Source organism: Podarcis raffonei, chromosome 2 (genome assembly GCF_027172205.1).
Source record: "Podarcis raffonei isolate rPodRaf1 chromosome 2, rPodRaf1.pri, whole genome shotgun sequence".
Taxonomy (NCBI): domain Eukaryota; kingdom Metazoa; phylum Chordata; class Lepidosauria; order Squamata; family Lacertidae; genus Podarcis; species Podarcis raffonei.
Window position 1 is genome coordinate 14,280,351 of NC_070603.1, and position 141,793 is coordinate 14,422,143.

Sequence of the window (141,793 nt, forward strand, 5' to 3'; positions counted from 1 at the left end):
CCTGCACAGTTGAGATGGAGGAAAGCTGTGCAAGTGATCTTGTCATTCGAGAGGAATCCTGCACAATTGAGATGGAGGAAAGCTGTGCAAGTGATCTTGTCATTCCAGAGGAATCCTGCGCAGTGGAGATGGAGGAAAGCCATACACCCAAAGCTTACCTGAAGGACATCAAAGGCCACCTGATGTCCCCAAACATACGATTTATACATGTGATTCCCTACAACAGGGAGTCGTAAACTATCAGATGCAGATCCACGCAGATCGCTCCATACATGCATAGATCTGCGTGGATCAGGACTTCAGGGATTTTGGGACTTCAGGTGGGCTTTGATGTCCTTCAGATGAGGAGGCCTCTTTTTATGATTTTTTTAAAATAATATTTATTTATTTATTTATTAAAGATTTTGTTGATTTACAAAAGTGTGCAATGTCTCTCTCTCATGTTTTTCCCCCCATGTAACATTTTTACAAATCATTTTCATTTGTTGAGACATTAGGAAGGAAAGGGGAAAGAGGTGGAGGGGGGGAAAGATGGGTGGGGGTGGGGTCGGGTGGCCTAGGGTGTGGTTATTCATTTGTAGTTGGCTGTGGTGGTCTTTGTTTTCATGTGTGAGTGGGGTGGGTGGGTGTTTTGGATCAGCAACAAATCTACTTGTTCCAAGACCTCCCTTAAAGCAGTAGTGGATCACCATGAAGAAGGCGCCACCACTGAGAAGGCCTCTGCCTGGTTCCCTGTAACTTGGCTGCTCCCAGAGATGGGGGGGGATCATATTTTTTCCCTTGATTTCCCCCTCTGAAAACTAGGTGCGCCCTATGGTCAGGTGCGCCCTATAGAGCGAAAAATACCGTAATAATAATTTAGTTAGACCCCGCCTATCCGGCTGGGTTTTCCCCTCTTTTAATTCTAATAGCGCATTAAAGTTCTGATATAAAAAAGGTTTGTCCTGGAATATCAGTTCTGGGAGGGGGGAAGAGCTAAGTGCCTTCATGCCCTGCCTAGAAGCTTCCTTGAATCATCCGTCCGGTTTTTGTGGACATCAGTGCATTGGACTAGAATGGGCTATCGATCTGTTTGCATGACCCTAAGTAATTGTGAGGTTGGGTAACTTGCGATCTGAACAGCAGTGCCATTTCCTAGAAAGTCAAACATCTTTTCTGTTTCTGTGGAATTAAGCTTTACTTAGAATAAGATACATTCTCCCCAATTCGCAGTCTCTCTCTGTCCTCATCTGCCACAGTCCACAAAAGTCTGGGTGTCTTTTTCTGTTGTCCTTGTGCTTTCCAAACAACTGGCCTCCTCCCAAACCGTAGGGCTTATATACTGGGATGGATCTCGTACACGGAAAACCACAAGAAGAATTCATTTCCGCAGCATCTGTTAACAGCCCCCCCCCCAATCTCTGAAAATTCCAAAGAGCTCAATATGGTTTCCAGAACCCTGAGAAAGCTGCAGTTCCCAGCACCTTTAACAAACTACAGTTCCCAGGATTCTTGGTGGGGGAGCCTTAAATGTACGGTGCGGCTACCAGTGTTGCAAAGCAAAGTTCACAGTCCTAAAAAGAAAGCTGGTTTAAGCAGGAATATAGGTCCCCAATTAAGGGCTGCTTCAAGCAGGAAGGTGGAGAGGCAGTGCGGCCTAGTGGTTAGACAGCCAAAGCCTCATAAGGCTACAGTATCAGATGGGGACCTACCTAGATGGTTAGGTCCTTCAAGTGTCGTTGGCCCATTTGGGAAAAGGCAAAGGCTGCTGTATTTTGGTAAGCTTTCTGAAATAACTGGCTTAAATGCAACTGCCCCGAAGTCATGGAAGTCTGCAGCAATTCTTTTAATGGTGTGTGTGTGTGTGTGTAAAAATACATTGAAAGTGTTATAGGAATTCTAAGGTCTTAAATATTGAATAAATGTTGACAACTGCACAAGGTAAACACACACACATACACACGTATATAAACCACGTGTCTAAAATTGTACAGGAGAGCAATCCAAAAGCCATCTTGGCTGTCCTAAAGGCTCTCAATATTGCCTCTGCCTCCTTAATTCCCTTTGCCTGAGAACATGTAGGCCAGCGGTTCTCAACCTGTGGGTTTCCAGATGTTGGACTACAACTCCCATCATCCCTGACCTCTGGCCTTGGTAGCTAGGGGTGATGGGAGTTGTAGTTCAGCAACATCTGGGGACCCACAGGTTGAGAAAGGCAGAGAGCAATCAGGGAAAGTTCCTGAAGGGATTCCTCCCCTGTATCTACGAACCTCCTTTATATTAAATGTCATTGTCTGCCCAGATGCTCTACATCAGGCTTCCTCAAACTTGGCCCTCCAGATCAGTGTTTCCCAACCTTGGGCCTCCAGCTGTTTTTGGACTACAACTCCCATCATCCCTAGCTAGCAAGACCAGTGGTCAGGGATGATGGGAATTGTAGTTCAAAAACAGCTGGAGGCCCAAGGTTGGGAAACACTGCTCCAGATGTTTTTTGGCCTACAACTCCCATGATCCCTAGCTAGCGGGACCAGTGGTCAGGGATGATGGGAATTGTAGTCTCAAAACATCGGGCGGGCCAAGTCTGAGGAAGCCTGAGGGATGTCTGACTGGCATCCTGATTGTCTTATCAAATGCTAATGTTTTGTGTAAACTGTGTCTGGAACTATGTAAAACCTGCTAAATCCTCAGCAATATCACACCTTGCCTTGCCTGAGCCACAGTAACCCCACCTTGTGTGTGTAATTTCTGACTTTGCAGAGGGGATGTGCTTCTTCTCCACACCAAAATGCAAACCCTGAAATGAGATGTTTCTTCTTGATTCTGGGTCTCTCCTGCCTCCTTGCTAGGAGGGGAGGGAACTCTGTCGCAACAGAATAATAAAGATCTGCCTTGCTTTCATTGCCTCCTGCCTCCATCCATTCATCTCTGACCGATCATGGACTTAGGAGACTCATGGACTTGGGCAGAAAAGCCAATCACTCCTATTTTTTCTATAACAAAACATAAAGGTAAAGGGACCCCTGACCGTTAGGTCCAGTCGTGGCCAACTCTGGGGTTGCGGCGCTCATCTCGCTTTACTGGCCGAGGGAGCCGACGTTTGTCCGCAGACAGTTTTCCCGGGTCATGTGACCAGCATGACTAAGCCGCTTCTGGCGAACCATAGAAGCGCACGGAAACGCCGTTTACCTTCCCGCCGGAGCGGTACCTATTTATCTACTTGCACTTTGAGGTGCTTTCGAACTGCTAGGTTGGCAGGAGCAGGGACTGAGCAACTGGAGCTCACCCCATTGCGGGGATTCGAACCGCTGACCTTCTGATCGGTAAGTCCTAGGCTCTGTAGTTTAACCCACAGCGCCAACTCACACATAACTCACGCCTCCTAACTCAGCTTCTACAAGTGCCCCCTTGCACATGTACCCCGATGCCCTTGGCCAGAGGCGTGTTTAGGGGAGTGTGGCTGGTTCGCCTGCGCTGGGCACCAAGCTGAGTGCCTAAGGGGGAAATGCAACAATGACTTAGAATGAGAGGTGGGAGGGGGGTACTGAATTTTGGCATCACACAGGATGTCGCTAAAATTTTAAAGCCCAAAGTCTGCCCCTGCTTTGTTCTACATCTGAAGCATTTAAAAAAACTTTTTCGGTTGGTTCCATTAAATACACAGCCTGCCTATGGATGCGCTGTAATTTTGTTGCTTTTACTGCTTCTCTTGTTGAAATTTGTAAATGTTTTAGTGGGTCTTGTGGATTTTTTTGATACCTTATTTTCCCGTGTAGAAGACGATGCTTTTTGCTATAAAAAAAGGACAAAAATTGGGTGCCGTCTTATACAAAGATGGTGAATGCAGAAGGGGGACATGCGATTAATGGCAGCAGCAAGAAGGAGATTGGCAGTGGCGATTGGGCGGGTGATTGGTGGCTGCGGCAAGGCCTGCTGGCAATTGGCTGTGGCGACTAGGCAGGCAATTAGTGGCTCTGGCGAGGTGGGCAGGCGATTGGCGGCTGCGGTGAGGTGTGCGATCGGCAGTGGCGGGCAGGCGGGTGAGCGATTGGCGAAAGTGACCTCCCCCACCCCACCCAAAAAACTAAACAATTTAATTTCTTAATTTTGGGTTTTTATTAAAAAGGGGGTCGTCTTATACATGGGGGGGGTCTTATACACTGAAAAATACGGTATTTTGTTAGTTGCTCCTTGGGACTTAGTGCCTTTGAGATGCTTTAAATAAAAATTGAGGTGTACTTAACACTATTCCCAGTAGAGGGCAGCAGTACATAACAGCTGAAGTTGACACATCCGTGGCCTCATGAGTCCTTCTTATTCATGTAAGTTTTTTATGATGAAAAATATACAAACAAGTACAGTGGTACCTCGGGTTAAGTACTTAATTTGTTCCGGAGGTCTGTTCTGAACCTGAAACTGTTCATAACCTGAGGTACCACTTTAGCTAATGGGGCCTCCTGTTGCTGCCACGCAATTTCTGTTCTCATCCTGAAGCAAAGTTCTTAACCCGAGGTACTATTTCTGGGTTAGCAGAGTCTGTAACCTGAAGTGTACGTAACCCGAGGTACCACTGTAGAGCCATTTTCAGAAGGATGGATATGCTACTAAAGATTTACTCATAGACAACAAGAGTTAAGAGTAAATCTCAGGTATTATCAAGGGTGCACCTGTAACATTTTGGAACCTTTTAGAAAGCATTACACAAGCGCTGATTATTAAAGCTTTTTTTTTTTGTCTTCAAAAGCGTGCATTGCACCACTGAACCTTCCTCATGCTAAGCTTACTGGAGGGTTGAAGGACTGTGAATTAGGCCTAATCCAATGTGTTAAGTTGCATGATACATCACACATGTCCTCCAATCAGCCCCCCCCCCCAAATTGAAATACATGATTTTTCCCCAGTTCTGGGATAGCTGCTTCCAATGAACAGGCAGGGCTCAAGGACAGGACTGGGTGGTCCAGGCAATGTTTCGTGAACTCCACAGCACTGAGAGCATATCAGAGAATCCAAACACAGCCGCATCTTCAGCCTTGTTGCTACGACACTTCTCATGTGTTGGCCAAGAGGAAAAAAACCGATTTATGTATTTATAGTAAAGGTAAAGGGACCCCTGACCATTAGGTCCAGTCGCGGCCGACTCTGGGGTTGCGGCGCTCATCTCGCTTTATTGGCTGAGGGAGCTGGCGTACAGCTTCCGGGTCATGTGGCCAGCATGACTAAGCCGCTTCTGGCGAACCAGAGCAGCGCACGGAAACGCCATTTACCTTCCCACCGGAGCGGTACCTATTTATCTACTTGCACTTTGACGTGCTTTAACTGCTAGGTTGGCAGGAGCAGGGACCAAGCAACAGGAGCTCACCCCGTCACGGGGATTCAAACCGCTGACCTTCTGATCGGCAAGTCCTAGGCTCTGTGGTTTAACCCACAACGCCACCCGCGTCCCTTTTTATTTATTTATAGGGGTGCCCTATAAATTGTTGTGAGCACCTAACAGTGCAGATGTTGCTGTGTTCCCAACCCCACCCAGCCCACATGGCCAATGGTCAGTGTGATGGCAATTGTAGGAAGGCAACTGGCGCCGCAATCGTTTTAAAGGCACATGGCAGTCTCTTTGCAGTGCTTGATCGCAACACTAAACTCAGGCACATCAGCTTGTAGCTTTCAACTGAATGATATTTGTAGGAGTCATAAGGCAGGACCTTTTTATTTGGCGGGCCTTCCCCCATTCCCATGCCGCCACTTGGAAGGTACTGGATGCAAAAGAAAAGAGGCATCATTTGTACGTACTTCTGGAGTCGAGATACCAATTCCTGATCATCTGAAAACCCAAAAGCATGAAGTTAAAAGGCAGAACTGCCAAGACATCGTTCAGAAGCCTCAAGTTCCACTTTACAAAGCACACACCAACTTCCTAGTGAGAAACTAAAAGGCACCGGGTGGCTACATCCATTGCTCCTGTGGCCTCACCTCTCTGCCTTATTTTCTACCCTGTCCTCAGTCTCCATGCTTTTATGCCTGTACTAAGCTCCCAGGTGGCTGCATATGGCCTCAATTTGAGAAATCATGATAAGGTATCCATTTGCTAAGAGATGGGAAAGTAGAGCCATCAGAATCCCATCTTAGGAGCTACAGCAAGGATCTTCTAAGAACGTATTCATCTTAACCCACTATTATTTCACACATCCAGGGAGAGACAGACTTGGTTTCTAAGCAGAGAAAGAATGAAAATTACCTTTTCCATTGAAATGGCAGAAAACAAATTCAGGCTGTACCAAATATAAAGGGAAATATATATACATAAGGGAAGAGAGAAAACCTGTTTCACACACATTGTTTCAAATGATCAAGGTACCCACTGACGCTTTCTTCTTCTTAAGCTTGACCCTAGCTAGTGTTTGTCAGCAGTTTAATTGACAGTACCCAAAGGCAGCTGTGGCAGAAAAACAGATCAAACCCTCATAGCAGAAAGCAATGGTTTCGTTTAGCTAGAATTCATTTGGCATTAACGTGCTAAAGTAACGCAAACCAGGCAACATGTCAACAGGCATGGCAGCTAATAACTAAAACTGTGTTGAAGAATTTGGCTTGAATTTGGCAGGAGCTGTTGTTCCCTTTCCGTAGAGGTCAGTTCTGGCAAACCTACTGGGGAAGGAAGTCTCTTCCAGGGCCTAAGGGCCTCCCAGTTTTTTAAGCCTCTGCAGATGGCTTCGTTTCACCATTCTCCATCTACCTACCTAACACATTCCGAGCACCTGCTACAAACCCCATAGTTGCTCATATCAAAACAAGATCATTTGTCCAATTCTCTCCACTTCTTCCCAGAGTTTGCAGGCACACCTGTGTGAACACGATATATCCCAATGGTCAAAACTCAGTAAGGGTTAAAAATCCTTCCCAACCCCTTATACCCGATTTGGGGGATCCAACTTTCCCAGCAACCCCCTCCTTCTGCTTCCACAGGGTTCAAAATGGAAGCTGTTGTCTTGTCAACATCAGGGGTGACCACTGCTCCTTGCCCGATTTTTCTTCTTACAATTGCTTAGCTTACAGAATAAATTTATACTAGCTATTTTTGCTCTCCCCCCATATAATTCCTCTGGGCTGTGGCTCAATGGCCGAACATGGTTCGTGCAAAAGGACCCAGGTTCTCCAGCAATTACCTGGGGTTGATTGTCGATTAAAATCCAAGTAACATTTCTCCCCACAAACCCAAGTTGTCAGCTTATGCTACAAGCTGTCAGTTTATGCTACATTGGGCAAAACAGTATGCATGGGTTAAAACTGGATTTGCTGTGATAAAGGGGCTGCCCATCTCTCACCCCTGTTTAAAACAGCTCTGAATCCCTTACAGTGCCTTGTGGGTTAAGGAAGGAAGTGGTGATAAACAAGAGCTGGCTGTGACATAGCAGCAGTCATGCATTTTTCCACGCCCATGTCGTACCTGAGTATGTTACTAAGGAACCAAGCAGCTTTCCGAGAGGTTAATGCAAAAAAGGAACCAAGCAGCTTTGCAAAGTTTTCATGCAGGATGCAACACACCTGAGTCTGAAGGAAGCTTGTAAAGGAGTCAGGAAAAAGGCAATTTATTAGTGCAGTCAACACAATTGAACAGCAAAACACAAAATGCGATCAGCAACTTGCGTACTGCCAGGAGACATAACAAACTCTATGGTACATTTCAGAGCACAAGAGTGACAGCAGGACATTGAGGGGAGGTAAACAAGATGTGTTAGGAGAAAACAGTGAAGTCAGTTTAGCTCAAGATACAGTTATTAGGTTGGATTTAGCAGCTTTTTCAATTCCTGAGCAACAGGGACAGAGTTAGAAATTACTTCCAACCAGCACATTCCCCTTTCTAAACATGTCATTATCACTGACATGTATACGAGCACAACCCATTCCATCCCTAAAACCGATCTGACTTTTGAAGCACATTCCAGGTGTTTTTAAATCCTCACTTACAAAATTGAAGTACGAATAAATGAACTGTAAAGTTACTTTTAAGGAGCAGCTCATACAGTTAACAGTTGTAAAAGCTGAAACACCATAGGAAATGGTAACAGGCTCGGTTTCTGAAGCAAAGTTCTACTTGGGAGCAGAGCGTAAGCAGTGTACCAACAAAGGAGTAAAACTGGAAGGAGGAGGAAAACAGAGGACATGGCAGAGCTGGAGAGCAACTAATGAACAGGTCTGTGAAAAAGCAAAGGCCACAAACAGAATGATTGCTGCAGACTTAAGTATCTCCAAAGCACAAGCATTTCCCACAGAATGAAACTGGAAACAGCATCTGCTTGGTGAATATTCAAGGTCATAGACAAAAGCTAAGCTGCATTATTCATGCACTTTATTCGTAGGAATGATTGAAGTTCCACAAGAGGGATGGAGATCATTTTTGAAGGGGTTTAAGAATCGTGTCTTCCTATACTCTTCTATCCTCTCCCCCCCACACACACACCCCAACACACTTTCCACAAAAAGAGCAATGGTTGCCGGCTATCAATTGCTGTGAAAACCACATTCCCAATATACGCTGATTCTCCACCATAGGATCACCATGAAGAACCAGGCCACTTACTATAATACAGGACTGGGAAAACACTTCTTAGATGATATATTCCATTGCATCCATTTACAGTGCGGCAGGAGAGGAAACATTCCTCAAGCAGCCATCGTTCCTGTTGATAGTATCCAGGAGTTCTTTCTGTCCCAAACATTTGCAGATGGTAACAGCTTGCAAAGTGGTCCAAACTCTATGCTGAAGGCAGCAGCTATGGTCATCTACTGTTGCAAATATCCCTTATGTGAAATATTAACAGCAACCATTTCAGGCAGCAATAGCACAAGAAAGGGAATTAAACCTTGGTTCAAAGTTTCTGCTCAGCTGAGGATATTCAGGGAGTCTTAATAAAATGAAAGCTGTTCAGAAGGGATGGTACTGTCAGTGTTTTGATACATAGCAAGGTCCAACTGCTCTTTTATTGATGCTTTTATTCCTTGCCCCACCAACTCCAGCACAAATGCTTAAAAGCAAGGAAGAAATATTCAAAGCAACACACACAAAAAGAAAGTGGCTGTAAAAAACGGTTGCAAATAAATTAAATTTAACAGGTAAACTAAACTTAGACCTGAAGACATTCCTGACCACTGTATTTAAAAAATAAAATAAGGGAAACATATAAAGGCAAAAGTAGTACAAAAAAATACTGGACACAATCATCAAGATGTCAAAAACAAAACAAAATACAGATTTATCAAAACAGCCAACATACAATGACAAGACAGTTTCATCCAGGTTAATTTCATTTTTTTCCCATTTTCTTTGCAAGGTCACGAAGTTGAGACAACCTTAAATGGCACACACACAATTCAGAGGAGTCTGGTTCTGTTCAAACTGAGCAGAGCATCTGCTTGAAGGCTTGCATCCTATGAGAAAGGATTGAAGTCAGCAAAGAACCTGACCTCACCAGCGGCACTTTGAGAGTACGAGGAGGAAGATGACATCTGGGTTCTGCGAGGAGATGTGCATTTAATTCTGCACCAGCAGCAGCAGCAACAGCAGATTGCTAAAAATGCTAATTCTGTTGAAAACCAGGCCCTATCTGAAAAGGAAGGGTCGTCTCCTGTGCAACGTAAGGCCACGCATCTCAAGGAAGTTGCAGAAATTGTCCTGTCGGGTTTTTGGCTCCATAACATTTTGTACGCCAAATACATCACTACTGGTATGTATATTTTATTTGGCATTACTCCCAGTTTGGTATCTGCCTTCCCATGTACCCCATCCTTGTCCATCCACCCCATCCCACCCCAAAAATAGGCTGCAAAGTTGTGCCTTAAAGGTACTGTGTGAAAGTCAGGTGCTATGGGGCCAAGATGGAAAAAGCGTGTGCCCTGCACAGAGATGCTTTGAAGAGAAACCAAGTCATCTGGGCCAATGCGCTCATGTCAGGAGACTGAAGACTTCTCTAAAGACGTTTACGGCAGAAGCCTACTTACCGGAGCACAGAGGAGTTTCTTGTGCTTTTATGAAGACATTTGGAAACCTGCGCCAACATCAAACCGGAGGGGGTGGGGTGGGGTGGGGGAAATGCAGCACGGCATCTTGCATAAGTTGCTGGGCACCTGCCCAGTATAATTAGGAAGTGGTGTGTTAATCAACAGAGAGAAATAATGCCCTGACACGGCACAGCGGGGCAAGATCAGTCAGCTTGGACACGGTATATTTCTCTCTCAAGCACATTCGTACATCATCTCTGCTAAGTCTTTAGATCTCCTCCACTCCGTGTGCAAATATCATAACCAGGCCTGGCTCCAGCACCATCTCCTCACCCATGTGCTGATTCTCACAGGCCATCACCACCACAGCCTGCTTGCCCGGAATGCGTTTGGCCACATAGTTTTCATAATAGCGCCGGTTCATCTGGCGGGTTTCTAGCGTGGCCAGGCCCTGGGGCCAGTTCCGTTCGTGGGCGTTTTCAATCAGCTCGTTGATGATGGATGTGGGGCAGCCACTCTCCACCAACGAGCGCTTGATGACAGCCTGAAGTACGGCGTCTGGTGTAGAAATCATACCGCCCCATCGTGTCACTCGGGCTGGCTGCAAGGAGTTCACCCACCTAGAAGCAATTGGAAAAAAACACAAGTCAATGTAAGAGAAATATCGGGGGAAACACAGAGCGTTACCTACAAGCCTGAAGGTGAGGAATCCTAAATTGTATTGCTGATCTAACCTCTGGCCTTGGGCCAAACTACAATAGTAGTCTTGACTCAGAAGCTGCCAGCTTATTCTGAGCACTTCTGCAGATATTAACTGGGGTTGTAACTCACTTTAAAGTGTGTGTGTGTGTGTGTGTGTGTGTGTGTGTGTGTGTAAAAGGTGAAAAATAAATGCAATGAATGCATGGCATTTTGCTTCAAACTTCGAGGAAAAGACAATGGAATGGGAAGAGACTTGCTCAGCGGTTTTCCAACTTTCCATCTTTAGAGAACACTTTCCTCATTGATCTGTCCTCCAAGAAACCCCTTGCACATTATACATAATTCTGGGGCAAGTTCTAGGAGGCTTATTCAGTTTACTAGGAACCTTGGGCAGACCAGATGGGTCTCCAGTTGCCTCAGGTAAACCATGTGATCCTCAAAACACACCCAGCTACCCCTGACCCCCCACTTCTCTATGGTTGTGTATCACATAGGAAGATCAGTAATGAGCAAATGGTATTATAGGCAGCACTTATTCTGTTCTTGAACTTTTCGGAAGCTTCCAAGGGGCGCTAGGGTTTTCCAAAGGCCACGAGAACCACAGGTTATTAGTTTAGTCTCAAGGCTTAAGGCAGGGGAATTCAATTTTCAGCTCTGCCACCAAATCCATTATTTCATTTCCAATCTACCCTGAAGTGAGAAATGTGAGGCTTCAAGATTTGATCCCTATAATGGACTCTGCTACTGGAGATTGCAGCTACTTTAAACTGTTAGCAGCTTATCATCTCCCATGGTTAAGACTGAAAGAGGCACATAATATCTTGGTCCAGGGCCTGCACTGTCAGCTGGTATGGATTTCAGGGAATCAACACTTTGGAAGACAAGAGAGTTATATTGAATAAGGCTCCGTATTTAGGAAAGGTGTTTAAATCCTTTTCTCCCTTCTACATTACATCATATATAATGAGATATTTTATTTTACTATAGCCCATTGTTTGTTCTCCTTTTTAATTGCAAACAACCCTGCTCTACACACTCCTTTTGCTTCATCATGTAAGTTGGAATTGACTGATGGTGTACATACAACACAGTGTTAAAAAGCAGACACGCAACAGTGGATTTTTCTTTCCCTAAAAAATTGCCACAGAGAAGCTATTGTAACATTTTCTAGAGACAGTGTAAGGGTTTAAGACTAGAATGGAACTGATTTCATTTTTAATTTTGATTGTTTCCATCCAGGTTATGAACACGGTATCTGACCTAAGCCTTCAAAATAAAAATGCAAAATAGTAAACATTTCTTTTCTACCTATTGCTCCTGTATGCACATCAGCCAGGCAGCATGGATTCGAGCTCCTGTAACACTCCAAGAATCCAATGTTTAGAAACACCTTGGGTGATATCTGAGTGGAACTCCACCCCTTCCTCTCTTGCCCCTGCAGCCACCCCCACAAACACCTGCGTTGGCATAATAGGAAGCACCCCCTTGCCTACTCTGTATTATTGTATCCCTAAAGGTAAAGGTAAAGGGACCCCTGACCATTAGGTCCAGTCGTGGCCGACTCTGGGGTTGCGGCGCTCATCTCGCTTTATTGGCCGAGGGAGCTGGCGTACAGCTTCCAGGTCATGTGGCTAGCATGACTAAGCTGCTTCTGGCGAACCAGAGCAGCGCACGGAAACGCTGTTTACCTTCCCGCCGGAGCGGTACCTATTTATCTACTTGTACTTTGACATGCTTTTGAACTGCTAGGTTGACAGGAGCAGGGACCGAGCAACGGGAGCTCACCCCGTCATGGGGATTCGAACCGCCGACCTTCTGATCGGCAAGTCCTAGGCTCTGTGGTTTAACCCACAGCGCCACCCGCGTCCCTTATTGTATCCCTAGAAATGTGCAAATTTGCAACGCAAACACACACACACACAGAGAGAGAGAGAGAGGGAGAGGGAGAGGGAGAGGGAGAGGGAGAGGGAGAGGGAGAGGGAGAGGGAGAGGGAGAGGGAGAGGGAGAGAGAGATTACAAGACAGTGAGGTATTCTCCATTCCCTTTTTCAATCACTATCGAACATTATCTTAGCTATGCTGGACTTGCCCATGTCAAAAAAATACCCTCGCCATTCCACCCTCTTTTAAAACTCAGTTCCAGCACTTACTCTAGGATTTCATTATATTCAATAGTCTCCTCCAAATTCTGCAGGTTGGGATTGACACTACGTATCGCTCGCATATATGCTTTCAACAACTGAATGTCACGTTTCTGAAAGAAACAGAGTAAACGAGAAGATGAAAGCTGCAGTTTTTCAAATAAGATTTTGAGAAAGACCTGGTTTAAAAAAATGTCCCCGAAGTTTAAGCAGCCACTAGATCTCTCCATTACGAGACGGTAATGGGATGCTAGGTATGGACCTAGTGAAGTGTCAGGGAACATAAAACGCATAGCATGGTTGAAGCTAAGTGAATGTGGACCTATCTCCCATTTCTCCAGGATAGGGAGAACATGGGAACCCTACATTAGGATGACCTGAACTTTCTAAAGGAAAAGTGGGATATAATAAACATGTCCTGTAGGCATTCCGTGATTCCTGAAAATAAGACCTTTTTTTCCAGCAGGGCTCTCATGCCTTCAAAAAGTTTCATGACAGGCATAAAACCACAACCAATGGCCATCAAGGATCAGACCAAAGGTGCATCTAGCTTCTCACAAGTCAGACAGATGTTTTTGGGAGGCCCACACAGCAGGACTTGGAGGCAAAAGTACTCCCCTGTAGCTTGCTACATGCAACTTGCATGCAAAGGCAAACTTTAGCCATTTGTATGAGCCAACAGTTTTTGAAGGCGTCATAAGCCTGCCACAACTAGGTGGCAAACCCAGCACTGCATGGAGTTTGTTCTTACCTTCTCCTTGACCCCTCCTTTCTTCAGCTCTGTGTCACTTCAAGCTCCCCATTTTCTTCCTGCCAACTCATCAGTCCTGCTTCCTTTAGACTCTCTGGCTCTGAGGCAGCACCATTCCCCCTTTCTCCTCCAATTTCCCACCTTGCCAATATACAGCTAGTTGGCAACCCAGGCTCAGGGCTCCCTGGCCCAAATAGGTTTATCTTCTGGGACCACTTCTCATCTTGCCACAGTGGCCCTGCCCCTCGAGTCACTGAGATTTGACTTTCCAGCTAAACTGATGCTTCAGAGGAGGCTGCATGTTAGCATTCCATATGGCTGCATTTTATTAGCACACAAATAGTGTTACTGAAGGAACACTTTACGAGGGAGGAGGCATGCCTCCCTCTCAAGTGTCAAATTTATTGCTCATTCACATCCCTTTTTTACCTCTGGGGTTGGCAACTAAGGAGGCCAGAAAGCACCATTCAAGGAGTCAAATTTGACTCAGGAGTTGCCACTTGGATCACTGATATTCTAAAAGGGGTCTCATTAGCTCAGTCAATAGGATCCAGAGGTTCCAGTACTAGAACAAAAAAATGCATTCACATAGAGCAGTGGTACCCTGGTTCTCAAACGCCTTGGTACTCAAACAACTTGGAACCCAAACACAGCAAACCCAGAAGTAAGTGTTCCGGTTTGCGAACTTTTTTCGGAAGCTGAACATGCTCCGTTTTGAGTGCCACGCTTCTGAGTGTTATGCTGAGGTCTGTCTGTTTTTGCTATTTATTTTGCGTTTTTGTGACTTTTTTGTTTTGTTTTTGTGACTGTGTGGAACCCAGTTCAGCTACTGATTGACTGTGTGACTGCAGTACATTGTTTATTGCTTTCATTTTATGGATCAGTGGTCTCATTTGATAGTAAAATTCATGTTAAATTGCTGTTTTAGGGGTTGTTTTTAAAAGTATGGAACGGATTAATCCATTTTGCATTACTTTCTATGGGAAAGCATGCCTTGGTTTTGGAACGCTTTGGTTTTGGAACCAACTTCTGGAACGGATTATGTTTGAGAACCAAGGTACCACTGTACACTATATAAATACTATTCTATGATAATGTCCTGTAGTACTAGACTGCATTACTGCTCAAAGCTACACAAGGAACTTTTAGTACCTGCAAGGTTATAACCTCTGTATTTTAAGAAGAACCAACTGTCACATAGTGAATGCCCCTTTTGGATATTTTACAGCCACTCAGAACTTGAGAAGAATCCAGAGTCTAAAAAAATATTTGAAATCCATCTGGGCAAGAGTCTTTTGAAATCTTCTCTTCCTCCTTAACATCAGGACTCAGCTATAACACACAATACTTCAACTCAATATTCCCTATCTTCTAACAACAACACCCCCCATTGATTTTTCATCCTCTGACAAATTCTGAACTAACAAGAGAGGTAATTTAGTCCTTTAGCCATTTCTCATGGCAACACAAACTCTTATCAGTTATTTGAGCTTGCCTGGGGAAAGAGGAATTGTTTATCTCCTTAAAGGAGCCACAAAGACTGCTGCAAAAGAAGCTGTTACCTGCTCCGCTAGCTGGTGCTTATGTTCTGCTGAAGTCTTTTCCAACTCAGCTATCCTTGTCTGTTGCTGCTGCACCACTGACCGCAAGTGTTTGATGCAGTTATGATTCGGTAACTCATCTTTGGGCATTTCCAAGCTGCATGGAGAAGGAACAGCAGGAATTGAGAAAGGTGATTAAGCAATGGGTGTCTTCTAATAGAAACTCATGGTTAGCTGACCTGCAAACAATGCGGAAGCAAAAATCTATACTTTAAAGCAAACTGGGACTGAAGTCAGTAGTCTCAAGTTACCAGCTGCCAGTACTGTGCAACTCAACTGTGCCTCACGCATCATAAAAGCTGTCTCATATTAAGCTTGACCAGGTGGACCACACAACCAATGTCTCTCTCCTGCTGATTTTTCCAGTTCACGCTGGCATGGGAATGAAGCTCTACTGGCTATAGTAAAAGGTAAAGGGGCTCCTGACCATTAGGTCCAGTCATGACCAACTCTGGGGTTGCGACGCTCATCTTGCTTTACTGGCCGAGGGAGCCGGCGTACAGCTTCCGGGTCATATGGCCAGCATAACTAAGCCGCTTCTGGCGAACCAGAGCAGTGCACAGAAAAGCTGTTTACCTTCCCGCCAGAGCGGTACCTATTTATCTACTTGTACTTTGACATGCTTTCGAACTGCTAGGTTGGCAGGAGCAGGGACCAAGCAATGGGAGCTCACCCCGTTGCGGGGATTCGAAACGCCGACCTTCTGATCGGCAAGTCCTAGGCTCTGTGGTTTAACCCACAGCGCCACCCACGTCCCGTCCCTATTGGCTATATAAAACCCTTAGACCAGGGGTGCCCAAACTTTTTCCGAAGAGGGCCAGATTTGATGAAGTGAACATGCGTGAGGGCCGACCACAGCTGTTGCTTTTTTATGATTTTACCCCAAAGTTCTTGAGCTTTTTTTAAGGATTGAAGTTGTTGGGTTTTTACCCCATGAGAGAAACTGCCACAGGGGCCAGATTAAACCAACTGGCGGGCCGGATTAGGCCCCCGAAACAGACTTTGGACATGCCTGCCTTAGACAACGCACTGAACTATGACATTAAAATGCATCGGGTCAGACCTAGTTGAATACTTACCCGCATCCCTGCTCACAAGTCACAGGCCGCTTTGGATTGTGTTCACAGTCGTTGAGGTGAGACATCAGGTTGTCAAGTCGCACTACAGCGGTACAACCAAAAACAGCGTTGTCACATGTGATCTGCAGCTTAGATAGCATATTACGCATGATCCGAGGAACAGGCCGCAAGTGAGCCACGGTCACCACACTTCGGTCCACGGGGCAAGTCTGCTGTTGGGAGAACCACTGGGTGATGCAGGCATTGCAGAAGGCGTGCTCGCAATGAGGAGCCTGTGCAAAGAACAGAGCAAGGTATGCCAATGCAGGTTACATCAGGTTCATGCTACTGGTTTGTGGCCTATGCTCTAAATAAGAGAGAAAGAGTTGGAAGAAGAACAGAACTTCGACCAATAATTTAAGCCAATCTAAGCTACTAACAGCAGATGAAGATAGCTCACTTTGGCTATAACTTACGAGACACTGAAGCAGAAACACAGGACAACTGCCATCAACCAAAGGATATGAAAATCATCTACTGCCTTTGAGGTAGTGATCTCTCTCTCTCTCTCTATCTCATATCAAGCCTATTGCAAATCATACTTTGCCATTTCAGTGCTGGTGTGGTACAAGTAGAGATCAATGGAAGGAGATGTACATTCACCACTGTGCAAAGTGTTCAACTCAAGAATGAATTGTTAAAATAAATCTTGATGATGTGAAAAATTCACTCCACAGGGTAAAGTAGCACAGTACCTCTCCCTTTAACCAGCTGTTTTCATTGCACTGCCTGTGGGCGTAACATAGACAATCGTCCAAATAAGGCACAGTTGTAGTTATAACTCTTCTTCCAGAGACGATTTATTCATGCACAAATGTACTTCACCAGCTCAGCTACTCGTCTCACAGCTATGCCTCCCAGGCATTGCCAACTGACAGAAGGCAGAAGTTTAATTTCCTATAAACTAATTCGCAATTGCTTGATTCTCATCGTGCTTTCTGTCTTATGATAATGGGGAGGAATTCAGCGGAGTGCTAAGGAGAATGTTCCATCTGGCAAGTCGAAATGCTTGTGCTGATGGAGCAATTTCCCCTCTTCTCACCTCCTCCAGCCTATCTGCTGTTCTTGGGTTTCCCCCAACCCCCCACCCCGAGCCAACTTGGGGGGTCAGGGGGTAGAGAAAGGGGGGAAGCCCTGTTGTGCTGGCAGAAGTCCTTGAGTTGGCTTCTGCTAGCAAGATTCATTAGCTGAATCCAGCCAATTTTCTTACTTTCTTCCTGTGTGCTCTCAGGTTTTTCCTGGACATCTGCTACACTAAGCTCTCCTACACTCAGCATGTGCCATATGCTTCCATATACGCCAGTGATGTAGCTGAGAATGGTCAACCTGTTGAGCACCATAAGCCAACAGAAGGTTTAAAATACACTGTTGCTGAAATCACAAAATGGTCATTCATCAAGTGTTTGCATTGCTGCATTTGGACCACAAGACCAACACTTGTGGAAGTGATACAACTGGCTTGGGAGACCCATAAACATCACTCATGAATTAGTCTGCTAAGAAGTAAAGTTATTGCCGTATGACAGCTTTAATACAGTGTACTCAAATCTTGGCAAACAAAACAGATTTCTGTACTTTTACTAATAGTCTACAATTATTTTTTAACAGGGACTTTTTGTACATTTTTATTAATTTTCAAGAAAGAGATCTAGGTACAGAATAATAAGTGTGTCCTCAGCAGTACAGATGTTTTGTCGTTTTTTAGGCAGTAATAGTTATTGCAAAGGTTAATGAATGCAATACATCAAGTAAGAATAGAACAAATAATTACACCCCCCCCCCACCCAACAAAATAAAATTCTTTGTGAGCAATTCACACAAAGCGCATCCTCCAGAAAACCCTTCAGCAAATCTCTATTGCAGATGGGAGACACAGAAGATTAACAGGGACATTTTAACCTTGGCAAGCAATTAGAGGCTAACAATGCTGCATTTGCTCACTGACTCATCCCCATATAAACAGAAATACAGGCAAAGGCCTCCAGTCTACACCCTGACCCCATATGAAGAGAGGTGGCGGAGGCGGCTGGGTAATGCACAACACATATTCAATCTAAAAGGGAGTTAGGAAAGTTCAGAAGCTCTCGGTCTATTTCCTCTCCCATTCTCCCAAGCTTAATGACTTCCTGTTCAGAGAAAATCAAGATGTGCAGCTGAATAGCACATGTTGCTCTCCATTGTATGAACCGTATCACAATGGATTAGATGCAATGTGCATTCTGAGGCGGTTTTTAGAGTGTCGCTTCAAATTTAAACGCAAAACAGTCTGTCTCTTGCACAAGAGGGAAACAATTTGAGTTTGCTTAACTAGCTTGCTAAGAATGATGTTTCTAGTGCGATCAGAAATACCGTTTAACACTAAAATATTTTGCACACATACCATAACAAAACACTTGAATATTTTAGGTAGACTGATCTCTCATGGCTACTGCGAATCAACTAGTTCTGGTAGGTTGTATCCAACAAAATCATTGTATTCGCAACAGAACTTCCCTTCCTTCTCCACCTTCCTCCCACCAGACTACTCTGAAATCTGTTCTGGAACCCCCAGAACAGATTCGGGGGGCTTTGCTGTGCTTGTGTAAGTCATTCCATGACAGCAATTATTTCGTTGAATACAAGCTTCTGTCTCCTCTGACAGGTTGGAACAGCATTTAAACTTGACTGATGCATTTTACAGGGTCACTAATTAGCAAGAGAAAATGCCTTCTCTGTGCAGTGCACAAGATGTGACTGGCGAGATCCATCTCGCCCCCTGATTGCTCGTTTTCCATTGCTTTCTGAAGACTTTGTTTTAGCAGGCTCTGGGCAGACTGTGTGATTTCTTTTTGCTTCATCCGGAAAATTGTTTCTCGCTTTTTGATTTTCTACCACCCCCACGTTTTGCTTTTAAAAAAAAAAAGTTTAAGCAATGTTTTGGTTTTTTTAATAAAAAATGATATTTGCTTTTAATGTTTGTTTATATTAGGCTCCTTGGGGACTTCATTTTGAAGTGAAAGGGGGGGATAAAGATCTGAATAAAGCAAAAGCAAAGGGCCCTTCAGGATTAGGGTCCCATACCTGCATATGGAGCAAGCACCAAAGCCAGCCATGTAACATGCAGTAAGGTCATATTTTTGGTTAATGCTTCTTTGTGCAAATGTTACATAAGGAGACCTACTAAGATAAGAATAGTTTCTGCCAGTTCCCTGTGCAAAAATAAACTCATGCTCCAGCAGTTTCAGCCTCTCAAGAAACAGAAGCTTTTGTTCTGAATGTGGAATGACAACTCCCAGTATGCCTAGTTATACAAGTATCTGAAGGTTCACCGTCATCTAGTTACCAGCTACCTGCAAGCCAGAGAGCTCAATTCAAACTAAGTGTTTTTTCCTTTTAATGATATTCCAAAGCACTTTTGCGGCCACCCAGTGCTTCTTTCATATGCAAGCCGAACGTCAATCTAAAATTCAGCAGCTAGCTGTTTAGCTTAATTCATCTTTTCAAGAATACCTTGCCAGCAAAGAAATCAATCCTTTACCTATCCAGTTCACTTTAGCTACAGATAGAAGTGATTTGTTTACTACTGATAAGAGAACAAGACAGGCTTACAGCTGATTGACATATTACCACAGGAAAAGCAAAATAGATGCATGTGGTCACATGTGACAATCATATGTGGGGTTGGCTTGAACATATGCTAGGTCCTGCTTGTATGTTTCTTAAAGTCACCTGGTTGGTCACCGAGAGAAATAGAGGAGCCTTTGGCAAAAATTCAGCAGGACTCTCCTTATGTGTATAAATTGTTAACTAGTTAACATTCACAGTCCAAGGACTATCATTTTGGAAAATCCAGAAAAAATTGCAACAGATAGTAGAGAAATCACGTGCTCCGATAGCCTATATTTTAATACCATGAAGTGCATAGCCTATCATGAAGTCTACTGCCTTTTATACAGATAAACTACCTACCCAATTAGTATTCAGTGATTAACATGGGCTGTTAAATTTGAGCCTGAACTCCAAACAAAGCTCACAATGTTTAACAGATTCCAGTGGAATTTGCATAGATATAGTGTGCATTTTTAAACTTTTTTCTTTGGCTTAATAAATCAGACTAGATTATAGCTTTAAAAATTAAAACAAAGAGTACTATCACATGTATTCTCCCTCAGTCATGCAGCTGAACAAAGATCTAATACAGCTTTGACATAGAAAACCTTCAGCTTTTCAATAAAGTACAAAATTTTTACGCTGACCTACCTGCACTGGCTCCTCCAAGACCCCGCTGCAGATGGGACATATAAGATCTTCATCAACATCCCCTTGAAAACGAGCTACATCATACCCCATTTCTCATCACCGATGCCAAAACCCTAGAAAAAGCAGGAGAGGGGAAACGAAGAACAGTTGAGCACAGAAGATTTGGAGTCTTGCCACAAGAGACGCCAGCATATTCAGATTGCTGCTTCTGTGGAGTCAGTTAAAAGTCATTCTTTTGGCTAGGCTGCCTTCCTGCCAGCTAACCTGATAAGGCTGCATTCTAAGTCAGGGATTGACAGAAAAGCTTCAAATCCCTGAAGAGCAGGGTGTGGTGCAGCAAAGAGACAACTCCGCTCAGCCCAATCTGTGTGCACAGATTTGGGTGGTTTGACCCACCCACTAACACCAAATTAGACACTTCCCTCTACAATGCAGAATTACTCATCTCTTCACTTGCATATTTTAATTCCACACCTTGCTTTTTTTGTGTTTTTTTTCTGTGGAACATCTTGCCTATATGAGCGATGGCAAGGTGTGTCTAAGTTCACACCAAATTATAGAGCAGGTATGGCAGGAGGGGAAAAAGAAGAAAAGTTCCATAGCTAAGACAGCTGATGGGGGGGGGCTCAGTGTAATTAATTCACAGCCTTCTCTAGGAGCTGTAAACGAGCTTGCAAACCTTGCGGGGGGGGGGGGGGAGAAGCAAAACTGCACAGGCTACTTCCAATAGAGAGTTGAGTGTGACGTCCTCTGAGGGCAGGTAATTTGGGTGCATCCCTATATCAAGCAAGATTGGATCAATCACTCTTGATGTAGTTAGACACACAGCATAATTACCTGCCCCGAGGAGGCTAACTGAATGATGGCACACCCGAGTCTCCCAAGAGTCTGAATTATTTATTTCTTGAAACACATGGTTTGGGAGTGACTGACAGCTCCTCCAAGAACCGGATCAGAGCATGAACTCTCATGGCTAATTATATAGCGTTCTCCAGCCATGTTCACCTTCCATCTTGTAACCTCCCAATTCTGCGCTCAACACCATCCCACCCTGTCCACCTGCAAACAGAGGGAGATTGTCCGCCAAGTTTCGTACTCCGTCAAATTAGGAACACAGAAAGCTGCCAAGTCAGACAATCGGTCTATCCAGTTCAGTATCGGCTACACTGACCTCCAGTAGTTCTTCAGCGTTTCAGAAAGTTTATTTTACCCAATTTTGGTGGGATAGAACCTCTCATCTCAGTGCCACCTCTGAGCTACAGTCCTCCATCAGTAATCTATAATGCTGAAACAGAGGATTATCAGAAGAATAAGATGGAAATTGGGGGGATGGGACAGAACAGATCCTGTCACACCATCTCCTCTAAGTCTAGTTACATACCTTCCAGTTTTTAACACAAAAACTCTCCCTACTCCTTTGTTCCCCCACAAGCACTGAGCTGAACTGTGAGCTATTATTGCAGTCCTACAAACTGCCCTGTCCGATTCATTTAAAAACTCTTGCACCTTGATAGAGACAAGTGACAAATTTCTAGAGTAAGGGCCAGCCTCTGTCAAGATCTTTATCTTCCCCAAGGGAAGCATATAGCCATTGGCCGAGAAAGGATTAATGGTACACCTTTCCGCAATGCTACTTTCAAGTGACTTGCACAGCTCCTGGAATACTTCAAGAGCAGACTGCTCATTTCTGCTCACTCAGAGACCCGCTTCTAGGGGAAAAGTTGCTGCAGAGATGACATTGCACTCTTCATTATAAGTTGGCAGCTTGTTGGCTATATCTTTAGCTGCTTGAATTATGACATCAAAGGAGTAACAGAGACTTTCTTCATTTGCAAAATGTAGTCCTATTGGCCAATATGACCTTAGTTTTAAGATTCTAAACAAATATTGTCAGGAAGCATTCAAACATGGGAACATAAGTAGCACAAAAAACAATATTCAATAACTGATAAAACCCAATATGATTAATGCAACATTGCAAGCCTGAAGCAAATGAAGAAAATGTTATCTCCTCAAATATCCCAACTAGTCTTTTATGTACCACAGTATGTTCCGTTTGACAGGAAATATAAATTTATGAATACAGCGTAATATTACAAAAGCAAGAGATATTGCGAAGAATGAAAGAATCATTACATTAGAGCCAACTGACAAAATAAATGAACTCCAAAAGGCCCAAAGGTACCAATATGTTAATGAGTCTTATAAATAGAAACTTATATTGCTAGCTGCCCTATGGCATAAGTGCTCAAGCACTGATAGTAAAATAATTATGAAAGTATGGTATAGTTCAGGGATGAATTTAACTAAACTGCTCAGAATGAGAGAAGGGAGTCCAAAGCAAGAACAATTTGGAAAAAAAATTGTCTCCTTTTTATGACATATATAGAGAAGAATTACAGGATACAATCTTTTAATGCTTTTTCATAGCTGTGATAAAATGTAACAAATGTTGAAATAATATATACATGGTTTGCAGTGCCGACAAATATATTCTTAATAACTAATGAAATGTTCCATAAGATTAACAGGTGTGGGTGGGTGGGTGGGTGGGTGACTGGGAGTGGCCACCGGGACCATATAACACCAGTCCTGAGAGATCTGCATTGGCTCCCAGTATGTTTCCAAGCATAATTCAAAGTGTTGGTGCTAACCTTTAAAGCCCTAAATGGCCTCTGTCCTGTATACCCGAAGGAGCATCTCCACCCACATTGTTCAGCCCGGACACTGAGGTCCAGCGCCGAGGGCCTTCTGGCGGTTCCCTCATTGCAAGAAGTGAGGTTACAGGAAACCAGACAGAGGGCCTTCTCAGTAGTGGCGCCCGCCCTGTGGAATTCCCTCCCATCAGATGTCAAGGAAATAAGCAGCTATCCAATTTTTAAAAGGCAGCCCTGTTTAGGGAAGTTTTTAATATTTAATGCTGTATTGTTTTTAACACTCGATTGGGAGCTGCCCAAAGTGGTTGGGGAAACTCAGCCAGATGGGCGGGGTATAAATATATTATTATTATTATTCTTAAAAATGTCTGTATGTATTGTATGCTTATGTATAGATTGTTTTAGAAAATTATTACAAAAAACAATATTCAAGCATGGACACAGAACGGCATCAAAATAATGCATTTTACAAATAAGAACACAATTAAACCCATTTTGCAGTTGGGGAAACCCAAGACAGGGAGAAGTGACTCACCCAAAACCAGAAAGCAGATGACATGAGGAGTCCACATTATCAATTTAGCAGCATGATCACCAGTTTAATTTGCCTCTTGTAGTAAGTTATGCACTGCTGATAATCAGAAATAAAGGGTTCAGTCTGTACATTCAGTGAGATTGCTTATACTAGATGCTCAGATTAAAAAGGAACATTTCTAATGAGATGGCTATGGCAACATGGCTTGCTGCTGAGTGATCATGTTCAATATTTAGGCCACTTCTCACTACTTATCTCTGAATAGCATAGATACACAAAGATGAGCTTTGAAAGGTCACCCTGAGTGGACAAGAGGGGAAGAGGCACACACAAAACAGCAGGAATATACAGCTCATGGCCAAACAGTCTATCCTGGCTGGAACAATTTGTCTGGAAAGCCGATGGCAGCTGCCCAAATTATAGGGTGTTCGTAAGTTTTTAAAGGAGCATCCAAATGAATCATGTCTGAAAGTCACAGCGCACCTAGGGATTTTTCAGTATACTCAAGTTCAAATCACAAATGAGACCTGTTCAATAGTTTGGCTGAATTTTATAACCCATAAATACCTTTAAAGATTTCCACACAACCTAAATCATCTTGATGATTCAAATGGCAACAGAAGATGCAACGAAAAATATTATTGCTTGGGAACTAAACATGATAACCACAAACCCACATTCTAGTTCATATTCTGTTTACCAAGACTGTTAATCCAATCATTAAAAAGTATCTTAACACAAATAGTATTTTATCTAGACTTCAAACAGACTTGAATCTCAGAAGTCGTGATTTGTTATCACTGCAATAGCCACTACTACATTTCTTAGAGATCTCGGTCTAAGAAAATAACCTAGTAAATAAATTCCCACCACCATTTGAACCTATTTTCAGTGTTATGACATTCCGAAAGTGTATCAAGGAATAAATCTGTCTACTTCTCTGAGAGGAGAAACACAATTTAGTCCTACAGAGGGAATCTAACCTTTGCCTAAGTTCTGATACACTTTGAAACTGAGAACCAAGTATTATTACCGCATAACAGGTACAAGCATCCTTCCCTGCTCTTGTAAGCTATGTTTTTTTTGCTTTTAGTGAGGTTTCCTAGTCACGTAATAAAAAGACTGCTGCCCAGGGAAAGGCATATGAATACACACATCCTACAGTGGTCCACAAGGCTCGGACACAGTCAATTTGGACAACCAGATTCAGAATACAAACTGCACATACCTCTGATAGCTGGGCAGGAAAATAAATTGTAGTGGCTACAGCTTGTTCTGTCACAGTGCCACAAGTAGGAAGTTGCAGTTGCCAGCATTACCCCCTTCTACCACTGGAGTTAACAGAGCCACTGCCCTTCAGTGCATGTAAAGGTAAAGGTAAAGCGACCCCTGACCATTAGGTCCAGCCGTGACAGACTCTGGGGTTGCGGCGCTCATCTTGCTTTATTGGCTGAGGGAGCCGGCATACAGCTTCCGGGCCATGTGGCCAGCATGACTAAGCCGCTTCTGGCAAACCACAGCAGCGCACGGAAACGCCCTTTACCTTCCCGCCGGAGCGGTACCTATTTATCTACTTGCACTTTGACGTGCTTTTGAACTGCTAGGTTGGCAGAAGCAGGGACCGACCAACAGGAGCTCACCCCGTCGCGGGGATTCGAAATGCCGACCTTCTGATCGGCAAGCCCTAGGCTCTGTGGTTTAACCCACAGCGCCACCCGCATCCCACTCAGTGAATGTAGGCTTCACTAACTTTACACAGGAACAGACCCCTTGATTAAAAATACGCTAACAAAGAATTCTCTTAAAAAGGTAAAGGTAAAGGTACCCCTGCCCGTGCGGGCCAGTCTTCACAGACTCTAGGGTTGTGCGCTCAGCTAACTCTAGAGGCCGGGAGCCAGCGCTGTCTGCAGACACTTCCGGGTCACGTGGCCAGCGTGACGATGCTGCTCCGGCGAACCGGCACCAGAGCAGCACACGGAAACGCCGTTTACCTTCCCGCTATAAAGCGGTACCTATTTATCTACTTGCACTTAAGGGTGCTTTCGAACTGCTAGGTGGGCAGGAGCTGGGACCGAACGACGGGAGCTCACCCCGCCGCGGGGATTCGAACCGCCGACTATGCGATCGGCAAGTCCTAGGCACTGAGGTTTAACCCACAGCGCCACCCGCGTCCCGCCTAAGAATTCTCTTATTAGTTCCAAATAAGTTTCCATGTCTTCTTTTCCAGCTTTGCAAATGATTCATTCGTGTGATCCCAAGATGTCACTTTGATTTGCTCTATCTTTATTTTTTTTTTTAAATAAATATTTATTAAAGTTTTACAAAACAAAAAATTCATCATTTCAAAATGTATCGTTTCCATACATAAAGCTCATATAAAAAGGAAATACATCGAAAAAAACAAAAATATATACCAGGAAAAAAAAGAAGATAAGAAAAAAGAAAAAAGAAAAACACACTTTCTTGAATTTATAAAGTTCCATGCCCCTCTGTCTTGACCTCCTCGCATCCCCCTTTTTTGTGTTCCACTTTATTCCAATCAAATTCAGCAAGTTCAAAACCTTGTTTAAACCATACTTAATTTTATATTCTAATTATTATGTCCCAATTTTCCATTATTTTAGTCCATACCTCATCTTATATAGTATGACATAATAATGTTCTGTTCATAACCCCCTATCCTTTTTAACGTTCTTCTTTTCATTCACATTTAACCAAAATCACACAAACCCTGTTGCCTTCACTTCCCACATCATATTAACACTCAAAGATTTTACAGTATTTTTGTAGATAGTCCTTAAACTTTTTCCAGTCCTGTTCCATCAGTTCTTCTCCCTGGTCACGGATTCTGCCAGTCATTTCAGCCATCTCCATGTAGTCGATCACTTGCGTCTGCCATTCCTCCACGGTGGGTAAATCTTGTGTCTTCCAGTACTTAGCTAGAAGTATTCTTGCTGCTGTTGTTGCATACATAAAAAATGTTCTATCTTTCTTTGGCACCCATTGGCCAACTATGCCCAAAAGAAAGGCCTCTGGTTTCTTAGGAAAGGTACTTTTAAATACCTTCTTGAGTTCATTATATATCATTTCCCAGTAAGCCTTGACCCTTGGGCATGTCCACCAAAGGTGAAAGAATGTTCCCTCAGCTTCTTTACATTTCCAACACTTATTGTCAGGCAGGTGATAAATTTTTGCAAGCTTGACTGGGGTCATGTACCACCTGTAAATCATTTTCATAATATTCTCCTTTAAGGCAATACATGCCGTAAACTTCATATCGGTGGTCCACAACTGCTCCCAGTCAGCAAACATTATGTTATGACCTAGGTCCTGCGCCCATTTGATCATTGCTGATTTGACCATTTCATCCTGCGTGTTCCATTTCAACAGCAAGTTATACATCTTTGACAAAATCTTAGTTTTTGGTTCTAACAGTTCTGTTTCCAATTTTGATTTATCCACCTGGAAGCCAATTTTCCTGTCCAAATTATAGGCCTCTCTTATTTGATAATAATGAAGCCAATCTCGCACTTTGTCTTTTAATTTTTCAAAACTCTGCAGTTTCAATCTGTCACCTTCTTGTTCCAAAATTTCCCAATATTTTGGCCATTTGGCCTCCATATTGAGCTTTTTCTGAGCCTTAGCTTCCATAGGTGACAACCACCTTGGGGTTTTACTTTCTAGCAAATCTTTGTATCTTATCCAGACGTTAAACAGAGATTTCCTGACAATATGGTTTTTAAATGCCTTATGAGCTTTAACCTTGTCGTACCACAGATATGCATGCCACCCAAAGACATTGTTGAAACCTTCCAAATCCAAAATGTCCGTGTTCTCAAGAAGCAGCCAGTCTTTCAACCAGCAGAATGCTGCTGATTCATAATACAATTTAAGGTCTGGCAGGGCAAATCCACCTCTTTCTTTTACATCAGTTAAAATTTTAAACTTTATTCTAGGTTTCTTGCCCTGCCAGACAAATCTAGAGATATCTCTCTGCCACTTCTTGAAACAGTCCATCTTGTCCAGAATTTGCAAGGATTGAAACAAAAATAACATTTTTGGCAATACATTCATTTTTATAGCTGCAATTCGACCCAACAAGGAAAGCTTCAAATTAGACCAAATTTCTAAGTCTTTTTTAACTTCTGACCAACATTTCTCATAGTTCTCTTTAAATAAGTTCAAATTTTTCGCAGTCATATTTATCCCTAGGTATTTCACTTTCTTAACCACCGTTAGACCTGTTTCATTCTGAAACCTATCCTTTTCCATTGGAGTTAAATTCTTCTCTAATACTTTAGTTTTTACCCTGTTTAATCTAAATCCCGCCACATGACCAAATTCTTTAATCAATTCCAAAGCTCTTTTCATACTAGATTCCGGCTCCTGTAAAGTTAGGACCAAATCATCTGCAAAAGCTTTCAATTTGTATTGTTTGGCTCCGACCTGAATTCCTTTTACAAACCGGTCCCCTCTGATCATATTTAACAGCACCTCCAGGACCGAGATAAATAATAATGGAGAGATAGGGCAACCCTGACGTGTTCCTTTTTCTATCATAAAATCTTCAGTCACCACATTGTTTACAATCAATTTCGCTTTTTGTTCTGAATATATTGCTCCTATACCATTTTCGAACCCCTGACCCACTCCCATCCCTTTCAAATTTTTCTTCATAAAACTCCAAGAAATGTTATCAAAGGCTTTCTCCGCGTCAATAAAAACTAAAACAGCTTTCGTATTAATATTCCTTTGCAACAACTCCAAAATGTCAATTATATTCCTTGTATTATCAAATAAATGTCGATTTGCTCTATCTTTAGAAGCAGGTATAATATTTAGCCAAACCATGGTGAGAGGTTCCTTGACCTTTAATACTTCCAAATGAAAAAAAAACAAGAAAAACTCACAGTAAGGAGAAATTCACTCCGGCTTGCAGAGTCAACTTCACATAAATGAGAACTGGCATAGTTTGTTCTGCATGTAGGATAGTAGCAAAACTGAACAGAACAAAGCAACAACCATTTGGTACCTGGATAACAGTTTCCTAAGATTGTATAGCCTTCAAAATATTTAGGTAGCAAGGCTTCCTTCAGATCTACCAAATGCTAGGAAGCTCTGAAGGGTTTTCAGAGCAATTAAAAATGTAATTAGTTCAAAGTCCAGTGGAAGTCTATCAATGTACAATGCTTGTGCAGGATCTCTGGTACTACAATGAATGTTTTATGTAGTTTTTATGTAGTTTTATGTAGTTTTTATGTAGTTTTACGTAGTTTTTCAATTTCATTGTTCTGCATGGGACAATGACAATAAAGATATTGTATATCGTATCGTATATCGTATACAAGCTCAGACATCAGTGGTCAGTAACTGTGAAACCTAGACTGGTACACACTATTCAGTAGAAAATACAGACATCTTTTAACTGTGGAGAGATTACATCACTGGTGGGGAACCTGTAGCTCTCTGGCATACATGTTTTGATGCTGATGCGACGTTCACAAATTATTAATCAAAATATCCAATTGAATGGTTCAGCTGTTAGACAGTCTAGTTTTAGCTGTGCAATGAAGGGAAATAAAATGCATAATACATGCTGCATGCATGCTAAAAAGAAATGGGAGTTTATCAGCTTGATATGTGGCACAAGAAAATAAAAGATGAGCAGGAAGAAAATAAAATAAAAGATGAGTAGGAGAAACATGTGACACATGTTGTAGTATCCAAAGCAAAGTTTTCTCTAGAAAAACAAATGCAAAATTACCCAGGACAATAGCCCCTGGATTTGAAAGCATACTTAAAAACACTGACTGGGTTTGGCATTAGAAATAAACAGACATTTTATTAAGATAAAATCTGCAAAGAAGCAGTGAATATCTGCTTAATGCCCAAATGGATTTTCCAGTGTTATTTGGGACCAACCCTCTTCCATTCCGTACAGAAAGCTAAGAGCATTTCTATGACAGTTAATTTAAGGAGAAATTAAATCCTGCCTTATATGCTATTATAATGCATTGACGGGCTAGGAAGGTGGAAAGTTGATAACCACCCTTTTAACCTATTATGGGAAAGAGGCTTATTTAGCTTTCCTTTTAGTGGTACCACAACACCTATACTTGAAATGCTGCCAAGTTTTAACTATCACATAGGCATAGGTAGCTTTCCCCATCTCTGGTCTCATATGGACTCAGAAACTGTTCACGTTTCTGCCTTTTCTTGAAGCATGGGTTTAATTGTAACTTATTTTGGTATTACATGGAGGCATATTGCCTGTTACACAAATTTTCACGAATAGAACAGTATTATCCTGTTTTCTGTAGTCAAATTGTATCATGTGGCTGCAATCAGCTAATGCACCTTATGCTATGTAAGGCTTTTAAAATTCCATTTCCTTGCCAACAACAGGAGGGAGAGGGATTAGACAGCACAATTAAAAACCACAGTCTACTCATGTGAGTGGAGTGCAGGGATTTGGGTATCTTTCTGAAGCAATTGTTATCTGAAATATTGCTGTTGCTTGATCTTCAAATAACAGCATTGTCAGTAACTTCAATTGCTAAAGGAATAGCAACAGACAGCTGACTTACTCATTTCTGTTATTCATTGCAACCTAGTGCTAGAAGTCTACAATTCCCATGCAGCCTATCAGTTTACTGCTTTAGGAGATAGCTTGTAAGCTAAAATGATGAGCTGTCTAATCACCAAAAAAGAAGAAAGAGTTTAGGCTACCAATAGTAGAGTTCACAGTTTGAGAGACTTCTGAGATACAAATTTTGAGATACACACAAAAGGCCCCTTAAAAACCTGAATACAGTAAGTGTGAGGCTGATACACACAATAATAAAAACAACCAAAAAGAATGATGACACATGCCTACACTTGTGGTTTGCTGATGGGAATCTAGTACAGTGGTACCTCGGGTTAAGTACTTAATTCGTTCAGGAGGTCCGTTCTTAACCTGAAACTGTTCTTAACCTGAAGCACCACTTTAGCTAATGGGGCCTCCTGCTGCCGCCGCGCTGCCGGAGGACAATTTCTGTTCTCATCCTGAAGCAAAGTTCTTAACCCGAGGTACTATTTCTAGGTTAGCGGAGTCTGTAACCTGAAGCGTCTGTAACCTGAAGCATATGTAACCCAAGGTACCGCTGTATATGAAAGCCAACAATCTAGCAGTTGGTTAAAAATCTGAGGTATTTCTAGAAATATGGTTGCCAGAGCCAGACCAACTGCCTGTCACATTAAGAGCTCTGAATAAAATATATATATATAGCAGTGGTTTCTCCTATCCTAGTCTGGAATCCTTCCCCTTCAGTTCTCTCCTGCTGTTTTAGGGTACAAGAGCCCTGGTTTGCTACATCAAGGAGAATAGCAGGTAATTGTATTTTATTTATTTAACAGAAATAATTTAAAAGGCACTGGGTTGAATAGTGCCACTGCTGCATACTATTTCTCAGCCCCGGAACTCTGAAAATGTAGGGTGAATCTCCAGGTAATCTCAGAAAGATTGCATGAAGCCCTTGTTCAGCGCAAAAAGGCCAGCATGGGGGATCAAATCAATGGCTCTGGCATTACTAACACCATGCTCTAAGCTAGCTACTTATCTGCACTGGGTGTGACTAAATCAGGACAACCTGTGGCCTTCTGTCTGATTTCAAAACCCCTCTACATGCAATCAGTTCAAGTGAGATCTGTCCCTACCTCTATAGGGCAGAGAGAAGGGGTGACCCCACTCACTGCCAACCTATGGTCACTAACAGATTATTTCTAAAGGAACATGGCCCTTAACACACAAACAGTTTTATTCTATCATTTCCCCCCTTACATTTATATCCCTTTTTGTATCGTGGGACCCAAGTTGGTGTATAAGTGGTTTATTATTATTTTTTTAATAAATATTTATTGGAATTTTCAAAAAATAAAGAAAAAAAACACTTAAAAACACATAAAAACACACTCTGGTTTCTCTTCAGATCGTATAAATCTTTCGCCTTTTATAAGTGGTTTAAAGAGGTCTCCATTTCTTTCTTTTTTTATAAGATATTTATTAAAGTTTTAAAGATTTATATAAAATAGAAAAAACAAAAGAGCAAACAGAAACAACAAAAATACATACAAAACACATGCAACAACAAGTATAATTTCAATCCCCTATATTCATAAAACTTACTTTCCCGACCTCCTCATACCTCCCCTTTCTGTATTCCAATCTCTAATTAGTTCAATTCAGCAAATCCTTCCCCTAATTTCTATATAATTTTTGACCTTTCTTTTCTTAATTACATAATCATTACAGCTAAAAAACCACTTAATTTCAAAATCAACATCGTTCTAACATTCAATAATTTTACAATGTTTCTTAAGATAGTCCTTAAATTTCTTCCAATCTTCTTCCGCCGTCTCTTGTCCCTGGTCTCGGATTCTGCCGGTCATTTCTGCCAGTCCCATATAATCTATTACCTTCATCTGCCATAAAGAGGTCTCCATTTCAGGCATAATCAGATTCAGGTCTGCCTTGCTTCAGTATGGTGGTGGGCTCATATGCCTTTGGGCACAGCATGCCCACTCCTTACTAAATGACCCAGTCATTAGCAACACAGGAGGAAAGGGGGGGCCTATTACCAAATGAGACTTTTCACTGTCTCTCTGCATGCTTTGGTTTTGCATTCTTTCAATTAGGAGGCACGCTCAAGCAAAGTGTGACTCAAGCAAAAGCATAGGACATGAGTGAATCTTACTCTTACAGACATTTTCCATGTGCAGTTATGCACGCCTCCAATTTTAATTCAGAAAAGAGCATGCTACTTAATGTAGGACTTTCTGGGCATTGTAATGTAAATTAAACAGAAAAAGCTTTTGTCATTTTTAAGAGACTGCGGTTTCTATTGGAGCACCCAGAGACATACTAAGAATGTCAACCAGAAGAATTAATGACCAAGTTTGCACATAAAATATCCCCTTTTTTCTATCATCCCCTTTTAATTGTCTCTCAGCCTAGCCTGCCTCATACAGTTGTTGTAGCAATACAATGGAGACGGAGAGACCTGTGCTTCTTGGAAGAAAGGTGGGATATAAATGCAATAAATAAATAGAATAATGCCAAATTATGGCATAGTGAAAATGTGTGAGCATGTGAGTTTCCAGAGAGGAGACCGCAACTGTTGGATGTTCCTCCTGTCCTGTGAGCCAAGCCATGGTCTGGTTTAGTGTGTCCTCCAAATCCAGAGTTGTCTTGCTCAACATAAAGCATGAGCTGCAAACAAACTATGTTCTTGATTTGCAGCTTGTCGTTTATAATAATAATAATAATAATAATAATAATAATAATAATAATAATTTATTATTTGTACCCCAGCCACTCTGGGCGGCTTCCAACAAAGATGAAAAATACACTAAAATGTCACATATTAAAAACTTCTCTGAACAGGGCTGCCTTCAGATGTCTTCTGAATGTCAGGTAGTTGTTTATCGCTTTGACATCTGTTGGGAGGGCGTTCCACAGGGCGGGCGCCACTACCGAGAAGGCCCTCTGCCTGGTTCCCTGTAACTTGGCCTCTCGCAGTGAGGGAACCGCCAGAAGGCCCTCGGAGCTGGACCTCAGTGTCCGGGCAGAACGATGGGGGAGGAGACGCTCCTTCAGATATACTGGACCGAGGCCGTTTAGGGCTTTAAAGGTCAGCACCAACACTTTGAATTGTGCTCGGAAACGTACTGGGAGCCAATGTAGGTCTTTCAAGACCGGTGTTATATGGTCTCGGCGGCCGCTCCCAGTCACCAGTCTAGCTGCCGCATTCTGGATTAGTTGTAGTTTCCGGGTCACCTTCAAAGGTAGCCCCACGTAGAGCGCATTGCAGTAGTCCAAGCGGGAGATAACCAGAGCATGCACCACTCTGGCGAGACAGTCCGCAGGCAGATAGGGTCTCAGCCTACGTACCAGATGGAGCTGGTAAACAGCTGCCCTGGACACAGATTTGACCTGTGCCTCCATGGACAGCTGTGAGTCCAAAATGATTCCCAGGCTGCGCACCTGGTCCTTCAGGGGCAGTTACCCCATTCAGGACCAGGGAATCCTCCACACCTGCCAGCCTCCTGTCCCCCCAAAACAGTACTTCTGTCTTGTCAGGATTCAACCTCAATCTGTTAGCCACCATCCATCCTCCAACCGCCTCCAGACACTCACACAGGACCTTCACCGCCTTCACTGGTTCTGATTTAAAAGAGAGGTAGAGCTGGGTATCATCCGCATACTGATGAACACCCAGTTTGTCTAGAAAGAGACAAATCACAAGTTCAGGATTGGACAACATGCTAAGTCAACCCATGGCTTAGCTTGCAGCGTCAAGTACAGAGGGGGAGCAAGGTGGTCACGATCTTCTCCCTTGAGAGCCCTTGCGCTTGTACATTTGCACTAAGTCCAGTCCTGACATAAGCATCGTTTGGCTTCACATTACATGCAAATCTTACCAATGTGTGAAACAAAAAATGCACACAAAACCTCCAAATACATTATTAGAAGCAATGTGGCCCATTGTTTAGGAATGTATGTAACAGTCAAGTGCACATCAATGGGCTGTGATACCCTAGAGAAAAATCTAGTTCAAGGTTAGGGCAAAGTTCTTGCAACCCCAAGCCTCCTTTAAAAGAAATGAAAGGTGGGATACTATTCTATGTTAATCTTTTTCCATTTTTATAAAAAACTGAAAGAACTGAAAGAACTTCTATATAATTATTGCCCTAATGAGACTTCCACATGCTAATTTCCTTTTTATGCACAGCACACCTTGCAGTCTGGATGTCGCTTGGCACAGATAGTCATTATGTAACAGACACTACTACTGGCGCCTCCTTCCAGTGTCTTAAAGTGCTCTGCCTCCCAGATTTCAAAGTGAGGATAGTCTCTCTTGCTTATTACACAGGCATGTTATCAATTACAGAAATATAAGACAGAGCACTCTGAAATGTTCAAGTACAGGACTAAAGTCATTCTGGCTCCAATAATTCATCGTTTGACGATAATATTGACTGCACCAGCTCACAGCAAAAATTCCGAAATGTAGGTCTCTTGCACTGAGTAAACTAAACAATTTATTCTTCCTGGTAAATATACTCACACTGCCCTTCACACATTACACAATACAACCTCCACCTACAAATAGATTAATGCTATGAAGCAGTCCTCAGAGTTTACAAGTGTCAATGACTTTACCTCTTGCTTATGGGAATGTGGGGCTCTATAGGGTTATCAACTCGAAGAACAAGGATGACTTGACTCTGTTGTCAGACAGAAGAAGTAGACATACAGATAATATCTGTAGCTTCTCTACACAATCTCCCAACAGTACACCTTAAATCGTTTGTGTTCTTGTGTTTTTAGAGTCTGTTTTTTCTAAAGAAATTAATGGTAATTGGTCATGGCAAGCAGACATGAATTTACCAGCAAAATGATATAGTGGTCTACCAGTAAGTAAATTCAAGTACCGTATTTTTCGCTCTATAACACGCACCCGACCATAACACGCACGTAGTTTTTAGAGGAAGAAAACAAGAAAAAAAATATTCTAAATGAAACAGTGGATGTATGATTTTTGTGGTTCATGCTGTGGCCACAGACATGTGATCTGACAGTGAGTTTGGAGTAGCCCAATGCAAAAATCCTGAGGATCCATGTGGATCCATGCTTTGTAACCACGTTTTTGCACCACTGCGGCCCCAGGCAACAGTGGGTGCGTGATTTTTTTGGTGCAAGATGTAGCCATGGACATGCTATGTGATCTGATGGTGAATTTGGGGTGACCCAGTGCAAAAATCCTGAGGATCCATGTGGATCCGTGCTTTGTAACCACGTTTTAAGTGGGGAGGGAAGGAAAAGCACTCAAGGGACAAGGAGCATGCGTGGGGTGTGTGGAGAAGGATGCTGCTAATAATGTAGGAGAGGGGTTTAAGGGGAGAAGGAGCACGCGTGGGTTGGGTGGAGAAGAATGCTGCTAATAATGAAGAAGAGGGGTATAAGGGGAGAAGGCTTCTCTCCTCTCCCGCTTTGCTCCTTTAAAGCAAGCAGGCTCTGCTTTTCTCCCTCCTTTCCCGCTTTGCTCCTTTAAAGAAGCAGGCTCTCTGTCCCTCTCTCCTTCCCACTCAGTGGCTCTTCTCCCACTTTGCTGTTTCAAAGTGAGCCACGGAGGAGGGAACGAAGGGGAACCATGGATCCTCTGCTCACGACTGCAGCAGATCCCCCCCCCCGCCACCCGTAGGCATTCCCTCCATAACACGCACAGACATTTCCCCTTACTTTCTAGGAGAAAAAAAGTGAGTGTTATGGTGCAAAAAATACGGTACTTAAAAAAAGATGGAAGTAAAAAAAGTATGAATAGCCCTTCCAACAGCTTAGGACAAGTAAATTTGCATATCTTCTATTGTCCTGTGAATGTTGTATTTAATTTATCTTCTTTAGTTGGGGAGACAGGAGGAAAACGCCCATCTACATTTGTATTGGACTCAAAACTGTTTCACATTTATATATTGTTTTATTCTCAAATTGCTTTCCAATGTCTTACAGAAAACAGTCCAGAAATTAAATAAATAAATAAATATAATAAAACCTTGTGTAAAGTTCATTACTCAGATCTAGCTCACAGGACCATATTTATAACAACTGGAATTGGCACCTCAAAAGCTCATCTGTAGTAGCGGTCATCATTTCACAACAAGCAGATCAAGACAATATAAAAATCATCTTAACTAATCAGAAGCTACATTCAAGACAAGCAGAAGTCAGTTCAAGAAAGCCATCTTGTCACTAACTGCTTCAGGAAGGCAACACAAGGAGGCATTTACATAAATATAGCTCCAGAAACAATACTTTCTACACAAATAAGTAGTAACTAGGCAGAACAACTTTTCCATACACACATGAACTACTGACAAGTCCATTCTTGAAAGCAACCACCTTTCATTATTTAAGCACTACTTCCTCCAGTTTAACATCCAAGCCAAAGTCACTGCTTGTGTACAGCTTTTAGAGTGTGTTGGTCTTTGTAACTCTAAAAATAACCTATGAAACAAACTGGTGATTTTATGTGATATTTCATGAAAGCTTTAAGTCATCTTTTTGCACTTTGTTCATACAGAGTGTTTTTCTCAGGAAAAATGCTGGCACGAAACACAGAGACCAGGAGCTTGTTTTCGCAACGAATGACAGATCATTTTAGTGTTTCTGCAGCCCAAGCATATTATTTTCACAGTGCCAGGCAGATTACTCCCCCCAAAGCGTAACCTTTAATTACCTTCCAGAACATTATGCTTCTGAAAGCAATCATGACACCCAAGTCGAAGATTTCTAAAGAAGGGAGGCAGATCAGCAACTAGTCAAACATAAGCCTCCTAAGTCAACAAAACAGCTACTTGAAGCTGCTTATGTATAGTTTGAACATAAGCTCTGCCAGGCCCGCTGTCTTTGCTTACTTTCACCCAAGAGCAATGAGATCAAAAAAGGGAAAAAAATGGTAATATGGGATCACAGCACCAGGGAGTGTTGTAAAGGAAAAAAAGATTGCTGATTCTCTTTTCATCACCAAGTTGTAATTCAAGTATTAAAATTATGTGAGCTAAAGCAGTATTTTGTTCAATTGGTCTTCCATATTCTGCTTTATTTCACTATTCAAAATGCTGCTGCACACCTGAGTTTCCTTGCCTAGCAATGACTATGTGCCCTCCAATGTGCGTCTAACTCCCTATTATGGTGTTCAATAGCTCTTAAAGCTCTGCACTGCCTTGTTCCTTCCTACCTTTTGTCTCTTATCTCATGTTATGCTCCTGACAGATTTCTTTGCCTCCTCGTTCTCCATTGCTTGCATATATTCAGTGGCTTCTATCTTTGTTTCCTTTAAGAACTTCTTTTAAAAATAACAGCAAGAGAGTGTTCCACAGAAAAGGAGCAGCAAAGTCTCAAAGTCAGCCTTTTCTCCCTAAAATTCTATTCTTTCCTAAACGTAAAAATATCTACCCATCAACTCTGCTATACCGTCAATTTAACGGAATTTTAGGCATGTGCTCAATTTCTTTCTCTCTCATTTTGCCACGACTTAGTGTATTGTGCCCTTTCCTTACAGCAACATCCACAGCGATTAACCTCCTAGCAGTTCTCTTGTACTCCCTGGCAGGCTCTCAGCCATCACTTAGGAATTAGTACTACAGGAAATACTGTTTTTCTGGCATAGAAGCAACAACCTTCAGCAGATGCTGTTTGCTTTAAAGCAATAAGGCTTTCAGCTAGGAATCTTTGTTATTGCCAATTATGGTACAGAAAACACCCATAGGACTCAAACATGTCCTGTTCCAGAAACAGAGCATCTATAGAGTAAGTTTTCAGGTGCTTCTGAAAGAGCTGAATTTGAAATCTACATTTTATGTAGCTTCCCAAAAGTGACCAAAATAGTCCTACATGTACGAACTTTTGTCATCCACCATTGTTTGTCAAACAATGTAATGCAGAGAAGCCATTGGTGTTTGGGCTGCATAGCATAGATTATAAATGAATGCACCATAGTTGTAGAATTGAAGATCCTTTCAATATCTTATTTCGATTGGCAAATCTCTCCAAAGCTTTCAGTTCTAAAAGCTTCTAATGACAAAATAAAAATAGAATGTGCATACAAATATAGGACAACAGCACCCGGCTTGGGGTTTTGTTTTGTTTTTTGTCTTCCCCATAAGAACAGGATATGTCACAAACTGAATCCATCAATCCATTTGGTTGAATGCACAGCCACTGTTAGATTTCAATACAAAGAGAAATGCAAATGCATTAGCCCCAAACACCCTTTGAGCTCTGACCAAGTTGCTTTACCTTCTGTAGAAGAATTCCTTCCTGAACAGCAATAAGACAAAGATGACTTTCGATTGCTCTTTTCAAAGAGTATATCACAGTGGCCCATCTTCTTCCTGCTCTTCCTCATTCAGACTAAGTTGTCATTCTTCTCTGCAGCCATGATCTGTAGCCACAGGAACATATAAAAGAAGAGACAACACCAGACGTGAAATTATATTACAGATTACAAGCATTGCGGCAAGACATGTAGTTGCTCTATACTACTATTAACAACGACAAGAACATACATTAAGCTATTTATACCCAACAAACAATATTTCATCAACTGTATCATAAGCCATGTGGACATAATTTTGCACTAGTAATTTACTTCATGCACAAAATTATAAGACAGCAAAACATGTTATTAAAATGTAGTTCATTTCCATGCCCTTGGGCAGGGCAAACGATTCATTATGTACTAGTACTGTATTATGTTTTCGGCATTTTAACACCAATTTCCCAAGAGCAAAAAGCTTGATATGAAGCAATATTGCCCAATAAGGTTGATCAGCTGGTACGATTTTCATGCAATAAAGTTCCTTTCTATAATAGATTTGAAATCCTAAATCAGGGGGCATTTAAAAACACATTTTAAGTAGCCATTAACCACTGTCCACCCCAAAATAAAGTGTAACCTTATATGAAACACTACTACGCTAACCTTTGAGACAGGTTTTCCTGGGCCATAACCAAACATAAGGTTGGCAGCTGGATTAGACTATAAAACTGGATGCAGGTCCATAGGCACTGGTGCAAGTGGATCACTTACTCCTTTGCCTTTGCAACCTGCCATGCGCTCTGCCCCTGGGAAGCAGCAATTTATTTATTGCATTTATATTCCATCTTTCCTCCAAGCAGTTCAAGTTGACATACATACCGTATTTTTCACTCTATAGGACGCACTTTTTCCCCTCCAAAAATGAAGGGGAAATGTGTTTGCGTCCTATGGAGCGAATGGAGGGAGAGGGGTCGGTGAGCACCGACCCCTATCGCTCTCCACGCTTCAGGGATAGCTGCCTGAAGCCTTTGGAGCGCAGCGGGACCTCGCGCTGCGCTCCAAAGGCTTCACAACCTTGCTGCCACTCCTGGACCCGTTTTGGGGGCTGGGGTCAGGGGAAGCTCCAGCTTCCCCCGCCCCCAGCCCGGCAAGCTCCGGGAGCAAAGGCGAGGTTGCGCGCAACCTTGCCGCCACTCCCGGACCTGTTCTGGGTGCTGGGGTCGGGGGAAGCTAGGGCTTCCCCAGCCCTGCGGCTAAAAACGAAGCCAAGACAGCGAGCGGGATCCATGCCGCTCGCTGTCTTGGCTTCTGCCAAAGCTGCGTGCAGCCTCTCCCGGCTGGAGAGGTTGCGCGCGGCTAAAGAGGAAGCCAAGACAGCCAGCAGATGGATCCCACTCGCTGTCTTGGCTTCTTTGCTCTTTGGGGCTGGAGGGAGGGATGAAATGTTTTTTCTTTATTTCCCCCCCTAAAAACTAGGTGCGCCCTATGGTCCGGTGCGCCCTATGGAGCAAAAAATACGGTACTTCTCATCCTTCCCAATTTATTCTCACAACAACCCTGTGAGGTAGGTTAGGCTGAGAAAAAGTGATTGGTCCAAGGTCACCAAGTGATCTTCATGGCTGCATGGGGATTTTGAACCCTGAACTGCAGCTATTCAAAAGTGGCTATGCTGCATTACTGCACCATACAAATAACTTATTTTGAGCATGGAAGGGTACAAGATAAGACTCTAGACTGAGGGCGGTTAACCCCAGATTCAAACATTCTGAAGATTCGTCCATCCCGATGACAAGTGGACCAAAACAAATAAATAATTCTAAAAAAACCAAGACTGTAAATCACCACTGCTATGATCCTAATGGCTGCTTAAGGATTCCGAGTCACCTTGTACTAGCAAAAACCTCTACCAAAACAAAGTGTAACAAGGCAACAGAAGAGGTTTTAAAAGACAGAGGAATCTGTGCTAGACAGCTGTTCCTCACTTGCCTTACACATAAGATGATGAACTAGCAGTGAAAACAGAGGTTTGTGCCACAAAAGCCACAGCCAGGAATTACGTCAGTCAGTCAATCAGTCAGTCAGTCATCTTGAAGGCCATTTTCAAATAAAACTTTATTCTCTCAGCAAACAGTTTTGGAAACAAGGATCAAACATTACACATCAGGCCATACAGCAAACAGATCTAGGAAAAATGCTCTAATATTACACATTAGGTCATCTCTTAACTGCACATCAATTTTCTTATTTGCACATCAATTCTCACTAAAGTTACTAAATGAGTGGTGTGAAAAAGTATCTCTAGGAATTTAGTAAAGATTAGCTGTTGACAGAAAATAAGAACATAATCACAGCTTTAATATTACATAGGCTTTGCTAAATAACTTTTACCTAAAGTTGATAGCTAATGGTTCATGAAAATAACTTTTTAGATTAGCACATGAGTTCTATGTCTGTTCTGAAGTTTAATTCAAAGCAAGGATATTCTAACACAAGCTGAAGTATTTACATTCCAACCTTAAATACGGCACATTAATTCAAGAGTAAAACAGAAATCATACTCTGTACTTTTAAGTCATGATGTAGCCACCTACTGCTGTCATACGTACCATGACAGCGAAAAAGTGTTGCAGTAAACGGGATAGGTTAACTTTTTACACATCAACAGCAGAATTCTGTTCAGTAGATTTAAGAATACAATCCTAAGTGAGGATGAGTGTGTAGATCACCTGCCCCGTCCAAACATCTACCAGCTAGGGCAAAACAACAACATTTTCAACCCCCACAGAATTAGTTACTTCAACTCCATGCTGGTGCAGATGGAATGTTCCTGGGGTCTATCCAAGGAAAAATGGGGCCTTGGATCTAGCAGATCCAAAGAGCCTCCATCCTGCTCCTGGAATTCCCTGCTTCAGAGTTCAAAACTGACTACTGGCACCAAGAATACACCAAAGGTGGGTGTATGCCCACAAAGCTTTCTGCGGGAGTAGAGCAGGTCTCTGAATTGACTTGGCCCCTCACTGGTGAACCAGATTATGGGGCGGGGGGGGGGGGAGGTGGTTGCTCTGTAAGACCATAGTAAATGTGTCAAGGACAGCAACCCAGCTGCCAATTTTGCTTAACCACTTTCCATTCACACTCAAGTTAAACCCGGGCATTAACCCTGCTCCAAAAATGCTTACGATGTGGTTTTTTGTGGGTGGGGCGAAGAGATATAGTAATGTGTTATGCATTCATTCAGAAGAGTTAAAGATCCCCCATGCACGTGTCACTGTTTTACTTATGGGTTACTGTTATGTTGTGCTTTCCAGTGAACATTTGTGCAACAAATAAGGGAGATCTCACCAGTTTTAGATAATATGCTACAAATCAGACCATTTTCTTACATGCTTAATGATGACATTATCTGTATCCTCCAAGCCTCATTATTCCAATTGTTAAAGCGCAACAATTTCACACATCAAGGGCACATCTACAGGGCAGAGGACTTGTGAAGATGTTGCAGTTGCACTTCCACATACAATAGCTCAAGCGAGAGAATAGACCTTGAAATGTCCTGGTTATTCCCCTGTTTGCTTACAGCACAACAGAATTTAGGCAGCAAAAATTTGCTTTACAGCCTATAAAACGATTAGCTCTCTGTTGTAATCTATGCTCAAACTAGAGAGAGAACACTTCCTTGAAGCATTAGGTATTCTGCCCTTGACTCCTCTCCCAGCCTCAAGCAATGGCTTGCCATAAGATCCTTCAGCACAATATCTTGCTCAATTATGCACGGCTCTAATATGCACTCCCCACGCCACTAGTTCCTTCTAACATAGGACTAGGAAATCTAGGGCCCTTCAGATATTGCTGGACTACAACTTCCTTCAACCCTGTTGTCATGCTTTCTGGAGCTGAAAGCATTTGAAAGCAAATGAGGGACTCCTATTTCTTTTTTGTGTGCAGTATATGCTGGGCATTTTTGATCCCCTGCATTGAACAGGTAAAACTAGGTCACCTAACAGCTGAACCACACAGGTGGGTATTCTAATTTGAGGACACTGCTCTAGAGTCAAGGTCTGTAATCCAGAGGTGGGGAACTGGCTCTTCAGAAGCTGTAACCGAAGCTGGGTCTGATGAAAGTTGGGAGTGCAGCAACATCTTTCCTTATCCTTTAATAACTAAGGGCTCATCCACACTTCCACTTGTCCTGTGCCTAGAAAGCACAAGTCTTACTGTTTCCCACTTATACTGTGTTTTTAGGGACGAGTCCAAGTCGTTTTGCATTTGCTCCATAGGTTTTGCTGGGAAAACATGCTCTTTACCACTGAACTGGAACAAACAGCAATCCGTTGAAAACAGTAATCGGGGGAGGGGGGTTGGGGGGAGAATGGGGGGCAAATGGAGGTGTGGACAAGCCCTAACAGAACCAATCAGAAATCTGCAACATGCTAAGGGACACCCCAGACTTGTTTTTGTTGTGTTTTCATGTGTATTCTGCAACGTCATTAATGAAATAATGGTGCATTTATACTGGACCACCCATACATCATTCTGTTTTATCTACTGTTCTATGATACTCCTCCCTCCTCCTGAAAAAAGGCCTCACTTGGCTTCTAAGTTTCAACTACAGTAGTACCTCTGGTTACAAACTTAATTTGTTCCAGAGGTCCGCTATTACCTGAGGTACCACTTTAGCTAATGGGGCCTCCCGCTGCCACCACTGTGCGATTTTTGTTCTCATCCTGAGGTAAAGTTCTTAACCCGAGGTACTACTTCCGGGTTAGCGGAGTCTGTAACCCGAGGTGTTTGTAATCCGAGGCACCACTGTATCAGGTGCTGAATTTCTTTCACCAGAACACGAATTCTTCCCAACAGCTCCTTTCCTCAGAAGCAGTGCCAGTCACTTTTCCCACTATGTGGAGGATTCTCTACCAATTGTTTTTTTAAACTTAAAACATGTGGACGCGCATGCATTTGTGTATCTACTGTAAACTGATCTGGGCAGGGACCTGCCTTTCTTGTTGCTATTCTGTGGTTTGGGTTTTTTTTTAAAAAAAAAAAGACTATGTACATCATGCACATTACATTGGTGCTTTATATTTCTGTATTAAAAGACCCTCCATTTCTCCAAAGTGCTTAGGGCAGAGGGCACGGGGCTTCTTTCTTCTTCTTACTTGCCTCACCCAACCCATCTTTTAAAGCTCCCATCAACTCCCACGAAGTGATTTGAAGCCAACTCAGTCCCAAATAAAACATTTGCCGCTGAACACCGTGGCTGCCAAGGCGTCCCCCCGCCCCATTACCCCGATGACCACATACTGATGGCTTACTTTTTTTCTTAAAAAAAACCCCAAAACGCACCCAAATTGCGTATCGACTACACAACCAAGTTCTCAAGGCAGTTTGCAAGACTACATATAGATATACAGTGGTACCTCGGGTTACAGACGCTTCAGGTTACAGACTCCGCTAACCCAGAAATAGTACCTCAGATTAAGAACTTTGCTTCAGGATGAGAACAGAAATCGCACGGTGGCAGCGGGAGGCCCCATTAGCTAAAGTGGTGCTTCAGGTTAAGAACAGTTTCAGGTTAAGAACGGACCTCCGGAACAAATTAAGTTCATAACCAGAGGTACCACTGTAGTTGAAAGAAGCCAAGTGAGGTCTTTTTTCAGGAGGAGGGAGGAGGCATTTACATAAATATAGCTCCAGAAACAATACTTTCTACACAAATAAGTAGTAACTAGGCAGAACAACTTTTTCCATACACACATGAACTATTGACAAGTCCATTCTTGAAAGCAACCACCTTTCATTATTTAAGCACTACTTCCTCCAGTTTAACATCCAAGCCAAAGTCACTGCCTGTGTACAGCTTTTAGAGACAGTTAGTGCTTCTAACTCTAAAAATAACCTATGAAACAAACTGGTGATTTTATGTGATATTTCATGAAAGCTTTAAGTCATCTTTCTGCACTTCGTTCCAGAACGAATTAAGTTCTTAACCCAAGGTACCACAGTATTACACACAGACAGACCCAAAGCCTCTGGGATAACTAAGTCGGTAGAGTTAGATCAACCTCAGACCGCGAGTTCGAGCCCCGAGTTGGGCAAAAGGGGGGTTGGACTAGATGACCCTCGGGGGTTCCTTTCCAACTCCACGGTTCTACGAAACGGCCACAGCTCGCCAGCTTCTCTCCTCCACTCCAGCTTTCCCCTTCGCAGCACAAGCCTGGGAAGGTAAGCCCCACCGTGTCTAAACTGAGGTGGGGGCAGCCCAACATTTGCGAAATGTGCAAAGGGTGGGGGGGAGAAAGAGGAGCCTCAGTCGGGGTCTCCGACACTCCCAACAGCCCCCTCAGACGCGGGCTCCCCGCCTCGCGACGGCCCCCTCAGATAACCGCCGCCAACGGGAGCTCCGGCGGTCTCCCCTCCCCGCCCATTCCTCCCTTCATTTCCTCTCAGGCGCCCCCACTTACCTCAGAAACAAAAACACGCCCGCCCTCCAACGTCACCCCGCCGCATACGCGAGACCAGGCTCGCTCTCCGCCACCTGCACCCGCTTCAAGCACTCGCTAGGCCCCGCTCGGAACCTGCCGTCGCTCCGCAACCCCGAATTTCCCTTCTATTTTCTTCTCTTTTTTCCCCCCCAACCCGCCGCCGCCACCACCACCACTGCCGCCGCCGGAAACACGCCAGATTCAACCCGGATGCGCGACCCCGCCCACACAGCGGAGTAGCCCGAGCCGAGACCGCTCTAGCCAATGGCGGGGCTTTGTGGTTTAGGTTGCCTCCGCCTTCTCCAGACCAGAGAAAAAGAGCGGGTGGGGGCGTGGTCCTTTCCGCTATGGGCGTGTCTGGGGGCGGGACCTAGATGGAGGCTGATGCTTAGAATGCCGCGGTTCTGTTTGATCCCGCTGACTCGAGAGACGTCGGGGGCTGCAGATCCTGGGGCGGACGCGGGTGGCGCTGTGGTTTAAACCGTTGAGCTGCTTGGAATTGCTCGTTCAGAAGGCCGACAGCTCGAATCCTCCACGATCGGAGTGAACCCTACATTTGACCTCACAAGAGCAGCCTTTGAGATCGGAATAATTAGACATTATCCACATTCCTTGTTCTGGGGAAGAAACTGGTTTATCCAGCTCTTGCATAATCTCCATTGAAACTTTTAAAGTTTCTAAACAACTTCACCCATTCCCCATCTTCTGTAGGAACAAAATCATGTGATTTGGTCTCAGTCCTGTATTGTACAACCTTTTTAAAATTTACCTAATGAAAAGAGAGGGCTGCCTTCAAATGGCTCGGGGGTCAGATAACTCCATGCCCTCCAGTGAAAATAGTGACATCTTACCATATGTTCCAACATTTCTCTGATGAAAATAGTGACATCCTAAGGAAAAGCTGTGGGTTAAACCACAGAGCCTAGGACTTGCCGATGAGAAGGTTGGCAGTTTGAATCCCCGCGATGGTTTGAGCTCCCGTTGCTTGGTCCCTGCTCCTGCCAACCTAGCAGTTCGAAAGCACATCAAAGTGCAAGTAGATAAATAGGTACCACTCCAGCGGGAAGGTAAACGGCGTTTCCATGCACTGCTCTGGTTTGTCAGAAGCGGCTTAGTCATGCTGGCGACATGACCCGGAAGCTGTACGCCGGCTCCTTTGGCCAATAAAGCGAGATGAGCGCCACAACCCCAGAGTCCGCCACGACTGGACCTGCTGGTCAGGGGTCCCTTTACCTTTACCTAAGGAAAAGCAGGACATTCTGGGATCAAATAAGAAACCAGGGCAGCATCTGTAAATCCGAGAGTGCCCCTGGAAAATAGGGACATTTGGAGGGTCTGTGATGGTTTCTAAACCAGGTACCTCTATCAAGAATGAAGGAGGAATTCACAGTGATAGAAACCAACCATCTTTTGAAAATGTTGTGGCACGCGCTGATCTGGCTGTACACCATCTGCTGAATTGTCATGTATGCACATTTTGTCATATCATGAATGCTGTGTGAATCAACACACAAGTGTGACAACACAAAACAACCACAGTGCAAAAAGTGTATCAATTCAGACATGCCAATAAAGAACCAGGCCATCATATTAGCATCACTTCTGCTTTATTTTTCATTAAATACTATGAGTGGCCATGATATTTATGTAGAATCCAGTGCTTACATCATAGCTGTCAACGTTTCCCTTTTTTAAAAGGAATAGGATAGGATTCCTTGCAAGAAAGGGGGAAAGTTGACAGCTATGGCTTAGATGAGTATCTTCCTGCGTTGGAAATATATATCTATTTAATGCATTCATTCATTCATGATTCGTTCAACTAACTTGAAAAGTCAAGCCTTCGGAGCATCAAGTGCAAAAGAGCTGGAATTTCACAGCACCCTCTGCTATCGATTTTTTAAATGCATCAGTTGGTGATACTGTCACTTTAATACTTTATTTGCCTCCAATTGGTTGAAAGATTGGAACATTCCTGCATGTCGAAGGAAAGCCTCGCCACGCGATTGGCTGCGCTGGACGCAGCAGGATACTTCCTGGAATGTCTGCAACCCAACGTTCCTCCAGGTCTGTTTCACTGGAAAAGTGGTGGTCGTGGTCCTCTTTTATTCGAAATGTAATTAATAGACTCGGAATGGTTGGTAAAGAGAATGTGGGAGTTTAATAAGCTCTCCTGTACTTTGCGTACGGCAGGGAAAAATATCGGTGCATGTTGCAGGGCTGGTTGAATCCATGTTCCGTGGGGGAGGCGGGAGGCGGTTGGGGAACTGCTTACCAGTATATTTACTTACTTACAATCATATAATCATGGAATTGTAGAGTTGAAAGGGACCTTGAGGGTCGTGGAGTTTTTAACTTATTTTCCTCCCGTTTGAATATCAACCACGGTGCAGAAATTTAAGTATCAGCCGATCGATCTTTGCGTAAGCCGGAAGGGAAACCTACAGCAAAAATAAATAGCCAGGAGATCAGTTTTGCATGTGTTGATCAGATCGGTGGTTGAAGATCTGCAAAAAAAGCAAGGTGTCTTTTCCTTCCAGGCGTGTGTGAACTGTAACGCGAGCAAGGATGCTATACCCGTTTTCTTGAAACCAGTCTTCTACACATGCCAAAGAAGTCTTTCGTGTACGGTGCTCAAAACAGGTAATAAAGATCAGTGTGGACCCTTTAAACTGATACCAGGGCGGGTTGATAATTTGCATAGAATATTCACATCCATAGCAATAACAGCAGCTATAGTGCATTAAGTGTTGCTGGAATTTGCGCATGAGCAGGCACAGAAATGGAAGGGAATTGTTGACCTTCTACTTGTTCATTGAATGGCACTCTTCAAATCATGTTATTAGCTGTAAATCTTGGAGTGTGTAAAAGAGGGTGATATTCTGCTCCTGTTCAAAGATTGTAATCAGTTGAAGCTCTTATAAAGTTAAGGGTTAAAAATATTGTGGCGTCAGGATGGGGTTCTTTTACAAACTCAAAACAACATCTCCAGAAAGTATTGGCATTTCTGTCTGTTGAGATTTTTTAAAAATGCGACTAGGGCAATTGATCTGATGTTAATCTATTTCAAAAATCAAAATGCCATGAATGCAAAATCCAAAATCTGTGGCTGGAACTAAGCAAAATAGCATATTTTTCTCACATTTGATGGATATTTTCATAACTGCCTTTCTGTTTATAAATTGGTCTTGCCTACTTTCTATAGGGACGTGGGTGGTGCTGTGGGTTAAACCACAGAGCCTAGGACTTGCCAATCAGGTGTTTGGCGGTTCGAATCCCCGCGACGGGGTGAGCTCCCATCGCTCAGTCCCTGCTCCTGCCAATCTAGCAGTTCGAAAGCAGTCAAAGTGCAAGTAGATAAATAGGTACCGCTCTGGCAGGAAGGTAAACGGCGTTTCCGTGCGCTGCTCTGGTTCGCCAGAAGCGGCTTAGTCATGCTGACCACATGACCCGGAAGCTGTACGCCGGCTCCCTCGGCCAATAAAGCGAGATGAGCGCCGCAACCCCAGAGTCAGTCACTCTTTATCTTTACCTTTACCTTTACTTTCTATATCATGTGGATAACCTTTACCTTCCCCCACCCCCAAATGTTGCTGGTCTACAGCTCCCAGCATTTTCTGATGACTGGCCATGATGGCTGGGACAGAAACAATATCTGAAAGTCCACAGGTTGACCACCTGTTCTTTCATATCAACTGACATATACCAGATTTCTTAAAAAAATCATTTTTGGCACTCTGTGCAAAATTGTTGATTTGCGGAATTTTTCACACAGAATGACAGGGGGAAAGAGTAATACAAAACATCTTGAAATCGATAAAATTCCAGTCTAATTCTGGAAGCTAGGAATAGCAGCTGCGTTTGTGTCTACATGGTGGAACTTCTGATTTTTGGACACATTTGAAACATGGCTTTCTGTGTCCTTAGAGAAAGTCACAAAATAACAGTGCCTCTGTTCAAGGTTAAAATAACAAGGTTTTATTATTATCTACTGCAGTCAGCACTTTTTTCGTTTGTTCTGTTTGCTGGATATTAAGAAATAATAATAATAATAATAATAATAATAATAATAATAATAATAATTGTTTACTCAGATACTGGAAATCAAAAGCCATTCAAAATGACGACAGAAACATTGGTGAAGGATATTAAACCAGGCTTGAAAAACCTCAATCTTATATTCATTGTTCTGGAAACAGGTGAGTGCTCTGCGGATGACAACAGCTAACATGCTTTAAAAACCTATTGCCGTATAGCTGAGAGGTCCGTCTGCTTCCTTGTTTCACAGAATCATATTAAAAGACATAGAACCATCACATTATTTTACTCTATTAATTATGGGCTGCACATGGACTTCCTTCTATCAGTAGCCAATGAAAGGTGACATTGCATGATCACTATTAGTATTTCTGAATAGGATTCTTTGAAATGCAGACGCAGACTGGATTCCTGTCAGGCTGAGTGCAGCTTATGGAAGAATCTAAGGATCTTTTACTCTTGCCTTTAAAAAAAACCACTTGTGCTTTTAGCACAGTGTTTTTATCTGGATTCAGAAAAGTGTTGTGCTATATTGAGTGTTGCGGGTTTCTTGGACTGTCATCTCGTACTGATGCACCCTGTTGCAAGTCAGAATATTGTCACCTCAATGATATAGCGTTCATTGCAAATTCATATCACTTGCATTGTCAATAATACTCCTAGGTTCCTTTCTTGTTAATGCCGTACAATTTGAGGGTGCCCTTTCCTCTCCCCCTTTCCAGGAGTGTTTCATTTTCTTCTTCTTCTGGCGATAAAGAGGTGTGCTCTGCAAATGTTTCCATGGGGTGGGATTGGCACGGAACACTCGCTGCTTCTCAGCCTGTACTTCTGGCCTGAAAGCAGAAACACCCTTTTAGCTGCCTTGAATTTTGGTCACCATGAATTTTGCTAACCATTCCTACCAGAATGTCCCAGAAACTCCAGCGGGTGCAGAATGCTGCAGCGAGGCTCCTCACGGGGTCTCTGCCATGGGAGCATATTCACCCAGTGCTTTTCCAGCTGCACTGGCTCCCGGTGGAGTACAGGGTCAGATTTAAGGTGCTGGTTTTGACCTCTAAAGCCCTTCACGGCCTAGGACCCTCATATATACAGGACCGCCTCTCTTGGTATGCCCCACGGAGGACCTTAAGGTCCATAAATAGCAACACCCTAGTGGTCCTGGGCCCTAAGGAAGTCAGATTAGCTTCAACCATTGCCTTTTCAACACTGGCGGAACGCTCTGCCTCATGAGACCAGGGCCCTGCAGGATCTGATTTTTTTCCGCAGGGCCTGTAAGACAGAGTTGTTCTGCCTGGCCTTTGGCTTGGAGCCAGTTTGATTCCCTCCCCCTCTTTCTATTTTCTTTTCTCCTCCTGTGATGAGGCTGCATTTTAATATTGTATTTTAATCTTGTTTTTAAGTTGTATTCATTCAACTTGTTTTTATTATTGGTTGTTGGCCGCCCTGAGCCCGGCCTTGGCTGGGGAGGGCGGTGTATAAATAAAATTTATTATTATCATTATTGCCACCAGGCCGGGTTACCAAGACCAAGGATGGCCATGAAGTGCGGACATGTAAAGTAGCCGACAAAACTGGCAGCATAAACATCTCTGTGTGGGATGATGTTGGCAACCTCATCCAACCAGGAGACATCATCCGACTCACCAAAGGGTATGGACAACCTTTCCAATAGGAGTGCGATAGGAGAAAGTGGGGGAAATTGGATGTTCCTTTATCCAAGTGGAGCTTTAGCCTCAGCCCCAGAAGTAACAGGTGGTTGGGCCCATTTTAGGCTTTTTCAGGTATACGCTTACAATCACATAGGATAATAATAATTATTATTATTATTATTTATAATCCAGATGGGGGCAGCTCACCTGCTTAATCTTTCTGTTCACATTCTTAGCCCTTATCTTTCTTGCACAAGACACATCCCACATTATTTTATTTTATATTTATTTATTTATACATACATACATACATACATACATACATACATACATACCCTGCCCATCTGGTTGGGTTTCCCCAGCCACTCTGTGCGGCTCCCAACAGAACATAAAAAACTTCCCTAAACAGGGCTTGCCTTCAGATGTCTTCTAAAAGTCAGATAGTTATTTATTTCCTTGACATCTGATGGGAGAGCGTTCCACAGGGCGGGCGCCGCTACTGAGAAGGCCCTCTGCCTGGTTCCCTGTAACCTCACTTTTCACCGTGAGAGAACTGCTAGAAAGCCCTTGGAGCTGGACCTCTGGGCTGAACGGTGGGGGTGGAGACGCTCCTTCAGATATACTGGGCCAAGGCCATTTAGGGCTTTAAATGTCAGCACCAACACTTTGAGAGGGATGTTGTGCTGTTCCTAACTATGGGTCTCTCTCTCCTAGGTATGCATCTGTTTTCAAAGGCTGCCTGACCTTGTACACTGGACGTGGAGGAGACTTGCAGAAAGTTGGAGAGTAAGGCCTGTATTTGGCTTATGCCAATGTTGCTTTTTTGGAATTGGAGGTTTGGTACATGGTTGGTTTTTTTAAGGTCAGACACACAGCCAGATTTCCACCAAAGGATAGTATTTGCTCCAGGGGCTATCACCACCATAAGTCAAGGAGGCAGCTTCCAAGAGAGAAAAGACTAGTGACTATTTTGCATGCTGACTGCAATAATATTTATACAATAATAAATAATAATAATAATAAACGGTTCAGGCTATAGGTGGCAAATGTATTGAACATTGAGGGGCATTGCTTGCATAAGAATCTCTCCCCCCTGCCCTCCATAAAGGTAAAGGGACCCCTGACCATTAGGTCCAGTCGTGACCGACTCTGGGGTTGCGGCGCTCATCTCGCTTTATTGGCCGAGGGAGCCAGTGTCCAGCTTCCGGGTCATGTGGCCAGCATGACTAAGCCGCTTCTGGCGAACCAGAGCAGTGCACGGAAACACCGTTTACCTTCCCGCCAGAGTGGTACCTATTTATCTACTTGCACTGGCATGCTTTCGAACTGCTAGGTTGGCAGGAGCAGGGACCGAGCAACGGGAGCTCACCCCGTCGCGGGGATTTGAACCGCCAACCTTCTGATTGGCAATTCCTAGGCTCTGTGGTTTAACCCACAGCGCCACCCACGTCCCGTCTGCCCTCCATAACTGTACTACAAATGCTCATTATTTTTTAATTAACTCTGTAGGATAAATACCCCTCTGTGCATTTCAAAGGACATCCACTAATCTGTAATCTAAGGCAAATGCCACATCCTTCCTACCTCCCTTACAAATGATTCCCATTTTTCCCCCTAGGATGTTTCTATGAAAAGACCCACCATTCCTGAGCTTTTATGCTCGAGTAATTATATGAGTAGGACACGGGTGGCGCTGTGGGTTAAACCACTGAGCCTAGGGCTTGCCGATCAGAAGGTCGGCGGTTCGAATCCCCGCAACGGGGTGAGCTCCCGTAGTTCGGTCCCTGCTCCTGCCAACCTAGCAGTTCAAAAGCATGTCAAAGTGCAAGTAGATAAATAGGTACCACTCCAGCGGGAAAGTAAACGGCCTTTCCGTGCGCTACTCTGGTTCTCCAGAAGCGTCTTAGTCATGCTGGCCACATGACCCGGAAGCTGTACGCCGGCTCCCTCGGCCATTAAAGTGAGATGAGCACCGCAACCCTAGAGTCGGCCGCGACTGGACCTAATTGTCAGGGGTCCCTTTACCTTTTTAATTATATGAGTAATATTGGTTGGGGTTGATAGTGGCTTGTAGTTGGGATCTTCAGGTTGTTCCCACGTGCTGCTGCCTTTAACGGAAACACTCTTGAGTGAACTTGCACAGCTGCTGCTACCCATTTCTGAAATTGTTTTTCTTCTTCTTTTCAATAGTATGGACATTAGATTACCCATAGCCTGGAAAAAAAATATGCATGTTGTCAGGTTTTGATTTTGACAGCTTGAGATTTTATTTTACCTTCCCTCCTGCAGCCCTGGCTTCCCCGCTCTTATAAAAGTATAAACTTCAAAGGATATTGTCAAAATTTGGGTTTGTTAATGTCTGGCATTAATCTAGGGCCAGGCCTAAATTATTACTGCTAATTGGCATGTGGTTACCATCCCTCACTGCCCATGTAGAGCTGCATACATGTAGGGAGAGGAGAATAATAATATTATAATAATTTATTATTTATACCCTGCCCATCTGGCTGGGTTCCCCAGCTACTCTGGACAGACATTTGTCAGTGGACTGACAGCTGCGTTTTATCTGCTGCCCTTCCTGTTCCAGGTTTTGTATGGTTTACTCAGAAGTGCCAAATTTCAGTGAGCCAAACCCAGAATATGTCGCCCAGCAGTCGCAAAACAAAAATGTGAGTATCAGGATTCTTAACTAACGCTGGGGGATGAAATGAATTTTGAAGGAAGGGCTTCCTGACCCAATCAGAAGGGGTGTTTATGCCTCCCTTTACCGCAGGGAAATGCATCACTCCAAATTCTCGCGACCACCCTACACTCAGTGCAGCTCTCCTCTATACCCCAGTGCTTATTTTTATATTGTATTTTGCTACAGGCAGCTGTTGCATTTCCTTGCCCTGAGAAAATGGAAGCTACGGTGGGTGTTAAGGATTATACACCTTAATCTTTCAGGAAGCAAGCCCGTAAGGTCTCAGGTGCAGAACCTGGGAGGATTGCTGTATCTTAAGAGAAGAGTGGAAAGCACAAATTTTACCCATCACAGTGAGGGGGTGAAACTGCAAAGAGGAGGGTTTTTCCATTTGGTTTAACTCTTAATGGTACAGGGAGGTCTTCTCAGTTATGGATTTGGCAGTTCTTCTGGATTGCCTTACTGGATCTGACTCGAGAGTGAGTTATGATGACTGGGATGGAATCGACTTCCTTAGCATGTAGATGTGCTCCCCCTCTCTCTAGGGTGCTTTGCCTAGATGAGTGTGGACACATTGCAAGTCTTTTGGGGAGATGGTAACCGCTCTAGCCCTGATCCCTTTTCCAATAACCTCTTGTTTTCTGCACAATTGACTTATAAAACATTTTTCTCTTCCTTCTATATATATTCATCTCAGGCTGTGTACACATCATATGTTTAAAGCACATGCACCCAACCCTCAAGAATATTGTAGTTTAAGGGTGCTGTGAGAGGTAAACTACAGTTACCAGGATTCCTTGGGGGAAGTCATGTACTTTAAATATATGGTGTGTACACAGCTGTAGTTAGGTTTGATTTCAGCATACTTCTGTAAACCTTCCCCCGCCCCTCCTCTGCCCATGGCTGTTGTATCTGTGGAACTTCTGTATATGTCAAAAAAATTCAGTAGACTTTTGCTTTCTTTGACAGACACAGAATGACAACGCAGCGCCCACAGCCTCCCAAACCACACCAGGGCCTTCCACGTCATCAGCAGGTAGGCAGCAAATGATCTTGCACTTCCTAGTACCATTGAGCGAAACGGATACCTGCAGGTGAGAGAAGCACAAGTCGTGCGTGTCAGGATTTTGTGCCTCGTGGTATTATTTAGCCTGGAAACGGCCAACATCTGACTCACGGCCTATCTAAGGGTCAAATTGGACATGGCAATGGGTTGTACCCAATGTGATGTTACATGAATGTTCTGTCAGCGCAAAGATTTATGCTTCTGCAATGGAATGTTATCCCCTTCTCTCCCTGCCCCCAAATTGTGCCTCCTAAATCTGTCCTAGGGGTTACTCAAACCCTCTGGGGCAAATTTGATGAGGGTGCACGGCACGCACAATGGAACGTGGCCAGGGTGGGGAGCCAAACTGCATAGACGAAACCCTTGCGCTGACAGGACTAAATTCCTGGGTCCTGCTTTACTGCGCTTGGTTGGCAGGCCTGTTGAGTCACACGCCGCACTGCTTTTGCAGGATACAGATCCTTCTGTAACTCTGCAGGTGGCGAGATTCCTGAATGCGGTTATCTCACACTCAAAAACCACCAGAAAACAACAACAACAACAAAACTAATCGGACTGTTATGATGAGAGTGCATGTCGGATTTCGTCTTCAGTTTTCCTTTTTCTGTGATCCGTCCCTTGGAGCTCTCCTGGCCCCAAGCTGTCATTTGGCTCTGCTCAATGACCCACCCTTGCATCGTGGTGTTCACCTTCTGTTGTCGGATATATCGGTTTTTATGTCTCTGTGCTTTTATGTTTGTACATATTTTATGGGCTAATAGCCGTAAATAAAGCTGTTACTGTTACAGGTTTCGGCAGTTGAATACTGCCCATTAAATAAATCTTTTTGTTTAATGTACAGTTTGGGGTTTTTAAAATTCAAATAGTATCAATGGAGTGGGGGGCAGTTGCTAATAATCGCTGGAATTACAACAAGCTGTGGGGGGGGGGTTTAACTCTTTCCTATTGCATCCCTAAGGAAAATCCTTTGAAGCTAGTACTCTTTTCTTTTTAAATTGGCAACTGGTAATTTTAAATTAAAACCCAAAGTAGGTACATTATTTGTTTATTGAATCAGTTACTTATTTATTGGATCAGACCTACAGCTTCTAAAAACAGCATCTGTCAGCAGAAACGTTCTGACCGTATATTCTATCACTGTGTTGCACAAAGGCTTCCCTTCTCTAAAATGAAATAAATACTTCGCTCTTTCTCTCCCTCCTGTAAAGCTAGCAGTGAGAGCTGATCTATATAGCGTTGTGTATTCCACACACTTGAATGCATCTGGCATTCAACTGAAAACGCCACATTTCCCATCTGCTAGCTACTTTAGTTCCTAAAACAACAAGTAGAAGACTCTTTTTACTATATCCCAGCAGGAATACCAATGGATTTGTTGGCTCCATCTCTGTGGGTTCCAGTAAGGTTTTTCTGTTCTCCTTCTCCAGGGAGCCAGTGTGGTATAGTGGTTAAGAGCGGTGGACTCGTAATCTGGGGAACCGGGTTCGATTCCCCGCTCCTCCACATGCAGCCGCTGGGTGACCTTGGGCTAGGCACACTTCTCTGAAGTCTCTCAGCCCCACTCACCTCACAGAGTGTTTGTTGTGGGGGAGGAAGGGAAAGGGGAATGTTAGCCACTTTGAGACTCCTTAGGGTAGTGATAAAGCGGGATATCAAATCCAAACTCCTCTTCTTCTTCTTTTCCCCCCTCCCCTCCCTTTCTTTTAGTCACTGACAACCAGAATGGCAACGGGTTGATCACCACTGGATCTGGCAGCTCCACCCACACACCTAGTGCCCCCTCTCACCCCACCAGCGGCCGCATCACCCGGAGCCAGCCCAACCACCAGAGCGGAAGCTCGTCAGGGCCGTCCTCTAACCCAGTCAGCAATGGCAAAGAGACACGGCGAAGCAGCAAGAGATAACAAGCACAGGATTTGGGGTTGCTTTTCTGTCCCTTCCCTCCACTGCCTGCTGTGTTAACCTTTGCCTCCTGCTGATCAGCTTTGAGGCAGAGCGGCTGACACCGAAAAGAAGACGGGTGGCCAGGCTATGGATGCAGAGACTCTGAATTGTACGAAACCAATTTGTATTTTAGCCACTGAAATCTCCTTTTTAACATGCGATGCCAAGTACCGGGTGAGGGTCTTGAGTGCGTTTATGCAGATAATCCCAGGTCAAACTTGTTCTTTTCAGGATTCCTTGCAGGAAATTAACATGTCTGCCTGACCGCCTTTTAACCTGATTCCGTTTCATTGCTCCCTTCTAACTTCCCAGATGACATGTTCCTGTGCCACAGGCGCATGCGTCCTTGATTTTAACCCCCTTCTAAAAAACAAAGTCTAGAACCCTTAAAAGAGGGGTTTGAAAGATGTGATCCTTCAAGGGCTGTTGGAGTCCAATTCTCATCAGTCCCAGCCAGTATGGCCAATGGTTGGGATGATGGGAGTTGTCCATCAACATCTGAAAGTCCACAGGTTCCCCATCTCTGGTTTAAAACTATTTATTGTGGACGAAATCTATGAAACAACTCTAGACCAAGTGGCTTTGTTAATTATTATTGGGGGCTAAATGACATGTTGTGTTTCAGTTTCCATAAGGCTCTTGAGTTTCATGAGATGTTTTGTAAGGAGGAGGTGTACCCAGACAAACAAAACAGAATTTATGCCACTTTTTCCGAGCCAAACTGAGTGACTATCCAGAACCGGCCAGTGAGATGGCACTGTTGCTGTATCCCCCAAACATATTCTTGATTGATATTGTAGCTCACAGCATCCTGTAGCTAGGTTTCTGTAGATATAATGATGGTGTTAGATTTAGATGTGTGGCTAAATTGAGCAGCTTTTAAACAACAACAACAAAAACCTCAAAAAAACACACACATGCCCAAATCTAAATTATGAAAAATGAGGATTCGGTTATATTTTAATTTCTATTATTGTGCAGAAAACTTTAAAAAGATTTGTGTTTTTATTCCAGCGTATTTCACCATGGTTGGCATCAAAGGCTGGCAGTGTTGGGCATATTTTCTGAGGCCTGTCAGGCTCACAAGCCAGTGCTGCCAGCTTGGTTCTCATTTGGTAGAAGGCCCAGCCAGGGTCAGAGATGTAAGGTGTGTTTCCCTCTAAACTGGTCCAGACCCTGTGTGGAGTAAGAAAGCTACTCAGACTACCCCCTTTAACCTCTTCTGGGGTTAATCATTGCTGTTCTCTATGTCCTTGTTCCTCTCTCCTAACATTTAAGGGGCCTAGTAGGTTCAAGGGCCCCAGAAAGCTATTGATTGCCCTGGTTTCAGTTAGCTAAAAGGAATCTGCAGAATAGTCTGCTTTGTAAATGGAACGGTAAAAGTTTTGAAAGGAAGATAAGATGGCACTTAAACACTACAAAATTGTTTTGCCAAACTTAAAACAATTTCTCGAAAGCCAATAAAATGTTCAGAAGAAACATTTTCTCTCTCTTTTTTGAAGTGCTATTTTATCTAGCAGTTTGGGTCCTTGTCTCCTTTTCTCTCTTTCCTTCTGTTCTCCACTCTAGAGTAATTGCTTGAATTTCTCAACTGGTTGGTTTTTTTTTAAAGCTACGTCACTGTTGTCTAAAATCTGATGTGACAGTTTGAATGTACTATTCATGAATGTTTGGGGAATAAATATTTTAATCCTCTTTACAATGTGAATGTCTCTGATCAGAGAAAATGGGTCATTGCATGGAACAATGGATGTGAGTGCAAAACTGGAAGTAACTTGACAAAATGACATAATTGTGTAGATAACAATACCTCAGTAAATCTAGCCAACTGACCTTTGCCAGCTTTCTTGAGATTGTGATTACACAAAGTAAGGTAATATGAATTACCCTTTTCTAAACTCCCTGCCTACTACCCAGTTTGTGAATAAGGCTGCAGTCCTAATCAGTTTCCTGGGAATAAGTACCATTGAACACAATGAAACCTACCGTATTTTTTGCTCTATAAGACTACTTTTTCCCTCCTAAAAAGTAAGGGGAAGTGTGTGTGCATCTTATGGAGCGAATGCAGGCTGCGCAGCTATCACAGAAGCCAGAACAGCAAGAGGGATTGCTGCTTTCACTGCGCAGCGATCCCTCTTGCTGTTCTGGCTTCTGAGATTCAGAATATATTTTTTCTTGTTTTCCTCCTCCAAAAACTAGATGCGTCTTGTGGTCTGGTGCGTCTTATAGAGTGAAAAATACGGGATTTCTTTTATATCTGATCTCTGGTTATATTTGAAGCATGGTCACACTCGCAACATGGAAATCCTGGACTTTGTCATTGCAGTGATAGATGTGGACCTGAGAGACCATCCAAGAACATAGGAAGCACCTTTTACACTAAGTCAGACCATTGGTGTATCAATCTTTGTGTTACCTAAGTACTCAAACTAGCCAGGAGCAATCCAGGGTTTCAGATAGGGAGACATTCCCAGTCTTAGCTGCAGATGCCAGGGACTGAACCTGGGACCTTCTGATACAAAGCAGAAGATGCTCTAACATTGAGCTATGGCACTTTCCAGGGGCAGATTTTGGTGCCAGGAGCAAGGACAAAATTTGCCACCATAAATATTTATTTGGCACCCTCCCGTTCTGCACATGCTCTCAAGTGCACTGTGCCATGGTTGCAGCAACTCAGTTGTCTATCTGACCATGGCCTAACTTTGAGTAGGTACATTTATAAATATAGGTTTTAGTAAAACAACAACTATTTTTATTATTATTATATGCCCTCTTTGCTTGCCTTGTGCGGGGGAACCTCCCGCACCACCCTAAATCTGATGCTGGCACTTCCTTATTCTTTCTTCTTTTTAAAAAAAATAATTCCCCCCCCCTTTTATTTTATTTTTATATATATTTTTATAGAAAAATTGTAACAACCAAATTATCAATCAATATATCCATTTACATTTCCCTCCCTCAGCTCCTCTCTCTCCAGTTTCTATGCGCATATTATCCTCTGCATATTGTAAACTTGTACATACCATGGCCTTATTTATCATATTCAACAAATATTCTATTTTAAATATTCTATTTTTTGTGATACACATTCAGCATTGTACGTAACATACATTATTTATACAAATTCCCCACATCTAACCCTATAACCACCTCCCCTTTTACCCAAATACCCATGTGACTTCTTTCACCCACATGCGTGATATCCAACTTGTTACTTAAACCTCCCCACTAATAATTGTGTTCATTTTGTCATTCATCTATTAAAAACAACTTATTAACTTAATGGGTTCAATCTATACTTATCCAGAAATTTCTGATAGAATAATTTTGTACAATATATTCTTCAACACGTTTCCATTTCTTTCTTAATTTTTGTTTTGTTTGCATTCTGATTGACGCTGTCATTTTGGCTAGTTCAATATATTCACAAAATTTAGTTTGCCACCCTAACATAATTTTTATTTGATTTTAAAAGTATATTCGTGTCCTTTGAGGTGAAGATCCTTTTATTGTATTGTATTGAACTTTATTACGGCCATTGGCCCATCACACGACAGTTTCCCATACCAACATAATGTAGTTAAACCTCCAAATTTAAAACCGCCAAAACTTACAACCTTTTATTGTCTCATTCCCCTCCTCGGGAGTAAAAAAAGGACAGATGACCTTAGGAAACAAATGAGAAATCCAGGCCTTTGCATAGCTGTGACTGGACAAGAGTAAAACCAGGAGTTAATCAGTTTGTCTTGGGGGGGGGTGATCTGTATGTTTATTAGTTCCTTTAAAATTGCTCTTAAAAATGCATATAAACTTATTGTTTATCTCTATGTTACCAATGAGTGAGTAGACCCTCTAAGTGTCCATTTTCCAGGGACAGTCCCCCAGATTTACAAAGGCTGTCCCGTTTTCTGATTTGATCCCAAGATGTCCTGCTTATCCCTAGGACTCCCCTATTTTCATCTGAGAAATGTTGGAGGGTATGGTAGGATGTCTCTATTTGCATCGGAGAAATGTTGGAGGGTATGGAGTTATGTGACCCCTGAGCCAAGGAGATAAATAACTATTGAAATATTGAAATTGAATATTGAAATACTTTATTGTCACTTGTACAACTTGTATACAGTGAAAGTACACGAGCACCCCCCACTCAGCTCTCTTAGTCTTAATTCCCCTTGTTTACTGACCCACCAAACCCGAAAGTCAGTTGCCCTGTTGTTATCTTTTCATTCAGCAGCCTAACAGCCCACGGATAGAAGCTGTTCTTTACCCTGTTGGTGCGACTAATCATGCTTCTATATCTTCTGCCTGAGGGCAGGAGATCAAGAAAGTGCCGGCCAGGGTGTGAATCATCCCTGAGAATTTTCCTCACTCTCCTGAGGCAACGTTCTTCCGCTATTTCATCCAGTGGATTCACGGGACAGCCCGTAATATCTTGTGCTGTATTCACCACCCTCTGTAGGCACTTCCTATCAGATGATGTCAAACCAGCGTACCACACCGTGATGCAGTATGAAAGGACACTTTCTATTGTGGACCAGTAGGAGGAGATCATCAAATGTTGATTGACATCGTTCTTCCGCAATACTCTGAGATGGAGCCTCTGTTGGGCTTTCTTAACCACCTGGGTTGTATTTATTTTCCAAGTAAGGTCTTCACTGAGATAAACTCCTTGGAATTTAAAGGAAGAGACTCTCTCCACACAGCCCTCCCTGATGTACAGCAGGGCTAGTTCTCCTCTCTTCCTCTTAAAGTCCAACACCATCTCCTTTGTCTTGCTGATATTAAGGTGCAAGTTGTTCCCTAGGCACCATGTAGATATTTTTTGGACCTCCCCTCTATATGCTGATTCATCTCCACCTGTTATTAAACCCATTGTGGGGGTGTCAGCTGCAAACTTAATAATTGCAGTAGACGGGTCAGATGATACACAATCGTATGTATACAATGAATACTATGCAATGTATACAATGAATATACTATACGACCATTGGAAAGCTTTTTTAATGTTTATAATAATAATAATAATAATTTATTATTTATACCCCGCCCATCTGGCTGGGTTTCCCCAGCCACTCTGGGTGGCTTCCAACAAAACACTAAAATACAATAACCTATTAAACATTAAAAGCTTCCCTAAACAGGGCTGCCTTCAGATGTCTTCTAAAAGTCTGGTAGGTGTTTTTCTCTTTGACATCTGTTGGGAGGGCGTTCCACAGGGCGGATGCCACTACCAAGAAGGCCCTCTGCCTGGTTCCCTGTAACTTGGCTTCTCGTAGTGAGGGAACTACCAGAAGGCCCTTGGCAGTGGACCTCAGTGTCCAGGCAGAACGATGGAGGTGGAGACGCTCCTTCAGGTATACTGGACCGAGGCCGTTTAATTCTGTTTTTATATTTTTTTGAACTCTCCCAGAGTGGCTGGGGCAAGCCATTCTGATGGGTGGGATATAATAATAATGATGATGATGATGATGATGATGATGATGATGATGGAATAAGAAATCTCTATTTTCATCGGGAAAATGTTTGTGAGGCTGAGCCTGCGCAATGAGTTCACGACAATCTTGCTCTAGCCAGTTGAAGGCAGACACGTTGGACTTTTAAACTCACCCACGCTCGCTAGGCTCCCTGGGGGCGTGTGTCACTCTACCTTTTTTCGCAACTCTATGGGACGGGGTTTCCGAAAGCGTGCCTAGCTCCACGCTTCCCGTGGAGAGAAAGAGCCACGCCCACTCCGGTCTCTCGGACTGCTGGGGACGTGACGTATCGAGATAGCCCCTCCCACCTCGCCCGGCAGCCTGCCGCGCTGTTCGCCACGCGAGCCCGCGGCCCTCGCCGAAGGGTCCTTACGGGAGTCTGAGGTGTCTCTGGCAAGCGCCTGCTCCGAAGAGCAGGGCCAGGGTTTCCAGGGAGGCCGCGATGAAAGGCTGCTGATACGGGGAGAGAGGTATCATTTTTTAGCGTCGTCTTTTTATGTGTGTGGCGCGGCCGGTGGAGTGGGATTCCGGGCAGGCGGACGTTGGCCACCCCTAGAGGAAGATTTGGAGGCGCTCGCTGCCGCAGCCGGCGCCGAGTGGTGGGGTTCGGGCGGACTCGGGTGGCGTCGTGGGAGGAGGCGAAGCCGGGCGAGGCGAGGCGGGGAAGCTGAGGGAGTACCTATGGCGGGTACCATTTCCACGCCGGTGTAGTTGGCAGGAGTCGGGAAGGCAACGGGTCAGACCGCATCCCTGCCACGCACCACACACTGGGAGGCTTCAGGGAAGCCGGCCACCGTCCCCTCGTCTCCGGTCCCCCGCCTACAGAACGCGGGAGGGAGCGACCTACCTTGCAAGGTCGTCGTTCGCGTGTCCAAGGTGAAGTACCAGTTCGATACGATGCAATAATCTTTATTGTCATTGTCCCATACAGAACAACGTAACTGAAAAAATCTACATCAGACATAATAATAATAATAATAATAATAATAATAATAATAATAATTTATTATTTATACCCCGCCCATCTGGCTGGGTTTCCCCGCCACTCTGGGCAGCTTCCAACAAAACACTAAAATACAATACAGTGGTACCTCGGGTTACATACGCTTCAGGTTACATACGCTTCAGGTTACAGACTCTGCTAACCCAGAAATAGTACCTCGGGTTAAGAACTTTGCTTCAGGATGAGAACAGAAATTGTCCTCTGGCAGCGCGGCGGCAGCAGGAGTCCCCATTAGCTAAAGTGGTGCTTCAGGTTAAGAACAGTTTCAGGTTAAGAACGGACCTCTGGAATGAATTAAGTACTTAACCCGAGGTACCACTGTAAAGGTACTTAGTGACAAAGTTCCCTGGAGGGCCTGGCCACTCTCCAGTCATAGCTGTCAACTTTTCCCTTTTCTTGCAAGGAATCCTATTCGGAATAAGGGAATTTCCCTTAAAAAAGGGAAATGTTGGCAGCTGTGTCTCCAGTTTTTAGAGACAGCAAGGTAGCCAGAGTCAGAACCTTCAGATTCTCAGGAAACAGAAACTGGAACGAAGGGTCTGGCGATGTTCATAGCAGTGACCTTTGCCATGAGGGTGACCAGGGTCTAATGGGTAATAGGTGCAGCTCTTGTCAACACTGAATCCAAAATTCTACATGCCGTACCAATCATGTGTTCCCAAGCACCTCCTATGTGAGAGGCATGGAGAGGGTTAAAGATCCATGCACAATCCCGAGCACTGCGGTAGTCACGGAGAGCGGGGTCAGTGTCGTTTTTTTCTCTTTAGTCCCAGCTCCCACAAAATTCATGCCACAATCGGGCCTAATGAATTTGACAGGTCCATGTATGGCCACAAATCTTCTCAAGGCATTGATGACACTGATAGTGCCTATGGACTCCGTGATCTCAATCTGGAATGCACAGATACTCAAGCACTGCCCAGCGCTTATTGTTAGCTTGACCTCCCCTTGTCTTGCGCATAGCCATGCTCTAAGGTCTGAAGACATCCAAACCCACATTAGCGAAAGGTGGTTCGACTGCATGCAAAGCAGATTGTTATGTTCATTGGCTTTGCTGCTCTAGTAGTGTATTTAGTGTTGCAACTGTAGGCTGCAACGCTAAACGCTCTTAAGAGGGTTTAGAAACAATTCAGTGTGACTTGATTCTGCACATTGTGGCTGTGAGGCATCAATGCCTTGTGTTTTGAATCTGCCCATATGAATGTTTTGATCCATGATTAAAAAGTCCAGGTGGCTTGATTAGATAGAAGACCTCTGTACCATTAATGAAAAAAAATCAATAACTATAATTTAAGAAAAGATCTCTATGAAGACTTTGACACAGTAGAGTTGCCACTCCTGTCCTATGGAGTAGCAAGGGACTGACAGTCGGCACCTTTTTCCAATTTGATGTAAGATTAATTCAGTCTCCGCAACCAAACCAATACTTGAAATTGGAGAATTAGTGCACTTCCTCCAAGATGCTTGCAGTACACACACACACTATATGCATTTCCAACATCATTTTTTGTACTAAAGGCCATATATTTTTGTATATTTTCAATTTCGTTCTGTATGGAACAATGACAATAAAGATTATCGTATCGTATCGTAGGTGTGGTGTTGCTTACCATACATTTGTAGGTGCAGGTGGAACAAAGGGCTTACTTGCAGTTATTTTTAGTAACGCATGTCCTTGAAAAGCACCTGGCAGGGCTTTTGGCTTGGGTAATATATGTTGAGCTGTGACCAGAAATCATTGCAATTTTGGGACATGTATATGTGCAGTTCCTGCCAACCTAGCAGTTCGAAAGCATGTCAAAGTGGAAGTAGATAAATAGGTACCGCTCCAGCGGGAAGGTAAACAGCGTTTCCATGTGCTGCTCTGGTTACCAGAAGCGGCTTAGTCATGCTGGCCACTTGACCCAGAAGCTGTACGCCGGCTCCCTCGGCCAATAAAGCGAGATGAGCGCTGCAACCCCAGAGTCGGCCACGACTGGACCTAACGGTCAGGGGTCCCTTTACCTTTACCTATATGTGCAGTGGGGGACAATCGTGCATATGAAACACAGTCTTCAGTGCATATAAGGCATATGTGAGCCCATCCTGAGACCACTGTATGCAACATTTCTTGAAATAGGCGCTTCATTCTTTCCCTGTTTTGGTTTCCATACATCTTGTGTTATGGTGTGGTTCTGTTTTTAAAGGTTGAGATGCTTATACGTAAGTGGATATGAACATTGGTATCCTTACGCGTCTTATTGGATAAAAATGCCCTAGTACTGACAGGTTTTTTTCTGCTTGAGCTTAGAGCCCAACTCTCATTTCAATTGGATGTGTAATTGGGAGACTCTGGATTCCACAGATTGCAAGCTACTGAACATGTATTTTGCACAATGGCATTGAAAACCCAAGTTCCACGTACAGCAAAATAGCTGAGTCATCTTTGGACTATACCACTCTTAATTGCAGATGAGTGAATGTGCTTTTTAAGTTCTCCCCAACATGCGGGGGGGGGACCTATAAGAACCTCCCTACATAAAAACAAAACAAAAACCGTAATCAGTGGATGGTATTCAACGACGTTTTACTTAGAGTAGACTCTGGGACACCAAGATTTTGACTTGTCAGACAAAACAATCCCCCCCCCCCACTTGTGTACTGTTTGTTTGTTCTCCTGATGCGGCCCCTGAGCCAATTTTGGGGACTGCAGGAGTGGGGCGGGGAAACCTTTGTTGCAAAGGCAGAATCACTGGTTAATCCCTTCCCATTGAAATTAATGAACACGGCTAAGTTACCGTATTTTTCGCCCTATAGGACGCACCGCTCCCATAGGACGCACCTAGGTTTTTTGGGGGGGGAAATAAAGAAAAAAAATTATTTCCCCCCCCCCCAGGCGCAGGGGAAGCCCGAGCTTCCCCCGACCCCAGCCCCCAGAACAGCCTGCTATCCGCAAGCCTAGGGAGCCCGGCGTGAAGTCGCGCTGGTCTCCCCAGGCTTGCGGAGAGGTGCGCGAAGCCCAGGCGCGCTCTTCAGCGCGTCCCAGGCTTCGGAATGCAGGCAGCTCCGCGCAGCCGTCGGGAGCCTGGCGCAACTTCACGCTGGGCTCCGGATGGCTGCGCGGAGCTGCGCGGAGCCCGGGGCTGCAGGCATCTCCGTGCAGCCGTCGGGAGCCCAGCGCGACTTTGCGCCAGGCTCCGGATGGCTGCGCGGAGCTGGGCGAAGCCCGGGACTGCAGGCACCTCCGCGCAGCTGTTGGGAGCCCAGCGCAACTTCACGCCGGGCTCCCGAGGGCTGTGCAGAGCTTCCTGAAGCCTGGAGAGCGAGAGGGGTCGGTGCGCACCGACCCCTCTCGCTCTCCAGGCTTCAGCAAAAGCCTGCATTCGCCCCATAGGACGCACACACATTTCCCCTTCATTTTTGGAGGGGGAAAATTGCGTCCTATAGGGCGAAAAATACGGTAGGTCCATTAATTTCAGTGAGCCTATTCTGAGTAAAACCTAGTTGGATACCACCAAATGTCCTCTCCCTCATATGCCTGCTACTTCTGGGGTGCAATAAAAACACCTCTCCCTCATAGGCCTGCTTCTACTTCAGTAGAATTCAACCCCCTACCTCTTAAGTCCGAAGCAGTGTGGCCCTAGAAAGTTTCTACTTCATAACTCTGCTGGGTATATTAGGGTCTCATAACTTTGCTGGATATATTAGGTTCTCGTGGGATTTAGCTTAGAGGTGCGGGAAGTGGGATCTGAAAAGGTACAAGGATATGGCGGTAAAATGAGAGTCCATTTAGGAGTGAAGAGTGTTTTGAAATCCAGGAACGTAGCACTACTTACAAATATTAGCTGGCAGTGAGATCTCTGCCTATCCTCTCTTAGATCTTGATGGATCTGATAGGTGTGACCACTATGCCCAATAGGCTATACTGTATTGCCTCTTCTCTTGGGAGCCGTCCAGGAGTTTTCCATATATTTTTCGGTTCACCCATCCCCCCCCCCACTTTTGTGTGTTGAATTTGGTTTAGCAGAGGGATTATTTTTCTTCCTCTATGGAAAGCATAGCAAGCTAGCAAACATTTAAAACAGCCTCAGAATAACTGCTGCCGTTGGCCTGTCACACAGAGGGCACTTTGTATTCTAAACTTGAGCTTGGGACGTGGGGATAAATGCTAGCTTTGAGAGTGTTGCTTAGCATAATAAGTCGTACTACGGAGCCCTGACTGAGCACAGCTATTGGATTGCTTGCTTGCATGTGGCTCATGGCTGTGGGAGGTTAGGATGAGATTCCTGGTAACGGAAGCCGTTTGCTTTTTTGGGGGGGTTGTGAGCTAGCTAGATAATTGGTTCCATGCAGCCCTGGGATAACTTCTGACTTTCTGTGCAGCTTGTGACGCTTGCCCACACCCTTGAAGATGAATGGCTGGATTTCAAGCACGGTTTGCCTGTCCGCTGCCTTCTTGCTGCTGTTGAGTGGTGCTTTTGCCCGGAGGAGCCAAGATCTCCGCTGTGGAGGTAAAGCAGACTGTCTCATAGCAATCTCATTAGGAAAATGGGTGGTGGAGCCTGAGAAATACAGAGCAGCAAAATAACATTGCTTACACCCAGTGCGCTTTTTTTTTTCTAAAAAAAATGTTTAGGGGTACTCTCATTTTCCTACTCATATTGAAATACTGCCCATCAATGAGGCCAAATTTAGATTCACAAAATGTTTAGGGGTATGCGTACCCCTGCGTACCGCCCAGGAAAAAAAGCACTGCTTATACCACTCTCTGCCTTTAAAGACCCTTTTAGACATTGATTTGGCACCTGAGGATTCTAGGAAATGGACCAGGATGCCCAGTCCACTCACTCTGTTGCAGGGTGTGATGTGCAATGGTGGTAGCAAACTTTTTCAGGGTAGCCTGTCTCATAACAGATCAGTTCTCATTGAGTGACCCCCCACAATAGTAGAATCATAGAATCATAGAGTTGGAAGAGACCACAAGGGCCATCGAGTCCAACCCCCTGCCAAGCAGGAAACACCATCAGAGCACTCCTGACATATGGTTGTCAAGCCTTTGCTTAAAGACCTCCAAAGAAGGAGACTCCACCACACTCCTTGGCAGCAAATTCCACTGTCGAACAGCTCTTACTGTCAGGAAGTTCTTCCTAATGTTTAGGTGGAATCTTCTTTCTTGTAGTTTGGATCCATTGCTCCGTGTCCACTTCTCTGGAGCAGCAGAAAACAACCTTTCTCCCTCCTCTATGTGACATCCTTTTATATATTTGAACATGGCTATCATATCACCCCTTAACCTCCTCTTCTCCAGGCTAAACATGCCCAGCTCCCTTAGCCGTTCCTCATAAGGCATCGTTTCCAGGCCTTTGACCATTTTGGTTGCCCTCCTCTGGACACGTTCCAGTCTGTAAGTGTCCTTCTTGAACTGTGGTGCCCAGAACTGGACACAGTACTCCAGGTGAGGTCTGACCAGAGCAGAATACAGTGGCACTATTACTTCCCTTGATCTAGATGCTATACTCCTATTGATGCAGCCCAGAATTGCATTGGCTTTTTTAGCTGCCGCGCCACACTGTTGGCTCATGTCAAGTTTGTGGTCAACCAAGACTCCTAGATCCTTTTCACATGTACTGCTCTCAAGCCAGGTGTCACCCATCTTGTATTTGTGCCTCTCATTTTTTTGCCCAAGTGCAATACTTTACATTTCTCCCTGTTAAAATTCATCTTGTTTGTTTTGGCCCAGTTCTCTAATCTGTCAAGGTCGTTTTGAAGTGTGATCCTGTCCTCTGGGGTGTTAGCCACCCCTCCCAATTTGGTGTCATCTGCAAATTTGATCAGGATGCCCTTGAGTCCATCATCCAAGTCATTGATAAAGATGTTGAATAAGACCGGGCCCAAGACAGAACCCTGGGGCACCCCACTAGTCACTCTTCTCTTCTTTTAATACTCTTGGATGCAGTTCATCTGGCCCTGGAGACTTGAATACATCTAAACTAGCCAAGTATTCTTGTACTATCTCCTTAGTTATTCTGGGCTGTGTTTCCTCTGCTGAATCATTTGCTCCAAATTCTTCAGGTCGGGCACTGTTTTCTTTATCGGAGAAGACTGAGGCAAAGAAGGCATTGAGGAGTTCAGCCCTTTCTGTGTCCCCTGTTTGCATTTCACCATCTTCTCCTCTGAGTGACCCCACTGTTTCTTTGTTCTTCCTTTTGCTACGAACATACCCATAAAAGCCTTTTTTGTTGCTTTTAACCTCTCTAGCAAGCCTGAGTTCATTCTGTGCTTTAGCTTTTCTGACTTTGTGTCTACACATGCTGGCTATTTGTTTGAATTCCTCTTTGGTGGTTTCCCCCCTTTTCCATTTTTTGTACACATCCTTTTTTAATCTTAACTCAGTTAAAAGTTCTTTAGATAGCCACCCTGGCTTTTTTAGGCACCTTCCATGTTTCCGTCTCGTTGGTATTGCCTGAAGTTGTGCTTTTACTATCTCCCTCTTAACAAACTCCCAGCCATCATGAACTCCCTTTCCTTTTAGTATTGCTGTCCATGGGATCTCACCCAGCACTTCCCTAAGTTTTATGAAGTCGGCTTTCTTAAAGTCAAGAAATTGAGTCCTAGTATGCTTGGCTGCTGCTTTCCGCTGTATAGTAAACTTCAGAAGAGCATGATCAGAGTAGTCTGAGGGCACCTAGATACATAGTTTGAAATAAACATAATGGTTCCATTCCTGTGTATGTAGGAATACGCTGCATCAGTTTGTTCTCTAATTGTTTTCTTCATTACTTGGAGATGAAAGGTTGGCCACGGCAAGGTCTTATCCTAGGGATGGGCAGCTGGTGGCATCGGCTCAAACAGGCTCCAAGGGGTTTTTCATTTGGCCCCTCTGATCTGGTCAGATAACTGGTCAGCCTGGACAGCTCAGTTGGTTAGAGTGTGGTGTTGATAACACCAAGGTTTCAGTTCAATCCCTGTGCATGGGACAGCTGCAGATTCCTGAATTGCAGGGATTGGACTAGATGATCCTCATGGTCCCACAATTCTACGATTCTGTGATCTCAAGGGCCTTCCCTTTATTAGGCACCTCACCAGTTTTTTGCAGCAAAAGTGACCTCTACAGACTTCAGCTATGTGCAACGGGACTCTGCAACTGAGATGCATAAGAAGAAGAAGAGTTTGGATTTGATATCCCGCCTTTCACTCCCCTTCAGGAGTCTCAAAGCGGCTAACATTCTCCTTTCCCTTCCTCCCCCACAACAAACACTCTGTGAGGTCAGTGGGGCTGAGAGACTTCAAAGAAGTTTGACTGGCCCAAGGTCACCCAACAGCTGCATGTGGAGGAGCAGAGACGCGAACCCGGTTCCCCAGATTATGAGACTACCGCTCTTAACCACTACACCACACTGGCTTTCACAAAGAAGGGTGTTTGACTCTTTAAAAAATCATTTGCCTGAGTCTTGGGAGTAAGTAGCTGCCATGCATATTAAGGGGACGACTTTGCCACGGTTTGCTGCTATTTCCTTAGGAGGAGGCTATTATAGAGACCCTTGCCTGAGTAGAGTGACTCAGTTGGGCAGAACCCAGCATTCCTGGGCCTTCAGTCCTTCTCAGTTCAAAACAGGGTTTCCCAAACTTCGGTCTCCAGCTGTAGTTTTGAACTACAGTTCCCATCATCCCTGACTACTGATCCCGCTAGCTTGGGATGATGGGAGTTGTAGTCCAACAGCTGCTGGAGACCCAAGTTTGGGAAACCCTGGTTCAAAACTCCTGTTAAATTAGTTCCCGACTGAGGTGAGGAGCCTGTGGCCCTCCAGATGTTGTTGCGGGACAATTTCCATCATCCCTGATGAACGGCCACACAGGCTGGGGCAGATAGAAGCCAAACAGCACCTGGAAGGCTACAGGCAACCTGCTCCTGCCTTCCCTGCATGCCTGAAGCAACATCCTTCCACTCACAATAACAGAATTGTCTGGCCTACGTAGAGGCTGCTGAAAAGTGACGTTGAAATGGCATAACCCTTTGAGCCGTTACGTGTCCATGCAAGTCAGCCCAAATGTGTGAGATTCGACGGCTCCAGCCCCACACATCCCTGATATAAACATTACGCCTCACCATGTGGAACACTGTCACACAGAAGCATTGCTTGGGAGAGGAGATCACTGGACCTGTGTCTTCAGAAAAGCCTTATGGGAGTGTTAGCATAACTACCCATCCCCTGCTATTGTATTTTCCCTTATTCTTGGGTTGCAAGCACAAGTCCCAGAAGCAGCAACTGTTGCTTTAGTAGTCTTGCTTGCTGATGCTACACCAGAGGAGAAGGAAGAATAGGAGAATAGAGAGTGTAGTTGTTTTGTTGCCCTCAAGGCCGCTGAACCAACTGATGTTGTGCCAAGCTCAGGAGCTGTCAGTTTTACCTCTACTTGCTTTCACTCCCCTGCATGCATAACTTGCCTAGCATAAATGATAAATTCTGCTATCAAGTGCTGCAAATAAATTGTTGTTACAAGACATAGGCAAGGCATATTTTCATTTGCAGTATGCTGGGTTCTGAAGAATGCATTTGTTCACCTGCCAAATCTTGAGAATGTTCCTGGCATCGAGCAGTCGATCATGAAGTTAATGTAGCTATGATCAGTACTTCTTCTTGGAGCTAGTTTTTCTTACTTCTTTTTCTTCGGTTTTAGCATGCCGGGCACTGGTGGATGAGCTGGAGTGGGAAATATCTCAGGTAGATCCCAAGAAAATGATCCAGATAGGTTCCTTCCGCATCAACCCAGATGGAAGCCAGTCCGTCGTGGAGGTAACATGTTTCATGCTTGCCCTTGATTGGCTGAATCTCTGGAGACTATTGTGGCGATCTGACAAATAGGAAGTCAGGGAGATGGTTAGCACCCTGAAGAAATGTGTGAGGAAAACCCTTGTGCTGAGATTTTAAACTCCTGGTGAAAGGGAATTTATTTTTTATGGGCGGCACCCAATTCTTCAGCTTTTCTGGCACAGTGGACTTCTGTGTGCAAAATGGAACTTCCTGTTCCTCTCCTGTCCCCTCTAGCACACTGTGCACCCTCAAAAACTGCTCTGGGGGGGGGTTTATGTATTTTTTCTTTCTTTTTTCCCCCTTTTTATGTATTGTGGTGTTGTTTTTTCGTGCTTTTTCTCTTTTCTCTTTTTTTTCTTTTTGTAATCTTGAAAACATTAATAAATATTATTTTTAAAAAACAAAACTGCTCTGGGGGGTTGACGGATCCTCTGGAGCAAATTTTGGGAATGAGCAAGGGAAGGAGAAGAAACATGAATCTGGTTGTGCCGACAGAATTAAGCTCGTGGAGCACTGGCTACATCCCTGCATTTTTATCCTTTTATATTTCTCAAAGCAGCCCCCAATAATAAACAGAAATCAGTAATTATTTATATTAGGTGTGGGGAACTTCTGGACCTCCAGATGTTGCTGAACTACAGCTCCCATCATCCCTTGCCATGGGCCATGCTTTCTGGGGCTGATGGGAGTTGTAGTTCATGGAGGGCCAAAGGTTCTCCACACCTAATACAGAAATTTCAAATTCTAGAGGTGCAGCTAAGAAGGGACTGGTGAGGAACATGGAGCCCGTGAGCGGGGGAATATAGAGTTCAACAATAGTTCCACATAATTTCTTTATCCCTAGTTCCAGATCTTGGTGGCTGCCGTTGGTCCTTCTGTTTGGCGACTTAGGTTGTCACAGAAAGATGAAAACTAAGGCAATCATTACAGTGTCCTCCTTTTGGTAAAATGGCAAAATGTTTGACCTCTCCTCAGCGATAGGTTGTAAGACGTGCATGGTGCCTGAGGAAAATTACGTTACAATAGGATCTGATGAAGGTAAAGGTGGGGGAGGCTTTTCCCACCTTCATAGCAAGCTGCCATTCCTCCACAGGTGCCCTATGCCAGGTCTGAAGCTCACCTGACGGAATTGTTGGAGAGCATCTGTGACAAGATGAAAGAGTATGGCGAAAAGGAAGATCCGTCCACCCACCGGAAAAGCTATGTGAGGGTGATGTCCCGCGACGGGACCAAGATGGACCTTTCTCAAACCAAATTTGATACCGATATGACATCGAGCCTGAAGTTTGCGGTGAGTGATGCAGAGAGTGAAGCTGGGTGTGGGACTACTTGGCTGCTGGAGAAAAGGAGACTCCAGTAGAACCTCCTGGCTGCAACCTGTAGCCTCTTTTCCTTCCGAACTCTACCTTAATACTTGCAGCTTTTTATGGTGACAGACAGTCGATGCTGCAGTTGCAATGGTATAATTACAGCCACAACTCTGGACCAGCTCCACGCTTTGCAATACGCATTAGGGAAGTGGAACAGGTAGCTGGTGCCTACATCAAAGAACGTACGTTGCAGGCACGATGTATAGCACGGCTGACTTCCTTGGTTCCCCTTTGCAGTGTGAGAGTATAGCTGAAGAATATGAAGATGAGTTCATAGAATTCTTCTCCCATGAGGCAGAAAATGTCAAGGACCGACTATGCAGCAAACGAACAGGTAAGCAAAGGACTAGGCTGTTTGCAGATCAAGCCGGTCAGTAATTCACTCCGTTGAACACTGGAGTCAACTCTTTATTAGCGAAATGTGATCTTTGCAGATTTGGCTTAATTTCAGGCCTTAGGAGCACAGCAGCTCTTGCCCTGTAGGCCCTACTCCATAAAATACAGTGGTACCTCATGTTACATATGCCTCAGGTTACATACGCTTCAGGTTACAGACTCCGCTAACCCAGAAATAGTACCTCGGGTTAAGAATTTTGCTTCAGGATGAGAACAGAAATCGTGCTCCAGTTGTGCAGGAGGCCCCATTAGCTAAAGTGGTGCTTCAGGTTAAGAACAGTTTCAGGTTAAGAACAGACCTCTGGAACGAATTAAGTACTTAACCCGAGGTACCACTGTATGTTGCTGAGATTAAAAGTCCCCATCTCCCTTCTATGTCTCTTCCTCTCCTGGGGTTCTTGCAAGCAATCAGAGACTGTACCTGCGGGCAGCCTGCCTTTGCTTCTCCTGTTTCACACCTCTCCTGATTCTGGGAGTCATGTGGAGACGGGACACCATTGACTCTTTATTAACCTGACTGCCTTTTGACCTCCCTCCTCCAACTCGCCTGCTTCAACTTCAGCTTCAGCCTCTGATACCCGACTTCTCTCTGCCACAGACTCTTCTCAACTCACTGAGCCCTGTCACTCCTTCAACTTCTGACCCCTTCTCTTCCCAGTCTTCTCCCTCTGAGCACTCATTGTTGTCCCACCACCGCTACTTCCCAGGCTCTGAGCCGTCTTCCCTTGGTGGTTCCCCAACTTGCTCCTCCCCCTTTTCCTCAGTGTCCAACCAGCCCATGGCCTAGGCCATTCTTCTGACAAGGAGGCACAGCTCTGCATTCCAGGCAAGAAGCACCCTCCTTTTAGCTTGCAGTGAAGCCAGTTTTCCAACACAGAGAAAATGCCAGTGAAGCCACTAGCTTCCATTTTGGGGCAGTAGACAGTCAGTCACAAGTACAAAATGGCGGATATTGTTAAGCAGGAGTCATCCCGGCTCCCTTCAGGCATATTTTAAAAGCTGCATTGTTCAGACAGCTTTTGGGACATGATTTAAAAAACAAACACTATTATTTATTTACTGTTGTGCCTGCAATTTTATGTTTTATACTGTTATTTTCTGTAACAGTGCCATTTATGAATACAGTGGTACCTCTGGTTACGTACTTAATTCGTTCCGGAGGTCCGTTCTTAACCTGAAACTGTTCTTAAGCTGAAGCACCACTTTAGCTAATGGGGCCTCCTGCTGCTGCCGTGCCACCGGAGCACAATTTCTGTTCTCATCCTGAAGCAAAGTTCTTAACCCGAGGTACTATTTCTGGGTTAGCGGAGTCTGAAACCTGAAGCGTATGTAACTTGAAGCGTATGTAACTCGAGGTGCCACGGTATTTCAATGTAGAATATAATCAGGGCATCTTGTCTTCCTACGAACCTGCTTTCGATTTCTGCTCTTGTTGACTAGTGTTAAGTTCTTTCACCCGAAGTTCTTTCAGCTGGATAAAATTGTTGCTCAGCAGGGGTTTGGAGAACTGAATTAATTTTCCAGTTGACGAATACCATTAAAATTGGTTGAAGGACCTTGATATCACTAAAAATAAAAGGGACTTCTCTCCCTCAAACTTCAGAGAACAGGCATCTCATTCCGTCAAGCTTCAGTTTGTCTCAGGAGGGGAGAAGCTTTAGTTCAGTTCCCAGCTAAACACTGCCTGATTCACAAACCTCTGACTTTGCCCCCTTCTGAACAGTTGCTGTACTGAGTTGCTAGGAAGAGAAACTTCAGGTAGGATTTTGGCCACGCTTTGACCTTGGAGAATGTTCCTAGGAGATAGATGACCTTCTTCTCCTGGCACAGCTTCCTGTGCTTGGCTTCCTCACGCCACGCTTAGAAAAAGTAAAGGCAGCTGAACTTAAACAGGCTGGTGCTGTTGAGCAGAACATCTTTTCTTACCTCCTGGCAATGAGTCAAAGTGGCTTCTCTCCCACCACGACCTGTCCTTGGCATTGCTTGCCAATTCCCCATAGTGTTCTGCAGTGCCTCACAACACCCATAGAATGGCGTCCTGCAGTAACTGGAGCTCACAGATGCCAAGAGAACAGTGCAGGTGCTATAAATAGTAAACCTAAAGGGTTCTCTGTGGCCTCGCCTCGTATCCCTGCCTTTTTTTGCTTCAGGGATGTCACTCGTGGCAAGTGATTCCCTTGGTCTGCCTTTCCCACCTCAGTGTCTCTTGAGGCAGAGCAGGCAATATAGGAGAAGGGAGGCTGCTTTGCCTTTATTCACCTGGAGTCAATGTGGTCTTCCTCCCCGCTGCTTGCTATTTGCAGTGGGAGGAAAGAGTCCAGAAGGGTAGGGTGAATTTGATCAGGAGTGCAGCAGGGGCAAGGAGATGAGACAGATTCTTTTAACTGAGTGACAGCCCTGGAGAAAACCTTAGTCGGTGTTGGCCAAACTTGGCCCTCCAGCTGTTTGTGGACTACAACTCCCACCATCCCCATCTAACAGGACCAGTGGTCAGGGATGATGGGAATTGTAGTCCAAAAACAGCTGGAGGGTCATGTTTGGCCACCACTGTTTTGCATAGGGTTCTTTTCCACAAGAAATGAATGGATAAGATTGAACAATACGTTGTTATCCAGCAGATAGGAAACCACAGGTTGTTGACCAGTTTCAACTTTTCCATGTGCTTCGTTTCTGTGTTCAGACACTGCACCAAACCATGATTTCAGCTTGCAAATATAAAACAGTGAGTACCAGGTGGTATAGTAGTTTAGAGTGGGGAAACCCAGGTTCAAATCTCTGCTCACTGCTTAAACTTACTAGATAAACTTGGAGGAAGGGTAGGATACAAATAAGTGAGACGAAACCAACAGAGGCACACTTTTGTTTTCCACTTTTTCTGCATTTGGCCTCAGAAGTTCACTCCTAATTACCTGGATGCAAAGGTATGACTTTTGGCTATGGTGGACGTGGGTGGCGCGGTGGTGTAAACCATTGGGACTTGGGCTTGCCGATCAGAAGGTTGGCGATTCGAATCCCCGTGATGGGGTGAGCTCCCTTTGTTCTGTCCCAGCTCCTGCCAACCTAGCAGTTCAAAAGCACGTCAAAGTGCAAGTAGATAAATAGGTACCACTCCGGCGGGAAGTTAAATGGCATTTCCGTGCACTGCTTCGGTTTCACTGGAAGCGGCTTAGTCATGCCGGCCACATGACCTGGAAAAACTGTCTGCGGACAAACATCAGCTCCCTTGGCCAGTAAAACGAGATGAGCGCCACAACCCCCGAGTCGTTCGCGACTGGACTGTCAGGGGTCCTTTACCTTTTTATGGTTTGTCAATTCACGCTGAACTGTAATCTTCCATGGCTTGAATTGAGCTTGTTTGGGCACATTGTGGCTAAATGAAACTGTTTGATTGAAGGTTGGCGTACCGATATGCAAAATATGTAAAAAAATACATTGCTCTTACAGAATTGTCTTTGTCCTTGATTCACCTGCCTTTTGGGTTTGGGCTAAGCAACACCTTATTAGATATCTACAGAATCTTTTCGCTGTCCTAGAAACTCAAATTACCTGGGCATGTGAAAGTATGCTAAGAGTTGCATTCTCTTTTTTTTTTTAAATAAATTTTTATTGATTTTCCAACACATATTAAATAACAATACAAAACAATACAAAAACAAACACACATATAAACACGTATAGTTTCTTAACCTTCTTTTCCTTAAACCTTCTTTCAGCGACTTCCCCATACCTCCTTTTTCTGCATCCTTGTTTTAAAATTTTTCCAGCAACCTCTAATTTTATTTACTTATGGCACTTCCTTTAAATCCTTATTCCCATGTCCAATTGTTTAACGCTGCAATTCTATTTTACATTACTCAAAACATTTTAGCACTCATTAATTTTACAACAGTTCTTAAGGTAAACTTTGAATTTCTTCCAGTCTTCTTCCACCGTCTCTTTCCCTTGGTCTCGGATTCTGCCAGTCATCTCAGCCAATCCCATGTAGTCAATCACCTTCGTCTGCCATTCTTCCAGTGTGGGTAGTTCTTGTGTCTTCCAGTACTTTGCTAAAAGTACTCTTGCTGCTGTTGTCGTAAGAGTTGCATTCTCTGTAGTTTCTTTTTTCCTGTTAATTTCTTGGTCAGTTTAGGAAAGGCCTTGGAGCCAATAAAACAGACAAATGAAAAGTCTCTTCCTGCCTTCACTTTCCTGCTGGATTTTCACTGGCTCTCAGAGGAGTGACAAGCAGCCTGTTTCCAGGGGTCCGTTTAGGAAACTGCCTCTTCCTGTAGCACTGAGCTATTTTTGGACTACGAACCTGACTGTGTTGTTTTAATCTGACCTTTACCCTCCAGTGTTTGAGGGTTGGAGGCAAGCCACGTTGGCACAGCCAAAATGCAGCACCTATTTCTGACCACCAGGTCGTAACAGGCTATTTGTAGTACCCAGCCAAATAATTAACACACAAATCCACCTGATTTTAGGCTCAAAGCCAAGTTGAACAAGGAAGTCTAGCCAAAGTTGATTCTTTACGACCACCTATTACTTTTACAGATCAGCAAGGTGAGGATCACAGTTGCTGTAGGCCTGTAGAAGTGGCTTAATAATTGGCTGTCACCCAACTCAATTGCATATTCACCTGATCTGTTCATACTACCACTTCGCCAGAGTCCTTGGGATTGCGTGGCTAGTCTCATGATGTTCATGATGATTAGGAAGATAAGCTAACCCTGTTTGATCCTGTGGCCCGAAAGCAATTGCTGAGTCATTATTGATTGAATCTTCCCTACAGAAGAGAAAAGGGTGATTCAAACTGTGAATTTTGTTTGTGGCGAAAAGTTTCTTGGGCAAGACCTGGCTGTGAGAAAAAGAGCAGAGACTGACAGAGATATTTCGGCAAATGACAATTTAGGATAGCTCTTTAATATATTTGCAGCTTGTGATGCACCAAGGTGAACGCAACCCTTTTTATCAAAAGCTCAGAATTGCTGGGGACTTCAGAAATGTATTTGTGTATGTGGAACAGCTCACAGGTGGATAATATGGCTGGCAGACAGCATTTGAATTGATGACCCATGTGCTGTGCAGATGTGGGACTGAGGAACAAATTTTTAACCCTTGGATGAGGAGTCCATACTTTTTTGTCCATTCACTAGCAATTCTGTTAGAACAAACTCTGCAGTGACCTCTGCACAGTGGAATAACTTCTTACAAAGGGAGTGTTTTAAAATTGACTTTTTTATCAGGAGCTGTTAGTATGCATGACAGAAATGAAAGTTGGTAGGGTTGGAGCAGTGAAAAGGAGCAGGCTAGAGAACAGAAGACCTCGCCCAATAAAATGTTGCCCCGTGATCACCACATCTTGTTAAAACGAGTTCCACTTTGTCCACACATCATCAGTCAAATATCAGCACCAAATCTCAAGTTCAGCTTCAGAAAATAAAACTGAAAACAATTGCTGAGATTTTTAAAAAGAAAAGGTTGTGTTATGAAAATTCTTTTTTTTTTTACATTACAACATTTAGATTTACTATACTTTTGGATAAACCCTCATTTTGTAGGGGAGTAATTCAGACTGAGAACTATTGGTTTTTTGTGTAGAGTGAAGAAGTACAGCCATTACACCTTCTTGTGGGGACTGCTGCTATGATATAATATTGGGCAAGTTTGAATCATCTCTGTTGTCTATCTGGAAGTTCCAGTTCTTGTAATGAACTGAATTGTCTGTGCTTCTGTTGTAGATCTGTGTGACCACGCCTTGCATCTCCCACATGATGAACTATGAAGCGCAAAGGCCTGCCTGGTCTGGTGGATGAGTTGGCAAAGTCCTTGTAGACCACCTCCCTCTTCCTAGCTCCAATAATTATTGTCCCAGCAGCCTTTTTTGGGGAGACACACACCTTACAATCTGTATACAACATTGTATCTCTAAAAGAAAACACAAACAAAGCTTCTTTATCCAATTTTTAAAGTGTATAAGTGAGACAGTGTCACTCACCTGACTTTTTAGAAACCCACCGTTATCAGGCCTTTTCTGTTTGCTATTTTTAAAGGGAACAAGAGACACTTCCATATGTGGATCCAAGTCTTGTTTTTTTCTACTGCGTAGCCCATTCCTCTGTGTGTGTGTGTTTTAATACTTAGTGGCTATGTGCAGGTGCATTGATCTGTAGGTCGGAGTCAAGAAACCAACAACACAGCTCCTGGGTTCATTTCCAGCTCTCAGAGGCAGAGTTCACCCAAACTTGAACAGAAGAACTTGTTGTGTTCCATTGTGGTTCTGCTACCACCTTATCATGACACTGGGCACGTCATTTAATTTGTCTATGCAATCCGTGCTTTGAGTGCAACGAGTGGGGGAGTATGAACATACATCCTTCTAACCTGTACAAAGAGGGAGGAGCAAGCCAATTTATATATTATGCCTCTGGAGCGGTTGTCTTTGCCTTGAGCTGTTTTACCAGCCTCCACATGTATAGACTGGCTCCTGGTGAAAGCCAGTATCTGGCTTGTAAAATCCACAAGGGTGCTGATATTGAGCACCTGGAATTGGGGGAGGGGTTGTTGTACTCTTCAAAGGGCTTTTAATACCTGTTTAAAAACAAATGGGCCAGTGATGGCAAGAAAATAAATCATGCTGTGACTGAGATGATCAACAAGGAACTCCCTGCAATTTGTTTCCTTTAGTTGTGTGTGGCGGCATGTGTGTACAGTGGCACCTCGGGTTACATACACGTCAGGTTACATACGCTTCAGGTTACAGACTCCGCTAACCCAGAAATAGTACCTCGGGTTAAAAACTTTGCTTCAGGATGAGAACAGAAATCGTGCAGCAGCGGCAGCAGGAGGCCCCATTAGCTAAAGTGGTGCTTCAGGTTAAGAACAAATTCAGGTTAAGAATGGACCTCCGGAACGAATTACCGCATTTTTCGCTCTATAAGACGCACCTAGTTTTTGGAGGAGGAAAACAAGAAAAAAAATATTCTGAATCTCAGAAGCCAGAACAGCAAGAGGGATCGCTGCACAGTGAAAGCAGAAATCCCTCTTGCTGTTCTGGCTTCTGTGATAGCTGTGCAGCCTGCATTCGCTCCATAAGATGCACACACATTTCCCCTTACTTTTTAGGAGGGAAAAAATGAGTCTTATAGAGCAAAAAATACGCTAAGTACTTAACCCGAGGTACCACTGTATTGATAATGTAAAATGCCAGTTGAAAGATTTTTATTTAGCAGATAATTAACCTAGACTAGCTGGCTCTTTCCACTGGGCATAGGGGTTGGAGGATCAAAGCTAAAGGAAAATTAGTGGATTTTAGGTGCCCAGAGTGGTTTAAAGACAATGAGGAAGGAGCTTAAGTATGGAGGGAGGAGATTATCCTACTGTATTGTAATGCTATCAATCAGCACAAGAAGGAGAGGCAAGTTTGCCATGCTGCATTGTTGAAAGGGCAACAGTGGAACTGTACTCCCCTTCTGTGCTCAGTCAAGACATAAAGAAAAATCAGGCTGTGGGAAGAATTGAGGGAGAAGTTTCTGTTTCTTCTGACAGCTGCTAGCAACTATTTGGAAATCATAGAACTTGAGCCAGTATTGCCTCCAAGCTTGGGAGTGAACTTATTCTCTGGTCTAAATCTTAACCTCTGCCACAAATTCGCTGAGATGCAGATTATTATTACCATGTAATGAGCAGCGGTCCCCGAAAGGTTATGAATTGGTTTGGACCCTGGACACTGAGAAGAGTGATTACAGTGGTATCTCGGGTTACATACACTTCAGGTTACATACGCTTCAGGTTACAGACTCCGCTAACCCAGAAATAGTACCTCAGGTTATGAACTTTGCTTCAGGATGAGAACAGAAATTGTGCTCCAGTGGCAGCAGGAGGCCCCATTAGCTAAAGTGGTGCTTCAGGTTAAGAACAGTTTCAGGTTAAGAACGGACCTCCGGAACGAATTAAGCACTTAACCCGAGGTACCACTGTATATGTTTGTAGTAACTAGTCAAGAGTCCTAGGACTTCCAGTGTTAGGAAATGGGCAGATGAATGTGATGGAAACTTTGGTCTGCCATGCCAGCTGACTTTAGAGGCTCTGGGTGAATATGACTTTATTAGCTAAGTCCATTCTGTCCTATAATTTTACCCATGGGATAGTGAAATCCAACCAGATGCTATTTAGTCAAGGAAGTGAAGTGAAGCTGTAGTGGTAAGAAAGTTAAGCCTCATCTTTATACATTAAGCTCAATATTATTCTATTAGTCTTATGCTAATTTTTGCTGCAAAGTCTGTATTACTATAAAATGCTTGTTTCGCTTCCGTACAATTCCAATTCATGCAGGGAAGTTGCTCAGAGGTCACAGCTATAAAAGAACTGATTCATTAACAGGTTTATGCCCAACCTTCCCAACAATGTAGAAAGGTGCACAAAGAAGCCCAAAATCACAAGTGGTGAAACTGTACAAAAAGAAAAGCAGTATACAACTGTGTAAGGTAGAAGAGTAGAGTCAAATCAGCCAATACCAAAAGCTTTATTCAAAAGCCAGGTTTTCACCTAGAAAGCCCCCTTTCTTCTTCAATTTTTTATTCTTGACCCTGTTTTCCAATGTTCTCTCGAAAGCCAATTCTCAAATAACTTAAATCTCTTTCTTCCCAAATCTGCTCCCGTTTATTCCTCAGACTAGGGCTTTACTCCAAAAACAACAGAGTAGTACTTCAAACAAAATTATCAGTATAAATTTCATTACCTATTATTTTATGGCAACAAGAGAACTAAATAGGCTGTTCAGTTTGTTAGTTATGCTTCTATGAGATACAGCCTCCTGACTTATGTCATGAATACAGCCTGTTTGTGTTGCATCCATGGATAACATGGTGAAGAAGAAAAACAAACTGGTAGAAGCAAAACGTTTTTTATTTAAGATTAAAACTCAAATAGGGTGTCTTCCTCTACCCCTTCCCTTCCTTAGGAAATTTTAAAAAATTGAAATGTAGATATTAGTCATCTACATAGACAAATGGACGTAACTCATATCATGAATGACTGGAAGTCCTTGCAGGACTAATTGAAATAGCCTCTGCTGCAATCTGGAAAGAGAATACTACTGTGACCTTTTTGCCCTGGTTCAGCATGAGGACTCTGCACTCTGGTCACACATCTGCTGCATGAGGGGGCAGCCTGGCCATGATAATAGCAGGATGTGTGCTTTGGGCTTTGCAGCTTCTGGGAGTGTGGTGTTTGAAGCAAATAGAGCAAGTGGCCTAGACAGAGTTCACTGGTCTGATGTTACTTGCCTGGCTAATGCTAGGCTTTTGTTCTGCAACATCTAATGCAGTGTCACTCTTTACCACCTGCTCTGGTTCTGCTATGTGATAGAATCCAAAATTGTGTCAGAACTAGCATGATGCTTGAGTGATGTCCCTATGCTATTAGTCTATGGGCCAGGGGTCAAAAATGGGATGATCATTACCACCTGGGGTGAATAAATGAAGTAACTTGGCCTAAAATTATCAACCATATTAACCATTTGCAGTGAGTCACCATAAAAATCCCTTAATTACGTGGAAAATTAGCCAAAAACACATAATGCAAATTTGGGCTTTAAGTTTCACAACTTTTGTCCAGTTTAGGTTAAAAGGGCTCAGCCTGACTAGGAAACATATATCTTTCTGTGGGGAAGTGTGTGTGTGTGTGTGTGTGTGTGGCAGGGGGAGCATCACTGAGTGGTATAGTCAAATAAATCTTCAAGTAGGGTTAGATACATGAGCAGCAGCAACACCTATTCGGTTATTGTATAGATTGAAAATGGTTGATGTAAAAGGATATGCAGCAAAATAAGGAACAAATAGGAAGCCATGGTGGCATGGGCAGGGAAGTCTCGAGATAGGAGATAACAAAGAAGTTGTGTATATTAAATCCTGGAAAATGCATTAAAAAAGACATCAACCCAATTTCTTTCCCCACATTCCCAACTATGACTTCTACCGTATTTTTCACCCCATAGGATGGGCACCGGCCCATAGGATGCACCTAGTTTTTTGGGGGGAAATAAAGGGGGGGATTATTTCCCCCCCAGGTGCGGGGCTGGGGTGGGGGAAGCCCGAGCTTCCCCCGACCCCAGCCCCCAGAACAGGCTGCTAGCCGCAAGCCGTGGGAGAGCTGCGCCGAGTCGCGCAACTCTCCCACGGCTAGCGTACAGCTGCGCGAAGCCCGAAGCTTGGGGCATGCTGAGCTCAGCGTGCCCCAAGCTTCTGGGTGCCGGCAAGCTCTCCGCTAGCCGTGGGAGGGGGGGATAAAGAAAAAAAATTATTTCCCCCCCAGACGCGATGCACACCAACCCCTCTCGCTCTCCAGGCTTCAGCGAAAGCCTGCATTCGCCCCATAGGACGCACACACATTTCCCCTTCATTTTTGGAGGGGGAAAAGTGCGTCCTATAGGGCAAAAAATACGGTATGTCATCCAAATAAATCCTGCCATCCGTAATGACTTTCCTATCCTGTAGAATACTACAGGGACAAGAATATACAACAATGACTGGAAACCCAAAATTTGTGAATTTGTTTACAGTTATTCACAGGTGTGTTGTGCTTTTGGCAGAAATCGTGTGTATTTTTACTCAAGGGACTCGATGCAACAGGCAACCTTCCCCTGTTTAATGTCTGCTGCCAGGATGTTGGAGGAGCAGGTCTTTTTAAAAACAACAACCAGTAAAACATTCTCATTCTAATCCTACTTGCCTCTCATTTTGTCTCGATTTTATGGGTCCACAAGGAACCAGAGAAAAGCTTGGGTGGAGAAATAAAACCACCCTGCTTTCCTCTGGCACAGTGGCCTTGTGCTGCTGCTCCCCTCAGGGTTTTCCTATGAATCCCTAGACCGCCTTGGGATCTTCAGATGAAAGGCAGTATACAAAATTAATTGGTTGCCTGACGCAGGGCGAGCCTTACAGCTCATTTCTGCTCTGAATCAAGTCCCAATGAGTTCCATGGGATTTTGCTCTCAGGTTTGACATGGAGGTAAGGGACACGGGTGGCGCTGTGGGTTAAACCACAGAGCCTCGGACTTGTCGATCAGGTCGGCGGTTCGAATCCCCGCGACAGGGTGAGCTCCCGTTGCTCGGTCCCTGCTCCTGCCAACCTAACAGTTCGAAAGCACATCAAAGTGCAAGTAGATAAATAGCACGTCAAAGAGATGAGCGCCGCAACCCGAGTTGGCCACAAGTGGACCTAATGGTCAGGGGTCCCTTTATGGAGGGACGCGGGTGGCGCTGTGGGTTAAACCACAGAGCCTAGGACTTGCTAATCAGAAGGTCAGCGGTTTGAATCCCTGCAACGGGGTGAGCTCCTGTTGCTTGGTCTCTGCTCCTGCCAACCTAGCAGTCAAAGTGCAAGTAGATAAATAGGTACCACTCCAGCAGGAAGTTAAACGGCGTTTCCATGCGCTGCTCTGGTTTGCCAGAAGCAGCTTAGTCATGCTGGCCACATGACCTGGAAGCTGTAAGCTGACTCCCTCGGCCAATAAAGTGAGATGAGCGCCACAACCCCAGAGTCCGCCACGACTGGACCTAATGGTCAAGGGGTCCCTTTACCTTTACTAAGCGATGTGGGGGGGGGGGAGAGAAGTTAGGAATAAAGTTAGCCTAAAAGAAGAGCTTTCCAGGATTAGACAAATACCTATCTAGCTCAGCCAAGACGCCTACGGAAAGCCCACAAGACTAGCAACACCACATACTCCCAACCCCTCAGCCGCATTAATTTATATGTGTGTGTGTGCAGACGAGACTACTTCAGACGCTGTCGCCACGCAAATCAGGCGCCTGACACGGGCGCCTCACTCCCAGGCAGCACCACGCCCTTGCCCGCCCGCGCGCGGACAAGCCCCGCCCCTCCCACCGCGCCGCCCAATGGCGCCTCGGCGACGTTTATGTTAATAGCCTGGGGGTCCTCCGCCGGGGCGAGGCCCCGCCCCTTCGCTGCTGACGCCGCCGCCGCGTTGTGAGGACCCTGCCGGGCGCAGCCGCTGCCGCTCCTTTCCTCAGGCGTCTGCTGCCGCTCTTCAACCTTGGTCCGGCCTGCTTCCCTTCTCTCCCCCCCGCCCACCCCCGGACTTCCCTCTTCTCCTCGAGGCGGCCGCTGGTTTTCGCCCCTTCGCCGCCGCCGCCGCGTCAGGTTCTCGCCGCTCCTCGCTCGCCATGACCTTGTTGACTGCCAGCAGCAGGGCGGCCGCGCGCCTCTTGGGTGCCAAGGTGAGGTGAAATTCCCTTTCTCGCCTCCCCCCCCCCCGCCGGCCATTTCGCCCTTCCCGGGGCCTGTGACAGGCCGCCCTTAAAGGGGCCGCGCCCTCCACGAGACTTGCCCGGAGGCCTCGCGAGGGGTGGGAGGCTGTGTAGCGCGTGTTTGGGTGCTGGGGGGGTTGCGTCCCAACTCTTGCTAAGGAGCAGCAGCTGGGATCTTCTCGGGATCTTCCGGATCCCTTGGAATCTGCCGTTGCAGGGGGGGGGGGTTCGTCTTGCCCTGGTTCTGTGCAACTTGGGTGTTCCCGCATCGGATCCGTCGGGCTCTTAAATCTCAGGGTCGTGGGTTCGAGCCCTACGCTGGGCAAAAATAAAAATAAATTCCTGCATTGCAGGGGGTTGGGCTAGATGACCCCGGGGGGGACCCCCTTCCAGCTCTAAGATTATGGGAATTCGTAGGGTGCGGGGTCTCGTAACGCGATTGTAGCCAAGCCAGTGGGGAGTGGGGCCTGTGCTGGGTACATCTGTGTCCTTGGGGTGGGACTGCCTTATCCACCGCTCCACTTCCACGTTTCTCTTTTCAGAGGACGTTGCGTTAGGTCTAGCCTTGTTGAAAGATGTTCTCTACTTTATTACCCCGTTAGGTTGCTGCTTCCCCTCCCGTATGAAATCTTAAACGGAGAGGGATCCTTATTATGTCCGTCCCACGGGGGTGGGGGTGGAGAAAGAGAACGAAATGGTGAACTGCGGTGGTTGGTTGGTGGGTAAGAGGTAAAAGAAGAAACTGTTGCTGTGTAATATATCCCTTTCTCCTCTCTTCCCATTAAGAGGGTTGACTTCATTTTGAGATTTCCATGATCATATGTTTTGGGAATATCAGGCCTTGGCAATTGCAGACTTGGCTTTTTCCTGTTCACGTGACCTCTGGATGGGAAACTGCTCATTCCCTCTGACAGGGGCGGTTGTATGCTCCCTCCCCCAGTCTTAAGTTTGGTATCTAGGGGAAAGGTGCAGCAGGCATATTCTGGTTCCTTTTTATAGCAGGTGGATTGAAGCAGCTAAACTGGTGCATGTTGGTGGAAATTTAGCTAGAAAACTGTGCCTCCTTTCCCACCTCTTTTGTGATCCCTTATTAAACAACTTGATCACCTTTAAGCTTCTCCTAGGATGCTTAGAGGGCAAAAGGGTCAGCTGTCAAAAGGGTGAAGTTGGGATGGAGTATCCCTTAACATGAGTAATCAACGTCATGCTGCTGGTTGCATGTATTTCCTAAAGTGGAAGAAATACTAGCAATTGTTTCATGGAAGGGAAACAATGCATGAATCTATAAATTAATGTTTGCTGCCTGGCTCACACCCCAGCATGGTGGAACGTTGGAAGGGCAAAGTAGGCCTCTAGTCTAATGTATTTGGAAAGGAGTGCAGCTTCCTAGTAAGCATTTTCTTTTCTTTTGCTGCAAGATTGCAGTGATAAAGTTGTGGGGTGTATTAGAGGCATCAAACACACCATGCACACACATCCTGTAACAAGTAACATTTCTTGAAAGCAGTCTCTTTCTATTGGGCTATTTTCCAAGTGCCCATTTTTTCTTCGTGATCTGTGTTCTCCTTTGCTACGGTCTAATTTTCTGCCTTCTACTGAAAGTTCAATATGCTGTTTGCTGTTGTCTTGCTGAAAAGTCTGGCTGTGGCTTTCCCCCCAGGATAAAGGGCCACTTGACAATTTTATTTGAACTCCAGACTCACTAAATTCCCTAACCAATCGATTGCAAATGGCTAATCCCAGAGCATTTATTTTGGGCTTATTTACCTTTTCCCCATTCCTGACTTTTGCCTTCTCTGTTGCTGTACTTTGACTAAATTTTGATGACTGAGGAAATCGGTTCTGTTTCTGTGTAGTACAGATATGCAGCAGGACAAGTAGATAGTGAAGTTAAAATTAGGACATACTTAACTTGGGTCTGAAACAAAAGCCAGATGAGCCAGACTTGTAGTGACCCGAGTAAGCTCTTCATCTCTCTGCTCCTAATCCTCTCCCAAATACCTTCCCCCTTTTCCTTTTTTGATTTTTAGCTTTTTATTTCTCTTTTAAATTTTGCTTCTTGTGGTGGTGCCTGTTCTTTCTCTTCAGGGAGTAATTGCATTTCCAGCACTCTTAATTGTATTATGTGGGTGTCTGGAGATTTCAGCTTTCTCTGTGATACTTACAATACTGGGCTAAGATTGTAGGTGCTTGAGCAAGGGGGAGGGGGAGGCAAATTGTGGGTCCTACATGTATTTGTCTTGCTTACTGTGTAATTATTGGGATGTAGTACTTGGATCCGCTCAAATCTGGTGTGGTTGAGAACCACCCTGGATATGCAAGGGTCTCCAGGGATGTGTCTGGTTGCAGTTTCAACCATATACAGTATGTGCAATTAATGTTTTATGTATTTATTATTTGTTACATTCATTTCCTCCCAAAGGAACCCAGAGCAAGCATACAGATAACCTAACATAATAAAATGCTCATCTAAAAAAACACTGCAATAAAACAAAATTTGTGCCTTCTGCTGGTAAAGGTAATAAATGCTTGGCTCCAATCACTGTTCCCTGAAAGTTCAAACAGGTGTGGTTTTTTTTAGTGGTGGAAAAAAATGTGTTGGGGGGCAACTGCACAGTACATTGTAGAAAGGAGCAATTAACGATTTATTTATTTATTTTTTGTTACATTCATTTCCTCCCAAAGGAACCCAGAGCAAGCATACAGATAACCTAACATAATAAAATGCTCATCTAAAAAAACACTGCAATAAAACAAAATGTGTGCCTTCTGCTGGTAAAGGTAATAAAAGCTTGGCTCCAATCACTGTTCCCTGAAAATTCAAACAGGTGCTTTTTTAGTGGTGGAAAAAAGTGTGTTGGGGGCGACTGCACAGTACATTGTAGAAAGGTGTCACCCTTCCCTTGGTAACTTTCCTTTACAGTATAAGTCTCTGGTCCTATTCATACCTTTGGAAAAGCAGGTATGCACAAAATATGCGGTGGGATTGAGGTGGGCACTTGCCTGCATTGGCAATATAAGCTCTTCATCTTTATGCTCCCAATCCACTGTTTCTTCTCCCAGCTGTGTTCTGCTCTTCCTTTTTAATTGCTGTTCTTTTTCTGCTTCTTCTTCAAACAATAATTGCCAGTAGCAGGAGAAGGGCTGCCTTATCTTAGTTCTCCATCTGCGATGCCTGTTGCAGCTACGTGACATAGCTGCAAAGAGGGGAGCCTGGTCTTTTGTATTTTCTACTCTTATATTGCTTTATTCGAGTTGTGTAAAGGAAGTGCCAAGTTCTTGAGTGTGCTCTTTGGCTGGATATACTTAATTCAACATCAAGTCACAGCATATATGCTGATAGTGATACGTATTCCATGGCCTCAAAAACATTGGGTGGGATACAACTAACTTGTTGGGGGAACCCCAGAACAGCTTTAGAAGTGCATTTGGGGGGGGAGTCCCATTGCATGAGTGGACCTAATTCCTCAAACACATACCCCACTTAGTGGTACATTGAATGAATTCCACCCACTGTGTGGTTTTTAAAGAGCATGTGTCTCTTGCTTACACATGTTAGACTGTACTTGCCAATAAAATGTCACATTCAGGTTTTAATAGGTACTCTGAGCTGGGATTCTGTAATGGGGATGGCAGAACCTGTTTTCCCCCAAGGATTCTTCTGGTTTACAGGTGAAGAAAGCAAGAGCTTTAGCGGGGTGTAAGCTTGCATTAATGGATGAAGTAAGCTCTTGTTTGCATAAGGTTTACCTAAGAGTGGTTTCCTTATCTTGTCCTGATTTGTATTTTAAGAGTGTAGGAGAAACTTTGGGTGTGCTTGGGCACAGCCAAGAGCTGTTCTTGTGCAATTAGAAGTACTGTATATAAGATTCAGAGATCCACCCAGCCTCAATCAGCTATATAGAAGTGCACCTTTCTTCTTTCGGAAAGAGATGGTGTGCTGGTTATAATCTCAGTTCTGCTACTGTTCCTGTAAACTCTTTACCAAATACTCTGCCCATCAGCAACTCAGTCCACTGCTCTTCTCTTAAAGAATGGGGTTTTGAGTTGAGAGTAGTCTGTTCAGGTGTTTGTATATGACCAACCAAAATACCGTATTTTTCGCCCTATAGGACGCACTTTTTCCCCTCCAAAAATGAAGGGGAAATGTGTGTGCGTCAGCTTCGCGCAGAGCTGCCTGCATTCTGAAGCCTGGGACGCGCTGAAGAGCGCGCCCGGGCTTCGCGCACCTCTCCGCAAGCCTGGGGAGACCAGCGCGACTTCAGGCCGGGCTCCCTAGGCTTGCGGATAGCAGGCTGTTCTGGGGGCTGGGGTCAGGAGAAGCTCGGGCTTCCCCCGCGCCAGCCCCATGCCTGGGGGGGAAATATTTTTTTTCCTTTATTTCCCCCCCCAAAAAAAAAACCCCTAGGTGCGTCCTATGGGGCGGTGCGCCCTATGGGGCAAAAAATACGGTATGCTAGGAAGGGAAAGTGTACATGAACACACTAACTAGCTCTGCATTCCCAATCCTGTTGTCCTTTGTGTGTTCTAGGGCAGCAGCCTGCACTTGGGAAACCACTTGCACTTGTTGAGTTCCCATGCATTTTGGAAAACTGGAAAAGCAGGGTTCCAGAACAAAGGGAAGCTTCCATGAGTACAGGAGCCTTCCCTGCTGCAGGCAGATGTATTGGAACACATGGAGAATGATAGACCTGGAGGATGCAAGAGCTAGGGTGTTTGTGCATGCACTTTCATTTTAGTTAGACCCTATTACAAATGCCTGAATAAGTATAATGTGGATCTGCAACTCTTGGCAGCCTTGACTGTTTGAAAGAACCCCTTTTCTTTGTTCCTAAGTGTTATGCAGCATTTTCTCTTTTTGGGTGTTCCTTGGAGCTCTATATGTGGATATTCAGAAGGACAAACAGGTTAATGTGCAGCATAAAGTTCTTGAGGCTGGATAATGGACAGTGAATGATCAAATAAGTTTGGGAGTCACTACAGTGGTACCTCGGGTTACATACGCTTCAGGTTACATACACTTCGGGTTACAGACTCTGCTAACCCAGAAATAGTGCTTCAGGTTAAGAACTTTGCTTCAGGTTAAGAACAGAAATTGTGCTCCAGCAGCAGAAGGAGGCCCCATTAGCTAAAGTGGTGCTTCAGGTTAAGAACAGTTTCAGATTAAGAACGGACCTCCGGAACGAATTAAGTACTTAACCCGAGGTACCACTGTACAAGGAGCAGTGTTTCAGAGTGGTCTCTTTGATAGCTCAAACTCTGCAGTAGGGACAGTAAGCCTCGAAATGAAACCAGTTCCAAGTCTTCAACTTTGCTTTTGCAATCTAGCTGCAGGGGCATCAGGACTGATAACCATGACAGACACAACCTTGGTTGGAGACTAAGGATATATCCGCACTGGGCCTAAGAAGGAGCCCTCAAAGAGGAAGAAGCCTGCATTGTTGTCACTGGAGCTAATAGAGCCCTGATCTCCAGAGCTTTCCACATTAGTTTTAGTGATGGTTTTTGTCTGTTTAATTCTGTAAGCTACTTTGTGTGTCCAAACACAGGAAAAACAGGGTAAAAATAATAAAAACAAACAACCCCATATCAGTAATTGAGAGGATGTCTTTCAAAAAAGTATGTGCATGAAAATCCATTGCACATATTTGAGTGTTTGGGCAGAAAGACAGATATAGTTAGTACTGTAAATAAATAAATAAGTAAGTAAGTAAGTAAATGAATTCACAGCCATGTTGTGTTAACTTTAAACAAGTTAAGGTGTGTAAAAAGCACAAGATGATGCCAAAACAAACTGGTGCTTGTTGGGGTTTTATATCTTGTAGGAAACTCTCTCTGCTGATTGGCAGTGGGTCTGCTACATGCAGCAGGTCCCTCTCATACTCCTATTCCATAGTCACAGTTTCGTCCCAAGTCCCTTATGTTAGAATTTGGGTCCCCTGAAGGGGCCAGCATTCCTGCTTTTGTCAAATGGACTTGAGTGATGGCGGAAGGAGAATGTGTATCTCAGTTTAATTTGGCACACCTGTAAGAGGGGGGAAAAAACATTTTCTAGTACTATAGGCAAGTGCTGCTTTGAGAAACCTTTGCACAGTTTGGACCTCCCAAGTCAGATGGCATGATTCACGTTTCTTCCATGGTGAGTTATCGTCCTACTGAGTTTTGCTGGCAAGCTGGCCGTTGGCTGGATTGCAACACCCAGATCCTGATAACCAGGTTAAAATGACATGGAGGTGCTTGGCTGGCCTTGCCACCTTAATTGCCCTTATTGTTGGGTGCATGCAGTCAAACTAAACATCAAGGTCTGTTTAAAGTAGGTTGCATTCACTGAGCCATCTTAACAGTGCCTCCAAATAACGTGAGTCTGAAATCGGGAGCATTATTAGTATATTCTTTATATGTAGCTTTAGTATCCACACAAGAGAACAAGCTAAATCCAGGCCAGCAGAATAGCTGTCCTCCCTAGCTTAAAGCACAGAGAACGTTGTTGCAGAGGTTGGATGCGGCTCTCTCTGGGTCACAGCTTGTTCTCTAGTCTGTGCCTGAACAGATTTATATAGGAATCCCTTAATTGGCTCGGACTCCTGCTGGCAGATATAAACTGCCCTCTGCAGAAAGACAGCATTATCTTGGGTGAGGTCTTCTGATCTGCTGTCTGTATTCCCATTGCAAGGGTGGGGTGTGACAGTTTAGCTTCTGAACTTTTCCATTACCTTCCTAGTAGGGATGCATCTAAGCTGTGAGAATTCCTTCCCTTCCAGAACAAAGAACATAGGCTTTCCGAAGACCCTTTTGCCTTGTCTTCTGTCTGTGCATGCAGATGTATGTGGATGCCCACTCCACTTAACATACCACTGCTAAAATGCTTTTGAGGAGCCAAACTTGTGGCTGGGCAACCTTTCCTTCTCAGTTATAGGTGGGAAATTGCTTTTATATCACAGCAAACGCACATAATACACTTCAGGCTGTTCAGCTGTGATATGTCCATTGGTCGTGGAATCTATATGTAATTTGTTTTCTTGGTTGTAAAGAACATGTATGCAAAAACTCCCTCGTTCTCCTTGCTTCATAGGGACCGTTTTCAAAACTTTAGAAAGCTCAGCCTAAAACAAGACACAGGAAAAGGACAGTTTCCAGGGTCTATGGGGGGGACCCAGTTTTTTGTCCAGAGTTCTAGTTCTATCTTGATGTTTCTACTGTATTCCCATTCTGTTCTTTTAAGTGTTCTTCCTTTTATTGCTTTAGCATACCAGTCAACGGCAAGCGATGCTCTCTCTAAAGATATAGCATTTTGATCAGATTAGACCAGCCTTCCTCAACAAGTACCCTATGGAGTACAAATTCTGATCAACTCCAGCCAACATGGCAGATGGCCAAGAGATTATGGGAGTTGTAGTCCAAAACATCTGGAGGGAACTAGGTAGGGGAAATCTGAACTAGACCATTAAAATAAAACAGGTTATTTCATTTATAATATTTATGTCTTGCTTGTCCATTAATAATCCTGAAATGGTTAGGTTTAGTATTGTCATTATTATGTAATAACACAGTTGAGTGCAGGGTTTCTGTTTCCTCGGTGTAAAAACATGTCCCAAGGAAAAAGGCTGCTGTGCTGGCAGTAGTAAAGCATAACCACTTGTCAGTAGTAACCTTATCAAACCCTAGTGTGTTCAACCTAACTGGGATAGCTCAGTCGGTAGAGCATGATAATCTTAATCTCTGGATTATGGATTTAAGCCCCATGTTGGGCAAATGATTCCTGCATTGCATAGGGTTGAACTAGATGACCCTCTTGGTCCCTTCCAACTCCATAATTCTATGATTCTACACGAGTAGTTTATTAGTAAATCCTCTGACCCAGCAACTCCATATGCTTCCAGTGGAATGTTTGCTGAAGCTCTAGAAGACAGCCTGTGAAAGCACATGGGGCTCATTATCTTTGCTTCTCTACCCTCTTGCTCATTCTTTTCTTAGGATGCTTTAAAAAGTAAAATAAACCCGTTTCATATATTACATCTGGAAAGCGACTGCAGTTTCTAAAGTTCAAGGTGAGCAGGTTTTGTCCATGACTTTGCAAAATTTCCTCACAACTGCAATAAATATTCCACAGTACAGTACTTGAAAAGAGGTAGTGAAGGCATTCAAAATTGGAATAAGAAAGATTTCAGTTTTCTGAAAAAAATATTGGTCTCTTATGAAGGCAGAGATTATTTAGGACCTAAGGCTCTTCCTTTGCTTTCTGTTTACGTACTTCCCTTCTTCTGAGTCAGAGCTTTCATGACTTTCATTTCTAAAGCACCAGATGCTTTAGATATTTAGGAAAGAATAGGTCTATTTATTTATTTTTAATACAATGCAATCTTGCTTGAGGCTTTCTTGTTTTCTTTCATTTGTAGAACAAAAAAATAAATAAAAATGGCTGCAGTCTTGCTTTTAAGAGTACTCTAGATTTCCCTAGGCATAATTTCCTGCTCTGGAAGCTGTAATGGTCATTTGTTCTTAAATTGGTTTACCAAGACATGGTGAATAACACTGGTTTCTTAGTTTTCCCTAGAGACAGCTTACTCCTTTTGTACCTATCCTGCAGGTGTTACCCAAATAATGCAAACACCTAGAAGGGAGAACTTCAACTGAAATTAAGCAAAGATTTACTGGTGTCAAACTTCAGAAGCTCAACACACTTCCACAGTAATCAATCCATAAATCAAATAGTAATATCCAGCACTATAAATAAATCATATCCTGCACTATAAACACATTGAGCATTTAACCACTTGGATGACTCCCAGGAATTGGAGTCTTTTATCTGCCACCTTCCCTCCCAATTCTTGAGTGTGGTGGTTTTTGGTATGCATAGTATTTGTTTTCGTTTTTGAGAGGTATATCACATTGAGAAAGGAACTTGCCTGTGGAGGAGTTTCATGTACAGGGTGGGGAATGGGATCTTGGACTCCTGCATCAATCAAAAGGCAACATTCTGTCCTGAGTACTTGGTTCTACTGAGAACAGTGGGAAGAAAGTCTGATATACAGTGGTACCTCGGCTTACAGACGCTTCAGGTTATAGACTCCACTAACCCAGAAATAGTACCTCGGGTTAAGAACTTTGCTTCATGATGAGAATAGAAATCACGCGGCAGCAGCAGGAGGCCCCATAAGTTATCTCAGGTTAAGAACAGTTTCAGGTTAAGAATGGACCTCCAGAACAAATTAAGTTCTTAACTCAAGGTACCACTGTACTGGTTGTTGGGGGCGAGGAAGCTTCCCCATGCTTTGAAGAGAGAAGGCCCTTCCCCAGCAGGGCAGTGCATCTAGGACCTGAGTCTGCTTTATGCCTTCTCTTGCAACTTAAATTTTAGGCTTCCTCAGTCAAGGAAAAGGGGAACAAATGGGGAGAGCAAAATAGGATAGGGTTTTTGAGGTTGGTTTGGGTTTGGGGTTTTTTTTTGGCATACTTTATCCTTGAATTCAGCAATGTCAGCTCCTGCTGGTATACTAAAAGAGAGAGAACATGCACAAGAGCTGGAAACCACACAATGGAAAAAACAAAGATCAGTCTTATTAATAAAAATAATCAGATGGCAACTGTAGTACCTTACTGACATAATACAGTTGGCCTGCACAATGGCTTTCAGATGATTCATGAAAATTAATCCCTAGCCAAAGACTGCAGCCCCAAGTTGGACAAAGGAAAGTAGAGCCACAGAAGAGGCGGAGAGCTAGCAAAGAAGTATCATGATGCAGTTAAGATGACACCTTGTGGTACAAACAGTTCTCCTTCTGGTGGACTTCTTGTAATATACGCAGTCCTTCCATGTGCATTGCTGTCAGGTGGATACTAACATAGGCATGTCAATATATTGTGTGGTTTTCCGGAACCCCAGAAATGTCTTATTCTGCTGATACCTGAAGTGTCTGCTCTTTCACTGTCACCCCTTTCAAATGTGTAAATACCAGAGTTCTCGTGGATTTATAAGTTCTCCAGAGACTTGAGTACTTTTCCAGCTCTCCATTTGCACTTTGACTAGATGTTTCTTTCCTAGTCAAACAATAGCTTGTGAAAGAAACTCATTCCTTATTCTCGGATTGCTTATCCTCAGAATTCAGCAGTGTTTACCAGAGCATTTCTGACTTGAGTGTGAACAGCAATGTATGTCTAGCCTCTCCTGGTGCAACTCAACACAGACTATAACTCTAGGTTAGTGGCTGGCGCAATCCAATCAGATGGGTGTGGTACAAATAATAAATTATTATTATTAACTTTGGGAGAGAGGTTACAAATATGGCAGGCTCCTTGGCTCACTCTAAAGTCTGACAGGATCATGTCACATTTATTAATATTAGTTTTGTATTCTGTATTTTGTTAACTGGTGGCTGACAGGCAATTGCACTCATGATTTGAATAGAATCATGATCCTGCAGACAGTGTTAGAAACTGGGATAGAAAAGCTAGGCGCCAAATGGCTTCTGGGACCTGAGTTGTGGGCGCCAAAACAGAATGTATAGTCACCACTGGGGGGGGGTCAGCAACACTTTATTTTTTGCTTTGATAAGCATGAATTAATATGCAATTCACCTAAGTGACACATTGTTAATATGACATTTTTAGCAGAAATCGTTAATACGTGTTTAATTTGGTGTTGACAATAAACATATTGGTACAGTGGTACCTCAGGTTACATACGCTTCAGGTTACATATGCTTCAGGTTACATACGCTTCAGGTTACAGACTCCGCTAACCCAGAAATAGTGCTTCAGGTTAAGAACTTTGCTTCAGGATAAGAACAGAAATTGTTCTCTGGTGGCGCGGCAGCAGCAGGAGGCCCCATTAGCTAAAGTGGTGCTTCAGGTTAAGAACAGTTTCAGGTTAAGTACAGACCTCCGGAACGAATTAAGTACTTAACCCGAGGTACCACTGTACCATACTTCAGTTTTCAAAATGCTTTGCTTTTTATTATTAACCTCCTTAACATAATGTTAACATATACTTAACATATACTTCAAGTATTCAAAGCACATACATTTCAGTAATCCTTGAGTGTCAGCCAGGCGCAAAAAATGGCACCCAGACTTTTTGAGGTGCTTGCAAATGGAGAATCTTTAGGCACAAAATGTGCTCTGCGCTCTGCTAATTTCAAACCCTGCTTGCAGATGTTGGATTCCAGCTCTTATCAGCCCCATCTAGCATGGCCAGTGGTCAAAGCAACATCTGTGATCCCTGATCTACTGCAGGCATGTACTATAAAATATTTTCCGCTTTCTCTCGAGCTTATTGTGCAATGGATCTGTATAGTTCTCCTAGAAACAACTTGTTGCAAAATCCAAAACTGACAGTCATTGGAGACACTGTATATGTTGTGGCCGAAAAGCAGTGGCAATTGTTATGTGCCACGTTGTCAGCTATTTAAATACCTGGTGGGTTGTGTGTTTTTTTAAGCCCAAATGCCTGTAGTTTTAGACTCATACAAATGTGCATACACTCAGAAGACTTTGGTATAATAGATTTTTAAAAATTAAAACCCCTATTAAATATCAGGTTTGTGTTTTTATTTAAAGCAGCTAAAGCCACAGTGATTGAAGTTGGTTGTAAGAAAAGCTTTATTGTTCCCAGAAGTATATTAGACAGGCTTCTTGATCCGTCAGGAAGGCAGTGAGCTCCAAAGGGTTCTGATATCCTCAAAGTGTTCTGTTCTCTCTCACACACATACACAGAAAATCAGCACTGTCAGATTTAGCAGCGTTTCTTTATCTTGCAAAAGCAAAATGTTGCCTGCAGATTATAATAACCCACTTCCTTGCCAGCCCACTTGCCTAGGTAACTAATGTTAACCACATGTGTTTTAAAAGACGAGACACAGCTTTTACTTTCCCAGGTTAGTGGCTATTTGCAAGCCTGCTCCTGTTAAAGGGGAGCGGGTGTAGCTAAGGTTAAAAACTTCACAAACTAATTTGAAACATTATAGACAACAGACTAGAGAATCCAAGTGCACGAGTTGTATAGCAAAATACAGGTTTATAAGATTCCCATTGCGAACTCCCATTACAGCACTCTTGCATTCTTCACAGGACATGAATTTCTCTCTTGTTGAGGAACAACTGTGACTGTATGCAGTCCTCTTAATCCCCGAAATAGCAGGGTTCGGCCTCCTCCCTGTAAATGTTGCAGGAAATTACCATCTTCAGCTTGTCTTATGTGAATGTTTTTTTTTCTCCTTCTCAGCCTCCTCCTAATCAAGAGTTGTCCCAAGATAGTTCTCTAGGTCCAGAGTGGAGAAGGGATGTTTGTTGCTTAGATACGGCTCTGGGAACCACACCATCCTGCTGTTTACTTTTAATAGTGACCAAGCTTTTGCTGATTTGCTCTGGAGGGTAAAGCTGTTGCAAGTTAAAGCTGTCAGTGTGCTGATTTTTGGCAGTAGCCTGGATTCTGAATGTCGCTCCAAAGGAACATAGTGTTGCCAGAAGCTGCTGCCTTTGTTTATCCTGGATTATGTAGGGTGGCTTTGGAAGAACTGTGGTGACACTGCTTGGTGGAGCTGTGGTAGCGCTCCTTCTGTTCCACGAGGCTTTATGTGCCAGGTCTGTGTTCAATGGGCCTGGCCACCAGCAGCCTCTGCGGTGGAGTGCCTGTCATCAGTCGCAGAGGAGCGCATGTTGAGCCAAGGAACTCGGTTGCTCCTGCGTGGCCTGTCCTGGAAGATAGGCAGGCAGGTATGCGCTGCTCAGAAGGCATTAAAAGCATAGAAGAGGTAAGCCGGGAGCCAAAAAAGGAGTTCAAAGGATGCTCAGAGGACACTTTCACAAGTGAAGAGCAAGTCAGCTGGGGGTTGGGAAAGTCTTGTCAGTAGTGCCCAGGGGACCGTTCATTGGAAACTGGCAGCTTGCAACTTGGCTAAATTCCTAGACTACATGCTTTATTTTTCCTACTCAGTAGTGGGCTCCGAACATAGAAAGCTTCCTTATATAGAGTCACACCATTGGTTTGTCTAGTTCAGTATCGTCCACGCTGACTGTCAGTGGCTCTCCAGGGTTTTGGGCAGGAGTCTTTTCCCAGCCCTAACTGGAAATAGCAGGGATTGAAACTCAGACCTTCTGCTTGCAGAACATGTGCTCTGCCGTTGAGCCATAGTCCTTTCCCATAGAGTCCTATGCCATAGTGCCATAGAGTCCTGACCAACAAAGTCAGGAGGTGCCATCGGTTTTACAGATGTAGGATGCGTGTGTGTGGACTTTTGGTGTTCTGTGTTGCCCCAAAAGCAAATCTAGAAATACACACACACACGCAAAAGGCACTTAATGCAATATTCTCCAGGCCAAAGGCTTTCTGTCAAATTGGCAGTGCTGCCAGTTATTAAATGTACTTTCAGTATTGCTACAGCTCTGGTTCCATGCTTATGTGCATTGAACTGATGCCACCGGACCTGATTGATAAGCTAATTGGTTTTAAGAAACCTCCATCTTGATGTAGTCTTAGAGTCATGCTGAGTCTTCCTGATTTCTCTCTGAAAACACTTTTCCTGTCAGCAGAATGTGCTCAGCTGAGGCATAGGTTGCCCGAGTTCCGATATAGAAAGCGGTCACGGAAATCCCTTTGGCTTCTGTCCTGTCAGTGTCTGATAGGACCTGTCCCTTGGCTTTTGGCTGCCTCTCAAATTTGCTGGAATTTGTTTATTCCAAATACTTCATGACAGAGGGACAAAAGAATCATCAGTGGTCTGGACTGTTTGTTTTACTATACAGTAGAAAGCTTCCTGTCTGGCTGTAATCATATGAGGATGGTGGGATTAGTTTTTTTTAGTGTAAGGCTTCTGTGAGAAGGGGAAAAAAGGAAGCCCAAGGTCTCCTTCTTTGCCAGCTCTCTTTCTTCTGCTTCCTGTCGGCCCCCACCCCTCCTTCCTCTCTGCTACGGGGACTGGTTTGCAATGAAGACAAGAGTCCTCAACCTAGAGCTTCAGATCTGATCCATTGAGATGGTACACTCCAGATGGGAGTGTAACTTCCATCATCCCTGACCAATGGTCATGCTGTCTGGGGCTGATGGGAATTGTAGTCCAGCATCATCTGGAGGGCACCATGTTAGTTATCCCTGCATTAGGTCAAAAGGATGTTTGCATAATTTACCTAATTCTACTCCCCACCCTCTAAAGAGGGTTTTTGCCAAATTCTAGCTTCTGGCATGTTGTAAACCTAGCATGTGGCACTGTGAGTTAAACCACAGAGCCTAGGACTTGCTGATCAGAAGGTCGGCGGTTTGAATCCCCGCAACGGGGTGCGCTCCTGTTGCTTGGTCCCTGCTCCTGCCAACCTAGCAGTTCGAAAGCACGTCAAAGTGCAAGTAGATAAATAGGTACCACTCCGGCGGGAAGGTAAATGGTGTTTCTGTGTACTGCTCTGGTTCTCCAGAAGCGGCTTAGTCATGCTGGCCACATGACCCGCTGTACGCCGGCTCCCTCGGCCAATAAAACGAGATGAGTGCCGCAACCCCAGGGTCGGCCATGACTGGACCTAATGGTCAGGGGTCCCTTTACCTTTTTTAATCTAGCCCTAGCAGTTTAAAGGGGGCCTGTCCATGCACATGTGGAAATCTCCTTCCCAGGCTTTGTCCGTAGTAGCATGCACCTTTCCCTTAGGTTTCCCATCAGGTAGGTTGGTGTTCTGGGTATTGGAACACTTTATTCCAAGTTTTACAGGCCACCTGGGGGAAAGCTGAGTGCATTTGAGTGCAAGAAAGTAGAAGCATTCCTTCTTGCAAAGGCAAACTGTACTGAGACAGCTCCTGTGTGTGTTCTGTCACTTGAGATGTGTTAAGTCAGCTGTTAGCTATATCATATGCTTACCTTGCAGTTAGTTTCTCTTGCTGTTCCACTGCTGAGTGCCACTTGCAGCCATTGCTTCCTATATCATTGCTTGTTTCTCTGCATCTTCTGTTATTGTAGGAGATGGGGCTGCAAGAATGGGAAGGGGGAAATGGCTTGTGACTGGAGGGGGGTGCCTTTGCTCATCTAAAGCTTTTCTCCTAAGATTTGATGTAAATGGCAAGCAAAAGTATGGATATTTGGGACTTCTTTTCACGTTGGTGACATACAAAATATTCTAAATCACTTAAAAAAGAGAGTAACTGAACATGACAAAAGCAATGCAACAGCAGTACAACAGAAAAGCAGACATGTTCCTCAGGCACCTTGGAGAGCGTTTTCAAAAGCAGGCATTGCATGCTGGCGTAAAGAACGTCAACTCAAGGGAGGGAGTTCCACAGGGTGGTTGCCACAACAGAAACAGACCTGCTTTGAGGAAAGATCTTACTCTGCATGCTCTTCATGCTTTCCAAAGGAAAAGGTTTGCAGAGCAATGCTTTCTCAGATGATCTCAACCAGTGGGAAGGCGCAGTATGGTACTCCTTGTGCAGGGAACTGCTTCTTGATTTCCTCTGCCCGCCCCCGCCCCCAGCATGCAGTTTCCTTGTCTTCAGTTGTTTGTGTTTGGTAGCTTTTGAGAAGCTGAGATTGGAAGGTGCTCCCCTTGGGTAATGCATACCTGGGATCCAAGTGCTTATGAAGTTTAAGTGTGTTGGGCCAAAAACGTGGACTATAGTTGGGGGGGGGTGTCCTTGTTTATGTTGTTCATATATGCAACCTTCTGCACTACTGCTTATAACTGGGGTTGTTCGCAAGAAGAAGAAGAAGAGTTTTGGATTTGATATCCCGCTTTATCACTACCCGAAGGAGTCTCAAAGCGGCTAACGTTCTCCTTTCCCTTCCTCCCCCACAACAAACACTCTATGAGGTGAGTGAGGCTGAGAGACTTCAGAGAAGTGTGACTAGCCCAAGGTCACCCAGCAGCTGCATGTGGAGGAGCGGAGATGCGAACCCGGTTCCCCAGATTACGAGTCTACCGCTCTTAACCACTACACCACACTGGCTCTCAAGGGAGGCTTAATCTTAAAAATTGAAAGATTATGATTGGGGCTGTGCATACTTTAAAATAATAAACCCTAGAAAAAAATCTGAATACAGTACTATAATGACCAAAATTATGCAGGGGTGGGAAGCTGAATTTGGCTGCCTGTATAACAGATACAGATTCAACCAACTTGCACCCATCTCTTTTGTATGCATAATGTTATTTCTGTGCCTGCATAGTGCCACAGAACACAACTTTTGATATGGCTTGTGACCTGTGAGCAATTTTGGGGTAAGGGTGTTGGTGAACATTTCCAAGGGTTAACATTTAACTCTTTTTAGTCGAAGTTCTGCTGTTGAATGATGAAATTAGTGAAGAATCTCTCAGTGTTAGTCCTTTTGGGCAATATTATTATAACCCACGTGGTGGTCTGTTAAATGCAGACAATGCTTGTGTCTAACACTGTCTGTCTCAACCCTTTGGCTCTGTAATTCTCATCTTAGCACATATTAACAGGTTGGAAACTCAGCAACTTGCAGGTATCCAATGCTGCTAAACCAGGAAGATTTCCGGACTGTGAAACTGTAGCACACTTTTGCTTACCCTCCCTGGTGTACATGACTCACGATGAGCACTTGCTGAATGGAGTCCTGACCAAAACTCTTAGGCAGCTGGTGCCAGGCATCCTACGTTTGCAGGATACAAAAAAACAGTAGAAATTGCACAAAGTGGAAACTGTAGGAATGGGGACATAATGTGTGTGGGAGAGGAGGGGGCGGGGAGAATACAATTAATGCAACAAAGAAAGTAGAGTCTAGTGTTTGAAATTTCAGTATTGCTTTGCGATAAGACTCCTGCCTTGGTTTTAGCATTATCACTCAGCAGAAGTATAGAAAACTTGGTTCCTGAACCTAACAACTACAACAAAAAACCATCTAAAACACATTTGGTTGATTCTCTGCAAAGAATGCACTTCTGTATTGGTGGTAGGAGCAATAAGGAAACTCCCAAGTATTTCAAAATATTCTTCCCTAGTGCTGTAGTGAAAATACTGACCCATGATGGCAGACACTGCAGATGGTGACAGCAGCCACGAAATTAAAAGACGCCTGCTTCTTGGGAGAAAAGCAATGACAAACCTAGACAGCATCTTAAAAAGCAGAGACATCACCTTGCCAGCAAAGGTCCGGATAGTTAAAGCTATGGTTTTCCCAGTAGTGATGTATGGAAGTGAGAGCTGGACCATAAAGAAGGCTGATTGCCGAAGAATTGATGCTTTTGAATTATGGTGCTGGAGGAGACTCTTGAGAGTCCCATGGACTGCAAGAAGATCAAACCTCTCCATTCTGAAGGAAATCAGCCCTGAGTGCTCACTGGAAGGACAGATCCTGAAGCTGAGGCTCCAATACTTTGGCCACCTCATGAGAAGAGAAGACTCCCTGGAAAAGACCCTGATGTTGGGAAAGATGGAGGGCACAAGGAGAAGGGGACAGCAGAGGACGAGATAGTTGGACAGTGTTCTGGAAGCTACCAGCATGAGTTTGACCAAACTGTGGGAGGCAGTGGAAGACAGGAGTGCCTGGCGTGCTCTGGTCCATGGGGTCACGAAGAGTCGGACATGACTAAACGACTGAACAACAACACAATGATGGCAGACTTCACTTGTGTGACATTGTCAAGCAGAGGCGCCAAGTTGAGCAGAAGATTGGAAGGGAGCCGATGACACACACATGACATAGGCGTGATGCAGGGACTCAGGGAGGAGCCAGGGGGTGCAGCCGAACGTGGTGGCAGCATGGCTTCAATGATTGACGGCTCCTCCTCTCTGGCACTCAGCATCATCCTCCTCCTCCTCCTGCCACCACCAGCCAGGAGCTGCTTCCCCTCATCCTTCCCGTCCGTGGCAGCAGCAGCAGGCGGAGCTACCAGCCACTGAAGCCACTCCACTCTCAGGCTCCTCCATCCCCTGATAGTTCTCAAATATTTTATCGGGGGACCCGAAGGGACCTGGGCCCCTTAGAGTTGGCACCTATGTTGTCAAGAGAGTCTCTTTATAATCAAGGGACTGAGGTGTATTTGCAAGTCAGGTGTTAAATGGGTGTGAAAGGCCATTGGGGGGGGGTCTGCTTGGGATGCATGTGAGGTTATTGGTGGTCTGCCCACTTGTAAAGAAAGTGCATTCAGTTGCTGTCTCTTTCTCCCTTGCAGAACTCATCATGTATCATTTTTGCTGCCAGACATGCCAGTGCTTCTACGGTAAGCAGTTCTTTTTCCTTGCTTGTGGGTTATTCGAGGGAGATGAGTTTGGGTGCTCTGGACCCTGGCTACATCCTGGACTGCTGGGAACCTCAGGTGAAGAGAGTGCTACTGTGCTCAGGTCCCGCTTACAAATTTCCCATTGGTATCTCATTGGCCGGGGACGCAGGTGGCACTGTGGGTTAAACCACAGAGCCTAGGGCTTGCCGATCAGAAGGTCGGCGGTTCGAATCCCTGCGACGGGGTGAGCTCCCGTTGCTCGGTCCCTGCTTCTGCCAACCTAGCAGTTCGAAAGCATGTCAAAGTGCAAGTAGATAAATAGGTACCGCTCCAGCGGGAAGGTAAACGGTGTTTCCGTGCACTGCTCTGGTTCGCCAGAAGCGGCTTAGTCATGCTGGCCACATGACCCGGAAGCTGTACCCCGCCCACTCGGCCAATAAAGCGAGATGAGCGCCGCAACCCCAGAGTTGGTCACGGCTGGACCTAATGGTCAGGGGTCCCTTTACCTTATCTCATTGGCCATTGTGAGAACAGGATTCTGGTCTAGTTGGACCTTTGACCTGATCCAGCAGAACTTGCCCTATGTTCTAGTGCAGGGGTCGGCAAAGTTTTTGTGGCTTGGGGTGGTTCACAGTCCCACAGACGCCGCGGTGGGCCAGAGTGTGCATGCATGCGCAAATGCTATTTCTGGCACTCCTTCTGGTGCTGAGGAGGCGGGCGCCTCTTCCCATTGGTTGCAGGAGCTTCCTGCAGCCAATGGGAAGCCGGCCAGCGTCGCGGAAGGCGGTCCCTGCTCTGCTGCACACCTGTTTAGCACAGTGCATGGGAGCCAACTGAGCGGGCGGCAGGGGTCCATGGGCCGGTTAAATGACCCCCATGGGCTGTTTGTGGCCCATGGGCCTTAGGTTGCCGACCCCTGTTCTAGTGTTTGCCCCAGAAAAATGTCCATAAAGCATACTGCCTGGCTAGTGACTCACTTTGTCATTTGTACTTGAGAGAATGCAATCCGTGCTGGATTTATTAATTCTCACCCACTCTTTATTCTACCCCATGTCTCTTGCAGTACTAGGTTACTGGCCTTTTCTTAACTTTGTATGTAAGATCTGGCTGCACTTTTTTGTTTCCAGAACCTGAAAGATGTTCTTGCAAACATGATACCTAAGGAGCAATCAAGACTTAAAAGCTTCAGGCAACAATATGGCAGCACAGTCATTGGTCAGATCACTGTGGACATGGTAAGTTCTTCCGGTGTCATCACTGTAGTAGAATATCCGAGACATTGTATCCTGCAGGAAATTCCATCTCTACCTGCAGGCTGCTACCAGTCTAAAGGAGTGAGTTGCAAAGAAGCCCCCGTGCTGTGCTACTTTTAGGCATTTTGTCCCCTGGTAAAATGTCTGGAGTAGGGACTGGGCAATATCTGGTTTTCAATATCACCAGCTAAACATTGTGATATACTGATATATCACGATGTCTGGAATAAGGATGGAGCTTTGTAGAGGCATTGGCTGGCTTCACGGTTTTCCCCGCATCGTGATTTTTGCATAGTGCATGCACAAACACCATGATTCACGATATATTGCCAGGTCAAAAATTATGAGGCTGATATGATACGGACTTCAAACCAGTGTTGGATGATATATCAATATATTGCCCAGTCCTAACCTGGAGAGAGGTGGTGAAGCGTGGCCTGGAAAGTTTCACAGATGATGTCTTGTGACTTCTTTAGTCAAGCCAATAACATGGGGTAGGATTCAACTAGGTTGCTGTGTGCACAGAGCAGAGGTCTGCTTCTGCAACAGGATTTCAACCCCACCTTCTCCCTGTGCCCTCTAAATCTGCTCTGGATGGCTAGGGGAACCCCTCAGTACAGCTTTAGGGGGTGCACAGGGAAGAGGGGGGGAGAGTCAAGTTGCATGAGTGGGCCCCATTGTGTGCACGTGTACCTCACTTAGCACAACATTGAATTCCACCCATGAGACTTGGGGCATGGCAAGCATCAGCAGGGCTTGAGGATATTAGTGACACTAGAGCACTTTTTAAAAGAGGAGGAGGAGAGGAGGAAGAACAGTCGGTGAATAAAGGGATATGGGTCAAAGACAAGATGCATGTTCTGGTGACAGCTCCAGAATAAGCTCTTGGCATCTCAAGCTAAAGGCTGTCAAGAAGCAGAACTAGAAATGACCTCTGCCTGGGACCTTGAAGAACTGCTGTCAGTTTGAGTAGATAGTACGTGGTTTAAATAAAAGAATGGTCTACTTCAGGCATGTCCATTTCAGGGGCCTAATGCGGCCCCCGGTCAGAATCCTAAAAAAACCTGAACAACTTCAATCCTAAAAAAAAAGCTCAACAACTTCGTTTGGCCCTCATGGCCCTTCACTTCATCAAATCTGGCCCTTTTTGAAAAAAGTTTGGATACAACTGGTCTACTTCATTTCTCAAGTAGCCATGTTTTTATTATGGAAGCAATTGAATATTTGTTGTTGAGCTCCTGTGTTAGCCTTCTGAGTTTGAAGTGAGGCATAGTGCGCATGGAGCCTCCTAGTGCAGTGGTCCAAATTGTGAATACACGTACTCACTGCAAAAAAGGGGCGGCACTTACTGTAACAACTTCATGGTGAGTAGCGGCACCTACTCTATTAAAAAATCACTGGAAGCAAGGGTTGACAACTCTGGCTCAAAGCTGTGATACCTCCTAGATCAGAGCTTTTCAAACTTTGCATGTTGGTGACACACTTTTTAGACGTGCATCATTTCGTGACAGTTACTCAGTTTTACTAGCAAACTGGAGGTTAAACAAACGTATTATAAGAGATAACGGACACCTATTGTGCGACACACTGCAGCCAACACACTAACTTGTTGCGACACACAGTTTGGAAAGCTCTGTCCTAGATGATGCAGCCCTTGTGAACAGGTCTGGAGGGCTTCATTTCTACTCCCTTGCAAGGTAGCTGACATAAAAGTAACATTTCGTTAAGAGAAAATGCCACAGAGAGACCAACTGCTGTTAAAGCAATGAGGTCACATTACTAGTTCATTGTTTGCAGTACCAAGGCTTTCTCTAGTGTTCTCTAGATGCCAAATCTGCTTCCTGATTATACTAGTCTCTAAGCAGTGCTGATTAGTATCTCCTGCTTTGTTTCTGAATCTGAAGTTCATTTAATTAATTGTTTGCGAAGTGGTGCCTCCTCCAGCTTTGGTGCACAGTAGCAAGGTTTTCTGGGTGCCAGCTGGAAAGCTGAGCCTTGACGGTTGTTGAAAAGGACTCTGTTCTTCAGTCTGGTTTTTGAGGCCATTGACAAAAGGGGAAGAAGTATTTAAGCCAGAGCCAAGGTTATAGGAGATTTGCCACTATGCTTCCTGGTCTCTCGAGAGCTTACAGAGGTGACAAAGAGTGGGGAATAAAGCTATCATTTTGGCAAAACAGTGCATTGGAAACAATTCTGCGCCAGAATCGTCATGTGGTACACCTGAGACTATTATGCAGACTTTGTGCAACATATCAATTTATTCTAGCTGCAAACTTTGGGCTGTGCTGAAACTTTGGGTTAACTTAAACAAAGGGGGGGTGAACTGCTAGCCCATAAGCCTTCCCTGGTGGCCTGTCAGCACCCCCAACTCAATTTTTCACTGGTGCCATTACCACCACCAAAGGGAGAAAGTGTGCAAAGCACCAGTGGGGACAGAAGGATAGCATTTAGAACGAAATAACATTGATACCTCCTATTTGAAGTGTGAAATTGCTTAAGGGAAAGAAGAACCTAAGCTATCACACCTTGCAGCAGCAAATTCCATAGTTCATGCACGTATTTCCTTTTGTGTGTCCTAACTTTTTACCGCTTGCATCTTTTGTCCCTAGATCTACGGAGGCATGAGAGGCATGAAAGGGTTAATATACGAGACATCAGTCCTGGACCCAGATGAGGTAAGTGAGGCCTGAGGTTGTAGTAGTCACAATACCTGTCTGGCCGTGCAGCCTGTCCATGGAGTTGTATGAATATCTCTTAATCTGCCTTTGCCACATCTGCAGGGCATCCGTTTCCGTGGCTACAGCATCCCCGAATGCCAGAAGCTGCTGCCCAAAGCCCCTGGAGGTGCAGAGCCCCTGCCCGAAGGGCTGTTCTGGTTGCTGGTGACAGGAGAGATCCCCTCGCAAGAACAGGTAAGGAGACAGGAATGGCTGAAGTAGAGTCTCTGAATGGGAGGCTGCAGCTGATACCTTCAGCCCTTCCTTGAATGCCATTATGCAGCCTGGGGAGTTTTGTGAGTGTCTGTGAGCAGGCAGGGAAAGCACTGAGGTGTCTACATGGCAGAAGGAGATAGCAAAGGCAGAGGGAGGCTGCACGCAGCTCAGCACTGATTCCTTCATTGTTACTGAGGCAGAGCTTTGTGTTTTCTCTGTTCAGGTGAGCTGGCTGTCCCGGGAGTGGGCCAAAAGAGCCGCCCTGCCTTCTCATGTGGTGACCATGCTGGACAACTTCCCCACCAACCTTCACCCCATGTCACAACTGAGTGCCGCTGTCACCGCCCTCAACAGCGAGAGCACTTTTGCCCGTGCCTATTCAGAGGGAATCAGCCGGACCAAGTACTGGGAAGTAAGCAAGGGACGGGCAACATTTCGCGTGTGCAGAAGAAGTGTGAGCCGTTTGCGGGCTTGGCAAGCAAATAATGGGGGAGGCGGGTGGGCAAGCTGTAAGTATTTTCTTCTGTAGCATCTGATCGATGGCATCTGGAGGTGAAGTCCTGAAGCTACGTACCAGAAATGCAGGTGATTTATTATAATCGCCTACGTAAACATGGACTTTGTTGTTTATATGCACAAAACATAGACACTTAATGTAGTCAGGGTTATGGCTGTGTAAAGAAATTTGGGTTGTCTGAGCCTCTCCCTTCTTTGCGTGTGCTGAAAACTGAAAATCGTGCACTCAGTGTTGCAAGAATAAGGTTTTGAATGTCAGGATGGTTCTTGCTGAATTTTAAAAAGGCTAGGGGGAAATGTATCTGAAGCTTTCATTGTCAGAGGGTGGTGATGATCCATGCCCTGCAGCTTAATCCCCAAAAACGCTATGGCAAACACCAAGAACTCCAGTGGTGGGGAACTTTGGGGCTTCCAGATGCCACTGGAATCCCATCAGCCTCAGCCAGCATGGCCAGTGATCAGGGATGATGGGAGTTGTAATCCAACAACATCTGGCAGGCTGCAGCTTCCCCATCCCTGCATTGGTTTGTCTCGGGTCTTCATATTGGGGAGTTGGGCTTACTGATTGGAAAGCTGCTGCCAGGATTGCTGAACACCCTTTGTCCTAGGATTGATTTGCTAATGCCAGGTGCTGATAAAATTGTGGAGTTTGGGGCTGTGGGCATGGTCCTTCCTGCTTCTGCACCTAGAGGTGGAAGTTGTTCCAGAAAAAAGAGACACCTAATGTGTCAAGCCTGACCAAGCCCTGCTGAAGGCTGCCATATTTTGACTTGGAAATGAGCCAGCCCAGTTCAGCTTTTGTTTCGTGCTGATCCTCAAGCGCATGGTAAAGGACAGAAGTCAGGTGTGTGAGAAAGACAGAGAGACAGACCTTGGTCCTCACCATGTGGAATCCCAGTTACTGCCTTTTTAACATGGGACCTTGAACAAGATGACATGTGCCTCTGGCCTGACCTAAAATGTGTGTGCACACCCTCGGCACTGAAGCAAAGAGACTTTGGTCTCTGGCCCGTTCCAATTCTGCCGGCCTGTATCTGCCCCGAGGCATTGCTGTCTGGAGTAAAGGGGTAAAGTATTGGGATGTGGGGAGGCAGTAGTTCTGCTGTTCATTAACCTTTACCTGCTTGTCCCCTGCCCAGCCAATGCACTGCAGTTAGACAAGAGAACAGGTCCTTTTCCGTGGAATACTCATGGGGTGCCATTGGTATCATTTTGATCCCAGGCATTTGAGTGTTAAATCCTCCAGCAGTTGATTATATATTTTATCTGGATGATTTTGGGGGGAAACTCATCTCTATATTGGGGGACGGAGGGATTTGTTTCTAGGGTGTTCTGGTATTAACACCACTTTTAAATTTGTTTATGGAGTTCTCCTGGCAATTGCCAACAAATTGCTTTGTGCATTGCAGTTGCCAGCAGATTGCTTTGAGACTTATTGTGGAAAGTGACTCATAAGAAATAATAGTCGTTATTATAAAAGAGTAGAAATGTGTGGCAGGAGTGTGATTCAGATGCCAGTCCTCTGCACATGAAGGAAGTCCTACCTGTGTGACTCTTGGAAGAATAGGCAGCAGTGCTTATCAGCATTCCTAGGTCTGTTTATACATTCAGGACAAACAGTAGCAGAGTCTTGTGGCACCTTTCAGATGAGTATATTTCATTTTACAGCCGCAGCTGCTTTTGTGCTCTAAGAGTTCATCCCATGAGATGCATGCATGAAGGCAGAATACAAAGACTCTTGTTGCAGACTGTACGCAAGCCGCTCTAGTCTTCATGTTAACTGTTGTAGCTGTAGCCAGCGAACAGATCATATGTCCCTGCTCTGGCGGGATTGGAGGGGAAAGACCCCCTACGAGTGGTTCCTGACTTCTACCTCCCCTTCCCCTTCCGTACCTTGCAGTTTATCTATGAGGACTCCATGGACTTGATTGCCAAGCTGCCATGTATAGCTGCAAAGATTTACCGCAATCTGTACCGTGAAGGCAGCAGCATTGGCGCCATCGATCCCGCCTTAGACTGGTCGCACAACTTCACCAACATGCTGGGCTATAATGACCCCGAGTTCATTGAACTCATGCGCCTCTACCTCACCATTCACAGGTAAGTCTTACCTGTCTTGTGTACAAGAGAGGCTTGAAAGAGCTGTGAGCTGATGGAGCAACAGAAAGAACTGAGGCCTGAGCTTTTGTGCCTTTAGCACTTGTGTCCTTCCCCCACACATCCATTACTGCCAGCGCACTAAGCATTGGTGCAATTTCCCCCATATGCTTTCTGTGCTTGAGCATAAGGAAGGTGCTCAGCAAGCCTTCCTGGGGAGAGCGTTCCACAAACGAGGAGCCACTGCAGAAAAGGCCCACTCTCATCATTTCATTTATTACGGCCATAGGCCCATACAGGTAAAAACAACACATAAGCGACAGCTTGTGCCGTGGGGGGGGGGGGGAAACAGTCGCTAAAACACCACTATAACAATAAAATACTATAAGATGGAAAGGCATACTACGCCTTAATTAGCTTGTAGTGCTCCTTGTCGTCGCTTTTGGGAAAGGACAGCGACCAGGAATCTAGCCACCTTCAGGGTCGTGTGGGTATCCTTGTCCTGCAAGATTTGGGCAAGGTGGAATTTTGGTGGGGTACCCTCTAGTTTCTGAATGATAGATCCCAACAAATTTGCCCGTGGCGCATTGAACAAGGGGCAAAAGAACATAATGTGCTGGAGCGACTCCGGCGTCACCTTATCACATTCGCACACGGCGGGGGCTTGGCCCTTTGAGAATCTATGTCTCAGGACATTGGAGGGAAAAACGTTAAACCTCGCTTTGGTGAAGGCCAGTCTATGGGCAACAGTCGAAAGGGAGGAGAGGTATGATGGAACGCAATAAGTTAAAGTGATACCAATGTTCTGGGTCGAACAAACACCTCCCCCCAGCGTATAATTTCGCTGTAAGTCGATGTCATCCAGTCTTTGGCGGATCAGTCTTTGAGCAGTGATTTGGTCTAGTTTTAGGGAATCTGAGGGAGAGATTCCATAACTCCACTCTTGTGGAGGAGGCACACAAAGAAGGGCCTCAGATGACGATCACAGGGTCCATTCATATGAGGAGAGGCGGTCCCTGGGGTCCTTTAAGGCTTTATAGGTCAAAGTCAGCATTTTGAATTGGCCCGGAAACTGATTAGCAACCAGTGAAGTTGGGCCAGGCTCGGCGCAATATACCGTATTTTTCGCTCCATAATACGCACCAGACCATAAGACGCACCTAGTTTTTGGAAGAGGAAACAAGAAAAAATATATTCTGAATCCCAGAAGCCAGGACAGCCAGCGGGATCTCAGTGCAGCGATCCCACTGGCTGTCCTGGCTTATGGGATAGCCGCACGCTGTGCTCCGGAGGCTTTGCATTGCTTTCGCTGAAGCCATGGAGCCTGCATTCGCTCCATAAGTCGCACACACATTTCCCCTTATTTTTAGGAGGGGAAAAGTTCGTCTTATAGAATGAAAAATACGGTAATCTCAAACCACCTTACCCCGGTGAGCAACCTGGCTGCCGAATTTTACACCAGCTGAAGTTTCTGAACCGCCTTCAGGGGCAGCCCTATGTACAACACATTGCATTAATCTAACCTGGAGGTTACCAGAGCATAGACAGCAGTAGTTAGGCTATCTCTGTCTAGGTTGGGGCATAGCTAGGCCGCCAGCCAAAGCTGTTGGAAGATTGTCCATGCCTCTGAGGCCACTTGAGCATCAAGCGACAGCAAAGGATCCAGGAGTACCTCCAAGCTCCTTCAAAGGGAATGTAACTTCCCATTCGTCCAACCACCCACTAACAGTGCCCCAGTCTTATCTGGATTGAGCTTCAGTTTGTCGACACTCACCTTTTTTCTCTAGTTGACAGTGGTTTTATTGCCAACAGGCATAGCACTCAAGCATCTGATATAATCTGTAGCCTTTTGCGACAGTTGAGATGTGCAGGGAGCTGGGTGCATAGTTCAGGGATTAGAGTTTTCATGTATAATGTCCTAATATTCTGTTAAAGCAGTAGCCTTCAGTATTTAACCCACCTTTAACCCAAACGTGAATTTGGTGTCCCATTTCTAAATCTTCTTTTTACCATATGTTTGTATGCTGCTACTCCTACTGCTGTTGGATCAAGCTGTGACCCAGCAGTTGGTCCCAATCCATCAGCCCAACTGAGAGGCCTCTGCCTGAAATCCTGTTGCTAGTTGGGTTAATATGACTTCATATGTTCCATGGGTAGGCAAACTAAGGCCCGGGGGCCGGATGTGGCCTAATCGCCTTCAAAATCCTGTCCGGGAATCAGTGTGTTTTTACATGAGCAGAATGTGTCCTTTTATTTAAAATGCATCTCTGGGTTATTTGTGGGGCAGAGGAATTCGTTCATGATTATTTTTTTCAAAATATAGTCCAGCCCCCCGACAAGGTCTGAGGGACAGTGGACAGGCCCCCTGCTGAAAAAGTTTGCTGACCCCTGAATGTTCTCTTCAGCGGCTCCCTCTAGTGGCAGAGAACCCTAACTTTTGTTTAACCCTCAATTGGGAGCTACATGTTACAAGGGTAATGTTACTTTCGCCCCGGTAGGTTGTTTCTTGCAGCTGTGGTGTGCTGGGGCTGTAGAATTGTAGAGTTGGAAGGGACTCCATTGCGTCATCTAGTCCAACCCCCTGCAGTGCAGGAATCTTTTTGCCCAATGTGGGGCTTTAACACACAACCCTGACGTTAAGAGTCTCATGCGCTATTGACAGAGCTGAGAAAGCCGCTTTCGTGAACATCTTTCATGCTTGCATATGATGACTATAAAATGAATTCATTGTAACTGCTATTGTACTTCTGGAATATTATGTGTGTCATCTTTTCTGTTCAGGAAGAAATGTTGGTGAGAATCTTAATTTATTAACCACTGGCCAAATGCATACAGAACTTCATTTCAGTCTGCTTGCTGTGCGCTCTAAGCTTCCTTGTTCCCTGCCCCTCCCCCTTTGTTTTCTGCAGTGACCACGAGGGTGGTAATGTCAGTGCCCATACCAGTCACCTAGTGGGCAGTGCCCTCTCCGACCCTTACCTGGCTTTTGCTGCAGCCATGAATGGTCTGGCTGGCCCACTCCACGGTCTTGCAAATCAGGTAGGGGGCTGCATTGCCAAGCAGTGCTGGCAAATCTTGAATTTGGTGGAGAGCCTTTAGGGAGCCCTCCCTGTTCTTGCACATTATCAGCAAATCTCACGGGCTTTTTGCAGGAAGTGCTGGTATGGTTGACGAACTTGCAGAAGGAGCTGGGTGAGGATGTGTCCGACACGAAACTGAGGGATTTCATCTGGAATACTTTGAACTCTGGCAGGGTGAGTGTTGGCGGCATCAAAGCCTTAATGGGGCAACAGAGGGAGGGGTTGCAGTTGGGAGAAAACTGTAGAGATTTAGGTTGCAGTGAGGTCTGTTATAAAATGGGGTGGTGGGGGCACAGAGAGACCACACTGGCTTATGGGATTTCAACTTGTAAACTCCACAAAAGCATATATGCGCAGCCATATTTAGGTTTTTGTTTTGCTTTTTAAGCTGAGCTTCTCAGGAAGAGGAATCCTGCCTAAAGTATTCATTCTTCTTTTTCCTGCACTTCCCACATCCCTGGTGCCTTTCCCCTGTCCTATTTTATCAATTCAATGTGGGGATTCTTAGAATAGCAACTCATGTCCTGTTCTGTGTTAGAAAGGAGTATATTCCCCCTCCACCACGTTGATTACATGACCACAAAGAGTGGCCTAAATGTATTTTAAGGATGCGTAATTATCCCCCAGTTCTTCTTTAGCAGCCACTGGGAAGTGAAGCACGTGAATTAGCTGCAGAAGAAAGGCATTGATGTACTAGCTAGTGGATTCCCAGTACCTTTGTAGTCTCACTTGGCATAGAAATGGGGAGCAAAAACAGGAAGTCAGGTGCTGGGAGTCATCCACAATGGGAGAAGATAAACAAGGACTTCAAGTCAGTCTATGCTATGGGCCAATAGGGCACTCCTCCTAGAAACCAGCCAGGAGACAGTTGGCAGGATGAAGCTGTACAGAAAATGGATATGGCCGCCTAGATTTTCTCTTGCTGTCTGTGTGCAAATATATATTTCACACGCACACAATTTCCAATCATGATCTCATTCCACAAGCTTTAAACTGCTGTAGGGCTGGGGGAAGAGGAGGAAGCTCCCAGGTGAGAGCTGGGAGGGTTTCCTCTTCTGTACATGCAATAAGAGTTAAGATACAGTGCTGGAGGACCTGGTATTCACTTTCTCTTCTTTTCTTCTTTATTTTCTTCCTTCTCTTATTCTTGCTTTTTTCTTATCTCTCTAGATTAGTTTGGCTCTTATTGTATTTTATGTTGGAAACTTTTAATAAAAATTGATTAAAAACTTAGCCTGCTCTAGGGCTTGTTAAAACAGGTCAGTGTAAAAAATGATTGTGAGCTGGTGGGAACTGCCTAAGGAGTCCCACAGGCAGGATGGTGGGGGAAGGTGAGAAATTAAAGGTAGTGGTGGCACTGTGTGAAAACCTATCGATCAAGGTGTGGATGTTGGCAACTATGAAGGGGGCTGAGTACTTGCCTGTTAACCCCTTTGCACTAAAAAGGATATACCAAGAACTCAGGCCACAAGTTTCAATATAAGGAATAATTCCTACTCGAGAGTTGAAAAGAAAAGCGTGTATATTCTGCTAAGAATAACAGTTTGAAGCTAATGGTAAATTTAAACACAACGTGTAAGTACAGTAGTTTTAAGGTAAAACGTTTAAGTACAGAAATAATGTAGTTTCAAATATGTAGTGATATTGTATAAAGGTACATAAAATACCAGTACACAACAATTATTTTGTACAAGTCTCAATGGCAGTCAAAAGGAGTCCATATTATATAGAATCACATCATATTGGGTACCACCCACAAGATTCTGTCAACGTCTCATGTTGCAGGTGGTTCCTGGCTATGGCCACGCAGTGCTGAGGAAGACGGACCCTCGCTACACCTGCCAGAGAGAATTTGCGCTCAAGCACCTTCCCAAAGATCCCCTCTTCAAGCTGGTGGCGCAGCTATACAAGATTGTCCCTAATGTGCTGCTGGAACAGGGCAAGGCCAAGAATCCCTGGCCCAATGTGGACGCACATAGTGGGGTCCTCCTGCAGGTGAGCTAACTACCTTTGGCAACCCTCTTTGAGGGCAGAGACCAAAGCCCTGGACTTTCTCAGCTAAAGGTGCCTGCTAGAATCTGGGCCCTACAAGCACATTTCTTAGGACTGAGCGCTGGGAATATATTTCCCTGGGAACTTGCCTTGCAGGCTCAAATAGAGGGCACTCTCAGCCCAGATTAGTATCACACTTTGCCTTTGGTCTAAGGCAGAGGATCATCTCACCTGCTTTCCAAAGCATGGGGGGAGATTTAGCACTGCCTAAAACTTACACTTTTGGACAGAAATGGATGGAACCCGCCGTATTCAGACCAATGGTGCAGGGAATCTTGTGATAAGTATCTTTAAAGGATGAGTTTTTATTTAAAAAATGGTTTTGAAGCTGTTGTGGTTTTGAGAATTTGTTGCACTGGCTCCTGCTAGTGCAACTGTTTAGTTGCATCCAGCCCATAATATAAGGGAAGGATAAAAGCAGGGTTTGAAAAACGTAGTTGAGGCTTAGATGATGTACCGAAATCACAAAATGCCAAGCTGATTAGGAGAGTCCTGATAAAAGGTATTTTGTGATGGGAAACTAGAGCTCTCAGTCACAGATTACTTCTCCCTCACCTCTGCCTGGTGTTTTCTGTTTATGTGGAGCACAAAACCCAGTATCTTAGAAGCTCTGAAGCCTCAGAGCCTGTCTGCTACAGCTTAGGCCACCTTGCAATCTGAGGGTCATCTGCCTCACCTCATCAAAATGACATCAGGTGACTTGTTTTCACCAGTCGTGGTGGATATGGCTGTGTTTGGGTGAAATGGAGGCAGCCTGGTGAACCTTATGGGTCCAGAGGTTTCCAACAGCTGCTTTAAAAACACAAGTTGGCTGGACACTGTAGGTGCACCTGTGTTCAGTTCAGTTATGGGATTCCCTGGCAGGGCTGAATCTGGTCTTTTTTGGGAGTGGTACAGACCCCAAATTGACTTGTGCACCACACTCGCTCCGATGTCAGAGGGATCAGTCTGCATCTTATATGCTTATGCCGCTTTGCTGCTCTAGGTAGCGCAGAAGCAAGCATGAGTCCGTTCCCTGGGGCAAAGCCTCTATTTCCAGGCACTAGATTAAATGTTTCTGCTTGTGCCCCACCAGTACACAGAGCTGCTCCTATCCTTGTCTGCAAGCCCAGTTTATTTCCCAACAGTAGGGCGCTGAACCAGCTCTGCAGGATTTACCGCAGTGTGATAGCAGTTTCTATCTTTCGGGGAGGATATTGGTAAATCCGCAGTGCAACCTGAAGCACCTTTTTTGCACTCAATTTGTGGGTGCTAAGTGAATAAGTGGGTGCAAAGGAAGCTTTGACTCAGCTGTTGATTTGCACAGTGTTCTAGAATGTGGCCGACATTCCCATGTAGCTCTGCATTGTAGGGGAAGGGCAATAATTGCCTGGGGCCGCTTGTTTTGCCATAGCCAATAAGCTGGTTGTGGAAACCTTGGTAAATTGTATGCCAGTCACCATTTGAACTCCTACACTTGCAGAACCCAGGCAGGGTGGTGATGTGCCTCCCTCTAGCAGTGGCTTAGGAGGCCTTGCAGATGCTATTATATCCAACCATAGTATAGGAATAGCATGAGGCAGAATTCCTAAACAACTGGGATTTGCGGTGGGCAAACCTGAAATGTTTCGGCTGGTATGAGACGAAGAATCAGGGTGCTTTGCCCTACCCCCCACCCTTCTAATTTCTGCAAATTTTTAAAGGAAAAACCCTACAGGAAGTGACTGGAAAAAAACCTTTCCTCTTCTGCCCTCTTGGAACAACAACAAAAATCACTTTGCAAGCGCTGTAGGATTCATGTCGCTTCCAGGAATTATTTCTTGTGTGTAAGAAGGATCAGATATATCAGCATTCAGTTTGTATGTTTTCTTAATCTCTTCCTGTGAGGCCCCTCGGAGCAATATACAGTATAGATTATGACAGTGCCCAGTCAGGTTTGTGTGTGTCCCCCAGTGCCTCCCAGGAACCTCACAGGTGGGTTTTGAAGGTGATGTCCTTCTGGTTTTCCTGAACACCTAGTGTTTGAGGTATACTGTATCTGTAGGTGGAGATTCCATTTTAGCACTCTCAACCATCGTGGCCAATACAGTGGAACCTTGGTGCTCAAACACCTTGGTACTCGAACATTTCGGCTCCCAAACGCCGAAAACCCGGAAGTGTTCCAGTTTTCAAATGTTTTTTGGAAGCTGAACATCCGATGTGGCTGTTGGCTATTGTTTTCAGGGCACTTGCACCCATCGGAAGCTGCGCCTTGGTTTTTGAACGGATTACGTTCAAGAACCAAGGGACACCTAGAGGGCTAAAGGGTTCCCTATATTTGCCATATAGGTTACAATAAAGATTTACTTAGTTAAGGGTTCTCTATGCCTGGTAAGTGGTCTTTTTCCTCCCCGGGGCCGTCCTCCTAACCACCACCTCTTTCTTTCTGCAGTACTACGGCATGAAGGAGATGAACTACTACACTGTGCTGTTTGGTGTGTCGCGAGCTCTTGGCGTCCTGTCGCAGCTCATCTGGAGCAGGGCGCTTGGCTTCCCTCTGGAGAGACCCAAATCCATGAGCACAGATGGGCTGATGGTGCTTGTGGGTGCAAAGTCAGGTTAAAGCAAGGGATAACGTGGCAATGGGTTAGCTGTCGAGGGAACGGTAGAGACAATACGACTTTTTTGTGTTTTGTTCAAAGGGCCTTGAAAAGATCCTTCCTTAGAGGCACTGACCATCGCATATTTTTTTCAGGTTATTTATGGGATAAATTCAAATAAAACTTATAGATACTTATCCTCCCCCTCCTCCTCCACACCTGCTACCTTAAAATACCACCTTAAAGTTAGTTTAGATTCCTAAACGCAGGGCCCAGGGCAGCTCTTCCCAACCTGAGCTGATGCCCCCGGCTAGAGAGAATGTTGCTTCTTTCCAGCTCAGACTCCTCCTCTTTCATCCCCTCTTATCGCCCCAGGTTGCAGGCCAGGAGCAGAGAATACTTCCCCTTTAACAATCATGTCATATCACATGCTGCTTTTTACCACCTTTCACAGATGGGGTGTTCTGCATTTTAAACAACGCCCTCCCTTTTTGGCAGGAGGGGGTTGGAGAGGAAAGCAGTTCTTTCCCGTCAGCTGAGCGCCATCCCCTTTTGTATACCCTTCTCCCGCCGCTGTCAAAAACGGCAGAATTGTGCTCTTAAAAGACAGAGCAGGTGAGGCTGTGACTTGAGTCACACTCCGGTGAAAAAGGTGAGTACAACTCACCTCCTTGCCTACCAAAGAGGGGCAACACAGACCTTTCCCTTCCCCCAATCCAAAGCTACCACAGCACTAGGTTGTCCTGACCTGCATTAATGCACACAACCCCCTGGGCAACCCACTGCCCCCCCCCCAAAAAAACCCTGATCTTCTGCGAGATGGTGCTTTGTTCCCAAAGATAAGACTCTCAAGAAACTTAATCTGCCAGGAACAAATAGCTCCTTGCCTCCCTCCTCTTCGGCCAGAGGAGATGAGAGCAGCGTGTTTGAAGCAAGTGACCTCCCCATCCCATTTTTAATTTTGACTTGAGTGTTGGTGCTGTGGTACTGAAAAGGTGGGTTGGGGGTGTCTCAATAGCAAAGAAGGTATTGGTAACGTTTCCAAAACGGCAGCTTTTAATAGCATTGCCATGTGGCGCTAAATTGGCTGGCCACACCTTGAGAGCAGCGATAGGTGAAAAGAATGGAACCTGTCTCCTGGCCTCCTTTCCTCTCTAGAAAGGACTTCATACACTCCTACCAATGTTTGTTTTTTCTCTGTGTGTTTGTGTGAAACCCTTTTTGTCCTAAAACCACAAACAACAAAAAAGGAAAGAAAAACCCCAATCTTAAGTTGAAGGCACAGTGTCAACAGCTGTGTAAGCATCAGCGTTCCGTTGCAAACTTCAGGTGGTTCTGTACAAACTGCAAAATAAATGTTTTTATTAACAAGTTACAGTATTGGAGTCTGTCCCTATGTATCAGTGAGGCCTGCAGCCCTTTGAACGATTGCTCCCAGTGACTGTTTGCGCCCCCACACACTCAATTCTTACCAGCCATCGTAGTTTGCTTAGGATACTGGAAACGCATAATCCTAAAGGAACAGAACAACCAGAGCTTCTTTACAGGTAGGCAAACTAAGGCCCGGGGGCCAGATCCAGCCCAATCGCCTTCTAAATCTGACCCACGGACGGTCCGGGAATCAGCATGTTTTTACATGAGTAGAATGTCTCCTTTTATTTAAACTGCATCTCTGGTTTATTTGTGGGGCATAGGAATTTGTTCATTTTTTTTTCTTTCTCTCCAAAATATAGTCCGGGCCCCCCACAAGGTCTGAGGGACAGTGGACCGGCCCCCTGCTGAAAAAGTTTGCTGACCCCTGAGGTACACATTGGCAACTCCAAAAAGTCCCCGTGACAGCAAACACAAGCTGTGTGTTTGTGTTTGTTGGTTTGGGGTGGTCAGTGGAATGGAGCTGCCCCACTTAAGTTTTTACTTGCACCGTTTCATATCCTAATTTGAAGTTGCTGCTTCCTTCGCAGCAGGGGTGGGACGTACAGCTACTTGTCACAAACCCAAAGGAATAACCCCAAGGTTCCTCCTATTTTTCTTCATTTTTGTCCCTTTTGTATATGCTCGTTCAATAAACTCTGTTGTACAATCACTACTTCAGAGCATCATCTGGAATAGGGCATTTTGAATTGTCGGTATTCTGATTTTGTATCGCAGCGGCGAGGCAAACCACTCAGCAGGTATGTATTCTTCCTGTACTGGGCAATTGCAGAGGCAATAGCTCCAAGGTGAAAACGACTTCCTTGATGCCAAGCATGGACATGGAATATTGTATGTGTATGTGCACACAGGGGACGCAGGTGGCGCTGTGGGTTAAACCACAGAGCCTAGGACTTGCCGATCAGAAGGTCGTGGTTCGAATCCCCGCGACGGGGTGAGCTCCCGTTGCTCGGTCCCTGCTCCTGCCAACCTAGCAGTTCGAAAACATGTCAAAGTGCAAGTAGATAAATAGGTATCGCTCCGGCGGGAAGGTAAACGGCATTTCTGTGCGCTGCTCTGGTTCACCAGAAGCGGCTTCGTCATGCTGGCCACATGACCCGGAAGCTGTACAGGCCAATAAAGCGAGATGAGCACCACATCCCCAGAGTCGGCCACGACTGGACCTAATGGTCAGGGGTCTTTAACTTTACCTTTATGTGCACACAGTGGCAACCTGCAAACCATACTTTTACCCCCCAAAAATGTACGCTGCGATGCGCGTGCTTGATTTGTTTCTAGATTTCTCAGCATTGTGCAGTGATAGCGAGAAAAACCCTAGTGTTGGTCCTTAGCATTTTTTGATAGCAGCTGGCTGTTTTTAGTTAGGTAACCAAAACCTTCCATTGGAAAGTAGGCGGCAGAGTGGGAAAACTGTAGCAATTACTTCTCCTTTGACTTAACGGTTCAAGCAGCAGAAAGCAACTTTGGTTCCTTGCTTGTATGCCTGTGTAGGGACCTTCGCCCTCTTCACAAGCCCCTATGTGTTCAGTAGGATTACTGGTATTTTTGTTGAGCTTTTTATTCTACCAAAACACTGAGCAGGCAACCATTCAGTCCTTGCTTTCAAAAGACAAAGTATAAGCCCTGGTAGATTGGGGGGGGGATGCTGCAAAGAAAGGTGTGTTTTGTGGCAGCGCCTCCTCCAGCACCTCGGGCAAAGAAGTTCTTAAGCTTTGCTGGAGAGGCTAGAGATCAAACCTGTGACCTTTTGCATGCAGAGCACGTGCTCTGTCACTGAGCCATGACCCCTCCTCATATTGCTCATGTGCTAATCCGCAAGCACAAATGTAGTCGGCACTGAACTGGCCACAAATCCACACCTGCCAATAATTCAACTTGGGAGCGCATGGAATAAAAGCAGCTTCCAGATTCTCCTGCTGCAGACCTGCACTTAAGAGTGCAGAAGTTTAAAATCGAGGATCAAGTCCCAGCCATGCCCCCAGCTGACCTTGGGCAAGCCTTTCCTTGCCCTTGAAGGACACTGTGCACACGTTGGTAAGAAGCCAACAGCTGCTGCCTGTAGAGAAGGGCGATGGTTCTGAGCCCATCTGGAATGACGTTCCCAGAAGGCATCTATAAATAGCTGGGTTCCCTCGTGGTTGTGCCAGGAAATAGAGGCTGTGGTATGAGACTACAGCCCTGTTTCAGCAAAGAAATGTGCTGTAGTCCTAGCCTAGGATTAGCACATTTCATAAAGTCACACGATGCAGTCCTCCTTTGAGCTGGTGTGCCCTCGTGTCAACACCTATTCCTGCTTTCATAGAGGGAAGTATTCAAAGGTGACCATTCAGCTGCTGTTTGAAGTGGTAGGTCCGAGAAGGATTGTAGCACTTGTATCGCCTGAAGGTGAAGCTTAGCTCTAAAGCCCTACTGGAAACTTCACTGTACATCCAAATTATGGTCCAGGTGTCAGAGGCTTTGTGGTCTGATGGATGATGGCCTTGTACAACTGCTGTAGGGATGCAGGTGGCACAGAGGCTAAGCTACTGAGCCTCTTGGGCTTGCTGATCATAAGGTTGGCAGTTCGAATCCGTGTAACAGGGTGAGCTCCTGTTGCTCTGTGCCAGCTCCTGCCAAGCTAGCAGTTCGAAATTACACCAGTGCAAGTAGATAAATAGGTACCACTGTGGCGGGAAGGTAAACTGCATTTCCGTGCGCTCTGGCTTCCGTCACAGTAATCGGTTGAGCAAGAAGCAGTTTAGCCATGCTGGCCACATGACCCAGAAAGCTGTCTGTGGACAAACGCCGGCTCCCTTGGCCTGAAAGCGGAGATGAGCGCAACACCCCATGGTCGAATTCAACTGGACTTAACTGACCAGGGGTCCTTTACCTTTACAACTGTGGTGAAAGCAGACTGGCTGCCTGTAATGCAAAAACTACCGTATATTTCCATGTATCACCCCCCCCCCATGTATAAGACAAGCCCCATTTTTGGGGACTGCCCAAAAAAATTTTTGAGGGGGAAATTGCCAAAAGTTGCTGAGCTTCTTTTGGGAGAGATTGCCCAGAGTTATGGAGCTATTGTGGCGGGGGGCATCACCGCCACCAATTGCTCTACAGACTTCCCAACACTGCAAATCGCACACATCGTCGCGGCCACCAATCGTCTGCACGCTCTCCACCAAAAGCCCACCTGCCCACTCAACGCAACCACAGCTGACTGCATGCACGCCTCACCGCTGCCGTAAATCAACATCCAATTGCCGCAGCCAGTCATCAGCAGACCTTGCCACAACAACCAATCACACACCCAATCACCGCTGCCAATCTCCTGCTACCTACTGACACCAATCACCCATCTCCCCTCTGCTATCCATGTATAAAACGACCCACAATTTTTGGCTACTATTTCTAAGGAAGAAATATTGTCTTACACACGGAAAAATACAGTAGTCAGCTTTCCTTTTGAAAAAAATACCTATTAGGGGGAACATAGCTGTTGTGATTTGCCATCTGCTGCAGCAGCAGCCTAGTCACCAGAATTTTCAAAGGTAGAACTCACGTTGCATCTTGCCATGCCTGACAGTTCTGGGTCCCGACCTAGTTGAGGACTCAGAGAGGGGTGGGGATGTTGTACTTCATAGTTTCACAGTTACACCATTGTCTGCCTTGCCATGTTCAGTGTTTGTTTGGACCTTGTGCTATAGGTATTGCCAGCTGTCACCACCCATGTTGTAAAGCACAGCCCTATGCATATAAGCCAGACTAGGCTTATACCCAACCTTCTCTCCATACACTCAGCAGCCATGCATTCTGTGCTAAATTGAAGGCTTAAGCCAGAGCTTTCCATGTTGGTGACACTTTTTAGACATGCATCATTTCGCGACACAGCCATTCAGTTTTAGTAGCAAACCAAGGTTTAAATAACCCCTCTCCAGCCCTGGGAGGAGTGTGGGGAGCGTTCATGCGACACACCTACACAATGCAGCCGACACACTTAACACGTTGCGAAGCAGAGTTTGGAAAGCTCTGGCTTAGGCACTAATGATGAAGCATAACATTTCCTATGCTTTCAAAGAATATTGATGCAATAGGTACCAAATATATACTTATCAGGCAAATCCAGCTGCGGAAAGTATATGCATTCTACCTGAAGAACTATGCAAGGTTAAAATCGACAATGTAGCTAAAATCATAAATAGTCAAGTCCCACATGTACCCTTTTGCAAACATTTTTTTTTTATTGGTCTATAAAAATGCTCTTGGGATTGGTTCAGTCTTTGAACATTCTTGGACAGATTTTGCAGCTATCAAATAAGATTCACAGTTAAAGGGTAGAACACAACGATGATTTCCTCTTACTGTGCATAATCTCATTTTCTATTCCCCTTTCCTTCTTCTGGAAATACACCCCCTTTCTTACAAGCTGAGGTAGCACATACCAGGCTAGTTAGCATGAGGCAGCTGCCGCCCTGATGATGATGCGGGTAGGAGCAGAAGGCACTGCAATGTTTAGGACACAATCGCTTTGCCGACTGGAGGGGAGCAGCAGGTACAAGGTTTAAACATGAGGTGCCCAGAGAGGCTTAAAAAGTCCAGGTTCATGGGGATAGGCAGGGGGAAGTGAAATAAAAGTAGATAGAGAACCACCTGATCTCTCTAAAGGAAGATCCTTACACAAGCAACAAACTGCATTGCTGATTTTTCTGCAGTAGATATAGTTTTGAGGGCCAAAATGACTCCAATGAAGGCAAAGCTCTTGTTAAGAATGTAAAAGCTGAGGAAGTCATGACAAGAAACCTGGAACATTAAACAAGCATCAACCCAGGACACATTATCTGCTTGTACGTCTGGTGTCAATAAAGAATTATGTTCTCCACTGCAAATGAAGTTAGCAGGGCCTTAACATTTCTGTCCTCTGCATGGGACTTGAACACTACAACCTTCAGCAGAATACGCCCCATGAACTATCTTCGCTCTTGCATTTTAAAGGGAGTGTGGTACACAGACTGCAGCAAGCACAATTCATTAAATCACAGATCAAGGTCACGATAATTCAAAGTAGCAGAACCACTAGTTCCTTCTCCTTGGTGCCTTATAATGTCTTGGTGAACCGGGCTTCATCCCTGCTTGGCAAATGCCTAAAGGCAAGGCTGCCCATTTTCGATTTAAAGTGATGATCACTAGACATGTTGAGCACCTTTCTTTCAGAGTTTCCATTCATAGCTGCAGAAGAGAACTACAGTGAGCACAAGGCTCAGGAACCAAGACGCATTGCTGTTTTGTTTGGCAATGGCGGAATTGCTTTGAAGCGCAACATGCAGCAAACTTTTGGGACAGAAGTCTGCGCCAAAGGAACCCACTTTGAAGCTAGCCTCTGTCCTGGCAGCATTGTTCTGAAGGTTATTGTCCAAATTCAAGGGAGGTATGCAGGCAGCACGGTCAAGAAGAAACCAGCTTTGCGGAGCAGCAGTTGGTCTGCATTAGAAGCAAAGGAGGCAATACATTTTGGGCTCTGAAGCTGCTACCATGTCGTCATCCCCCCCTCCCAGAAGAAAAGAATTTTGTGATTTGAATAAATTGTGCAAATGGAGACAGTGGGATCCTCACATTCTCCTTATTCCCTTGCAGTGGAAAGTAGGCTTATGATAACTACAAGTCCCTTGTGCTACTCAAAGCCTCTTACGTCCCCCAGCCTCTGGCACAGTGGCCTAACCATATTTACACAGAAGTAAGTCCCACCAAGTTCAACAGTAATTACTTCCAAGTAAGCATGAATAAGATTGCTCATCTTATTGGCGAAGGCTGCAAACAGCAGCAACTGACGTGAGACTGCCAGGCAGTCCAGGTGCCAATATCACAGAAGTATTTCTGAAATACGCTTTAGTTAGCTTCCCTGTATCCGCAAATCCAGATTTTATGGTAGGTATATACAGCCAACTTGACCCCAAATCACCTTCAAACAGAGCACGGGATTTGACGCCAGGGCTCTCCCAGCTGAAATCACAGTCCCTCTTCTATGCAACCGATCCTCGTGTAAACGTGAGAGTTCAGGCTGGTTCTTCCTGAACGTGTGTAGACAGAGAAATTTGTGCGCTAGCCCTTGTGCCAGGCTGGTCACTTTGCCAGACTTGGATGCAAGGGCAGGTTCCTTGGATAGAAATATAAAACATTCCTGCCAGCCCACCCAAATGTACCTCCATTAAATTCAGATATAACAAGGGCAGCCATGTAGGAAGGTGGCGTTCTAAAGTGACTGTTTTTCATGAATATAGCACAGGACATGCTTAGCAGAGCAGGTTAGAAGCGTGCTATTGTTAATGACTTCCTCTCGGAGCGGCTTCCTCACTAGCGCTTATTGCCTTTTATTATTACTAAAGGAACTATTTGCTCAGAGAAGCATTCTGGAAATACAGGTCTTAGAAATGCGAGCCTTTCTTCCCTGAGGACTCTGAAAAGATCACTGCCTTGTGTATGCATTCCATAGAGCAAGCCTGTTTGTTCTTACAGGACAACAGCAGAAACTGGGATAAAGAGCAAGTAAATAGTTTCAGCGGCTCAGAAAGGCAGAAGGAGGATGTTCTTTGGAAACAAGCCCCCTTCGGTCGGTAAAAGCTGGCAATTTTGGGAGCAGGGAAGGAAAGACCACCTTTACAAATGAAAGATTTGGGGAGAGTTGCCGAGGGAACATCTTAGCAAAGGACACCAACTGTACAGTCAAATCTATACAGTTCGGGCGATCGCAGCGTAACTGCACGGAGCCAATTGGTATGCAAAACCAATGGCGAAGAAGAAGCCTTTGGACTGACTCGCGGGAGCTGCCTCCAAAACCGGGTTGCTAGCTCAGCACAGGAAGTGGGTGGTTGTTTCCAGAGCCATTACAATGATAGCAACGCAGTAGATTTGGGATAGAAGCCCAAACTATTCTTGCATTTTTTGGAGGAAAAGCGAAGCCATGAAACCCGTGGTCAGAGAAAAAAGGAAGCCATCCATTGTACAATGGGCAACACCTAGCAGCCTCAACAGGAGATTGCTCAGGTGTCTATGCCACAGCAGGCTCCCCCCCCCCCAACTTTAAGGAGAAAGAAGGGGTCATGTTTCCAATGGTCCACATGCCTCCCGCTACCCAAACGTGGCAGGCTTCTAGCCATGACCCCATCACTGGTCCAGGGATCCTGATTCTGAAGAGGAAAGCTCAGAGTGCAAGGACTTGTAACACAGGTAAGCCAAGCCTCTGTTACAAAGCCAACTTCAAGCCCCACCCCTCCAAGGGCAGGTATAGCAGATCTACACCTCACATTGGAGCAAGTGGGGTGGTCTGGCTGCTCAAGGGGCACAAACAAAGCAAGGCCCAAGGTTCATCCACCTACTTTATTTCCCTCAACCTGCCGTTTTAACCTATCTTCCTCCTTCCGCTGAGCAGAGCGCCAGAGGGATCTGTGAAAAACATAGTGATCACTCTCACCCCATGTTATGCAACGTGACATCTTCATAAAAGCAGGCACACAAACACTCTGGCGCCTGAAACTTGGAAGCAACAGGGCCTGGAATACCCCAGGCCCACATCGCAGGGCTCAACCCCCAGCAGTCGTGTGTTTGTGTCCACACCGCTTGTGCAAAATGTGCGTCTAAACGTAGATAAACTTTTCCAGCTCAAAACAGGGTACCGAGTTTACAGCAAAATAGGCAACACAAATGGATGTCTGCAGCGGGGAAAAGTGCAGGGTGGGGTTTTGGGAGACCCACAATGGTGGTCATTGGAACAGGAGGCAATTTCAGGAACAGCTGCTGGGCAGGCGTGGTTGGTCTCAACTTGCAGCTTTCAACGGGGCCAAGACTCTGCAAGACTCCGAATACACATCCCAACTGAGCACCTTCCCACAAGCCAGCTGGAGACAGTGGCATGCTAATCACTCCCCACAGGTGGCGCTTCATCACAAGTGGGCTGCACAAGGCATAGTCACTCTCCCTGTGTGGAAATATTTGGTGGAAGAGGGACCAGGTGGAAGTCCTGTCCTCAAAGCAGCAGCCCCCAGCCTGATAATGCTATATTACATTCCCACAATGCAAAGCAGAAAGCAGCTATGGTGCTGTGGCGAGCGCTGGCAGGCTCGTGCAACCCATTAGCTCAATAATCCCAAAGATGCCGTTGGCACGGCATTTCAAAAGGCCGCAACCAAGACACCTACCTCTGGGTTTTAGGTGACGTTTCAAGAGGGTTGGACATGGGTTTTAATGAAACAGGTGGACACAGGAATCTGAAATTCTGCAAAGCTCTGGTTGCACTCCCCACAAGAAAGTAATTCTGCCTCCTTTCTCTCTTCCCCCCACCGCAAATGTGCACCCATTTGGAGTGTGTCTTCTAACATTTCTAAAACTATTCCGGCTCCAAGAGGGCCATATCTCCCCCTTGGCCCTTTATTTGGCACACATCTTTTGCTACTCTGCACTCTGCTATCAACCGAAAGGAAGACACGGGGCAGCTGGCTGGATGCTAATCTCCCTTAGATAGCCTAGTGATGAACAGAGATTATGGTACTGTTTGGGCAAGGAAGAAGAATCCCAGCCTGATGTTTCAGCACAAGTACGATGTTTTGCACAGCCTCAAAGAAAGCAGCAACTGTAGAGCACCCTCTATCTACCAGCACCCTCAGTAACAGACACCAGCCACTCTGCACTGCTTGCCTGCTCCCCTCCGCCATGCCTGCATTTCCGCAACTGCACTCCAAACCAACGTTCAACCAGCAGAGTCTTGCAAATCCAACCGCTAACAGCTAAGGAGACTGCCAGACAAAAAGTACAGCCTCTCCACGCTTATTCTCTATTGTCAAGGGGCAGTCCAGGTCAGGGCTTTCTTCCTTTCCTTTCCTTTTTTAAACAAGTGATTCAGGAGGCACAATTTCCAATGGGCCCTTCACTAGGCACAGAAAGAAAGCACACGATCACATGCTATGAGCTTCCACTGCCCCGTTCCCCAGAGAAACAGGGTTCGGCACTGTCCTCAGCCTAAGACAAGCCATGCTGGCACATACAAAATAGGTGGAGAATGGGATGGGAGACAATCCACAGACTGGGGGATTAAGGGGGAAGGGAGGAGAAGGGCTTCAAAGAAAGTCCTACAAAACAAAATATGTATGTATGACCCAGCATAAGAGCATGACTAGGCAAAACAGACAGTTAAGAGGTTGCTCCGGAGGTAACATGACCACCTGGCCCTTTCCTTAGGAAAAAGTCTCTCTTCATCACACCAGGCCCAGTGGATAAATTAAGACAGGATGCCAGGAGAAACCAAATAAATAGATAAAAACAGAGGGGCTGAGGAAGCCATGAGTGCACACCCCAGCGCAGTGTCCGCGTGGCCACCAAAGCAGCAGGGAGCCTTTCACGTCTGGTGGATCTCGTGGAACATGAGCTCTCGGGGAATGCGGGTCTCGGGACCGTAGTTCTTTGCCGCCCGGCGTTCAAAAGCAGCGACCATCTGCTTGACCACCTCGTCGAAGAAAACGGTAGCCAGCTGCGAGTGCAGCAGGGAGCGGAACTCGAAGGAAATCTGGGGAGAGGGGAAGAGCATTAGTCTGCCATCTCATAGCTCTTTCAAAGCTGGGGGGGTGGGGTGCAGGGATGGGCAGCCGGGGCTCTCTTCAACAAGCAGGAAATGTTGCGTTCTAGTACTGTGAATAAGGGGCGCGGGTGGCGCTGTGGTCTAAACCACAGAGCCTAGGGCTTGCCGATCAGAAGGTCGGCAGTTCGAATCCCCACGACGGGGTGAGCTCCCGTTGCTCGGTCCCTGCTCCTGCCCACCTAGCAGTTCAAAAGCACACCAGTGCAAGTAGATAAAAAGGTACCACTGCGGCGGGAAGGTAAACAGCATTTCCGTGCACTGCTCTGCTTCGCCTGAAGCGGCTTAGTCATGCTGGCCACATGACCCGGAAGCTGTCTGCGGACAAACGCCGGCTCCCTCGGCCTATAGAGCGAGATGAGCGCGCAACCCCAGAGTCGTCTGCGACGGGACCTAACTCTCAGGGGTACCTTTACCTTTTAGTACTGTGAATATATGAGGAAGGGCGGGGCGGGGGGGGGATCTTCCTGTGACAGATATGAAAAGCCCTGCTCTGTAAAGTGCCCTGCAGCTGATATTCCCAAAGGGTTTGCAACTCCCCAAGTGCAGCAGGCGTGATTGGCAGAGATCATTTTGTTCCTGGGCACATCAGCAGATAATGGCGAGAGCAAGGTGCGAGAAACCTGCAGCTCTGCAGACCCAGCCAGCACAGCCAGTGGTCAAGGATGACAAATGAGCTGCAATGCAGCAGCATCTCGAAAGCCACAGGCTTCCCATCCCTCGTTTACATTAAGCCGCCTGTTAAGAAACAGTATTCCCAGGATGGTGAAAGTATCCTCCAACATGTGCAGCCATTATCTGGCTATTATTGCTGGCAAGAGATGGGAGCTCACACCTGGACTTCTGCCCAGCCCACCTTTCCACTCATAGATGAGGAAAAATCCTACAAGACACAACTGACATCCTAGTGGGACCTGTAAGGTTGTTCAAGGACAGCATCACCCCACAGAAACCTTGCCAGTCTCTCTAAGATGCCAGTGCCATCTTGTAGACCCTGTCTCAGACAGGGGGAGGGGAGGGGAGGAAGGCAGATAGTGTGTGTGTGGAATGACAGAGAGGAGTAGAATTCCTCATCTGCCCCCATTTCTCTCATCTTCTGATAACCTAAGGAGCTTCTCCGAGATGGAGCTGTCCTCCAGAATCTATCCTGGCTATTCTAAGACAACAGCACCATTTTAGAGACGCAACAGAAAAGAAACAAGGAGCCAACGCTGCATTGCAAGGTTGGAGGAAGAGTATGAGATTTGTGCAATCCCACATTTGACCCTTAAGGAAGGCACTGTGCCCTGCCTCATTATCGTCATTCAAAAATAGGATATTACTTCATTAGTCCTTAAGCATCACAAAATTAGACGACCACATGAAGAGGCGCAGAGTGAGCTTGTCACACAGCTGGGATTATTTAGAGCAGGCATCCCCAAACTCGGTCCTCCAGATGTTTTGGAACTATAACTCCCATCATCCCTAGCTAACAGGACCAGTGGTCAGGGATGATGGGCATTGTAGTCCCAAAACAGCTAGAGGGCCAAGTTTGGGGATGCCTGATTTAGAGGCAGCAGCAATGGTGGTGGTGCTGAGGAACAGACCCATCTCTGCCTTGTGGAACGCACAAGAAGATTGAGAGGAGAAGAGGAGGTTAAGTATCCCATAGCAAGTGTTCACACCTCCACAGAAGGTCACACTTTAGGATCAAAAACTTCCTCACACTCATTAAGAAGTCAGGAGTTTTGGCTCCCACCTGCTCTCTAAGAGACAAAAAGGGAACCCAAGAGACACAACACTCGAGCTCTGGCCCTTCTGTACACACAGTTTCTGCTCATGAAAAGAACATTTGCTTCCTTGGCTGGCTAATGCTTGGGCTTCATCACAGGCAAGCACTTTTCTTTCCTGTTTCAAAGGAATAAGCCCACCCCTTGCTGGCACAGACCGATGAATCCTTTGTGGAACAGGAGCCGAGCTGCCTGAGAACACTTTTATAGCCATGTGTGCTTACCGAGAAGTCCACTGTACAAGTGCGGGGGTAGCCAGGAATGCCAGGGCTGAAACGCCAGCTGGTCTCCAGGTGGTTGAAGAGTTTCCCATCAGTGCAGACCGCCTGGGATAAAGGACAGAGGTGAGATCAGAGAATGATTTTGCTAGCAACGTCCATGCCCACCCAGATAAGCTAGAACAAGAGTGTCTGTCCCTGGTTCTGACTGCAGCTCTGGAGCTGATGCTCACCTGCGACCCATCAGACTGCATCAGGCGTGCCATCAGTCAGCATTAGGATAAGACCTCTTTCCTAAGCACTCTAATCTTTTGAAATTTCTACATGGCGAGTTGTTGGAATCAGTGCTCCTGATTATACAATGTACTGTATAATGGAAGAGATTTTAGCCAATGGAAGAGATTTCAGCCTGGATAGCACAGAAATGTGCAGCTACATTGGCTCCCAGTACATTTCCGAGAACAATTCAAAGTGTTGGTGCTGACCTTTAAAGCCCTAAATGGCCTTGGCCCAGTATACCTGAAGGAGCATCTCCACCCCCATCATTCAGCCCAGACACTGAGGTCCAGCACCAAGGGCCTTCTGGCGGTTCCCTCACTGCAAGAAGTGAGGTTACAGGGAACCAGGCAGAGGGCCTTCTTGGTAGTGGTGCCCGCCCTGTGGAATGCTCTCCCATCAGATGTCAAGGAAATAAACAACTATCTGACTTTTAGAACACATCTGAAGGCAGCCCTGTTTAGAGAAGTTTTTAATGTTTGATGTTTTATCGTGTTTTTAATATTCTGTTGGGAGCCACCCAGAGTGGCTGGGGAAACCCAGCCAGATGGGTGGGGTATAAATAATAAATGATGATGATGATGGTGATGATAGCTCACCTTTACTAGATGGGGCCGCACCAGTGTTACAATGGATGTGTAACGTTCCACAACAGGAGGAAACCCGACTTCCAGCTGGGCCTTCACGTGGCCTGTCCTCTTAGAGACCACAACTGATTTCTTGCACCAGGGAACAAATTCCTTATATTCATCCACATTGGACACAACTTCATAGATCTCCTGCATGGAGTAACTGCAAGAAAGGATAGAGTTAATTCAGGAGCCCCTCAGAGCTGTTATAACACTGACAACCTGATGGTGACAGTACACAATGTACATAACAGGGAACAGGTAAGCCATTATTTAGTTGAGCTGGCCAATGAGTTTATTGAGAAGAGGGTATGCAAGTGGGAGATGGCTGAAATCACAACTGGGTTTGCACGTATGCAGAATATTGGAACCTGGCTCTGAGTTCAGAGCTTGACAGTCATGCTCAAAGCATGTCAAAGGTTAGAGAACTTCCAAGGCAGCACTGCCTCCCTCTTCCTCAAGCCCAGGACTTTGGGGGCTTTTGGGTGGTGGGACATATGATGCATTTTATCTGCTGCAGTCACAAGGTGAGGGAGTTTGGTACTTAATTTGTTCTTATTTATCCAAGGCACCTCTATGCCCTACGCTTTATTATCAGAACAAATACTTCATTCTTGGGGTTGATTTGTCCAATACAGAGCAAAGAAGAAAAGTCCTCAAACAGAAGTTATGGGTTAAACCCAGCACAATTGACACCTTGATTCTAAACAGACTGACTGAGAGCTACTTCTAGGCAAGTGTGGCTATGGCCACAGTTTGAGTGGCTTCCTCAGATTCAAACACAGAACTAGGAATGGACCCTTTGCCTTTGCAGTCCTATGCCACTGCCTACGCTGCTGGACAATCTTTATGTCCAACATTTGGGGCTTCTTAGTTTTATAAAAAGCAGTGCATGGGACGTGAGATGTTTATAAAATTCTGAATGGTGTTGAGGAAGCAAGTTTTCTCCCTCTTTCATACTGTTAGAATGCGATACCATCCAATGAAGATGAATGACGGGAGAATCGGGACGGACAAAAGGAAAGACTTCACAACGCTCACAAAATGTAGGGAGGGTCCCCAACTTGGACGGCTTCAAAAGGCATTTAGACAAATTCACAGAAGATTAGGAGATTCATGGCAGCTAGTGATGATGGCTGGCTACATATATATAAATATACACTACTGCCTGGATCAGAGGCACCATAACCAGTTGCTTGGAAACAATTAGAGGAGAGGCTATTGCCTCCCAATGCCCTGTGGGCTTCCCAGAAGCATCTGGTTGGCCAATGTGGGAAGCAGATGCTGGACTAGAAGGCAAGGTGCAGTTTTGTTCTAAACCCAAATACAGCTCATTCATCCTCCTGTGAAGCAAGTCCGCTCACCCAAGGATCCTCCTTTCCGAATATTCCTTCCGTTTGTTGGTGAAAGGCCCTGAAAAGTTGATAAATGTCCGGCTGTGCTGAGCATTAAGATCCCAATCGGCACTGCTGACAGCTTGGGGGGCACGGATCATCAGAATCCCACAGGACGGCAGGTACCTGGAACTGAAAAATCCTCAGGATTAGCTGCACTCAACAGTCAGGAGATTCACTACACCTTCATGAAGATTAATTCCAAAGGGACACTCTTCAATGCCCAGCAGAAAGCAAAACAGGAGCATTAATCTGAGAGTTTCCTCATAGGTAAGTTACAAGGAAGCATGACCAAAAACCGCCTTTTGAAGTTGTGTTCTTAGGGAATAATTTCCTAAATTTCCTAAAACTTAGGGAAGTTTTTAATGTTTGATGTTTTATTGCATTTTTAATATTTTGTTGGAAGTGGGGTATAAATAATTTATTATTATTAATTATTATTATTATTATTATTATTATTATTATTATTATTATTAAATTTGAAAAATACCACCATGTCTAGAAATAATGAGCACAGTACACAAGCCTGATTTTAGAACCATTTAATTTTCAAAGACAAAGGCCCCTGCTAATCTAGAGGCTCCTATATTAATGCTACCCCCCAAAAAAAAATCCTTGAGCATTCTCTACGTTTGTGAGACTGAGTTTTCAGAGCCAAGACAATGCACATCCAATCTCCAAGCAGTATGTACAGGCTTAAACTACCACCCACCATCGTATTTGAAGCAACTTGCAAACCTGCACCATGCTGAATTTGAGAAATATGCAAGGAAATAAAGGAATATAACTTACTATATGGCTTATCACCCACACTGACAAACTGAGGTAAGGTCCAAGGAAAGCCTGCTTGCTCCCCAACATCAAAGTAATAAACAGGGTCTTTTCTGTGTTCCCCAAGAACTCCAAGGTTGGACAGAAGGACAGCACATAGTTGTGTATGTCATAAAGACAAAAATACCTCCTTTTGCCTGTTCCTGCTTTCAAATGGGCTTCAAGCAGGCATTTTACTTAGTCAGCTGGGAGTATGACAGCAGTTGGGATGCTGTTATGTTTGATCTACAGCAGAGATTTTCAACCTTTTTGGGTCCACGGCTCCCTTGACCAACTACATTCTTTCTGAGGCACCCCTGTGGGCTCAGAAGCCCAGTTATGTCACCCCTTGCCTGCAGAGCTAACAGCTCCTCACCCCTTTTTCAAACACCCTCCCTTGTGGAGGGTTCCTTCAGCCTCCTCTCCTCTTCCCACTCCTTGGGTCTCCTCTGGGCAGCCGCAGCTGCCACCCCTGGTCTCTGACCTGTCCTCCCTGCCCCAAAGAGAGATTCCTCCTCACACTGCCCCACAGGGACCTGGGAAGCACCCCCTGGCCAGCCCCAGAGGCACCTTTCACCTGGGGAGCTTGTAGCCAGGGCTGCTGCAACAAACAGCTGTGCAAACCTTTGGGAGGCAGAGATGCGAGGGAAGGGAAGGGAAGAGGAACAGAAGCCAGTGTTGCCCGCGGCATCCCTGACCATTATTCAAGGCACCCTGGTTGAAAATCATTGATCTACAGTGTTAAGAGATATGGGGGGAGGTTCTCACCAGTTCATCCCACAGATGGCCCTACAATGGGGCCCTACAACAACCTCACCTGAGGTTGTTGCCTCAGGTGAAGTATTTTGGATACTATTAAGGGCAGCAGAGTTGAAAATGACAGATTAGACTCATGTGGCAAAGCTCAAAGACATGAACAGGAGCTGCCAGGAGTACTTCTGTAACCTTGCACAGCTCCTGTTCATTTCAATGGGGCTTCTGCAGCAACACCTCCCATTGGATTGTGCCTTACATTAGTTAGCAAGGAAGGAGGCACCACTTGGGTGCATAGACAAGGCAGTATGTGTCTTAGGCTGGCCCTGTCTGATCTCTCATCTTGCTTTTGGGTCACAAACGCTTTGTTCCAGAGACAGTGTAATGCTTGAACCCTGACTGGGACTGCCAGACATGCCCACAGATAGCAGTGGATGATTTCCTCCTTCACTTCCCACAAGTCTTGCTCAAAATTACATGAAAGGAAACATCAGACAGGGTTACACAAGCCCTCTGCGCTACCTTGTGCCCTGGCCAGCTTCCATCTCTCACATGGATACTGGCTGGCTGGCTTATCTTACGCAATATTGACTCTAAGCCCTCCCACTGGATCAGCTGAACTGCCTTGTCAACCAATAAATGCTCAGAGTGCCAAGCGGAAAGTCTATTCAGGGAAGGAGGAATTTCCATACCAGAGGGGAAAGAAACGAGTACACTTTGCATGAACGGACAAAGCTACAGGCTGCTCACAGTCATGACCTCAGGGGACTGAAGAAATGGACCTGTATGGTTTCTGGAGCACCCCACTACAGGCTAAGGGGATGAGTGTTATGACTAGGGCTGGGCACACACATCATGATTCACAATACATTGCCAGGTCAAAAACTATGAAACCGTTATTACGATATGGACTTCAAACCAGGTTTTGGACAATATATCAATATACCGCCCAGCGCTATGCTTGACCCAATTTCATCATGCTCTGTGCCTTTATGGCACAAGTCAGCAGGAGTTTAGTTTCCTTAAAGCCTTTTCTGTAAATGAGAAGAAAGTAAATAAGTAATTGGTGTGCTAGTCCTTTGCTGAACCAGCAATTACTCTTCACAAGGGCAAGTGCTTTCAGAGAACTTGCGGCACGCGTTGTGAAGGTGGGAAAAGGTCTGAGAAGCAGGAAATGGATCCAGCAACATGTTGCAAGATCAAGGGTCTATGCTTCATAGGCACATCAGCCTAAAAGGATCGCCCATTTGACATCGAACAGTGCAGCATACTCGGGGACACTCTAGAAAAAAACAAGGACCAGTTACAGTAATAGCTGCCCAGCAGGTTAGCTGGGACATTTATTTTGGAGTGCTGCCAAGCAAGTGCTTATGAATAGGACTGTTACGTAAGAAAGTTAAAGCACAGGAAATCCAACATGCCACTGGTGAAACCAGGTGCTTTTAATCTGGGATGACAGAGCACACAGTAGGTTAACCCTCACAAAGCCCTTCAAAGCCCATCAACTTACTCCCCATAAAGAAACTGAGGAATGGCAACTCACATACCACCACCACTTGCGGGTGCACAAACTTGTATGTTCTCTGGTCTCAAGCCATGCCTCACCTCCATATTCTCATTCACATCAAGTACAAACAAAATCTTGCACCAAAAGGCGTTACCATTAGCAACCTGGTAGCAGCCAGTTCCACAGGCTCCAACATCCCCATGCTGGGGGAAGGGCTATAGCTCAGTGGCAGAGCCATCCGCCTTGCGGGCAGAAGGTCCTATGTTCAATCTCCAGGAGATTGTAGGCGATACTGAGCTAGACAGGCCATGGCCAAGACATCTTCCTATCTTTCTTGCTGTGTTCTGTGAAGTCAAACACTGCACATTATGTAAAGACATTATTCTCCACAGTCAGTGGTTGCTAACACAGCAATAGAAAAGCATGACTGTGTACATCTACCTGCAATCTAGACATTGTATGCTTCTGAACAAAAATAGGGCTAATGCAGAAGCCAAGAAAAGCAGTCCTATTGAAGGATGTTCAAAAGCCAGGTGCATCTTGAAATCTGGTCCAAGGGAGCCCAAAGACTGCAGTGGCACCAGCTCTTAACTCTGGATCGCCACCTGTTTGCTAAAGCAACAGGCACTACCAACCTTCTCCAGCTTGAAGGGCAAAGATGTGGCATTATCCTGCCAACTCTATGTTCTAGGATCTTATTTGCTTCACTGCTGCTCAAGCCAACACAGTCCTGGCAAGCTTTGCAAGCCAACAAGTAGCAAACTTCAGCCTAAAGACCATAGATAGCTTACCAGAAGCCATGGGTCTGTAGAGAGTCAACTATTCCCAAGTCAAGTTCTCTCTTTGTTCTCATCTCCAATAAGTGATGCTTACATAAGCTAAAGAGAAAGTTTCCATTAAGCTGCCCTTTTCATGTACCTCTTTGGAGATTACACAGTTGTAAATGCCACCAGCTACCAATATGAAACACACTGTTCTCCACCAATACATGGACACAAGATGAGTGTCTTATTCCAGAGAAATGGATCCAGGAAACCACCAGTCCCTGTGCACTGAGTCACAACTCTGTAAACAAACATGGATTGAAAAGGGGGGGGGAGGACAGAGAAACTCATTTGCTCACCTTAACTGTGAGTACAAAAAGATAAGTAGGGGGGTACTTTACCCATAAGTGACCAAAAGCATAATTGCCACTGGTGGCAGTGTTTAATTCTGGTGACCCTCAGGTGTATTCTGCTAAAGGAACAAGACATTTCTTGGGGGAGGGGGGATGCTACCAGAAACAGAGGGAGGCAAACTAGCACCAGACCGTGTTATTTATTGGCAAACAGCATTAGGGTCATGAGCTGGAAGAATGGGCTTCCTAATAACAGCCCTCCCCCCAAATCACCTGCTGCTTCATCCCTGAAATAAACCCCCTCAATGGACCGCAGTGTGTACGCAACTTTTCCCATGCTCCCTTCAGGGATGCAGCCATTAACCAAATCCCCTCTAACCATTTGGTGGATCAGTTCGCACAGACCTGTTACCCTTCTTCATCTCCCTCTGAGCATGTCTTTGCTACTGACACAACCCTCCCTGACCTCTTTGTCCTCCACCCTCTCACTACCCTTGGCCTTCTAACTCACAATAACTTTATTCACTGACTTTATATACCGCCCTATACCCGGAGGTCTCAGGGCTTGCTAGCACAATATAACCTCCTCCCTTAATATGCGAGCATATAGGTATCTATTTAACCTCCATTTCCCCTTCCAACCCCTCTCCTTTTGGCATTCGCCCCTCTGGTGACCTTCCAAGGGTTGTGCGGCTTATTCAACCCTAAACTCCTCAGTGCTACCCCACTGAATTGAGAGCCAAAGCAGGGGGGCATATACAGCATGGCGGGTGCCCCTTTTATTATTCCCCCCCCCCCAATATGCACCAGCACCTGCCAAAGGCTCCGCCCCCGCCCCCCCCCCCGCTGGGCTCTTGTCCATTTTCGACGCGTTGCCTTTGAACTCTGACGGGAGTGTTTGGGGTTGCCAACTTTCCCCCTTCCTCCTGGCTCCTCTTCCAAGCTGGGGAGGCAGGAAAGCCGAGAGGCGAGTCTTTTTCCTAGTATGGAGAATGAGGCGCTAGAGGGGTTATTTTTTGACGTGGGGGTGCAGCTTCCCCTTTCGAGTCTGTCTGCTGTGTGAGGCAGAGGAGCGCCTGTCGAGGGGGAATGTGGCAACCCTGAATCTGCGCCCAGCCCAGGCTCCTCCTCCCTCCTCCTCTCCCTTTCCTTTGCCCCGCTCACCAGCCGGTCGGGGGCGCTCGCGGCCTCAGCCCTCCCCGCGCTCCCAGTCGCCAGACTTCCCGGAGCCGGCGGGCCGCCATGAAGGGGGCAGCCTGAAGTGGAAGCGCGTCCGGTTCCCCGCCGCCTCAGTTCTGCCAGCTACCAGAGACAGACGCCGGCTCCGGCCTCCGTGAACCCTCACCCCCCTCCGCTTACGTCAGCGCGTCGTCAACGCGTTGCCATACCTCACACTGGCGCGGGGGGGGGGGAGGAGAAGCGGAGCGGGCGCGATGCATGGCGGGAGCCGAAGGCATCATGGGAACCGTAGTTCGCTCTTGCTGCTGCTGCTGCTGCTGCTGCTGCTGCCGGATTAGGCCTCGCGCCTTGCAAGGGTGGTGGGATGGTACCTTAGCGAGGGAATGGAGGCGCCGGGAACAACAGCAACAACAACAACAATTTATTACTTATACCCCGCCCATCTGGCTGGATTTCCCCAGCCACTCTGGGCGGCTTCCAACAAAACACTAAAATACAGTAACCTATTAAACATTAAAAGCTTCCCTACACAGGGCTAAGCAGGGAAAGGTCGCAGCTTTCGGATCAGTGGTAGCCTCACTTTGCAATGCATGGCTGTCAACTTTTCCCTTTTCATGCGAGGAATCCTATTTGGAATAAGGGAATTTCCCTTTATTTTATTTTTTAAAATTTTATTGGAAATTTTATTTACATAACACAAACCCCTCACCCCCCCCAACACAGAAATCCACCCCAAACAGACACAAACATAAACAACAAGCATAAAATACAACAATACTTTTATTTAGGTTGTTTGTGTTGGGAATTTCCCTTTAAAAAAGGAAAACGTTGACAGCTATGTTGCAATGTGAAGTCGTGTTTAGGACGGCCACAAGAGTAAATTGTTGGGATTATTTTTCGAGGTGACAGTGCGCCTCATTGTGGCAAAAGCACAGCCTGCTTCATATAAAAAGCTGAGGAAGTCCCTGGTGACTCTCATGAAAAAGCACAAAAGTCTGTGACAACAGGAGCAAGGATGCTATTATCCCAGAGATGGAAAGAAGATAAAGTCCCTAGCAGAGAAGAATGGCAAATTAAACTGTTGGACTATGCCGAAATAGCAAAATTGACTGGAAAGCTCAGGAACCAAGAAGACCAAAACTTCAGTAAAGAATGGGGAAAATTTTATAATTTATCTTGGAAGACCACTGTAACCAGATGAAAACACTAGCAGGGTTGCAATAACACTTGTAATGTAGCAAGTACTATTGAGTTAATGGTGTTTTATAAAACATGGGCTACTGAAAAAGATGCAGTAGAAAAGATTTAACAATAGGACCCACCTTCCCCTCCAAAGTGGGAAGTCCAGAGATTCCGAGGAATCTCCTAACTGTGGATGTGTGTGGCTGTTTTGTTATAATTTTATATTTGTAAAATCAAATAAAAATTATTTCCAAAAAAAACCCACAAGAGCCGCATCAAGGCAACCAAAATGTTAATAAGTAGGGTGCAAGCTTTTGAATTCTCCATAAAGGGTTCATCAGGCCGGGTGGTGAGCAGGTGGAAGGTGAATTAGGTGGAGGAGGAAAGTTTCCGGGTGCATCCAAGCCAGTCCATGACAGCATGGGATGTCGAAAAGGAAAGGAGCAGCAGCCTGGTGTACTTCCTGGATACCTGCTCTGGTTCTCCTTTCCCTACAGGAGTGGCTGAGCTTATCTCTGGCCCCTTCTCATTATCTCTCTACCTATGCATGACATCTGGGATTGTAATCTGCCTGTCTGTGGCCCATGGTTGTTCATTATGCAGGATGGGAAGGGCTAAAGCTCAGTGACAGATCACATGAGTTGCATGCAGAAGATCATGAGTTCAGTCACTGGCAACTCTGGCTGGGGGAAAGGCACATTTATGAGAATGTCATGAAGAGCTGTTGCCAGCTGCTGTGCAGGCAATGCTGAGCTAGGTGGGGCAATAAATAGCCTGATGTAGTAAGGCAACTTTCTATGTTCCTATAAAACTGCTCGACTTATTTGTACCAACTATCATTCAGATTTCATGAATTAATCAGTGAAATATACTCAGAGTCGAGTGTGGATTTCATGCTCTTTATTCAGCTCATAGTAGTGAGGAATGAAAGTTCCTCTAAAATATCTGCTTTATATACCTTATTTACACAATGTGCCCCACGTGATTGGCTAATTCCGGGATTCTCCTGTAGGCCAATCAGGTTGCGGATTCACTTCCACCTGGAGCTGGATTGGGTGGCTCCTGCGGACCAATCATACTGCTGCATTGTTCTAGGACCAATCAGACTGCTGCATTCTGGGCCCTATTGTTCTAGGACCAATCAGACTGCTGCTTTCTGAATCCTATTGTTCTAGGACCAATCAGACTGCTGCCTTTTGGATCCTATTCATCTCAGTACATAACAATCAGTTTGACAGATGTTGTGCATTGCCTTTAGAAGTTTAAGCCTTCCTTGTCCAGCACTCAGCTGCTTGCCCCTAGGGTACCAAGCTCTTCTGTGATATCAGAGCAAGCAAGCTTGCCAATGAGCCTTTTGTTTATCCAGCCTCAGTGTAACATTGATGTATGAGAGCCAATGCTAGGCAACACACAAATTGCCTCTGGGCTGCGAACATGCTAGTTTGCAAATAAACCAATATAGATAAGGATACTACAAGATACCGCCTTTCTCTTCTCCAGAAGGCATTGCCCCTGCTCTGATGCTTAGAGACATTGAGCTGCTGTAGTGTTAGTAGCCTCACATTTTCT

At 45.0% G+C, this 141,793-nt stretch overlaps 6 protein-coding genes across 19 annotated transcripts in view; 4 read left to right on the forward strand and 2 right to left on the reverse strand.

The window, feature by feature from the left end:
- LOC128406858 (uncharacterized) overlaps positions 1 to 366 on the forward strand; it is a 7,787-nt gene extending 7,421 nt beyond the window's left edge. For all 3 annotated transcript variants that reach the window (XM_053374669.1, XM_053374654.1, XM_053374661.1), the window contains exon 2: positions 1 to 366. This exon is cut by the window's left edge and continues 1,040 nt beyond it. In XM_053374669.1, the coding sequence (XP_053230644.1) occupies positions 1 to 236 (236 nt within the window). In that variant the 3' untranslated portion in view covers positions 237 to 366.
- Positions 367 to 7,543: 7,177 nt separating this feature from the next.
- On the reverse strand, positions 7,544 to 45,209 carry RNF41 (ring finger protein 41). Of its 8 annotated transcripts, none has more exons than XM_053374903.1 (8): positions 45,036 to 45,209; positions 38,553 to 38,697; positions 23,714 to 23,809; positions 20,522 to 20,634; positions 16,244 to 16,325; positions 15,126 to 15,261; positions 12,822 to 12,925; positions 7,544 to 10,589 (listed from the first exon to the last, which is right to left on the reverse strand). In XM_053374903.1, the coding sequence occupies exons 4-8, from the start codon at positions 20,559 to 20,561 to the stop codon at positions 10,238 to 10,240; spliced, it is 714 nt and encodes a 237-aa protein (XP_053230878.1). In that variant the 5' UTR covers positions 20,562 to 20,634; positions 23,714 to 23,809; positions 38,553 to 38,697; positions 45,036 to 45,209; the 3' UTR covers positions 7,544 to 10,237. The 8 variants fall into 8 exon arrangements, with proteins under 8 accessions (XP_053230878.1, XP_053230844.1, XP_053230862.1 ...); XM_053374869.1 differs by having other exon boundaries at positions 16,244 to 16,515; XM_053374887.1 differs by lacking the exon at positions 45,036 to 45,209 and adding an exon at positions 41,181 to 41,280 and having other exon boundaries at positions 16,244 to 16,515.
- Positions 45,210 to 47,016: 1,807 nt separating this feature from the next.
- On the forward strand, positions 47,017 to 58,135 carry NABP2 (nucleic acid binding protein 2). 4 transcript variants are annotated; one of them, XM_053374851.1, is made up of 8 exons: positions 47,017 to 47,120; positions 47,594 to 47,696; positions 49,148 to 49,252; positions 50,603 to 50,741; positions 51,455 to 51,526; positions 53,328 to 53,409; positions 54,393 to 54,459; positions 56,197 to 58,135. In XM_053374851.1, exons 3-8 carry the CDS (start codon positions 49,174 to 49,176, stop codon positions 56,391 to 56,393), a joined length of 636 nt encoding a protein of 211 aa, XP_053230826.1. In that variant the 5' UTR covers positions 47,017 to 47,120; positions 47,594 to 47,696; positions 49,148 to 49,173; the 3' UTR covers positions 56,394 to 58,135. The 4 variants fall into 4 exon arrangements, with proteins under 4 accessions (XP_053230826.1, XP_053230832.1, XP_053230830.1 ...); XM_053374855.1 differs by having other exon boundaries at positions 47,070 to 47,169; XM_053374862.1 differs by having other exon boundaries at positions 47,077 to 47,194.
- A 4,396-nt stretch (positions 58,136 to 62,531) lies between these two features.
- Positions 62,532 to 80,106, forward strand: CNPY2 (canopy FGF signaling regulator 2). 2 transcript variants are annotated; one of them, XM_053374958.1, is made up of 6 exons: positions 62,537 to 62,783; positions 67,273 to 67,400; positions 71,569 to 71,684; positions 72,796 to 72,993; positions 73,310 to 73,406; positions 79,189 to 80,106. In XM_053374958.1, the coding sequence occupies exons 2-6, from the start codon at positions 67,301 to 67,303 to the stop codon at positions 79,230 to 79,232; spliced, it is 555 nt and encodes a 184-aa protein (XP_053230933.1). In that variant the 5' UTR covers positions 62,537 to 62,783; positions 67,273 to 67,300; the 3' UTR covers positions 79,233 to 80,106. The 2 variants fall into 2 exon arrangements, with proteins under 2 accessions (XP_053230943.1, XP_053230933.1); XM_053374968.1 differs by lacking the exon at positions 73,310 to 73,406 and having other exon boundaries at positions 62,532 to 62,783.
- Positions 80,107 to 85,491: 5,385 nt separating this feature from the next.
- Positions 85,492 to 119,736, forward strand: CS (citrate synthase). Its single transcript, XM_053374832.1, has 11 exons — positions 85,492 to 85,686; positions 103,825 to 103,872; positions 105,000 to 105,107; positions 107,735 to 107,800; positions 107,906 to 108,037; positions 108,282 to 108,470; positions 110,475 to 110,674; positions 113,581 to 113,710; positions 113,824 to 113,925; positions 115,537 to 115,746; positions 118,214 to 119,736. The coding sequence occupies exons 1-11, from the start codon at positions 85,633 to 85,635 to the stop codon at positions 118,382 to 118,384; spliced, it is 1,410 nt and encodes a 469-aa protein (XP_053230807.1). The 5' UTR covers positions 85,492 to 85,632; the 3' UTR covers positions 118,385 to 119,736.
- Positions 119,737 to 128,077: 8,341 nt separating this feature from the next.
- Positions 128,078 to 139,221, reverse strand: COQ10A (coenzyme Q10A). Its single transcript, XM_053374943.1, has 5 exons — positions 139,028 to 139,221; positions 133,647 to 133,808; positions 132,253 to 132,445; positions 131,384 to 131,485; positions 128,078 to 129,321 (listed from the first exon to the last, which is right to left on the reverse strand). Exons 1-5 carry the CDS (start codon positions 139,105 to 139,107, stop codon positions 129,154 to 129,156), a joined length of 705 nt encoding a protein of 234 aa, XP_053230918.1. The 5' UTR covers positions 139,108 to 139,221; the 3' UTR covers positions 128,078 to 129,153.
- Positions 139,222 to 141,793: the final 2,572 nt, after the last annotated feature.

What these genes read in the sequence shown, in the direction of transcription:
- RNF41 (XM_053374869.1), bottom strand. Translation starts at nt 20,611, where the DNA reads ATGGGGTATGATGTAGCTCGTTTTCAAGGGGATGTTGATGAAGATCTT. An exon ending in TCTTGGAGGAGCCAGTGCAG is followed by an intron (nt 16,516 to 20,521) that starts GTAGGTCAGCGT and finishes TTCTTTGCACAG; the next exon opens with GCTCCTCATTGCGAGCACGC. An exon ending in ACTTGTGAGCAGGGATGCGG is followed by an intron (nt 15,262 to 16,243) that starts GTAAGTATTCAA and finishes TTCTCCATGCAG; the next exon opens with CTTGGAAATGCCCAAAGATG.
- NABP2 (XM_053374855.1), top strand. Translation starts at nt 47,095, where the DNA reads ATGTCTGCAACCCAACGTTCCTCCAGGTCTGTTTCACTGGAAAAGTGG. An exon ending in ATTCATTGTTCTGGAAACAG is followed by an intron (nt 49,253 to 50,602) that starts GTGAGTGCTCTG and finishes TATTGCCACCAG; the next exon opens with GCCGGGTTACCAAGACCAAG. An exon ending in AGCAGTCGCAAAACAAAAAT is followed by an intron (nt 53,410 to 54,392) that starts GTGAGTATCAGG and finishes TTTCTTTGACAG; the next exon opens with ACACAGAATGACAACGCAGC.
- CNPY2 (XM_053374958.1), top strand. Translation starts at nt 67,301, where the DNA reads ATGAATGGCTGGATTTCAAGCACGGTTTGCCTGTCCGCTGCCTTCTTG. An exon ending in GAAGCCAGTCCGTCGTGGAG is followed by an intron (nt 71,685 to 72,795) that starts GTAACATGTTTC and finishes ATTCCTCCACAG; the next exon opens with GTGCCCTATGCCAGGTCTGA. An exon ending in CATCGAGCCTGAAGTTTGCG is followed by an intron (nt 72,994 to 73,309) that starts GTGAGTGATGCA and finishes TCCCCTTTGCAG; the next exon opens with TGTGAGAGTATAGCTGAAGA.
- CS (XM_053374832.1), top strand. Translation starts at nt 85,633, where the DNA reads ATGACCTTGTTGACTGCCAGCAGCAGGGCGGCCGCGCGCCTCTTGGGT. An exon ending in GACATGCCAGTGCTTCTACG is followed by an intron (nt 103,873 to 104,999) that starts GTAAGCAGTTCT and finishes TTTTGTTTCCAG; the next exon opens with AACCTGAAAGATGTTCTTGC. An exon ending in ATAGTGGGGTCCTCCTGCAG is followed by an intron (nt 115,747 to 118,213) that starts GTGAGCTAACTA and finishes TTCTTTCTGCAG; the next exon opens with TACTACGGCATGAAGGAGAT.
- COQ10A (XM_053374943.1), bottom strand. Translation starts at nt 139,107, where the DNA reads ATGGCGGCCCGCCGGCTCCGGGAAGTCTGGCGACTGGGAGCGCGGGGA. An exon ending in TCGGAAAGGAGGATCCTTGG is followed by an intron (nt 132,446 to 133,646) that starts GTGAGCGGACTT and finishes CCTTTCTTGCAG; the next exon opens with TTACTCCATGCAGGAGATCT. An exon ending in TGCGGCCCCATCTAGTAAAG is followed by an intron (nt 131,486 to 132,252) that starts GTGAGCTATCAT and finishes CCTTTATCCCAG; the next exon opens with GCGGTCTGCACTGATGGGAA.